At 38.4% G+C, this 144,179-nt stretch overlaps 1 protein-coding gene across 1 annotated transcript; it reads right to left on the bottom strand.

Annotated features, from left to right (window-relative positions):
- Window positions 1-27,434: 27,434 nt before the first annotated feature.
- On the bottom strand, window positions 27,435-143,135 carry MLLT3 (MLLT3 super elongation complex subunit). Its single transcript, XM_014870525.2, has 12 exons — window positions 143,035-143,135; window positions 142,363-142,543; window positions 87,161-87,243; window positions 82,267-82,410; window positions 70,889-71,008; window positions 62,602-63,210; window positions 46,801-46,879; window positions 43,054-43,186; window positions 41,429-41,528; window positions 38,525-38,596; window positions 36,662-36,733; window positions 27,435-31,018 (listed from the first exon to the last, which is right to left on the bottom strand). Exons 1-12 carry the CDS (start codon window positions 143,044-143,046, stop codon window positions 30,887-30,889), a joined length of 1,737 nt encoding a protein of 578 aa, XP_014726011.1. The 5' UTR covers window positions 143,047-143,135; the 3' UTR covers window positions 27,435-30,886.
- Window positions 143,136-144,179: the final 1,044 nt, after the last annotated feature.

The following is a 144,179-nucleotide window of genomic DNA, read 5'->3' as shown; positions in this document are numbered from 1 at the left end:
GGCGAACAGAAGAAAAGAAGACCGAACAAGTGAGAGTTTTGTTGATGGTAGTAGTTTAATGACTTCCCTTTTCAGTGCTCTTTGACTGCTTCCCAGCCGCTCCCCTTCTGGGCCCATTTCTGTGGCACACTGGGCTTGGCTGGGTGCCAGGGTGACAATCAATGTCTAAGCAGCCTCTTTGGCCAGAGATTATTCCTTGAGTCCCTTTGTTTTATTAGTGAGGAGGTAGGGGGCCACAGGGGTGATTTCTAAACTGAAACAGGATGTCCCGCTGGTGTCCCAGGCTGTGAAAGTCTCCATTTCACCGGCTGCACCGGTGATGCAAGATGGCTTAAGCTAATCCAGTGAGACTGGGCTGCAGATTTCTTCTTTAGCTTTTTTCCTTTAAGAGACAAAAACCTCAGAGGGATGCCGCCTTCACAGACAGCTCTAGGGAGGCTGCTCCTCAGGATAATAAGCCAACTAGAAACTGTCATGTTAAAACATGTATCTGAGTATGCCTATTATCCACAGACAGAGCTTTCCAAACTAACTGATTCAGTCTCCCAGACAATTATACAAAATGCTTCAAGGAAATAAGTGATTGTGCAGGTATGCAAAATCACACACAAACAGATATTAGTCAAAGAGTTCTCTAATTCAGGCTTTTAGTTTTCTAATGCCTTTGTAGCAAATGACAGGTCAGCAGTTTAAAAATCAGAAAATAGGAAATTATCAGATTTTAGCTTAGCAGCTATTTTTGAACAATAAAATCTCAAAAATTGTATGGTTGTTATGCATGAACAACACTCACTGAGTATATTTGTATTGTCCATGCTTTTTATTAAAGAAAATAAGAACAGGGCAGTGCGTTAGAAAATATCCAAAATACGTTGTTAAGCTCTTACACAGAAAGCCTTCTCTAAAAATTAAGTGAAGCTTTTTTCTGTATATCCAGCTGGTATACCAAAATCCGATTTACACTACAGCTATTTTTAGCTGGTTTGGGTAAAATATGGCATCTCTCCTTATTTTGAAAAGAGTTTCTTTACTGTTGTCATCAGGAATTATTTGTAAACCTGGTGTCATATTTTAAGGATCACTTCTGTTTTCTGAGCTACGTTATTATATGGGTACTAAAAGCTGAAAAAATTTGGAATATTCAGCCTTCATGGTTTCCCAGCCATTCCACAATCCCTCACCAGAAGACAGAGCACCACATCAGACAGAACATCAACCATTTGCACAAAATAAGTCTCACTGGGTCCATAGCAAAACTGGTGTTGAGCAACAGGCTTCCCCACACCTAAACCAGTAGCTGGTGCCTCACCCTGAGCTACTCTGGATATCTACCACGACAGTGATACTTGGTTTTCTGGTTGCAACAGGGAAAAGAAAAATGAATGAACGTGGATACGAAATGCAGTAGCATGGATGAATGCAGAATTACCAGAAGAAAAGAAAAAACAACAACAACAACAAAAAAGGCAAACAATCACCTCTCTACCCTTATAGCCTTAATAGCTTAAAAAGAAAAAATTAGAATGAAAGAGAAGGTTCATCTGCCCAGGTATGCTTAATGGGCGGACAAGCTTTGGCCAGTTCTGAAGTGTTGCAAAACACAGTATGCAGATCTTAATTTCTGGCTTGAAACCTCAGGTGCTGCTTTCAGTATAAGATTAGGTGTTTCCCCTGTTGGCACTTGGGGAACAGCTGTATTTCACAGCCACAGCTAGGTGCCTCGGCAGGAACAGAGAATTCACAGAAAAACAGGCTTTTATCAGTCATGAGCTTCTCCCATCCACACAACAGACTCGGTGCAGTTTGAAGACATTTGTCTGTCCTTGTGATACTAACTGTCCTGGATTTTCCTGCTTCAGTACTAACACGACTGGAAACTCTTTAATAGGAATAATGTTTTACCAAATATATAGCTACTGTAGTTGTTATGGAGATCTTGTAAAACTAGAATGGAGAGAGGAAAGTAGGATTAGCAGTACAAATGATGTGAGATGTGACCCAAGAGACAGCGCCTTTGTTCCGCATAAATTGCCCTTAGTCCAGTCACGCTGCTCTCTCTAGTCCAGGCTTAACATCATCACATGTTGTAATAAGTGCTTCACACTGAACGCCTTGGTGGAGAAGAGAAAAGCAAAACAGTCTCAACATGAACATCTACATTTTCAAATCACTCTGAGATTTCCTTATTGCTGAACAAGGAGAATCTGTACCTGCCAGGTAGATGCTTCAGGAACTACCTACAGTTGAATTTCAAACCAGGAGGAGCCCAGAATGAGGTAGCTTCCCTCTTTCTTCTAGTTTCTTTTCTGTCTTCTCTCCATACACCACCAGGTATGCTTTTCTGACCTTCATATTTGATTTTATTTTCAAAAGAGCACTAGAGCCATTAGATGCAATGGCTGTAGTCAAGTAAATAACTTGGAAACTTACATATATTACTTTTTCTGCTTGGGAAGTAATAAGGATTTAAGGCAGTACAGAAGACAGCCACTTTCATTTCACAGCTAGGGTGAAATATCATGTGTGGACATGTGTATGCTCACACTATGCTTGCTGAGGATAAAAACATTCCTGAAGAAGGAAGAATGAAAGACGTCAAAACTCCTTAAGAGACAGACACACAGCTGAATGTGTTACAAACATCTTTCACCTTCATTGCCATGACGCATATGTGCTACTTATTTCCAGAAATCGAGCAATATTAACAGATACACAGTTTTTGCTTTTATAACCATATAAAAATGGTGATAACCACCCCACTGAGCTGTGGCTACACTCAGAGCTGAAAAATAAACTTGTATGTGTCCATGGATCCCCATTCAGCATTGTTCCCTGTATCTCTCTGGGACTGCACCATTTCAACCACTGTTAGTCCTATCAGCATTGCAAAGGGTCATTACCATAACCATCCCTTCCCTTCTTTAGAGACTACTTTTTCAGTCCAAGAGTAACACATATGTTCATATGAGCACGCATGCTTATATGAGCATGAATTTTAATGGCTGTGTTAATTGACAATTCACACTGAATGAATGCAGCACAGATTATTCCTTATGATCAACTCTTTTAAAGTATTATTTCAATTCCTAGACCCCAACAGCTAACAACAGAGAACTCTACTGTGTAATGGAAATTCTTTTGCATAATTTTGTGTTTATACACACCAGAACAAATTGTGATGCACATAGGATTGTTCTGGCTATTTAAAATGGTGCAAAATTATTGTGCACTTTAACTTACTAAAGAAAATTTTGTGGGGCTAATTGGGCTCAAAAGCAGATGTCCTAGTTATGTGTTTTGGGTTTTTTATTTATAATATATTTTTATAAGTCAATGTGATTCTGACATGTCAGAATATTTTACCATAAATCGTATGTATATATTTGTGTATGCCTGAAGATAACTTTAAGTACATTTTTGCTGTCTAGGGCAAGATTCAGAGACCTACAGAGTAGAAGTTATTATTGACCTCTGATTTCATCTCTGGTGAAACCCAGCCATGCCAGCAAGTCATTTGTAAAGATCTATCCAACTCTCTGGACTATGCTCTCTCTCGAATTTGAGAAATCTTCTGGCAAGCTCCTTTTTCAGCTAGCCCATGCTTTTTTTTTTTTAAGCCCATGCTCCTGAGACAGCAGACTCAAACTGAGACAGTAGAACCAAACCACAGTAAGTGCTCAGAGCTCTGAGTTTAGTTTTAGAGTTATAGCTGATTCTGTAGATGATGCAGAACTTGTGTGCAGTGAAAGTACTGGAGATTGTTTCCACACCTGAGGTCCTGTTGCAGTGTCCTGGCCTGCAGGTCCCTGCCTCCACTCCTTTACAATGTCAGAAACTGCAGCAATAACACATTACAGCCAACACAGCCTGCATGCCCCTGCTAGTTTTTCACGGCTTTGTAGTAGCCTTTATAGGCAACACACTGTGTGTGCAATGAGAGGAAGGAAAAAAGTGAAAACAAAATGTGAAATGTTATCTTTTTTCTTTCAGGATGAGAAAGATCAGATAAGGCAACATTCAGCTTGCAAAGACATCGGTGCAGAGAGCTGTGTTTAAAAAAGTACTCTCACATCACAGAGTGGAAGGACTGCTGCTCAGTGTGGTTTTCCAAAGGTTGTAACAACCCTTTTAAATTCTAACTTACCTGTTCCCCCACCAGAGAGCAGGGAGTCCACAGCATCTGAACCAGCTATTCTTCCCCCAGGCTCCCTAGAATAAAAGGAAGGGAGCCTTTTATTCTTTATTATTAGAAGAAATCTAGCTGCAGACTGAAGGTGACAAGGCCTGGTCATGGGGAGTGGTTGTCATGTTGGCTTTCTTTTCCCTTTTTGATTCATACTGAGAGCTTCTAACATTTTCCATTGATGGAGCAGAACTCCTGGCTGCCTGTTGTGTAAGCAACCACAGCATGTCTTCCACCATGCAGTCACTGTGCTGTGCTATAAAGCAGTGTTAGAAACATAAATGCTGCTTTGAATATATAATATCACTGAAGAGCCAATGCAGAGTATTGGTCTCCTAAAGGTGTAGAGATGGCACAATCAATTATCTTTTATTGTCAATACAAAATGCAGTGAAAAATCTGCAGGCACTCAAATATTCAGCAGTTCACAGTAATTGTAAGAGCATCTTTCTTCTTCTAGAAACATTCTTTTCTATTGTCAATATTTCTGCTCCCTTTCTTAATCCATAAAATCATAAAACCACAGAATTTTAGTTCTCTGAGTTGGATGGGACTCATTAGTATAATCAAAGTCCAACTCCTGGTCCTTATCATGACCCAAGAATCACACCATGCACCTGAGAGCACTGCCCAAAGGCTTCTTGAGCTCTGTCAGGCTGATGCTGTGACTGCTTCCCTGGGGAGCTGTGCCAGTGCCGAAACACCCTCTGGGGAAAGAACTTTTGCTTGAGATCCAGCCAAATCCTCTCCTGATACAACTTCAGGCCATTCCCTCAGGTCCTGTCACTGGTAACCACAGAGCAGAGATCAGTGCCTGCCCCTCCTCTTCCCCTAGTGAGGAAGTTGCAGACTACAATGAGGTCTCCCCTCAGTCTCCTCCTCTCCAGGCTGAATAGACCAAGTGACCTCAGCCACTCCTCACACGGCTTCCCCTCACAGCTCTCTCCCATCCTCATGGCTGTCCTTTGGGCAATGTCTGATAGTTTACTTTTTTGATATTGCAGTGCCCAGACCATCCCCAGCACTGGAGGTGAGGCTGCCCCAGCTCAGAGCACAGCAGGACAATCCCCTCCCTTGCCTGGCTGTGATGCTGTGCCTGATGCCCCCCAGGACAGGGTTGGCCCTCCTGGCTCCAGGGCACTGCTGGCTCAGGTTCAACTTGCCATAGACCAGGAGCCCCAGGTGCCTTTCCCCAGGGCTGCTTTGCAATATCTTGTTCCCCAGTCTGTCTGTACGGCTGGGCTTGCCCCATTCCAGCTGGTAATATCCCAGTCATCTACAATTGAAATGTCGAGACTATAAATTTAGTTTCTGGTTTTTTGTTTTAGTAATTTTTTTTAGGGTTTTTTGTTTGGTTTGTTGGGGGTTTTTTGTTTATTTGTTTTATCTAAGACATGTCTCTGATTTCCCAGCAACATTATCTCAGACATGCTGTTTGAGAAATCTTAGAAACTGCCTTTTTAAAGCATTATTCCTGCATTCTTCACAATGTGTTCCCATTGTGTTTATTAATATACAGGTTATATTTATCTAATTCCACGTGTGTGTACTGTGTGCAGGACTGGTACAACTTCGGGGCTCTGCCTTTGCCACATGCTGCTGCAGCAAATCTACTGTGAGGTAGAGCACTAGTGGCTGCAGAGGAACAGAAAGGAACCCATATATTGTCAAAGGCTCAAAATCATAATCTTCCAAGCTTTCAGTGGCTGGGTACAAAATTGGTACTTCAGGACAATAGTTTGTGGTACATAAAAAGATGGAGACAGAGAAAAGGAATGTTTACCAGGGCAGTGAGGTAATTCTCATAATGACAATTCTCTGTTTGAGGCAATGAAAAAGAAGAGGGCAATAACAAGCCTCTGTAACTATTTTAAATGCAAAACATTTGAGTTCAGTGTTTCCAGGGTCGGTAGGTTTTGGACCTTGTTTTTGGTTTGGTTTTTTTCTTTTATATGGTGACTCTCCTTCATTTCTTTGGTTTTGGGAAATAGTAAAGATAGTACTGAAAAAGTCTTGGTCATGAAATCTGTATTCTGGATCCTTTCTGCCACTGGTCTTTCATATGACCTGAAGCAAGTAATTCTAATAATTCTGTTTTTTCTGCACTCTAGATAGCTGGTTGTCAGTCTACTTTCACAGATAATAACTAACTTTAGGGAGTTCTCTAAAGGTTTGAAGATGTTCCTTTGTAATGCAGTAAAGACCAGAATTATGAAGACAAAGTCACACTTAGCCTTCTATGAAGTGGCTGTGTAAGAAGTGAGTGCATGAGGGATATCGTACATCTTGTTTACTTTTGAGACAGTCTCTTGTAACTACTGAAGCTGGAGTCACAGAAAAGGACAGTGAGATATTATGAAAACTGGCCTAACTTCCAGGCTTAAAGAGTTGTGTTCAGCAGCATGAAGTCCAGCTGCAGGTCAGTCAGCAGCAATGAGCTCCACCAGTGGCTCACAGGGTCAGTACTCTTTCATTCTCCTATGAATGTCCAGAAGGATTAGACAGAGTTTACAGGTGACACAAAACTGGGAGGGGTGGTTGCTGGACCAGCTGGGTAGTTCAGCCATCCAGAGGCACCTGGACAAGTTGGAGAAATGGGCTGACTGTAATCTCATGAAGGCTGACAAAAGGAAATATCAAGCCCTGCATCTGGAGAGAGGTCAGCCCATGCACCAGCACATGCCTGCATGCTGATGGACTGGAAAGCAGCTTTTCAGAGGTAGTCCTGAAGAGTCCTTGTGGACAGCATCCGACTGTGACTCAGCAATGTACTCTTGCAGCAAAGGAGGCCAACAGCCTCCTGTGCTCCATTGGGAAAGTGCCAGGAGGTGCAGGGAGGTGATCCTTACCCTCTGCTCAGTGCTGCTGAGGCACATCTTTGTGCTGGACGAGTTCTGCTCTCCACACTGAAAGGGTTGTGTGGACATAATGGAGAAAGCACAGTAAAGGCCAAGAAAATGGTTAAGGAAACAGAGCATCTCTTACACAAGGAGAGGCTGAGAGACAGCTGTGGCTATAAAGTCTAGGGAAGAGCAAGGTGAGAGGCATGTGTGTAATTATCTGACAGAAATGTGTAAAGAAGACTGAGACAGACTTCCCAGTGATGCCCAGTTAAAGATCATCAGACAATGGACAAAAACTGAATTTTGGGAAATACTATCCAAACACCAGAAAATCCTTGTTTTGATGAGGTTGGTCATGCACTGGACTAGGATTCCCAGTGAGGTTGTGAAGTCTCCACCCTTGGAAATTCTACAGCCCTGACTGGACTATGACCCAAGCAATGTTCAAGCCTGCTCTGAGCAAGGTGTGATGGTCTAGATGATTTTCAGAGACCCCTTCCATCTTAAACTGTTCTGTATGTGTTGGATTAGCCTTGCAAGATAGCGGCAGAGATATCCTCTGGTGGTTACTTAGCAGAATTTTTTGCAAAATTTCTAACAGAAAACTTACAAAAGCAAAAATCTTTGTTGTTGTTTTTGTTGGAATAGCTATTCCGGTCTGTGGTTTGGTGGTTGGCATTTTTCCCAGGTGAATTAAAATGGACAAAAAAGCTTTTTCATCAACAATGAAACAAAAAGGAATTGCTAAACTTCAATGTAATTACATTTTTCTATCACAGATCTGCTCATCTCATGCCCAGGTCTCTTTGTTCACCAGTTGTTGCTTCCTGAGCCTGACTCATCTGCCTGACCACGGCCTTGCTGCCTTCAGCCTCCAAGGACATGGGATGATTCTGTCCCTTGGTCAGGAAAATGCCCATATGCTTTCTCTGGTACATAGATCCTGCATTGGTATAGCCCTGCATTTGAGACAATGAAAAAAGATTATACTGAAAGGATTGTTACTAAGGGTTCAGGCACACCAGCAACATTCAGATAGGTCTGTAATCTCCTCCAGTATATTTTGTAGCATGATTTCAAAATACAGTAGCTAGTTTAATAGCTCCTCAAGAGAAATCTCTTTCAGCATCCCCATTCCTGAAAGGATGTGGCTGAAATACCTCATATGGGTTACAAACAGTCATCTTCCTTTTCCAGTGAAGCAGAGAGATTTCCAGCTGCAGCTTACTTCTTAAACTACACTATCTCAATAGGATCTCATGGAAAAAATTAAAAATTGTCATGAGTTGAGATAATACGCTTTCTTTCTTTCTTTCTTTGTGTTCTATGGTTTAATCAGTCAAAATTTAGAGATAGCAATGCTGCATTGAACTATGGTCAAGGAAGGCCTTTCAATCATGCCTGTTAGAGAAGCTCTAAATTCACCCTGGGAGAGAAAATGGTACTCTGTTTCTACATGGATTTTTTTATTTATTGGTATTACGTACATGGTATTGTGTTTGGCTTAACTACAAAACGTAAAACTTTCCACGTTGCAATTGCCATATTTTCAAGGACCATATGTCTAATTTCCCCTGCTTTATGCAGTGAAGAAAAAGATAATATAATGCATTCTCTTTCATCTTCTCATAGAGCAGAAGCTTGGGCTATGACAACCAGTTTAGGCTTTCCAGCCCTGTTGTAATTGTAGCTCAGGGTAGCTCCATACAGAAACAAAAGGCAGTGATAAATTTCTTTTCTTGGCACTTTTGACAGTGATACAGGACAAGACTAATCTCTAACATGCAAAATTTAAGCATTTTAAACTGGTATCAGACTTTGATGGGCCCATTTTAAAAACAGGCAGAATAAATGTAATTTCATCTATGTAACATCCAAGCATACCCATCTGCTGCTGAGGTACACAGCTGTTTCTTTTTCTTAAGTAATGTTTCTTGTCAGTTATTTTGAAGAGAGGACTTAGAATATATTTTAAGCTTTGGTCTATTCTGATCATAGGAAAAGTTTAGCTCAAAAAGCACCTGAATTTTTACAGCAGTTTGCACATATTTGCATATGCTTCAACACTGTTCAGAGGAGAGAACAAACGAGAGCAACTTACTGTTCCCAAGAACAAAATAATACGTGGGTTCTCAAGGCTGTCATAACATTTTCTACTGAGATTTACCGTAGTTTTTCCATAGATTAAGGAGAGAGTGCATCAGAAAATGGTCAAGATATCTTCTCCCCACATGAGGAAGCTGGACAGCAAAAACACTGGCAACAAAGCAGAAGAAAATTCATCAGCTAAATTAACAGATGTGATGTATGAAATTCTTTACATTTATTAGCTTACGATGTGAAGACGAGCATGTTATCAGGATTCCTTTTTCAAAAGTGAAACTCTGCTGGTTAATAATATCAAGATGTTTAGTGTTTAAATAAGAAATCTGGGCATTTCGCTGTCTGCTCCACATGAATATTCTGCCATGAGAGCTGCAGTTGTTTCAGATTTCCTACTTACACCGAGTGGAATTGATGCCAGACAGCAGGTTTGCTTGTACAGCTGAGCTAAGTTTACAGCCCCTCTTACTTTTATGGACTCAGAGAGCTGACTGCTTTGCATGTTTCACCCACTTGAAATACAATCAGGGCACAGCGTGGAGAGGAAAACTGTTGCTGAAGTCAGAAATCACTAGATTTTCGTCAGTTTGTTTCCGTAAATCAAATAGTGTTTCCAGTGTCCCCTGCGTTTTCAACATCAGCTCTTCAAAACTTTCATTCAGTTCATCATGCTTATTATGCGTAAGGCATGAATGTTACTGATTGTTACCGAGAGCAACGTCTGTAGCAACATAGCTGAAATTAATGCAACGCCTTTAAAAAACTGCTGAATTTCTGCATCTCTTAGCACAGTAATTACAGGACGTAAATAATGGCAAAAAATGTTACCTTTAATCATATGCCTCCTTTTTAAGAAAGAGTTGTAGTATAGGAAAAAGCTGATCAAATGTAAACAAACTGTCAAGACCTTCAGCATGAGTACTGAGGAGTGTTTGAGATATCATGAGTTTAAGTCTGACCTCTTTAATTTTTCATCTTATTTTAAGAAGTAAACACCAATTGTCATCAACTTTTCTTGAAGTAGCAAAGTAAACAAAGGCCATACTGCTTTCTTTTTTCAATAAGAATAATATTGATATCTTTTAACCTGTTGTGTTCTTACTTTTAACAGACTACCCCTAGGCTGAAATTTTAATTGAAAAATACTGGCCTCTGAAAACAGCCATTATATCAAAAGCTATTGTAAAAAATATCCTACTATTAAATCCCAATTTGAACACAGTGGGCCAACATAGTTGTTCTGTAATGTAATATTTTCTTCTCTGAATTTCCACTGAAATCCCAGAAGTGGTCCTGTGGAAGCTGTAGGAAAATCCTAAGTGGCATATCCCGTATGAAAAGGAGATACCCCAAACCAGAACTCTGGTAGCTTACAGGCAGAGTGGTAGCAAGAAGTCTCACAAGGCTGGATGCAGCTCATGAGCAAGCTGTACTAATCCTACCCATGTTTTTCTCAGATGCATACTAACACCAGTTGTTAGGCAATTTAACCAGTCGTTTCTGCTAGTTTTAAAATGCCTTACCAATGTCTCCCCTTTCCCATGGCACAGGAGATATCTGAATAAATGCTAGTAAGAATTTCAATCTTTTGCCATTGTCTGGGTACCAGCCACATTAGTTTGCTCTGACTTTGAGGTCATTACATCCAGCATTCAAAAGTCACAAAGTCTGGGATACAGGATTTCAGCAGCTGAAGTGTGCATAGCTCCACAGAAAAGCATAGCATATAATTTCCCTTTAAAGTATGACAGGAAATTGTATAGGCAGAACACACATTATCTGAAGGTGGTGCCTGACAGAAAGATCCAAATGCAGCCTTCAGTTATGACAGATGTCCGTGACTGGAATTCGCTGCATATCTCAGTAATGGGGAAAATGTTTTTACACAGACTGCATACAATGAGAAACCAAGAAGTAAATAAAGTAGCACTTGATTTTGGTTTGTAGCTAAACTAAGATACTTGGTTCATTCTAAGGATTATTGCTGCATGATAATTATGCTTTCCAGATGCATGGGAGGATGTCCAATATACTGCTGAATTGTATTGTCAACGTATTAGAGGAAAAGTTTTTGATTTGGAGGATGCGTGAGGGCTAGGTGGACAGCAGAACACGACCAAGGGAAGACTTGCAGAAGCCCCTACCAGAAGAAATGCTATCCAGCATCAGTAAGGGTCAAAAATGCTGCAGAGTGGAGACAGTGCAAGCTGGACTTAAACACAGATATTTACAGAATGTCTAGAGATACATATTCTGAATTGCCATGTGGAAAAGCAGAGGTTTGCAGATGACCTTTGCAGGAAAATATGTGCAGAGATAACCAAAGGTCTGGTTTCTTATCTAGTCTGTCCATTTCCACATGTCGGTGGTTGGTATCTGACACCATGGCAGCAGCACCACGCACTACCAGCCCTATTAAAGGTGTCTGGATAGAAATTCACACAGTACAATGTATTTTTCAGATTACTGCAGTCTTGTAACTGTGCTAAAGGAAGTACTGTATGGACATTTAAGAAAATAACATGGAGTGCATTCATTTATACGTTAATATGCTTGTATATTTTAATCCAACAGAACCTGCACCTTAGCAGGACACAAATGACGTAAGTTCACAAGTTACTTTCAAAAGAGGCAAGATTTCAGGAAAAATCCTACAATAACTAAATTCTCAAGGATTTAGAGATAATCAAAGGCATTTTGGAAAATAATCAAGTTAACACTTGTATTTGTTTCATCAATAAGCTTGTGCTAGTGTTTAAAACAGGTTGTATTTATATAAACTAGGAAAGCATTCATAAAGTCATACCATTTCACTGTGCCATATCTGTATTTCGTAAAGCTCATTGCATACTACTGCTTCTTATTTTCATCTTCTAAAACAGATAACACAGAACAAGAAATAGAAAGATAGGTCAGTGCTTTGCCAGACAGACAAAGTTTTTGTTCTCTGTTACATTCAGTTGAGGATTAACTGGATAAATTTTTCATCTCCATTCACCAAGGGATCATATCTATGTTTCAATAGCTCCTCCTGGTTCTACAAAATGGTTGACCAGCCATTGAGCATTCAAGACCTCTGCTAAACATCGGGCACTAATTAAAATACAGACAGTCATTTCTAGATATACATGCTGTAGCCGTGTGGAAGAATAAGAGAACCACACAGAATCAATTAGGCTGGAAAAATCCTCTGAGATCATAGAGTCCAACCTGTGATTGAACATCTCCTTGTCAACCAGACCATGGCACTGAGTGTCACATTTAGTCTTTCCTTAAACACCTTCAGGGACAGTGACTGCACCACCTCCTTTGGGCAGCCCATTCCAATGCCCAGTCAAGCCTTCTGTGAAGCAATTCTTCCTAATGTCCAACCTACACCTCTCCTTACACAACAGCTTATGCCTGTTGTCTCTTGTCCTGAATAAATCTAAAATAAGAATTACTTTAAACCTGTGAAATTTGTCTATCTGTAGTATTAATAATAATTATTTAGAAAGCTTTATGCAAAGTAGTTTACTATATAGAGAACATAAAAGAATCAGAAATCTTTAACAATGACAAAAAGACTCAGTCCAAACACTTGTAATTCATATCCTCAAATAAAAGAAAATTATTTGTTAAAGAGGGCTTTAGATGATTTCAGGCCAAAGCATTACTACCATCTTTACATTACAGATCAAGAGTGAAAAAATGTGGTTTAAGATACCTTTCTTAAAGCAGAGTTTGGGTACAATGTCTGCAAGGTGCTTAGGATAACATCACAAAAGAAACAGTATTTATTTATATTTATTCCTCTAAAAAAGAAATGAAACTTTAAAGAATGGTTTTTATGATAGCAGGAAAAACAAAACAAAACAATAAGGCTGAAAGAATAGTTCTTCCCCATTCTAGTTTGATCTATATTTTGATTACTGATTGATTATAACATCTGCTGGGCCTGCTGAATCCTTACTTTAGGCTTACCACAGGGTAGCACCCCAGAGAAAAGGTAAACATTCTTTCAAGACTGTTTTTTAAGCATTTTCAATAACAGACTGATGACTTCTGATGCCTGTAAAGGCTCACCTGGAGCAGATTCTAGACAGAGCAAAAGGAATAGAATAGGTATTTATTGAAAGGATACACCTTGGGCAGTGCAAGAGCATCCAGGGCTACACCCAAGATGGTTCCCAGTCACAAGTTTCTACACTTTTATAAGTTTTTGTTCACCTACATATTGGGGTCAATTGTCCAACCACAGCTCCATGCTATGAAGTCTCAACCCCCTGGCTTGCCCCATTTCCCTCACTGTTGTTCATGCTTTTTGGGTAATGGGTGTCCTTGATTCTCTAGTTGGGGAGGGATTTTTTTGTCTACCTACCCTGTGAAGAGAACTTACTAACACCTAACATGAAGTTTCAGAGCTACATAGCAAGCAGCAGAGTCTGAAAAATATTAAAGCTAAAACCCAAGGCATCACTACTAACCTTGATTTACTGCATGCTATTTCCTAGAATGAAATTATAAACCATTCAAACTGTTCCAATATTTCAGTTAATATTTTTGGGTATTTTATTTGCAAATAGGAGAAATCTGTTAGGGAATGGATCTATCAGAAGGCAGCTAGCTCATCAGCCAAGTTTTGAAGGAAAAAATTCAGATGTGAAGCTAGATGATGAAGACAGCTAACAACCCAGTGCAGGTGCATCGAATGGGGAACACTGCCAAGAATTTCAGAACTCAGACGTTTGGTTTCACAGGAGTGAGGACCTAACCCATGCAAACTGATCATCATCATGATCCCTTCATCAGAGAGGAGGGGCCCACTCTCTCCCAGACATGACACTGGCCTGTGACAGACACTGCATTAGAATGTTTTGTATACTTCTTCTTCACAGAATATTTTCAGTAAAGAAAAGCAGAAAACCAGGAGATGAGAAGTTTTCCTTGTTGCTTTTATTCACTCCATCTTTTTCACGAAATAAAACAGAAAAATAAGTATGTTCACTTTGTCTTAATTTCCTCCTTTTAGTCTTATTCCTTATCCCTAAATTTGCCAACAAGATGTTCCTGTGTGTTGTTAGTAGTTGAGGAGAACAACCACCTTGTCTAAAGAAAACTGTGTCCTGAAGTCTGAGATTCATAAGACAACTGACTTTTAGGAAAAATTAGTTAATACTTGTTTGTCAGTTGTTCCCTTTACCTTCCTCTCAAGGATTTTCTGTGGCTCCTGTGAGAAACAAGGTCTTGGACTACAAACACCTCAGCCTGAGAAGGATTTTAGTATCATAAACATTAAAATGCATAGTAGTATAATAATTGTCTCTCTCCATGGTCTTACATATTATAACCTCCTAGTTCTCTCTAAGCAAGAAAAAGGAGACCCTTTAACCACCCTTTAACCTTACATTATTTTTAGGAGATTGCAGTGAAAATTAGTTACCAAGCAAAATAGAGTATATTCTTGAACACGTGTATATATATATATATATATTTATATGTCTACATATATGCACACACAAAAACCTGTGGTACTATCTTGCCTGTAATATTGTCAGGGAGGCAACATTCAAGTAGTTATTTTTCTTATTTTAGCTTTTGTACACCAGAGTGTATTCAGTGAAGGGCTGAATCTAATTAGCATAAATGCAGCTATGTGAAGATCAAAACCCATGAAGATGTTTTGAAGATTGAAAAGGCTGGAAAAAAAGGCTTAATTGAATACAACCACAATGTGCAGTTGATTTGAAGAGAAACATAAACAAATGGCAGGCTTCTAGGTATATAATTCCATTTTAGGAAACCCAAGATGGTGAACAGTCATTTTCTCTAAAGAGACTAGCATAAGGACATAAGACACTTGCTGGCATAGAATTACTCACATTATTCCAACTGCCTATAGGCAGATTACTGTATTTTGTGCCATTAACTTCAAATATGCTGATTCTCCATATCTAGCTTACAATATTAATACAATATTCATAAAAAGATTGCCCAGTAAAAGAAAACTAGAGTATAAAAATAAAAAATAAGTAATCAGCTGAGATAACGTCTTCTTCTGCTCTGCATATTTATGCATCATTTGCTTAAAATGAAATTTCACTCAACCAACCACCCACTTAGTTTTCTACTGAAATTATATTTTACTGCTCTTTGAAAGAGATGGGATTTAATTATCAGCCATTAGTAAATTTCTACATTCTCACCAAAGTTATTAGCGGAGTGGGAGAGACTTTTCTTCCACTGTGAAGTCGCTGCATCTCAAATAGATTAAAACCTGGTGTCTGTATCTTTTTTCATATTTTTACCCAGGCTTTAGTCTTGTTTAGATGTACGGGATGGCATGGAGAAAACACAGAGCCTGCAGGGAGGGAGGCTGGGAGAAGCATGGGAGCACTCCTCAGATTACAGTGTCAGGCACAGAAAAGCAAGCTCCTGGGTGTCTGGAGCTGCACACAGAGAGCACCAGGGCGTGGAACAGGAAGGTGACACTTGTTCTCCAAACAGCTCTTTGGAGGTCTGCTGCCAGGGGATGGTTATGGACAGCTGGGGGTTCTCTGGCACAGGCAAAAGGGCCTGGGCTCAGAGGAGAGAGCAAGCTGGAGGTCTCAGCTTTCAAGGACAGAGCCTTCAAAGTCTGAACAGACTTCAGCTCTGCACTTAATATTGAGCCCCTTAAGATATGAGCCCCTCAAGATGTGAGCCTAGCAAATAGGGGTTTGGGTACTGATTAATAGAAAATTATGTAAAGTTTGTAATCAATGAATGCTGATGCTTTTGTTTAATAAAATGTATAACTAGTGTAAAGTTCTGATGACGGGTGAGCCAGGCTTTTTATTGGTTACCATCTAGCTCCCTACTTTGTGCAAACTAGAATAAAAACTGAAACGCCTCGCCTCAGGGTGTTTTGGTGTTATGCACCAGGTAATGAGCCTCAGGACAACACAAATATGATTAGCAGTGTCTAGAGAGGGTGGTTGAGTTTGTTTCACAAAGCCTCACTCTCTAGGACACTGCAACGCAGAATTATCAGTTTCCTGTAGGCAAGAACTTTCCTTAAACAGTGATTTTAAAAAAACAGTATGTTGAAAATAAAAACCTTACAGTCGATTTTATGTCCACAGCACACTGTGAAAATGCCAAGCTGACCAAGAGAGCCACACATAATAGTAAAGACGAGAAACAAAGGAAAAAGGAAGAGAAAGGAATCAAAACTGGAAAACAAAGAATGCTAGAGAAAAGAACCATCTTTCTTAAAAAAACAGTGCATTATTAATGTGTCAAAGAAATTTTAGTGAAAGACAAAAATCTTGAAACTATTTAATGTTCCAAATCAGTTACAGACTCATATTTTCACATGTATCTATATAAACAGTATACACATTTACTCATGAGCTCTCACAAAGACATTTAAATACAGTTTAATTGTCCTTTTTTTCCTACTTTTTATTTCTTTTAACTACTGAAATAATCTTCTTTAATTGCATGCCAAAGTCTGAGAGTCTTTAGTGGCACTTGAAAACATTGACCAAATAAGCAAACCAATTAGATTAATTGGCACCAGAAGTACTGTGGGCTTTTGGATAATACACAGATGGAAAAAACCCTCAACATTTACTAGTTTAAAAACTCTGTTTTCAAAGCTTTGTTTGTTTTAAGGATTATGTCTATGTATCCTGCTACTATTGATTTTCACAGAAGAGGAATGGGATGTACACATCCTGTCACAATGTGAATCCACAAAGTATCTTCCAGACTGACATATAGACTCAAAATACAGACTCAAAAAATATTTATTACTTCCCATTTTCTTCACAAAACAATTCAGGAAACATACTGTGCATGCCTTGAGGAAGAGAGGGCAGAGGACAGAGTCGCAAAATAACTCTTCAAATAATTGGCAAATTATTTATGTTTCAGCAGTGCCACGAAGACATAAATGTTTAGACTTACACACAGGTTCGAACTTTTCTACTCTACTTTTGGAAAAGTTCTCTACTTTTTCAATCTTTCTTTTCTTTACTCTTCCCTTTTCCATACCATAGGCAGATCAATAGGATTTTTTTCTGTGGCTGGCATCATATAATCTTTAGTTACGCAACACTTTAAAGCACCATATGTCTTTTAAATTCCTCTATTGCTCGTTAGGAGTTCGGACTCTGCATATTATGCAACAGTCACAGTAGGTAGCTGCAAATTCTCTAAAGACTCGTGTGCTGCAGGAAGTCCCTGGGTGTCATGGCTTGAAACAGCTTGCCCAACAGCTATTGCAGAGTTGATGACATATTTGAGAAATTATACAGCTCTTTTGAGCACACCTAATACCTTTGAACTCTAACTGAGAAGCCATGAAAGAAAGAACCGAGTGACTGTAAATACTTTTTTTCTTATTTAAATGTATTAATAGTAAAAAAGGACTTCAGAAGTCCCCAGTAAGATAAACAAATATTCCTGTGTTACCATACTAAAACTAGAACTGAAAAACAAAGAGTCTGATGATAGTCAGAGGGGAAACTGCTTGTAGAAGCAGCATTAAGTCCCAACAGTCATTCCTACATAGTGCTGCTGTGCATAAATCTGTGTCTCCATCAAAACTTGTGGCGAGCTGGGAATATATTGTCAGCTCAGCAGAACTGGTAACTTGGTGCAAAGTAGTTAACAAGGATAGAGTAGTTGCAGTCCTAGGGTTTCAAAATCCTTAGAGAAATGTAACCTAAGCTGACTGCATAAATGATCCATGACTTCAGTTCCATATGGCACCATAAGGGACAGAGTCAAAAAATCTGCAAATCTTCCCACGACAGCTGCTTCTTGCTGTAGCACAGGCTTGAGCACCATGCTTGTAGTAACTGTAAAATGAGATCACTGAGCAGGGACCCTGCACACTTCAAAATCCAGTCAGATGTCTTACTTCAATGAGGACTCACTGTGAGGCATGAGAACAGTCATGGCCCATGTACAAAGAAAGTGAATTATTTTGATCACTTGTGAGATATTCCTTTCCAGATGGGTAACAAGAGAAGATGTCAGGAAAGATGAACTACTTTTCTCCATAAGATGGCTAACTATCCTCAACTTTCAATCTCAGACATGAAAACATTTACCTTGCAGACCTTTTTAATGAATGCACTTCAGCGTTCACACTCCTAGCCCAAGGTCTGTGATGGAATGGCACTGTCTGGAATCAGACCTGGGCTGTCTAGCCAATGAACAATGGGCTAATGGAGACTCTTTGAAAGAGTATTTGATTCTGTTTCATTCATTTGATCTATTTGTTTTCAAAAGCACAGCACACAGATTGAATAGGTTGGTGTGGCTAATTTTATCTCGTACAATAGTCCTTTTGAAATTGGTGCATTGCTTAAAACAAATGCAGTGCGATTGCTCCTGGACATCTCAATTTTTCTTATTTTGTTTTGGTTTTGTATATATATTGTGTTGTATATATATTGTATTGTTTAAACATCATTTAGATGGTGAATTTCTCCATGATGTTCAGACACCAGTGGAGTGCTATGCCTACTCACTGTGCTGTGTGAACAATAATTCAATCTCCAAAGTGTTGTAGAAGTGACTTATAATGAGTGACAATAAGCGATTTAATAACTGTTTCAGTTAAGGCTGTAGGGCATTTAGTAAACCTCTTGCCTGCAAAACCTGTTTCAGCTGCTGTGGCTCTCTGCAGATCAGTAAAAACTTGTGTGTTTAGCTACCTAAATTCAAGACAGTAAATTCACCTGAGAGTTTCAGCTGCTGTAGAAATCATGCTATTAACAATTAATTTAACCATTAATGCACATTGAATTTTTATTAAAATATTTGCTTATATGCAATCAACTTTTAATGCTGTCAGCAGTAATAAGAAAATAAAACCCCCATACTTCAAATGCTTACTAGCAAAGGATAGTGGTTGGGCTTTGTGTCGTAAGAAAATGTATTAAAAAGCCTAAGACTCCAAACCTTTAGGTAAAAACAACAGACAAAACACGAAATATTTTCAGGTGCATTACCTTTCAGACTAGTTCTGCGAATTTCAAATGCAAGCTGTACAGAAAGTGTAGCAAATTGAATGAGTTCTCTGTATACTCCCCCTGTGTTAAAGAAAGAATAAATTTTTACATACTCTGGTTGAATTCTTTACTCTTGATTTTAAAGGTTTATCAAATCTCTCTGGGGACTGTTGTGGAGTTATATCTAAAAAATATAGAGACCTACTGCTGTATCTTCATTTTTTGTGGTCAGAACTCATGATCCCACATTGTTACAGACGCAGGTAACTTAAACCCTATAGGAGGCACATGGGTGCTTTTCTATAGCCCCAATACTATGGTACAGGAGTTGGGCAATTGATATCCATGACAGTGACACATGAATAAAACACGCATGTGGAGAGCAAAACGGGGTAAAAGCTTCAGTGACTGGTGGACCCTTTTGAAGAGTAATGTTTATGTCACTTGTATACTGTGGGAATTTTTACTGTGTTGTTTTCGTAAAAATTTTCAAATGGTTGTCATTCCTGTTCACTCCTAGAAATGACAGAACTGTAAAGTATAAAATCGATAGTGCTTTCCTTTCATCTCAGAAAAGAGAGTGCAAGCTCTGACTCTTAAACGCTTTTGGTGCTTTTAAAGCCAATACCCAATACAGGGTATGTTAAACTGTTAAAAAGAAACTGCTTCTCTATCATGTTTCAGCATTTGGGCTTGAAATACAAGGCAGAACAGTCTGAGTGCTATTTTTTTTTTTTTGTTTCTGCTGCTTTGGTAAGGTAAAGACAAAAAGAAAAAGCCCTCAACTACCACAGATAAACTGGAGGATTACCAATAGACATTAAGTAGGACATAATGAATCATTAGCTCTGCTGAAAGTTTAACAAAGGTGCCATTGTTCTGCCATACAACGGGGGTGAAAGGTCAATCAGAGGCAAGAGCATACTAAAATTTGGGGACAGGAAGAGATATTAAACCTTCTGAAAAATATCAAAAGCTCGCTTTTGAACTTTTTCACCCTGCTTCTTTGGCATCTTCACGTCCTCTGGAACAAATCAAGATATCCTGATCCCATTAAATGACTGTTTAACTTACTTTTCTCAGAAATGTATTCCATACAGGCTTTATTCTCCAAGAGGAAAAAAATGTAATTTTTCTATATTGACTCAATTTCCTATGGTACAGGCTGCTCTTGTGTTTCAGCTTTTGAACATAAGAAAAAGTTTTGGTAGTTTCACATTTAGAGCCACTGCACTGTGATTTTAAAAGATTCCATAAAACTATGTCTGATATTCCTCCACTTAATAAATACTCTCTGAAGATTAACCCCACAAAACTTCACTATATTGGTTTGCATTGCTCTTTCTTATTCTCTCTAGTAAATTAACACACCTTCAGCCTTTGATTTTTTTTTTCTAAGTAAATTCTAACACTATTGTTAATGTCTTATGCTCTCTCACCTCAAGTTGCATATATGTCAACACCCTGCATTCCTACCTCTCTCTAGCCCAGTCTCCAACCTCTAATAATTTCTTATGGTATTCCCGTTGAAAGCAATTAGCTGCACCAAAGCTCATTCCCTCCTTCCTGTTACAGAACACAGTACCTTTCCTCTCGGCCTGTTTGCCTGCAGGCAGGACAGTTGGGGAGACAAGTGTTCTCTGTTCTTCTCACAGGTCCTTGGCAAGAGCACTCCATGTGCCTCCTTTCCCTCCAGGAGACAAAGCCAGTAAATTCAAGAGGGCATAATTAATCAACTTTCAGCTTCGGTGCTATAACTGTTCTTACCTTCAAAGAAAGAGTCATCCACCTCTTTTTCTTGTATATATGCTGTACACTGCACTAGCACTGCAAATGGGTACCTTGCCATTTATTCTATTCTCTCTGATCAGCCACATATTTGAACAGCTTGAGTTCAATGTTCCACCATTTCTTGCTCCCTTTTCTTGGCTTCTCCTTCCAATTCAGAGGAAATCAGACATTTATAATTCCTCGATTTAGAACGCATTTCACTTGAGTTTTCAGTCTCAAACAGTTCCTGGTCTGTTTTGAGATACAGTGGCAACTGCATGTTATATATATATGTTATATTTGTTCTGGCATCCACTGAAATTTAGAGGAAAAATTTGGGCAGATCTTTTCAGACATTCTGTGGTCCTTCTGGACCACACTGACCTTTTCCTTCTGAACACCATAGGATACATGGAAATAGACTTGAAGCAGCATCAGAGGAAGTCAGATTGAACAATAGGAAACAGTTCTTCACACAGAGGGTGGTTGGGCACTGGAAAACTGGCTCCCTGTGGAAGTGGTCACAGCACCAGCCTGACAGAGTTCAAGGAGCATCTGGACAACAAGTTAATCATATGGTTTAGTGTTAGGTGATCCTGCAAAGAGCAGGGAGTTGCACTTGGTGGTCCTTATGGGTCTCTTCCAAAGCAAAATATCCTGTGATTCCTGACAAAGTACTTTGGTGGGAGGAACAAATGTGACATTGGTAAAAAAAAATAGAAGAGAGAGCATATCCATCCTCTGTACTTTATGCATATGAATTATACAGAGAATACAGTTAAATTAGAAACTTAAGTTGCTGTTACAAGAAAAAGAAAACCATGCCCTGCAGGTACTGAAGGAAAAGTAGGGTATGCTTCAGTTTAGCATGAAAGAAACCAAGATTACATAGCTTAAATAGTGCAAACTGGACACTTAGAATGAAAAGAAGATCATTGATTTTAGGGACAGGGAACCAGGGACCATTTTCTGTCATGTAGCATTCTCAGATTAAAACCAAATGTCATTCAGACATGAGTTGTAGTTCAGGAACACAGAGCTGGGAGCAACCACAGAGGGAAATTCAGCATATGTTATGGAGCTAGTTAACATAAATGATAACTAATGACATGTTGGATATGAAAACTCATTCACCAGATCTCCTGGAGCCAAACAGATACTTCCATTGGATTTTATCAATCCTACTTATCGTATCATTCAGCCTGGATTTCTTCAAATCTTCCTATAGCTTGACTCCCATTTTACATTTCACCTTTTATGGTAAAAGAAGTCACTAAAGCAAAGGTTCTCTCTGTTGAGAGAACTTCGTAGCATAAAAAAGCATTGTCTGAACATTTTTATCTGCCATAAGTCTTTGACCTTTTGAGTAAAGTTCAAAGAAGGCCACAGTCCTTTTAACCCTTTATGTTACACAGAATTCATTGCTAAACAAACTTTACATTTGATTTATCAGTTTAAGTTTGTGTATCAACGTGTAACTTGGTGTTGTTTCATTTTAAAAAGGATATTCGTTGCCTGGTTTTCTGGCATCTGTCTTGAGAGAGAATGGGGAAAAAACCCCATTAAAACTCAATTAATTATTTCTCTGTTTATATACCCCCAGATAAATAATGCATCCCCAGCTCTCCTCCAGACCCTTTACCCTTTGTGCTGCTCCAACCTTAGGAAGAGAGGAAATTTTTGTAACTGGTTACCTGGCATCCCCATTTATGAGAAGAAATGCTCCATACTGGATGACAGATGGTTTTCATACTTAAACTGCTCAGTAGTCATGCGTCAGACTACATATGATTGAGCTTTATGGCCTGATAACTCATAATCAGACACCCATAATTATCCCGATTTTATTTAGTGGCAATGGATAAGGTGGTGGGAGGCTCTGTGTCTTTTTCACATTGGACTTCACTACCAAGCCTTCATGTCTAGGGACAGGGCTTGAGGAAGAAAGGAGGAACTGGGTGTCAATGAATGGTTCTAACATCTCTGGAGCAATCTGAAAGACCACATCAACAGTTGCTAAGTCAGCTGGCTGGCACCCTAGCACAGGCCACGACTACAGAAAGGCAAAAACTGAAAAGAATGGTGATCTGATGAACTACAAGCCAGTTATCATCTCAGTGTCTGGGAAATTCATGTAGTCACTGCTCTTGGAAATTTCTTCCAGGCATATGATGATGGGGGTTGTGGCAAGTAACATCATGCGTTTACCAAGGGTAAGAGTGAGAGCAGTGGATGTCATTTACCACAATCTTAGCAACCAACTGATTTTGCCATGCTATTTGGGTTCAGGCGCTGAGGTCTGGGTGGGGAGAGAGCTACATGAGTAAAAAAAGGTGTAAAGGCTGGTGACTAGTGCTTTGTGCTCAACCTGGAAACTGTTCAGGGGTGGCATTCCCAAGAGTATGTTGGGATCTGTCCTGTTTTACACCTTTATAAGTGTCTTGAGGGAGAAGATGTAGTGCACCTGCCCCAGCTTTGTATATAACACCAGGCTGGGGTGCCTGTAAGTCAAATAATTTATGGCAAGGCTGCATTACTTACACAGGTGGGAGGAAGGGGATGGTGGTGACCCTGTGAAATTTAACAAGGACAAATATTGAGGTTTGCTACAGAAGGCAGAGTGCTGCAGACTGGGTCTGGGGAGCAGCTCTGGAGGAACAGCCAGGGACCAGGCTGAACAGATGGCAGCTGTGTTGTATGTGAGAGCCATGGATCACCCCCTCTTCTCTCTGCTCAGAGCACATAAGAAATTACGCTTTACATTCAGGAAAAACATTGACAGACTGGTGAGAGTTGAGGTCCCCAGCACAGGACAGGTCCAAAGAGGGACATGAAAACGGTCAGATAACTGAAGCACCTCTCCTGTGAAGACAGTCTGAGAGAGTTGATGTTGTTCTGCCTGGAGAAGAGAAGGGGAGACCTCATTGTAACCTTCCCATATCTAAAGGGGGCTTATTTGAAAGACAAAGATATTCTACCAGATGCTACAGTGACAGGACAAGAAGTAATGGTTTTGAACTGAAAAAGGGTAGGATTAGATTTTAGGAAGAAATTCTTGAGTGTAAGGGTAGTGAGGCAGTGGGAGAGGTTCCTGGAGAATTTGTGGATGCCCCATTCCTGGAGATGTTCAAGGCCAAGTTGGATGGAGCTCTGAGCAAACTGGTCTATTGGAAGTGTCCCTGGCTATAGCAGGGAGTTTGGAACCAGGTAATTTCTAGCAGTCTCTTCCATCAGAAACCAATCTGTGATTCTATGATATAGTATGTGTGTTATTAAATATGTAAGAAGAAAAATTATTATTAGTGTAAAATCCAGAACCAACCAAGTACATTTGGACTGCAAGGCAGTATATCAAAATTGTTGAAAAGGCTCCTTTAAAATGAATCCCATTACCTATGAATAGAGGAGATCTGTACCAGCTTTGGTCCCTGGATTGAAATGACTTATCAAGGAAAAAGAAAAGCTTATTCTTAAAGGAACAGTGACATAAGGCTTGTAAGAGTGTGCCTGGATGCTCAAATCTACATTTAGTTTACTTGAACACTCAGTTCCTGGGAACGGGCCAACACAAAGAGCTTCCCAAAGAATCTGGCAAAAGCCCAATGGGACTTTCAAGGAGAAACCATGCAGATGGTCTCTCAAGGTCCCTTCTAACCTCAAAAATTTTGTGAAGCAGAGTCAATCTTACTTTCCTTGCTTTAAATCCTTTTGAAGAAGAAGCCATAAATCCAGCATTGATTTAGGCCACCAAAGGTTCTGCAGATGTTTAATGCATCCCATTCTCGTGGGAAGAGCTGGAGCCTTGATGTTTTATTGTTACAGTCACCATCTTTAGAACGTGAATCAGGAATGAATGAAGACATTTCATTGATGGAGAGAGAATAACTCCTCTCCCCGCTTCCTGCCCCACCTGTCCCCCTGCAAATATTTATCTGTAACCACAAAAGAATAAAAGATAAAGAAAATTCATCTGATCAACAAGCAGTATGGTTAATTGTGAACATAATTCAACTTAAACCAAGGCACTGGTCCATAGTTGCAAGACAGTGGCAAGTGCTTATTGCAGCAACCTATCCTCACAGCTATGACAATGCAAAGAGAAAGGGATGCTTAAAGAAAACTCCCAGCCAACACTCAATTAAGTTTTTACATAGGTTGTGAGCAGACGCCCAAGGGAGCTTAAGCAAGAGATAGTTGAAAACTAATTAAGCACTTTAATCACTACTTCCCTTTATACACAAGCTGAGACTCATGCATTCCTGCAATAACAATCAAAGCATTTCCAGGCTGCCCTGATTGCAGTGGTCCAAAAGACCACTTGATAAGGGTACATCTTGATCTTAGATATGTCTACTTTCGCAGAAACTTACTCCTAATTCATCCACTTACTATACACTGTGCTAACAAAACCTGACACTAATGAAAGCAGTATCAACTTTTTGAGAGTAAACATTTCAGAGACTTATACTTGTTGGACAGAAGTAGAAAAAGAAAATAATAGTAATAATAATAATGGAGTAACTACCAGGTTTTGCTTTTGTCTTATGACCTTCCCAAAGAAACAGCCACATCACAATAACTCCACCCCAAGCCTAACCTGGTGCCTAGCAAGAATGGAACTTACAGCTGGGGATTAACAGAGTTATAAAAAATGAATTAAAATATTTAGCTGCATAGGCAAAGTGAAAATGTAGCTGCTCATAAAAGTTGAAAGAAAACTGCTTCATCTTGGATAGCCTGGGTGGTACTGGCTGAGCATATCATGAATGTTTCCTCTGCACCACTCAAAAACTAAGCCCTCCCGAGGCACTTTGCACCATTTTCTAGACCACCCACTCAGATGAGGATACACAAACCACATGTGCTAGGAATGTCAGCCCTGCACTGAAAGCAGTATCAGCATTATGACCTTATTCCTTTCAGTGCCAGGATTTTAATACAAATTTGCTTGTATTTTCAATGCCTTTGATTCTTTAATGGTTTGCATGTAGTCACTGGCTATTAGATGCTTAACGATTTGAAAGAGGAATGTAATTGTAGGAAAATCCCAACATGATCAGAGTAGAAATATTAACGAAATATTTTCTGTCCTTTTCCTCCCCAAAATAGATAGGCTTTATTTCTAGGTCTTATTAAAAAGCTGTATTTGACACCTTCAACAAATCTACTCTTTCCTAAATAGGACTCAGACAGAGCATTCTGTGTCTCTGTGAGAAATGATAAAAGCTAATAATTTATTCCTTGCTGTGACGAGAAGGGTGAAGTTTACTAACAGAAATTGCAGCTTTATAGCATCAGTTCCCTAAAGGAACATACAAAAATGCGAAATCCATTTGATGGAAGATTCGGGAAATGGTTACTTCCAGTTAGAATTATACTGAATGATAATAAAAATGCATCTGCTACATTCACGAGCCTACATTTGACATTTCAAGACTAGAAAAATTAAAGCAAATGAAAAATGCAATCTTATCATTCTGCAGTGCAATCAGCCTGGCTGAGGTAAAACAGAATGTAAGTCAGATACTGAATCTGAATTGTTTCAGTCAATACTGAAACAAATGTGAAACATACATTCGAATCCCAAATAATAAAAAGCCTTCAATTTTTCATGTTGCTGCAATCTCTGTCTCTACTCGCCAACAACTGCAGCAGATTTTACAGCAGCAAACCAAGGCAGTTCTATTACTGCATCTCTTCTTTACACTTTTTTCTTCCTCCCCAGTCCACCCCACACCCCAGGGCTTTGTTCTCACTGTGGTAATACTTCTCTTTCCTGTCTAGTCACAGTAGCATTTCTTGCTGCTCAATCAAATGCGAGGCCCTTACAGTGAGCATGCTTTGATGTTAATTTATCTGTCCAGACACAGAGCCAGCCTTGTAAATGTCATTGGTTTAGCAGCGTTAATGCACTGATTAACTCCCAAGCATGCACAAAAACACTGCAGATATATGTGTTTTAGTCCCTGTCATCCTTAGTAAGGCTTTTATGCCCAGCAGTAAGGCTTCATACACTGTACAGAGTAGCTTCCTGGTGTACACTACATTCTACTGTACACTGCTTGACAACTAAGAAAACTATCAAGGCTCATAAAAACACATGCCTCACACTTGCTAAACTTTGGAACACCTCTTACTTCACCGCTTATTTTTGTAGTTCTTCCTAGCTCCTGCTGTGGCTGAAAACCTGACAAAATTTTCATCTTGAAACTTAATTTCTGCAAACCACAGACCAACAAGCAAACATAAAACAGACTCCGTATATTGAAATAAGAGTTTACTAGAAGATAGTTTGTCATTGAACTCCCAGTGTCAAAAGACGGGATATGGTGTATCCTACCATCAGAGCAGTGTCCGGAGTAAGGTAATGCATAGAAGAAAACCAAATGAATGAGTCAGTTTTCACTTCAGACAATTCTGCAGCTTCCCCATCAATTTTGCAAACTGACATGTCTTGAAATCAATGGGTGATTCAAGAGACCCCAAAACACTGGTATAGCTCCTAGAAAAGGAAGATTATATCAAGTAAGGACCAAGGACTCAAACTAGATTGTGAAAGTACTTTATTCCACTGTGAGAGTGGGAAAGAAGAACAATGGGTCAGGCAAAACCCAAGAACTTGCAATTTCCTTCCCAGAGACTAAAAGAAACTTTAATAGAAATATACAGGGCTCTCCAAATGCACTGTACTGGGTGCATTTTTTTTCTGAAATTCAAAGCATCGTCTTTTCCTAAAACCACCAAACCAATGAAGTGAGAGAGAAATGACCAACCATTTCTTACAGTCCAAAGCCTCAAGACTGAGCACGGATTTAGTTTTACCTTGGAAGACTCTCTTCACTTCAGTGTACAAGAGGAGGAAAGGAGGGCCTTCCTCCTTTCTAGCTCTTTTTCTTTAGCATGGACTAAAATGGCCTTCAAATTGAGATGATACCGAAAGTTTTGTAAAGCCTCTCAGATGATTAGAATTTGTAAAAAAAAAAAAGAGAGAGAAAAAATTAAGTTAAAAACTTTTTACAAAATTGTCTACCCAATTGGACATCCACTTTCTGAGGAGGAAAGTTACTAGTGAGAAAACTGTCTTTGCTACTTGATATGACTGCTCTAGTAACAATGACTCATGCTGAGAATTACTCTAGGTATTGGAATTCACTGCTAATCTCTGTCTGTCTGGTCCAAATTCTCACTCAAAACTGTTTTAAACAGCTTTCTGTTAAGTAAAACTTTAAAACATTTGTTGCCAAAACACTTTAATTCATCCCAAAAATCAATGCTTATAGACTTTAAAGACTTGGAAAGGTATCTTCTTGCTTTTCCTTTAAGAGAAATATGAATGTCTGAAATTAGGTGAACATAAGTTTTATTTTGTTTCCATATACAAAATTAGATGAAAATAGCTAACTTCAAAATTTAGATCAAAACTTAGTCCCTCTATTTCTATCAGTTTTGTGAAAAAGTCCACACACACATTGACACCAACAGTATATTTTCTCTCTCTCATTGAATTAGAAAATTTAAGAGTTTAAGGATCATCCACAGTTTGCATGAAATTCAGCACTGATTTGATACTGTAATTGATGTCATCTCCCTTTTATGCCTATCCACCTAGTTTCTCTTTTCCTCCACCCCTGTTCTCAGTGTACAATAAAGCTTATCTGTATTTTAAGGGTAAAATGATTCATTTCACCATTTCTAAAAAAGCAGTGCAATAGTCATACTAGAAGTATCCCCTTCTGAAACTCAATGAGTCTTTACCACAAGACTTAGTTAGAAAAGTCTAAATGGACAAATTTCCATATACATCTGGTATAACTAAAAGACAGGAAAGTTGAACACACATTTGTAGACCAAAGCTTTTTAAGGTTGCTTTTAGATTACCAAACATTTTTATATAAAACAATCAATAAAAATTGAAGTTTATCCCCTTTACATGCATCCCTTTTCCCTTCCCCATCGTCACCTGCCTTCTGTCAATAGTAAAGTTAACATTACACTCCCACTCCTCCATCCCCTCCCCAATTGCACATTAAGACATGGACTTAAAAGAACAACATAACGCTTCAAGTATGCTTCATGCCAATCATCAATAAGAGTCATAACATTACTGAAAAAGTACACTTATTCTTCAGAAGTCTAAGGAGGACTTCCTGCGGAGTATGATCAAACAACGTTTTAAATAAGAAAAAAGCCCCCCAACCCAATACGTATCGTGCCCTTTCAAAAAGAGTAAAGTGTAAAATTTTCTTTGGACTTAAAGAAACAGTATTAAGATTTACCATCTGAATAAGAAATAACCCCAATAGTTTTTCAGTGCTGCACAAACTGTGCACATGAAACAGTAAGTCATAAAGATACTACTGTTTAGCTCTACACATAGAGACTACATGTGGCATATAAGCATACACATGACATACTGGCCTGTCTAGCAACAAGATACATTTTTTAGTCTGGTAAACCTGAATAAACCTTTGCATCCAGAAGTATTTTTTAAATTATTATTTTTTATTTTCATTTAGAATTTGGATTTTTAATTTAAAGGTAATGATTTCATCAAGAAACCATCAGCAATATGAGAGCATGAAGCATTGATGTGAAATCAAGTACACATCCTCTCATTTGATCATGCATAAACAAGGATCCTGATTTTAAGAAATAATGGATGGTATGAAAGAATACTCATTTTTATAGACAAGAAATTCTTCTGGAAACACAATAAGGTTATTGAACAGATACCAAAGTCTTGAAAGTTTAAAAAGCATATGTGCATTTATGTGTGTGTATATATACATACACAGGTGTAGTATACGTGTATATATAAACACACACATACAGATGGTATCATATATGTATTTATTTTACTGTATAACAACAGTTTCTTTTCAAATAAAAGGATTTAATTTAGCAGTTGTAAAAAAAAAAACAACAAACTAAGTCAGAAAAAATCCCCAAAACAAACTAAGCAGATCATATACTATATGAACAAACAAAAATATTATGCAAAAAGTTTTATGGTAGAAGTGAGTCACATATTGGCAGCAGAAGAGTGCTGAAAATCCAAGTAATAAATAGCTCCAAATTAAGAATTTTCTACAACATTTTCTTTAAAGACAGGACCAGTATTTTTTCTTTTATCATGAGCTCCTGCAGAACACCTTCACTCTAATATATATTTAATTTTGCAACATTTAAATGGACACAAGAATGTAGACTGCAAGAGTTGCCAGATTCAGGACAGTATACATAACATTTTTTGTGAAAAGTCTTACTGGTTTATTCACTGAGGCTAGACAGCAAGTTGTATGAACCTATTGGGTGCACTTTTTAACCATGGTCATCAAGAACCATCAGTAAGTGGATAGAATCAAGGACCTGCAGTCCAACTTGCTGTGGTTGACAGGAAATGAAATACAGGACCACTGTTTGGTCACCAAGTTTGTATCTTGCTTCCTGGAACTGCAGAGTGGAATCAAGACCGTAGTGTTTTAATTGACTAAAGAAAGATAGCAAGAAGTGGCATTTTAATATGAATAAGGTTATTAGGATTGTGAAAGTACTGCATCAAAAGAGCACACAAGGGACCCCACTACTTGCAATATCTGGTAGTGTCACTCAGTGACTCACTGACTTTAGGATACATGTATGCAATAATAAATAGATCAGTTATGTAGTAAGGCAGTGTGTTGAACATGCATTCATCTTGTGGACTTGAACACCACAGAGACAGATACATGATATCATACACATTCATTAAGAACAAGTATTTTTGTTTTTTCTGTGTTTGTTTTTCAAGGCTATCCAGGCAAACTCTTCCAGAGCATTTTCTTCTTGAGAAGAGTGGTCCTCTGAGTCTGGTCACGTTTTCTCTCTTATCAAGAGACTGGCTTTAAGGAAAAATAAAAGCTGAAGAGGTTTTTGCTTTTTTCCCCCTCCATTTTGGTCACATCATTCTGTATACGTCATTTAAAGAGCAGTTTTTGATGCAGCCATGTGCTGAATCCTCAGGAGGTTCCAGATGTTTCCAGATAACTCTGTAGTTTACGGACTGTGGTTTTGTCCAGTGAACAAAGATCAAAGTCAAAGGTTGTGTTTGTGATATGAAAGTGTCCAGTTTCTTCTATAAGATTTACTATCTGAAAGAAAAGAAAAGATGCAGTTGGAAATTCCAGAAGTTTTACATGCCCACTGTAGGTATAAACACGTACCATATGAAAGGCCTAATATGAGTCAAATTGCCCCAATACTTGCTGGTTTAACCATTATCCTTATCATTAATGTCCTTCCTGACATGCATTATTGTCCAGATTACAATACTTTGGGGTTTTTTTTAGATCATCATCAATCATAATGTCAGCATATCCATCTGCTGTTCCAGCAAACATTAGCATTGACAATATATTTTTCAAACGTTCAAAGAAAATCTGCTTATTTTCTAATTCAGTTTAAAAATATGGGGGGGCAGGGGCAACATGATATCCTTAAGATCAAACAATTAATTTTAAAAATCCCAGGTAGATCTCTGGAATATTTATTATGTGCATAGCTGCTAAGCAGGTTACATTCAGAAATAAATGGTATAAGCCTTTCTGCAAGCGAGGAAAAGAAATAAATCTTTAGGGAGTCCAGTCCCTGTTAAGAGCTCTTACATGAACTGTTAGTTCCTACACTAGCAGTCACTTTTTGATTAACAGAGTTAAATCTATTTTTTTTCATCCAAATCAGCCATGGAAGGACTCCCAGCAATGTCATAACATGGGCTTCATCCTTGGAGATATTCCAAAGTCATGTGACATAATCCCAGGCAACTGGCTCCACATGTCCCTGTGGCCTTCAGAGATTCCTTCCAACCTGAACCATCCCAAAATTCTTTGAAATTGACAGTAGATACCTGACTTGTGCCTTTCTGCAATTGTGACATTTTCAGTCTCTAAACTGTAGCCTGTATTTTTGAAGAGGGGTCATACTCAACACAGAATTGCTGCAAAGAATAACTCCAGAAATGTTATGTTCCAGGATGCACACCTACCTTGACAAAAACATTTGAGCATCTTGAAAAGCCAAAGCATTATTTGTCAGAGAGGCCTAACACAGTGCCAACACACGGTTGCTGCAAATCTCAGAGGCTGTTTCATTCCAAGAGACAGACATGCCAAGAGCACAGAGAAAGGCACCCCACCCTGAAGCAGCCTCTCGGGGACTGACACAACAACACTGCTCTTCTCAGTCCTTCCAACCACCCCTCGTGCAGCATTCAGGCTACACTCCAAATCCTGTCTGCAACCTCCAATTTGAAACTCATTTAATTCTGGGGCTTCCACATACACCTCCACTGAAACACTACTGTGAGATATTCCTTGACTGTTTTGAGTTTTATTACTCTGACCGCAATTCCTTTTCCACAGCTGGAGAAGATAGGATGTATGCACACATGTCTAACCAACTTCACAAAGAACAATGAATTTCAACTAAATATTTTCTAGATTTCCAATGTTCATGTCATTATTTAAACAGGTGTTTTTTTCTTCTTAGACCACAGAAGCAAAGACTACTTTGATGATAAATGAAATGTGTATTGTCAGGCATTGAATGACAAAGCCCAGGACAGATTAAACAGAATGGATACAAGATAAAATAATAAAAGAGAAATGTCTGTTACAATAAAAATCTCCCTTTTCAATTCCCTTTATTTTCAAAGGTGGGAAAAAATAAAAATAAAATCTGTTTAATTTGGTTTGCAGGTGCCCAAAATTCTGAAAGTACCTGGAAAAAATCCTGCTTTTATTAACACATAACTTAAATCTGTACCTTTTGCTTTCAATTTTTTCCCATAAAGGAATTTTCAATCTAAAATCACTAACTTCATTTGTCCGCTTGTTGATTAGCAGGCTCTTTTGCATCTCCCACTGTTCTGCAATTGACATGAGAAAAAAACAATCCAGTGGGAAAAAAATGATTGATACCAGAAGCAAACTTTGATATGCATTATTATTGTCATTTTTGGCACTCTCTTGAGTGCCATCTCTCACCTAAGAGAGAAGCAAAGGTAAGTAGCCAATACAGCCTCCTTTTGTAAAGTTTGGAATCTAATCTTGGGCTTCCTATCTGAATATCCACTGTCAGACACATAAATGGCTGCACAAGAAGTTTACAGAAGCAGAGGCCAGCAAAATGCATTGAATAACTCTGTCTATACTTCCTTGCATTACTGTGGAAGAATACCACCCCTAGTCACCTACACTGCATTATATTTGATTTCAGAAACAAAGATTATGTGAAAGTGTTAACACATGTATTTTTAAACAGTGCTGCATATTTTAAGAAATGGCTAAGGACTTCTATTGATCAAGTTCTGCTTTGGGCTTTTAAGCTCTAGGTCAAGGGAAACATAAACATTTTAAATGTATCCCTCATCCAGCCCCCAAAAGATACAGTCACCATGTCTGGGCACCTGGCAAATGGCTGAAATGAACCCCAAAGGTTTTAATGGATGTACAAAAATGTATCAAGATAAACCCAGACAGCTCAATGAAAAACACCTGTCTGTGTGCCAGTGAATGAGGAATTCATGACTTACAGTACTGGCATATGCATCCTTGTGCTATTCAGAAATTCTTCAAAAAGAATAAAAGGTTGTGATTAGTTGCTAGGAAGTCTGACAGTTCTAACATTAAAAACACAGCATTAAAATATTTTATTCCGAGAGCTCAGGCTGCAAAGAACAAAAATATCCCATTTGTTCCTCCTGTATAAGCTTTGCTTTTCTGCTGTAAATTACGTCTCTGTTTACATAATGTCTCTCCAGCTCAGTTTCATCATTATCCATCATAGTATAACTATTTATCAGCCTTTAAACAAGCAAATGAGTGTGTTTGTATAAGGAAGCCAAAGTGCAACTAATGACAGTCATTTTTCAATTTATGGAGGGTTTTAGGCCATGTGATAGTTTCCAGACCTCCAAGCTGCCCCTGGCAGAAAATTCTAAGAAGATAGTTGCCATCTGAAGTTAAGCACCTTCAGAATATGAGCAATGTAATTTTCAGCCATGCTGCATACTCTCCATTTCTTCCTTATGCCTGTACTGCCAAATGCACTGCCTTTCAGACTTTTTACCAGCTGAAGATATGACTTCTGATGCCTCAAAATAAGATGCAAAGTCTTACCAGAAATGTTGCTGCCTTTCATGGGGGTCATGCTAACACATTCTGCACTGAAAATGTAGAGCTAGAAACACTGCCTTAGCCAGCCAAATTTGAATATATTGAAAATGCAGCATTAGCATCTGATTGTAAAAAAAAGCAAAAAAAAGTGCCTCATCATTGTAAATTCCAACCTCTTTCCTTACAGTGAAAGATGTGGTAGAGGAATTTGTTTGTAAATGTAATTTCAGAGCAATTTCTGTCTTGCCATCATCCAATATTCATATAAAAGGTGCTTACAGAACAAATTTCTTGGTGAAATGTTCTTCACATGTCTTCTCCCTCTCACACAACTCTTACATGTTTGCAAGTAACACCTAATATCAGAATTATTTCACTATGTATCTGGGCACTTGCAATATCACATCTCTCCTGTCTTCTCTTTTTTTCTGCTTCCTTTAGCAAAGTGTCTCAAAGAGAATGCCTCTCTTGGGAAAGAGCCACATTCACAGATACATTTTTCTCATTTCCAATTTGGCTGCATTCCTGTATGCTGTCATGACTTGGTAACAACTGAGATTGGAAAAAAAAAATTAAAAAGAAAATCCTTTTCATGTACCTCAGTTTAAGTTTAAAAAGCCTGTGCTTTTACACTATATCAATGCCTCCATTGTTCTTCTGCAAGTCCCTTCTCTGAAAATTCCCTCAAAGTCTCTGTGCAAGAGACTCACCTGCCCTAATAAACTAACAAGACAACAGCCGCCATTCAGGAGCACACGACTCCATCACCATTCCACTTCAACACCAGCACCTCTAAAACTTTGGCAGCTATCTACAATTTTCTGTTGCCTACTCTTGCATTTGATCCCTCTTCTCATGCAGCAACCACAATCCCGTTACACAGTTTGGCACCTTTGTACTTCCTACAATCTGTATGTATTTCTTAGCCTAGAAGTTTCACATGAATTTCTATGAACTTTCTCAGCACTGTATCTTTTTAATTTCTGTGCATACTGAAAGTATTTTACATTAAGTACATAGCTGCAAAGCAGTAAGGACACTTAAGATGGGATGGCAGATTATTTTTAATGTAGAGAAGCACTGATTCTCTGCAAGTTATCCATTCAGTATTGTGAAGATATTTCTGTAAATGGATAAAATCATATTCATTAATGTGTTGCAGAATACTAAGGGATTAAAGGTTTTAAAACTAAGCTGTGTTTTGTTTTACAGCAGCATAGACCACTCTCTAGCCAGCAGACGGGCTAACAGGTAAGTAACTTGGCTCTTTCACTGACTCCTGGAAGACCTCTGTAGCCAGTATTATGCTGTTCCCAGCAGAGCTGAACCACTGTCCCAGCCTGCATAGCCTGGCCATAAATCCAGCTTTCACTGGGGCTGCACCAACAGCCTGCAACTGCTCTGAAACACAGGAAACAATCTGCAAGAACAATTTCCCCCAGGAAGGCAACACCAGTTCCACATCAACCAAACTTTTAAAATGTAAATAATAATGTATAAGTAATCATGGATTACAGCATTAAAATGCCTCACTCCTAATGCAAGTTGTGAGCCAAAGTTCATGAATGAATGCTTTCTCTGGTTTGATAAATTGTCTCAAGAGAAAAAAAAAAAAGTCTAGTTTAAATTGCACAAGAATATACCAAGAATATACTACTCTTTTTCATCTACTCAGAATAGGATACTCTAAATTTCCAGCTTGGTTATGTTTCTTTTCACATGATTTTTCCTTGTATTAGTAACTTCTCACAAAGGTTACTATAACAGTACTCCAATATTAGAATGAACACAATTTAGCGGACAAACCCATTATTTTTCTAACAAAGACAAATATTTCTTCGTTACCAAATAAATGTTGCCTGTGAGAAAGAAGATGAGGGGTTCAACTTGAAGCACTTTACTTGATCTGAAAATATTTCTTGAGATGCTTACTGTTTAATCTTCACAATTTGCAATCCAATAGCTCCTGAGAATACCACCCTAAACCAAGAACACTTTCTTTGCTCTTACTATTGAATAACCTTTCAATAAATTTGGAGCCTTTTTGGTTTGGACACTTCCATATTCTACTCATTCTATGACTTCAGAAGATTCAACAAATGTATTATGTTTTTCTTCAAAGTGGGCTTTGCATTGAATTCTATGTTTCCTGCTTGCCATAGGAAAAAACCTTGTTTTTTTCAAGGTTTCTCAATTGTTTCTGAGACAGGGCTGGTCATTTTCAGGAAAGAAGCAACAAGATTTTTATCAAGTCACAATGCACAGATATATCCATTTTCCCATCCCGCTTTCATAATTATTGATATAGTATTTTAAGAAACACAACAACTGGTGAAAAATTTATCTCAGGCATTTTGGGCATTTAAAAAAAAAAAGTAATTTAGAGAGACAACACAATCGCACATTTTATTAAGTGCAAAAAATTCCCCAAGCTGCAGTGTAAGAGGCAATGGACTTCTGTGGACTATATAGGCTTGATGGCTATTGAAATTGATAGCAGTGTTTTTAACCAATAACTTATGACTGATTACAGAATTATAAATGAAAGCAAAAAAAAAGTAGATGTGACTTCAGAATTTCAATGACCACACTCTGACAGTGCATGAGAATGCTTCTTACCTGCTGCAGTACATGTCTCTCTCTCAATGTCATTAATCTTCTGTGGAGCTCTACTAGCTCATCAAGATATGCCTAGAAACAAATTTCCCCCATAAACAACTTGTTAATTAAGTCATAGCAATAATTAATAAACTTCATATAGCTTCAAAACCAATACAAATAGAAATCTTATTTTAAATCTTGGAATCATATAATATTCTGAGCTGGAAGAGACATAGAGGAATCACTGACTCCAATTCCTAGCTCTGCACAGGACAATACCAAGGGTCACAGCATATGCCTAAGAGTATTGTTCATTCTCTCAGCTTCTTGAGCTCTGTCAGACTGGTGCTGTGACCAGTTTGCTGGGATCCCATTCCAGGGCCTGGCCACCCTCTGGGTGAAGAACCTTTTCCTAACATCCAACCTCCCCTGACTCAGCTTCAGGCCATTCCCTCAGGTCCTGTTACTGTCACCACAGAGCAGAGATCAGTGCCTGCCCCTCCTATTCCTCTCAGGAGGTCTTCCCTCCATCAATGAGTTCACCCCCTTCAGCCTCTCTTCACCAGGCTGGACAGACCAAGTGACCTCAGCAGCTCCTTGTAAACCTTCCCCTCTAGGCCCTTCCCCATCTTTGCACCCCCCTTTGGATACTTCTCTAATAGTTTTAAATCCTTCTTAGAGTACAGCATTGAAAACTGCACACAGGACCTGAGGTCAAACCAAACTCTTCTTTGGGGTGCATTTTTTTATCAATAGTCTGGCATTCTCCAACTTAATACAACACAAATATAATTTTTTGTGTTTTTTTAAGATACTTCACACTGACAAAAATCTTAATAGGTAGTCATTTGCTGTAGAAGAAAATCTCTGTATCTCAACTGTGCCAAAAAGCATCAAAGGACTGGGGATGCCAAAAGAGCATCTTTAAAAAACATATCCCATCTTTCTGCGTAAGAACCACACCCAAATACTTAAAATCAAATCAATCTTTTTCTCTAGAGGTATCTAATTGTTCCTTCTGTGTAAACAGGGAGATATAAGAAAGACTAAGCAAGATTAAGTCACAGGTAAATTCCAGTGTTTCTTCCCTGGGATGTCAAACATGTCCCACCTCTCCACCTTATTATCAACCTCCTCCTTCAGCCTAAGCCATCAAAAACTTTTTTTGTTGTTGTTGTTAACAGAAAGGGATATGACACTCAACCTAAGCAGTCAAAACACAAACCAAAATATCAGAGCACTAAAAATACAGGTGCTGCAACTTCCATCTTTTGCCTCATGTTATCCCAAAACTGATACTAATACCAGCAAAATACAGGCTTTCAGAGAAACCTGTCTGTAGTGGGCAACTGTGCTATGTTCACTCATGGAAAGATTGAGAGTTCTTGCCCATAACCAGTAGACAGATTTTAAATCAAACTATCTCAGTGTTAAATTGCAACAGTTGCTTCATATCATTTTAGTCAACATGCTAAATCACACTGTCGCTTCCTAATGCACAGCCTTCAGAAAGGATTCTGGAAAATAGATGATTTTTTTATCCCCTAAGTGATTCATTTGCAGGCTAGGAACACATCTGTGAACCCTCTACATCTTATTTCTCTGCGAAGCACAATACAAACTCATGGTGGACAGTAGATAAATGGAAGACTCCCAATTGGTGAAATTTGCTAAATCACCTGATCGAAAAGAAGGGAAATAAAAATCAAAATATGAAAGAAGATAAAATAATTACTGAAAGAAAACAGAAAAAGATCTACACCTAAAGGAATCCAAAGCAAAGATGTACTAAGATTTTCATTCTGTAACAAAGGTTGGCATTTCGTAAGCACGGTAGTATCATATTCAAGAGTAGTTCATTGTTACCTCATTGTTATTTACCTTATCACAATCCCCATTCTTCATTTGTTTATCCGTTTTGTTTTGCTTTATTGGAGTTTTCACTTCTAAAATCTGGAAAAGAAAGAAAATACTGTGAAAATTAAATGCATCACTGGGTACAACTATATATGGAAAATTCTGCTGCTAATAACAAACTCAAAACTGAGCTCTTCATTCTTTAATCCATATAACTTACTCATATTTTTCAGAACAAAAAGTAACTTACAGCAGAAAATGCTGCGGTACTAGAATTAAGTGAGAGTGATTTTATTAAGCCTTAAAAGAAGGAATTTTATGTCATTTAAAGCCTTCTCAACACTTTTTTTCCCTATCTTTCACATGCTGGTAAAGTAAGAGGTGATTTGGCAGATACAAAATGATGCTGAGGGTCTCTCCAGAGCCTTTGAAATGTCACATTATGACTGTACTTTTTCTCTTTGTTTTTTTTCCTCTCAATACTATCTCCTTTCTTTGACAACAGAGGTTTTCAAACAGTATGACAGTATGAGTTATAACTGAAAAAGAAAGTGATTGACAGTAATTTCTTTTGCACTTATATGGTACCCTTCCTTTGATGCCACTCACACCCATTTATTAACACTGATACAAGTCAAGATTGCTTCATCTGATACTGAAATAGATCCAAGAAGAGTGCATCAACAAGTAGCAGTACATCATGCTTGATTTGAAACATTTAGGACTAAAGGCAGAAGTATTTGTGAAAAAGAACTGTTGATTGCTCTTTCAGTTTTTTCCACAGAGAAAACCTTTTTGAAGTTAAAAGAAAAATCACCATATCATATTCCTAGCCTAGAATTTAACCAGTTCTTCTGAAAAAAAAAAAAAAAATCAAAGAAAACTAAGTAATCACAGATAATGGGAGATTATGTTTCACATTTTATTGTGAGACTAACATCACTAGCATGATTAACTCCAAAACCATTTCCAACAGCCATAACACAGGATAAAACTTGGTAATTAAAACAAGGAAATAAAGCATGTAAGAACAAGTCTTCCAGAAGCCTACTGATATTTTCCCCTAAGTCCTCTCTCATTTCTCCTTCCCTTGGTATAAATTATTAACTTGCATATGTTCTCCCTAGGCTGACCAGCATCTTAAAAATACACCTGGCAGACAGGTGTTTCACTGTCTAGTGAGAGTGATGGCAGATCTGAGTTAACCTTACTTGATCTACTTAACCAAGAGTGATGCATGTGTAGAATCAAAACATACATTTTTGAAGAATAATTCTAGTAGTTCTGTTCAACACCCGCAAGGGTTGCTGCTGTGTTTGCCAGTAGCAGAAAAGTTTTGTCTTGAAAAAAAACCTTACCTAACCCTACAAAAAAACCCAGGCCTTTAATCATGGATTCAGTACCTTTTAGATGCATTAATTGTTTTCACAGGAAGAAAATTCTTGGTTTCAAACAGAACCTTGTCAAGAACACAGTATATTTAAAAAAGCAGCTTCCTTACAGTGCTCTTGATATCCAGTTAAAATTTAACATCTTAAGCACGCTATAGATGAGGTACAGCACTAACCACGTCTGAGAAAGCTCATACAAATACAAACTCTGTCTTAGCTCTTCAATTCTCTAAAGGAACTTGGCTAACACAAACCTGATTTCATCAGTAAAAGGTATCATCCTGGCAAGCAGCACTAAGTTACCAAGAAGAAATTTCAAATGTGACTGTAATCCACACAATTTGAATTCTCACAATGTCTCCTGAAATTTCCAATTTGCAGCTCGATTATAAAATCTAGCTCAATTAAGGAAATGGAAGAAGGTATGTAAAGGTATTTTAGCTGACACACAGCTATTGTTTGGAGTGTCTAAATGTGGGGGTAGACCTATTACATCACCAAAGGCAAAGGAACACAAAAGATGTGACTGAGTGGACTGCTGATATTGAGACTTACAATCACTTAACAATTGCATTGGCTCTTTAGAAACCAATCTTCATTAAACAACAAGCCATAGACAGATTTTTTATTTGCCTTGTGCTTATGTGGTCAGTAAATGCAATATTCTTCACCCCTTCTTCAGCTTTTTAACCTCAAGACTATCTCTTAAAAATTTATAACTTTTGTATAGACAACTTAGAAGAGCCTCCAGTGGTAGAAAATGAGAATATTTTCTGGACATGGAATTACAAAGTACTTCCTTGCTTGTGGGTTTTTTTTCCCACAGTGTATTTGAACTTAGCTAACATGAATAATAATACCTGGGGTTTGTACTATAGCTTGTATTGGAAATCTTAATAGAAAACCAAGGGCAAGTAAATAATACCCGCCAGATAATTGAAGCAATTACAGAGAAGAAATACAGAAAAGACCCACCCATGAAACTCAGCCTTTAAACCACGAACTTGTGTTAGTGCACATAGATGCGTTTTTAACTATATTGTAACTGTAAGTAGCCATTTATTGCCAGTATGTGTCCTAACAGCTGTGCTTATGATACAATTGACACTGGGGATTAAAATAACTTAAAATAGAACTTAAAATAACTAAAAATTTATGTATTTTATTTTGTAAAGAATTAAAATTTTTTACTTAATTTTATATTTAGAGAGTCTTAATTACAGAGGGTGAGGTAGTGCCCAAAAGCTAATTCTCATTTGTCCCTGGAGTATTTTTCAGCTCTGGGTAATTTACTTTCTTTTCTTTGAAAAACCACACTACCCTATGTTGCTGCCTCAGAAATAACAACCATGTGAGCTCTTATAAATCTGGAACAAGTACTCTGACGCAAAGTAAAAACTATTGCGTCTTCCACTGCAGTAAAAAAACCTGTATCTTTCTAGATAAACACTGGCAGGGGAAAGGAGAAGAGATGAATCAAACTCTTGAGTTTGAGAGTGTCTACTGCTAAAACAAAGCCAAACTGCACTTTTTTTACCTGGCTGTTGCTGGTTTTCAGTACGGGTGGTGCAGGATCATGACGCAGTGGTGAGGAAGCTGAGCTGCTGTCACTATCACTGCCATGACTCAGACTAACCCTGTGGAAAAAAAGAGCCACAGAATTACACCTGCAGACAAAAGGTTGTCAAATGGGGTGAGCCAGCCTTGCACTTTGAGGTAGGGCCTTACAATGACCAATCCTTTGCTAAGCCGGCTATTGTTCGTCAAGGTCACATGGAAGAGAGGCATCTGAGCAAGGCTGCACTCTGGGAAAAACTCTGCAGCACAAAGAAGGAGGCTGCCTGTCCGAAGTGTCCAGTTAACAGCAGCTAACATTACAGAAACGGTTAAACACCTACAAAATTGAACTGCTTCTCCCTATCTCAGTTCACAGCTATGCTAAAGAAGGAAAATAGTCTTTAGGGATATTTTTCTGCTCTTCTAAAAGCTTTTCAAACAGTGTACTTCCCACCTGAATATATGTTTTACTGAAAAGTTCCTTGTTTACTCTTAAAAGTAACACACTTTTTCCCAATTAAAATTTAAAAACTTAGCATCTCAGGAGAGGTCACATAAAAAAGGCCAGCTCCTAGTCAGTTTCACCCTTCATTTATGAACAACAGGGAGTATTTGTTTGTTAGGAAAAAACCCATTAGTTATTTGGGATAAAAAGAAGTAGAAAAACAATAGCCTTAAAGATCCATTAGAAAAACGAAACAAAATCTCCGCACTTGGAGACAAGCTGAGCTTGAAACAATCCTTTACACAATCACTGACACCAGCAAGTTCTCAAACAACAAGTCATCTTGGTCTTTTCCTCCTTGATTCCAGCTGCTAAAGTACACCAGGGAAGCAGCTGACATTCATTGAAGTTTTCCTATTATCTTCCCATTCAAGTGTCATGACACTGGCACTCAAGTGCTGTCTTCTAACAGGAAAATCCTCTGAATTACATAAAGAACCTAATATGAAGAGTGTTTGAGAGAGGCAGTTTCAGGTCTTCCATAACCTTGAACACCATTTGGATGCAGCTTCAAGCTGCATGAACACAGATGAATTTTGGAATGCCTTCTGAAGATTGTAGCAAGGATGTGGAAGCTTCTTATAAAAATAAAAAAAAATTAAAATTTCTGTGACAGATGCGTGCTTTACCTTCTGATGCACTTTTACACATTATCTACTGCATGCAGCACAGAATTTACTTGACATTCAAATTTCATTGATTTGGATTTAATTTAACAACTTAATAATCTAAAACCAGCAAGCAGAGGTCTTGTGACTATGTATAGAATAGCTTATTCAATAGCTGAAGGACAATTTTCTCTAATTTAGGCCAGGGAGTAATTGTAACTCCCCCTCTCCAGTCACAATGGCATGAAATCAAGCAAAGTCAAACAAATGAGTATCATCTTAACTGCATTGATTAGTACAGGAAGAGTTTGTATCAGGAATGGCTAGTTGTGTTAGTGTTTAAAAGGGGCTCTTTTATGTGCACATGTTTTAGAAAGAGTGAATTTTCTGCCCATTTGCTACTTAGCACTCTGAGAACACAGACCTCACCTTGTTACTAACAAGCAGTATGTGTCTTGGTCAGCAGGCCACTTGGAATCATGAGACACTCACCTGCGACTCCTGCTTCCTCCTCGTGTGTTTACAGGTTGTTCCAACTCAGAATCATTGTCCTTCTCATCTGCTTCATCAGACTCATCTTCATTATCATCTGAATGTAGATCTTTCATTATAGTCCTCAACGGACCTGAAACAACAGAGACAATAAAACACAATGAAGTTTACCTCCCAGTATTTGGGCAATTTATCCAGCTTTAAAAACTATCTTCCTCACACAGTCTTGATGTCTTGATAGAGGACAGCCTTAAAAATTAAATTAATGCACTGGGGGACTGCAAGGAGCTATCCACGTATTTGTGAATCTTTACTCACATGAGCAACTCAGTCAGCTTCAACAGACTTACTCATGACAATGAAGTGACTCACACACTCAAGTGTTAGAACAATTTGCACCCTGGACCATACCTGATGTAAGTAAAACACTGTCACAGGAGAAACTGACATGAAATACATGCTTGTTAAAAGCATGCTTCTTTTGTATTGCTGGGGTTTAGTATTTTTTGCTTTCTCATTATATGTGATTAAAGATCTACAGGGATATATTGATCAGTATTAGTACATTTGTTAGGATAATCCATGTATGAGAAGTTGGTTCCAACAAATCACTCTGACTAAATTGTCCTGTACAAGGCAGTCACTTTGTCTTCTTGGTTTTTATGTACTTTAACTTCAGCTGTTCCCATTATTTCAGGGTCAATTTCAAGTGGAGTAAGTACTTCACCCACGTTGGTAAGTACGAAGTGCATTACTACCACCCAACACCACGTTATCACTTTTCCTAAACTAACAAGAAGGTATGAAACTTGATTTGCTCACAAAACTGCATTAAATTCAGTTTGGGTTTTGATTTTCACTCTTTTTCCTCTAAGAGACAGTTACAGAAAGAGGAATATGTTTGATAGATCTGGGAAGTGTAACACTACAGCTACTTGAAATAAGAGTGGGCAACAGCAGATTAGAAGAGTGAAGAAAGTAAAATGCCCTGGTGACGCAGGACATTTAATTGTGAAGTATAGCCCATCTAAAATAGGAAACAGCAATTGAAAGCACCAGTGATGGCTGCAGGAACAGCAATTACTATTACGGCTGTGATTCCTTCAGCCCAAGAAACAAACACAGTACTAACAGGAACACAGTGAGCCTGTGAGATGAAGCTTTCAACTCTCTATTTGCTAATGGGGAAAATGAGTCAAGGAGTGTCCTCCCTGGTCAACGCCAGCAGAGAAGGCAGACATTTGTCAGTTAGTGCCATACTCGTAAGTGATGAGTATGACAGTGTTCCCTTCATGGGGGGAATAGTTTCATGGACTGTTCCAGAAACAGCAAAGTTCAGGCCACAGGCGTTTTGACTAGTTTTGTGCAAGTAACTTCAAAGCTATTGTTTGGAATGATTCATCACTAAGGCTGCCCTAGAACTTTTGTAAATTGACACAGTTTGGACAGGTTCAGAGAAATGACCCTTTTCTCTGTTTTCACACCCTATGAAAGAAAACCAGATGGTACTGACGGGCAAATTCCTGGTTGACCAGACATTTGTATAGATGACAGCATGGAAGTGCTTCTTGTCCATGCACCCACAGCTGATACGTAGAAGCAGCTGAGCAATGCTCCATTTTCTGTCCCTGTTTCATCTCAGACAGACAATGCTCAGTTGCAAATGACAACTTGTATTCTGACTGAGCAACTTACCATCTGACCCTTGAAGGGGGGAAAGGGCTTCTATAGGAGCAGTATTAAAAAGAAACTTGGACTCCTCAGATACACTCATCACTGACAGCCCCATAAGCATTGGTCAACCAGTCATTCAAACAAGTTCTCACTTAGCATGCCTGGGAGTCTGAAAAGCACATTGTTAGCTAACTTTTCAGCAGACTTTTCTACCAATCAGCAAAACATTAATTTTTAGGTATTTTTTTTTCTAGCATGGATAGAAATTTTCTGTTCCTTGGTAACACTTACTCTAAAATTCCATAACAACTCTTCAAGAAGTTTGACAAGTTGTTAGCTCCTGAGATATCAGAATAGTTAAAAAGAAACTGAAAATGAACTGCCCATGAACAAGTTTCTTGGTAAGAAAACAGATAAATATTAAAGTAAGCCTCAAGAACAGATGAGCTTGAGGAACCTCAGGTTAGCCTGCTGCTTATGCAAAAAGAGGTGAAAAAAGTTCATGCTGGGTTTTTTTGACATCTGAGTGAGCACTGGAGTCTAAATGCAACCGAAAAAGAGCAACAGTCCTGGCGGGTAAATTCCAGTTAAGGGAAAAAGCATGGCTTCTGACCAGAGCACATCATACAGTGTGAACATGCCATGGTATGTCTGGTGCTCCATACCTTTGATATACAAATTCATGGCCTGGGCAATGAACACGCTTAGTTAATTGAAGTTTCTGGAGCTCTCAGAAAGAAGCAGGAACCATTATTTACTGTGGCAAAAAAGAGAAGATGTATATACCATTTGCACTTCAGAGCTGTTCACATTGGAGGACAAATCTCCTATCTATTCTAGAGAACGTATAAAGAACTAAAAGACAATCTCATGTGATCCAGAAAAGATGGATGGGACCTGTCTGCTCAGAAGAAACTACTAAGTCAACAACTTTTTTCCCAGCAAGATGCAGACATGGGTATCCAAGTCTTTTGGCTTGTAATGGACAGTTTATACCACAAAGGTTTTTGTGAGAACAAAAATGGTGGTTCAGCAGGAAGTGTATCTGTTTATTCTTAGGTAAATATCAACTGCCTGAAGCCAGCCATTACTATAGTTCACTTCAGCCCTTGCCTTCTTTCACATGGAGTAACACCGCCAGAAAACATCAGAAAACCAGTACCAGTCACCTACAGAAAGGCAGTAGGACAGACATGCATCATGTGACAATCTATTTAAAATCAATGCCTGAGGCACTAATGTACTGTCATAACCTTAAATCAAGTCTACCACTGAGCAATATAAACAGCTAAAACAAACAATTTTGTTTAGTCAAAGGCTGATTTTTTAATGCTCCTTATCCAAAGAATAAAACAAAACCTCATTAAGAATGTATCAGTCATACAATCTTGTAAACCAGGGAAAGAAGCCAACCAGGAACTATGTAGTTTAATAGATCATGGAGAATGAATATCAGCTTATTTACAGAAAACATGCCTTGGCAAAGCCTCCAGGAAGAAAAATGCCTTCTTTATTGAGTTTCAAGTAAACTGAAATTATTAGCGAGAAAACCAAAATGCAAACTTTAAAAGTCTAACCATCATCCTTCCTTGCCATGTAATTAAAGTAAAAACTGTGTGCACTTAAAACTTCCCAGTCGTACAGGATGGTCACAGCCTTTGAAAGGGTCTGCCTAAACACATCTGGGTTCTGCTGGCTACCCATGGGAAACCACACTCTTCCAGAGCTTCAGATGGAGCCAGGTGCCATGCTACCTAACCCTGCAGAAGAACCACTCAGAAACACAAGCTCTTTTGGGTTTAGCCTCTGTTAAGTGACTGGCATGCATTTAGTCCTTCAAAACTACCAATATACTGACACCCTTTTCTCAGATTCACAGTTTCTTTCTCTCCTTTTATTTTGCCCTTACAGCCACATTTGAAAACAAGCTGCAGAAAAATCTCTCTAAATCAAAACTGTGGTCAGTTCAGGCAGTGAAACAGAAGAAAAGAGGTAATGAGATGCCATGAGTTCTGTTTTTATTGGCCCCTTCATTTCACACATTCCTTTCAATTTCTTTTCCTTTACTGGTACCTTGTTGTCTGTTGTTTTGAGATGGTGTGAAACTGGAACTGGAACTGGAGCTGGAACTGGCAGGACTGGGCTGTTCAGACTTAAAAGAAGAAAAAAGAAAATAAATAACATTTTAAGAGACATTTTTTTTGCCTAGAAAAACTCTTACAGTTAGTTACTGCCTAAAGCATTCTGTCAAGAAAAAAAAACAAACTGTGGGGCCAAATAATACTCAAATACCTTAATTTCAGGTGTCAGTGAGGCAAACATTGTGGAAATAACTATTGCACTCACCATACATACAGACTACTACATCATGTCTAGTTCTTTGCTAAAGCCTAACAAGAAGTTTCCAACGGCTTGTTTGAAAGATTATACATGAGAGCCTAAATGAGTTTATAATGGACCTAAGGCATCTCTGTCATTGTCATACTGGAGATGCAATGTTTTTCAAATTAGCAATTTGGAATTGAAATTAGCATTGTGGAATCGAAAAACAAAAGACCTGAGCAGACCACACTAAATGCCAGAAAACCTCAGACAGTTTTCTTTCATCTCCCTTAGAAAATAAGTCTTAATATAGAGATTCAAATTAAACTTCTATGCTGGTACTGAAATTCTGCTAATCCTAACGTTTTCCATATGTACCAAAACTCTGCACATTGTAAATGTGATTGAACCAGAAGGTATACTTGGTTATAAAGAGAAATTATCTAGATTTCACCAATTACAAAAGAGAACTGAAGTTTTAAAACAGAGTTTTAAAATCAGTGTACATTATTTAACAAACAGCTCTACAGATTTTTTTCCTACGTTGTTCAAAATGTGTGAATTTCCCTTTGAATGAAGAAGTCCTATTGCATTAACAAAAAGTTCTGTATATTTTGCTCTGTACTATTTTGCTCTTCAGTACTGAAGAGTCTTGCTTCCTGCTGCCAGGTTGCATGACTCTGTATACTTTTTGGCTGATTCCTAGTGGTACATCCTTGCACACTCATCCGTGTACATAAGACAAAGTATGAATCTGATATGTGGGCAGATGGGATGCTAACGGGGAACACAAAACAAGAAGTGACCATACAGAAGGAAGAGCGAAAATCAGATTAGGAAATAATGGTCTACTATTGAAAAGAAAACTTGCTTACACTTGACACAGTTGTATAAAATTTAATCATTATGTGTTATCCAGGCTAACAAACATTTTCTAACTCTCCTTGTCTCATAATTAAGACAGAACTAAATTGTTCTCAAAAATGACGGCAGAAATATCTGGTCTGTAAAACAGTTTTCACGCACACAGGCTACCTAAGCCTAACAATTTCTTTTTCTCCATAAATCAATCTATTGTTGCTTTTCATAATAGAGCAGGCAGATTTACTGCCTTTTGTTGCCTTTTCTCACGATGAGAGATGCCTATTTGGGCAATAGAATGCTCGAGAAAAACACCATTAACATCTGCTCTCCTTAAATCAACACCAGCTCCAGTTCTCAGAGACACACAGTCAAAATACAAACTCTGTACCTGATTGTGTGGGTGTATGCCACTTATGTACAACTGAATCGATCCTGCACAACATAGCCCAACCCAACCAACACAACCCACTTCAGAGCACCAAGAGAGATTCTTACATGGTCCACAGCATCAGACCTTTTTGAAACACACTGCAGCATCACTTGACACTGCTCCAAAAATCAAGCATTTTGAAAAAGAATTTTTTTTTCCTTCCTGAGTTTCTGTAAAACCTTACAAGATTTTTAGCTGTAAAATAATCATGATAATATGAAACAGACTGCAGTGATGAAGAACAAGTGTCCATGCAAACTTTAAAGACATCAGCAAACTAAGTTCAGTTGTCTAGCTGCAGGCTACTTTTAAACATCCGTCAATTTATCCACCAATTTATGCTTCTTGCAGCAAAATTACTAGCTGACAACTGGTTTCTGCAGATTTCCATTAACTGGTTTTTTCCGTTATTAATTTCAACATGAACTTTAAGTCCATTCCCTCAAAAATAACACTAAGACAGTCTTATTTGGCTTTCAAGTCTAAAAGTCTAAAAAGAAAAAAAAAAAAATCACAATAGACACAGGGACTATTTCACTACTAAAAGTTTACTACTTTATTTTTAAAAATTCTTGCTTGAAATGAAAGGGGGAAAAATGTAGTCGTATTCTCTTTATAAGGCATGAAAATACTATTGAAATTGCTCCATGTAAAAATTTCCTCCCCGCATTAACTAACTGGGTCTATATCACAGGAACAAATGAATATAAATATATACAAAATTATATCTTTTCCTGGTAAAAATTCTGCTCTACTTCAGCAAGATCGTTTTGAGAACTCAAACCACAGAAAGTCTTTATGAAACACAAATGATTATCCACACATACATAAAAAGGGTTCCTAATAACTTCTGAAACTATTTACATTACTTCCTTAAACAGCTCTATCGGAAGATTTATTCCAAGAAATACAGATTAGCATAAATATTAAAACTGTAAGTATTGGAAATGAAACCTTCATTTTTTGCCTGAGAAATCTGGGTGAGAGTGCACCCAGAGGAAACATTTGCTTTTAACCTAGGAATTAATGTTATTAACAGAAAAGATTTGCCTTTTCAGAAGGAACGAAAAATATGCCTTCCATATATGAATATGGATTAGTGCAAATAGCACCCACGCTTCTAGTTAACAGAGAGTGTCTTTAGTCACTTAAGCAATGGTTTTTGACACTTTTACAGGTTCTTACCCCAAGGACTTAGGTATTTATGGCTTTATGCACTTGCGTTTTCTGCTCTTCTACACTGGTTCTTAATCACAAAATATTTATTTTATTTGGTCTGAAATTAGCTAAAGCATATCTTTCAACAATAAAAGTTTAAGAAAGTATCAGTGAAGAGCTTCTCCCATATGGCCTTTTCCTGTTTTACCAGTTTTCTCTTCCTACAGACAAAGCTAATGAGAGTTTGGGCCTGAACTGTTCATTAGTGCAATGACCCCATATGATTTACTGCATTCTTAGACAGTCTGCTTCGTTTTAGTGCTCTCATGGTGATGCACAGGAGACAGTGACTTCTTTATTAGACCTGATTGAGGGATTCTGTGCTTTGAAACAGCAAAAAAAAGGCCATTTTCTTTAGCTGCAGTTTTCCATTTAAAGGTACCTTTTTTACCAGTAATTTTTCTAAATCACCTGGCTTCTGCCATTTCCAAATTCTTGTCTGTTTTTACAAGTAGTTCACTCTTGAGCTGCAAACAACTTTCATGCAAACCCACCTGTTTATGACAAAGGATATAACAGAGCTGTTTCTGTAATATTTCATGGTTGTCCCAGTTTGTACAACTTCTTGGGGCTGTCTGATCCAGGGTCAGGAGCTGGACTTAGATGATTCTTGTGGGTCCCTTCCAACTTGGGATATTATATGATTCTGTGACTCTAAAAATAACCCCCATCATTTCAAGCTCTTTATTAATTCTTATATTAAGAAATAGATATCTGTATGTGGGGGACAATGGTTTTTCTTGCCTTTCCCTGAACCATTCTTCAAGGAAGCTCACAAATTCTTTCTTGAAGTAAGCATTAAGTGGTGTAGCAGTATCTCATTTCATATCGGTCAGTCTACATATTTCTTATTTTTTATGCATATTAGTCTAGAGACATGCTTCCCAGTACTATACATATTGAGAAGTCTATACACTTGAAACTATTTATATAACAGCTGAGTATTGCTTCCACTTCGTGCAAATTTAGAATTTCAGGAAAGCGCTTTTGCAGGAGCTTTTTCTCTAACAGGACTCCTGTACTTACAACTTCTACTGTCATTTAAGTGCCCTGTCAGTGACCTCAGCTTTTAGTAGAATAATTCAACCTCTCTGTAGCTCACACAAGAGGTTCCCACTGAACATTAGCAAAGAGCTTTTCACTGCAAGGGTAACCAATCATGGGCACAGGCTGCCCAGGGTGATTTTGGCATCTCCCTCCCCAGCTGACATTGATAAAACCGTCTAGACAGGGTCCTGGCCACCCAGCTCAAAGTGGCCCTGGTTGAACAGGGCAGGTAGCTCCAACGACAGTCAGAGGTACCCTCCAATCTTAAGTCTCTGATTCTTTGAATTTGAGAGGCAGACTTCACTTAAAAGTAGCACCAAGAAAAGACCTTAATCCAATCTTTGCAACTGTTTCATCTGAACAACTGCACTGGATCAAGTGGGACTTGCATTTCCTTAGAGACTGTCTTACTGAAACACGTCATCTAATTTTGAAAAAAATCCTTCTCATTCTGTATTTATGAATTTATTTTATTTTACCTTTAGAAATCAAAAGTAAATTTGAGACAATGCTAACATAAAAACTCACAAATAGTCGAGATTTAGAGAAGATTCATTAACAGGAGACTGAGCAAAAAATGTAGATAAAAATTATTTTGCAGAATATTGTACAATAAAACTGAAAGATGAAGCACTAGTGAAGATTGTTCCGTAGGCTATTTTTTGCCGAATATACGTAACTGGAAAAAGCACCAGACACATAGTAAAGCAAGCAAAAAAGGACAGGAGGGAAGATCAAGATTTGCCTTGTAGAGCAGCTGAATGGATTTCAGGACTACAAGATAAAGAGTAAACTAGGGACAAAATAAACTAAAAACGTCTATGGTCACATGAGTATGAACAGGGTCCTTAAACACAAGAGGCAAACTGATGGAAGTTCTTGTCAGACAAACCTTACCAAGAAGGATAGACTGTCCTGAATACATAGGTAATGCTGGCAAAGACAGGGTTATACAAAAGCTTTTCAAGACTGGCACTAAACACTGTGTTATTTAGACCACTTCTCCACAAAAATGCGTGAAAAGACATCAATATTTGTGAAGAATTGATCACGTATGAGCAGAGCAATAAGGGGAATTTAATAGGTCTGTATTCCACAGGCAGTCTGAACTATATGGGGGAAAAAAATGAGGCCAAATATAAGATATATTTGTTTGGAGAATATTGCTCATTGAATAAGCCCAGTGGCATGAAAGCACTGTGATGAGAGGACAGCAACAGTCCCTCTGCACTCCTTTAACTGTGGAAGGCCAAATGAAGCTGACAAGCAATACTCAGATACCAATTTTCTGAGTGTTTGACTTAACACTTTAAACTTTCCTTTTGAGAATTTCCACATATTCTATACACAGAGCTGTCTTACATCAACAAAGGAAATGTGTTTTGGAAAGAAAGAAACTTCAATTCTAGTAGTAAATACAAACCAGAAAATTCTGTCTAGGGATTAAAGCCAAGGTGAGAGCTTCATTCAACTATTCTACATCTTCTGCTCTAGTGGGATTAATAAGGATAGAAGATAAGAGGTAATTGTTCTGGCCAGCTCCTTCAGGTGCTGTGTTGGAAGCTAAGACTTCCCAACTCCCTTCTCTTGCTCTATTTTATCTACAGTGCCCTATGTTATGTGTCATCATTGAGAAGGACAGACATCTATGCATTCAAAGTCCACTGTTTGGGAAATCGAACAGTTTGCTGCCACTTTGGGGGCAGCAGGAAGGTGTTTCACCTAAATTCTCCCAGATGAGGTTCTAATGTTAGGAGTTCACACACTCCTAATAACAAAAGAAGCACCTGGAGAACCATCTACATGTAAAACTGCTTTTATGGGTATAATTATGTACTACGGTACATTTCTTCACATTAGAAGTTTGGTCTTCTCAGCAGGTACTCAGAGACTGCAAATTCACCACAGTTCCCCTCTATTCTTATGTAGCTCAAACTGTAGAACACTCCCAGCATGACTCCACACTAAAACTTTACTATGTGGAAAGCTTGTCAAGGTCATACAAATCAAGTAAATACAGATCTAAATAGATGAAAATCAACAGCGCTTTTTTTTCTGAAGTCCTGCTGCACAGACTCTTGAACTCATGCCCCAGAAAACGAAATTGTTCAAGATTTAACTGTAAACTACAGAGAGATCAAGTGCAGATCTCCGTTGGCCCTGTCAGTTTTACAGCAAGCCCCATTGTATTTACTCTTCCCTCAAACTTAACTTCTGGGATTTAAAATTATCTGAAAGCCTTAGCTTTCATTTATTGTACATTCCAGTTTCAGTGAAAAACTGTAGAGAGAAAAATAAAGAAACACATGCTGTATCCTAAAAAATTCTTGAGTCCTAAAACAAAACTCCTCAAACTATTTTTCAAAATGTCTAATTTTTAGCTAGTCTTGTGATACTGTAAACATAACTGATTTTTAGATCTCATGTTTGGCAACAATATGCTCTATACACATTTTTCTCTATAGATCTGAAACATCTGATAGATGGCTCCTAAGAACTTGCTCTATGGTAATATTATGTGTTTGTCTAGTAGTTTTCACAAAATACCATCCATATCATATACACACAGACCACACAACTCTGATTTTCTAAGAAAAAAAACACAGAGTAGATTTCTATTGTCTTATTGATTCTTTACCATTTACAGCTCACACATCTGCCTACACAAGTACTTTTATGAGAAGCATATTACAAAAAGTTATCCTTATTTGAAGCTCCTTATCTCTGCTTCTTTGATTTAAAATAAGTTTTTGATAGTGTGATCTGAGTTTTACACTAACAGAGTTTTGCTTCTGTTACATAAGACTATAACACACAACAATCTCTTACAAAAATAAGAAAATGTGATACTTGCTTATATTTAAACTTAATTTCACTCAAATTGTTATAATGTAGTGTAACCTATAGTTATCTGAATAGGTACCTTAACTACTGAATGAAGTGATTAAAAATACTGGGCGATAATTACATTATTGAAATACTGGCTAAATTAAGATCTCATGTATTACAACCCAGACCAACCTTGAGTTTTACAGTGTTCAAAGGATCAATACGGCACAAACAAATCAAGTCAAAACATCTCACCTACAAACCGTTTTCTTTAGCTAAAACTGCAACATTTAACATGCAAAATTTTATTTACCCTTACTAGTCCCTTCCCAAAGCAAATTTAGGCCACCAAGAGCACCAAGAATGGCCTCCTCCTTTGACCTCATCCTGCCCTGAACCCAAGTAACTTTGCAACTGAATTGCTGTTGTCCAAAATACTAAGATCATTCTACTTTACTTGATGATATTTCACTCTTCTTGTGGAAGACACAACGCAATAAGCACTATCTCGAAACGACATTTTTTTCATCTACAGAATACAGATGCATTGTAATAAATAAAATCCACTAAAGCAGCATGGGCAATGAAAAAATATCATCTCTACACTGAAAGATACTAAAATTGTCACAGCCTGTATCTACTTCTTTTCTTGCCATGGTTTAGACTGCAATAATTTTGCAGTTGATAATTCGAATTATGAAACACAGGTTACTGTATGTAACCTCCTCCCACTATTTAGGTAATACCTAAAATGACCTCATACAGAGCAGCAAAATCACTTGATTTACTTCTGTTCTAATCAAGACTGTTCACGAAGTAGGGTATTAAACACCATAAGTTTTGCAATGGTTTTCTGAGTGGGGTAATCAATGTTGAGGCGCTGGCCCCAGTTGTGCTTATCCCCTGATGTGTGAGTCATATTTCCTCGGGGAGCTCAGGCACAGGTGGAGCTGCCTGTTAACCTCAGCAACAAAATACAGCTCTGCTGCTGCTGTGGTAATTATTAGTCGCCTCTAAAGTCTCCTTTCATGTTGTTCTGCGATAATGATACTAGTTCCACAGACGCGTAAACAGATTCAGTGAAGTGCAAATACCTCCATTTACCCTTATCTTCTAACTCTCCCGTAAGAAACATTAATTCCTACGACACATGGCATCATTTCCTCACCTTTGCCAGACAGCTTGCAGCACCCTAAGTACACAGTAAGAAATTCTTTCATGTTTAGATATCCACAGCAAGAACAGGTAACATGTCTCAAGAAGTCTCAAAAAGTCCTGCATACTCGTTCTGAACTCAGGCAACCCCATCTTACTGTGGTACACGTGTACAAAGACTGTCATTTTCATTAGGGCAAAGACAGCATTAATGACCAAATTTCGTTGTCCCTCCACAGCAGCACAATGTTAAAACAAATCTGACATGCATCTACTAGTTTTCAGCCTCAATGGGAATGAGATATTGCTTTTAAGAGAGGGGCACCAGAAATTTGACTAACATATCCAATGCCAGATGAAGCACACAGTACACATTTCTGTGGGGCAGATGAAGATTTCTGTTCTCAAGGGAAGATGAAAGCCTGAAAGCTCAGATGCCTTCAACAGAAAATGTTAGGTTTTAGTACCAATAGAGCTGGATGTTTTACTCAAAGTTTCCTGGGGTTTTATGGGCTTTGCGTCACCTTTTTCTAACAAAAATGTAAACTGTAGTGAGGTATTGACTAAGCCAAAAGAGTACTACCGAGTAATGACTCAGAGTTAACACAAATTCACACCAACATTCTTAAGCTATGTAGCAGTTTTTCTGTTCTCAATGTGGTGATGTTGAACCACCTTCAATGAACATTCATAATATTATTAAAATGGGTTTTGAGTACACTGCCTTTAAACAGCAATGGTCGCCTGGCAGAGGAGGAGTGAATAATGTTGTCAAGAGGGAAAGGAAGCTGACATACAGAGGGCATGAAAGAAAACTGCTTGATTCCATCTGGTTTTATTTATTTCCTGTACCAGGCTCACATGCACACTTCTGGGAGAACGGACACACAGGCACCATCATCCTGTGTCTGGGGCAGGCAAATGATGTCCATCAGGAGCATCCCTTGCTCATTCCAAGAGGGCCCCCCAGCACTTCTCTGCAGTGCCAAACACACAGCACAACTAAAGGGCTCCACAGCCCAGGGAGGTGAACAGCAGTTGCTCCCTCATCAGCAGGCAATGCACAGTGATTCTTTCTGCACAGGCATGAGAGGGCACACACTCACTGAAACACTGAGCTCAAGCAGTCTTTATCCTGTGTTTATAAATTTAAACTTCAGGGGATTATTGAATCTTTTAAATACAAAAAATTAAATTGTGTATTTACGGTGTGTCCTGGAGAGTTCATGTCTGTCACCATCAGAGTAGAAGCCTCTGAATGGGAAGTATTATCAACATTATCTAATGAAGTTCACGGGGAGTTTGGGCAGCAAACTTTCAAAAATACATGACTAAACCATGACATTTTTGCCTCCCCTAAAAGAAATGTAAACATACTAGTTCCACATAAAAAAATTAAAGGGCATAAAAGCCTTGAATAGATCTAACTATTGTAGATAAAATGCCAGCTGAAAACTGTCTGTCAGCTGTTGGATTTTATTTTAAATATGTGCAGCCATTCTTCTGGATCACAACATAATATAGATAAAGTGGATAGATAAAGCAACTTCAAAGCAATGAAATTCTTATCAAGAAGATCTCACTTCATTATGATTAAAATAAAATATCCCGTCTTTATTATTTTATTATTTTGCCTGCAATCTACCTTGGCCTCTCAAAATTGTCATGACTTTACAGGACATGAGACGAAGTCTTTTTATGCCACAAACTCCCCTACCAAACAATTACAGTACTTGCACTGCACATACCCAGTTAAAACCTTTACTTTCTGCAGGATAGCAGGTGAACAGGGCTTCCAGTGCTGAAATATAGAAAATATGACCCAAATTCTAACGTGCATTTATGCAAATGTTTGAGTTAATTCACATAAGTAGTCACAAGGAAGCAGATGTAGCCAGCACTTGCAAATGAAATAAAATACTGCAGCCTGTATCCATAGCTTAATAATGATTAATGTTAATTCTGTGGTCAAAAATGTGACATTGCCTAAAACTAAAAAAAAGCCAAACAGACTTTGCCTCAAGAATACAAAATTTCATGGCTCTCACAAGATTATTTTTGCAACCTGAACATTTAATCATATCTACACAGTTTGTCTCCACTGCTTTATTTCTAATTTCTTCACATTTCTGTAAGCCAGTGACTTCCAAACACACACTGATAACAAAACTGTCTCACTTTAACATTTGAGCTTGCTGCCCAAAGGACCTCTACTTGTCTGTCATGCTGTTTTCTCATCAGCAATAGTAATTTCACCATACAGAGAACAGCCTAACATGCACCTAAACTTTTGTGAGTGAAGACAAAGCATTTTTTGCTTCACAGTAACACCTAGCTAAAATAGGCAAAGAATAGCAGCTGAATGGTGCCATGCTACAATAGGTGCTGATGGCCACAGAACATACTTGTGGCTACTGCCACTTCTCTGAAGAGGTCTGCTTATCTTTGGCCACTATTTCTCTCTGAGCATGTATCTGGAAGGAAACACCTCCGACTGTCCTATATTTACCTGTTTGTGACTACTGAATTACCTCCTCGACACAGGAGTACTAAGTCCAACAATACCATGAGTGGCTCGTATGGTTTTAGACACAGTGTTATTTCTAGGACTAGAAGCAGAAAAACTTCATTTAATTACCACACAAAAAGTAAAGAATGTAATAATATGACAGTTGCAAACCCACAGGGCCCCGTCTGCAGTGAAGCACATGATCAGTATAACCCTGTTCTGCACCATTATTTATCTTGAGAGTCACAGTTTCACAAATAAAATAAAACCAATCTTTTCTATTTTTTTGACCTTTGGTAACTACATGAAAACAGCACATGGAGCTCTATCTCACTACTGTTCCTTCTGACTTCAAGTATTACCTGAAAAAGCTCTGACTTCAGCTCCAAGCCCCGGCATTGGAGAAAGCAGGTTTTTAGAAAGTAGTATTTTTCAGGTAACAAGGGCCTGGAGGTTTTACAAGACCATGGGGGTTTTCAAAATGTTCTTCCACTTTCACAATCGTCAAATTACTAGATCATGTGCCAGACTGAAAGTGGCATTTTATGGATTTCTTTAAAAAGGTACTCATACTCTAACTTTAAGACTGCTTTAGGACATACAAGCAGTTAATTAAGTATAAAGGCACAGTCTGTGTGATCTCTGCTGCATTTTCCTTGTTCCATAAAGGCCTTCCTGAGAAGCGGGATTTTTTTCCTAGAGGCAAAAGACCCACTAATGTACTCTGCTCTTAATAGCAGAAACTCCTTACTCCTGAGCTGTCGCCTTTTGCTAGTGCACATTTCTGCTCAGATTGTATTTCCATAGGTTTTGATATGCCAAAAGGCTGCTACCACTACTAATGCAGTGACATATACAGGCAGGAAGAGAAAAAAAAGCCAAAAAAACCAAACCACAAACAAAATAATCACACGAGAAGAATGTAATTCATCAGAGACACATGGACTCCCTAAAAAAATCCACCAAACCACTGTCATGCATAGCAGACTTAGAGCTGTTATTCAGTTCTCTACAACTGGAGATACACAGAGAATTTTTAATACCTGAATAGGTATATATCATCTGCCTTATCTCCTTTGTGACAGTTGCAGCAGCAACTTCACCAAGAGCCATATAACACTTTTCCTTCCTACCCAGTCAAGCAAAACTAGCAGTAATCAAACAAGAAGTATCTGAGCATCCCTTCTGAAATGGCTCCACAGCTCAAAAGGGGCAGCTCCAGTCATGGAAAATGCCTCACTCAGATCCCAAATTCTGAATTTCTCCATCTCATGCAACAGCTGGCAGCTCACACAAATATTACAAGAATATCACCATATATTTCAGCCCGGCAGCAAAATCAAGGTCAAGTCCTTTTTTTATCATGTTGCTGCACTGTCCCACACAGGAAGCAAACAGGTGGAGTTTTTGTTAACTAAAGCACCCTGTAATTGGATTGAAAAGCAAAATCTTTCGAATTTTGAAGTAGACTGTGCTAACATGCCTATGCTTCAATAAAACCATAAATCTGCATGCTTTCACTCTATAGTTTACTTTGCTTGTTTCATACCAAAGCTGGTAAAATAATTTTTCAGCCTTTATGTGTGATTTCCAAATGAACTTAAAAAAGACCCCATACTCTTTTGAACACCTAGCTGATCACTAACACTGAAGTCCAACACACTTTAATTCACAGATGTATTTGAAAAGTGATACTTAAAGCAATGTGAAGAGAAACACAGACACTAGTTTCAGTTGCTCACAGCTCAAAGTCAACAGAAAAACAGAATTAAAATAAATACTGCATTACACCACACTAGAGTGTATGCCAAACAGATCACAGAAAAATGACCATACATGATCTTGGTCTAAGTCACAGACAGAAGGACTATTATACAAGGGCAGAGAGTTTATCACCACGCACGGTTGTGATTCCCTGTATTTCCCACTGAATTTTACAGAGACATTTGAAGCCCAAAAGAGAGACTGACTACAAGACACCAAAGGACAGCATCCAGCTTTCTGAAATACACCCAAGACAACAGGATACTAATTTGTCTGGATTCTGAAAGGTGAATTTCAAGAGACAGCTCCCAGGGAAGATCAACCACTGGCAGACACATTTAACGACCTGACAAAGAATGCACCTGTCTCAGGAGGTGCTGTAACTGTATGTCCTCCACTTCATGAAGGCAAAGGCCATGTTTCAAGTCTGAATGCCAATAACTAGGTAGAGTATGATGGCTGTACCATGAAGGGTTGAGCATACTACTCTTTTGTCTGAAATTCAAGCCCATTGATTGATATAATACATTCCACCCCAATTGACTGCACTTGGGCTGCATCCAAAGAAACCAGGGGAGCAGCAGCACTGACATCCTGCAGCACCTTCCCAGTGAAACAACACCTCTGTTTAATCATGCTTGTAAGATTCCATTACAAAAGGGACTTTTCAGAATGTCATCTTTATTTTAAAAATCCCAAACACAGACTTGACAATTGAGAACTGATACTGGACTGTATCTAATTCTGGGAACCATCCTGTGTGTGATGAGCAACCGTAAGAAACTTATTTTTGCAATAAATTTCACATTCTGCATTGCACCTTTTATTACAAATTTATCATGTTTTATATGTGAAGTTATGCACATGAGTATATGCATATGCAATACTACTAAAGAGAACAGCGACCATTTTGGAATATGTGTGTTTAAGAATGAGACTATCTCTTATTCGCTACAGTGAAGAAACTTCAAAATTCTTAGCAAAGTTGTTAATAATTTCATTATATACAATGTAGGAACATTACATTCATCTGGTACTATTATGTTTGTACAAATGTCATAAATAAAACCTGAACTAGAAAAAGTTCACCTGACTCAACGTTAGTATTTTTGCAGTATTCTAACAATTTTCTTTTAGGTACTGATTTGTAATGTGTTATACCTAGCCTAACTTTGCTGATTTGGGTATAGTGGTTTTGCTTTCTTGAAGACACCTAGGAATAAATTTGGATACTACCAAATAATGATACATGTTTTGTTCATCAGGGCTATGATACCCACCACTTCAACTGTATGAGAATAAGAAATAATAATTGAATTAATTTTACAGCATATTACTGTGCCAGGATCTGACACTAAAACAATATCTTCCCAGATTCAGGTAACTATGTTTGTTAGTATCACAAAGCCTTGACAGATCTGAAATGACTGTCATTATAAAGAAAAAGCATTGTCATATTTTTACTTCTATTACTCTCTTTGTAACATTGCAACTTCTCACTTTTTTCTTTTCCTTAATATTATTATGTTTATAGGATATATCCTTTATGGATCTAGCTGTGAAAACCTCCTGAAACACTTAGAAACTTACTAATGCATACAAAAAAGTCCAAACTATTTTTTCCAACATACAGCATTACCTTTATTACACTGCTTGGTCATCTTTCATTAGGTTCCCTGGTTAAAAGTGGTAAAATGCAGAAGGAAATTCGGAAAACTGTGAAATTCTACACACATTCACTAACCAGGCTGCTGAGCTCTTTCTCCCACAGCACCTGCCAATTGTGTGACTCACGTACCCTAGGGGGTTATTCTGCATTTCATCGGTAGCTTTTCTTTAGGTAAGTATATTACTGACTTGAGCCATACTCAGCCTGATTTATTAAGAACCACAGCCCAAAAGGGGCAGGCAACCTTTTCATCCATTCAGATGGGAACCACACTGCCCCTCCCCCAGGGAAAGACCTGTGTGCTCCACGATCCAATATGTCAATGTTAAAATACACAGGACCCCAAACCAGCAGGATTTACTTCTCTTGGAGTGGACTTCAGCAGTTTGCCCTTTCAGTAACAGTGGCTTACAGACTTAGAAAACTCTGAATCTGCGTTTTAGCTTTAGTACGGAATTAAGGAAGTCCTTAAGACCTACAGGTCAACTGCAGGTGGATGACGGACTTGTGGAAGTGGACCTGTGTCAGCCTATTAAAAATACAGAGGTTTTCCCATTATACCATTGGTAGTGGGCAAGAGATTGCAAGACAACAAAGAGGGAAATACCTACCAGAAACTAAAAAGGATTGGTTTTAACTACCATCCATGTGTCTTTCACATATCAGTTATTTTGAAGTTGCTACACAGCACACACCTCTGCAGAACCATTTGTAAAATTCCAGTTATATTGGATTTGCTTGTCTCCATTTTCGGTCTTTGAAAATAAAGAGAACTGCTGCAGCCAGTAAAAGTGCATGTGCTCCTACATGGCATCCAAAAATCTATTTCAACTAGCCTGCTCTACTAAGGATAGATAGCATGCCTTAAGGCTAGTGACAAATTAAAACAGAACATTCAGCTTTTTGAAAACACAAAAAATTCACACCAAGAGTGATAAGTATGTACATTTTCAGGTTTGAAGACAAATTTAACTAACTTGCCATAATGAGAATGCCACTCCAACCACAGAGTATCCCCTGTGTCATGCTGTAAAGCAGGGCCTGTCCTATTGTATACCTTCTAAATTTTACAGCCTTTGCATGCCCTAAGGGACCAGTCATTAAAAGGTCACTTCAGAAGTAAATTACCTTCTCCCTCGTGGGAAGTTTCTACAAAGTAAAAACCTAATGCTGACACCTCCCCACAGCAGGGCATTTATTGTCTGTTCAAGAGAGGGCAAGCAGGGTTATGAATCTGATGGCAATAACAGAGACACAAATCAGAAAACAAAAAAACGAGAGAATTGAACAGGAAAGACTGGGAAGCATTCCTCTCTACCATGCACACTGCACCTCTAGCCATAAGCACAAATAATGGAACAAGGTTTCTCCTACCATGCCTTTCCTTTTCTAAAAGTCTCTATGAAAGATGCTTCTGAAAACCGAAGTTTGCTAGGAGAATGATTAAAATCCTAATTTTAATCATAAAATTAAAGAGCAAATCATACTTTAAACAGATGAGAAGGCACAGTAAACAAGTATTTTCAGGAGAGCAAATTTCCATTAAAATACATTTCTTCATGGCAATAGATTATTCCCATCAGAGTGAGATTCTAGGAACTCCTCCTCCTCCACAAAATTGGCATCATTGACAGAACTGCCTCTTTTAGCAAAAAATAACTCTCTGATATAACTGCAATCCTTTCCTGGATTTTCTGAACTCTCTAATACAGGAAAACAAAGATTTAGAGTGTGAAATACAAGCATTTAACTAAATTTCGTTTTCTCTCAAAAGAAACATGAACTTCTAAAGAACATCAAAGGAGCGGTATTGTTTATCGGTATCTCCCATACACTCACTGTCATAATGCTGACAGTTAGTAATTGACCAGACTTGAATAGGCAATACAATTCAACTAGAACACACATATGTTTGAACAAGGCCATCAACATCCTTCAGTTTGGACAATCTGCCGATAAACAGGAAAAAAGAAGGGGAGAACACAACTCTGGTGCACAGTCCCACAGACTAGGAATACTCAATACAGCACTGAGCAACGTATTAAGCAAAACCAAACAACCACTTACGTCAGATTTGGAGGACACATTTTCCTCCACATCAGAATCACTGGGATCTAGAATATCATCAAATGGTGGCAGAGTAGGCGTCTTCCTTTCCAGTGCATCATTTTCAATTTTGACTCTCCCAACCTTGAGCTGAGATTTATCTTTTGTCTGTTTTTTGTCAGCTGAGCAAGTAAGAATCAATGGTGGGGCACTAGGAAAACTTTTAAATAATGAATCCGAGCTGGGTTTTTTTCTTTTTCTTGCAGAAGATTCATCAGTATCCAGTATAGAGGGCCTTTTCGTGAGAGTCTTCTTTTCTTGCTGTTGCCCACATGTTATGGTAAAGATAGGGGTGTTTTCAGATTTTGGTTCCTTGGACATGGGTTTGGGTTCCTTGAAGGCCATCTTAGGAACCATTTTCTCATCTTTTAGTAGTGGTTTGTTTTCTTTGGGTTTCTTAGAGGATTCTTTGGAAGATTTGTTAGGTTCCCTGGAAGGTTCTTTGAAGGCACTTTTATGTTCTTTTGAGTCTTTACAAATTTTTTCTTTGTGCTCCTTTGTTAACTTCTGTGTCTTTGAAAAACTGTTACTACTGCTGCTGCTATTTATGTTCAGAATCCTAGCTGGGTCCTGCAAAGAGGAGATGAAACATTTTACTTGAATAAAAAAACCAAACCTTTATATCCTGAAAAGGCACACACAATATTGACATAGGATTCATATAAAAAACTTGGAACTGCAGGCAAATAACCAGCAATAAAAATAACCATATAAGAACAAATAGAAAGCCCAATATTTGGTCAAAACATCCGTTACAAACCGGTGGAATATTAACAGCTATCACTGCTTGTCAAAATGTTATAACAAAAGCTGTTTTTTACGCTAGGCATTATACCTGTCTTTTTAAAAAACACTGTGAGGTTACCATAAAGGATATCATCATCACCATTACCTAGGAGAAAATAAAAATAGCAAAGAAAAATGAAGATATAAACCATACGATGTCAACAGAATTACTACAGGATCAGAGGAACACATGACAACATTTCAGGCAAAGTTTTCTCTGCTGTGATCTTCCAGCTTTTGCCAGATCTTTTTCTTCACAAACTATAACAAACTTGGGTCCAGCCTTCCAGCCTGGCTACAGAAGAATCAGAATTATCTGATTGGACAGACAATAGTCCCTGCCTTTTTATGGAAAAGCTCCTAAAGCTGAAAGCTTCCTACTTTGAATATATTGGAGTCTTTGCTGAGTCTTTAATTATTTTTTGTTGTTGCTTTAATTGAACTCCTTTAAGTGAGAAGTGTTTCCCAGAAGGTAGTGACTCAGGCAAAGCCAGAAACAGCAGAGCAGCATCATTCCTCACTCATTTGAATCTGAAAAGTTGAAGTGGCAAGGCAAGAGATCATCTGCAGCTAGAACTGGCAATAAAGGAACCATCCAGAATGAGTCATCATGCAGGATCCTTTCTTCTGAGAATTAACACCTAGGAATATTTACAAGACAAGAACAGTTCTAGCACTGCCCGATGTCACGGAAACTGCCAGCAGTGGGGTCTCAGTATCTCAAAAACACCCGGTAGACTAATTGCATTGTTTTAAACACTAAAAACATGTCATAAAAATACAGGACAAGGTCACATTTTATACTACTTCAAATCTGCAAAGTGACATTCGAATTTACAGGAACCCATGGCCAAGAAGTTTACACTGCTTGCTTTGTTCCAGGCTGATTGTAAGCATTTTTATCTGTATGTTGCCCAGGAAGCGAGAAACTTTTAGAAAGAAACACTTTAATGTGTATTGCATATACCCATTGATTGCCTTTACCTAGAAGAGATGTATATGTAAATATGGTGTATCTGGCTGTCTAAAACTGCCACATATTTACAGAGCTGTAGAGAGGATAACATATTTAGCTTATCTTCCACTTTAACTTAACCACCCTTGTACCCACAACATAGAGAACTGCAGAAGTATGGTAGAAAGTAAAGGACCAAAGCAGGACATAGCCATCCTCATCCCTCGCAGAGACTGACTAATTTTAAGAAATGCACACAGTACAACTGCTCTGAAAAAAGAACTATCCAAGAAAACAAAGCAGAATTTACATGTTAATGTAAGTCACGTCAATTAGAGGAGAAAGGGAAACAGACTACATCCACTGACATGCTTCCTGTTCATAGATAAGTACTTAGAACTTGTCCAATTCGCATGTGTTAAGTCAGTGTTTAATGCTCTAGGACCTGAAAGGTCTACACAAAACGTGCAGAAACTGCAGAATCTTCCTTCTCCTCTGTAACAACAGGTAGAAACAATTAACTAAAAATAATTACTTAGAAATGTTTTTCCCTTCTCATTACCTTATTTAGTGAAACACTGAGTCACAGTGCTCCATAAATTATTCAATTGCATGTTTTTATAAGATGCTTCTTGTATCTGTACTGCAAATGTATTTTTGTGTCAGACTTGGTAAACTAACTATATATTTATATAACATATATCAACATTAATATTAGCTAGAATCACCAACAATGAACAATACTATAATGACATCTGAATGTCTAAACGTAAGATGCTTCCTCAATTCCCAGGCCAACAATAAAAAAAAATAAAAAAAAGCACTTAGCACTCCTTGACATGTTTTACTTGAATCATAAAGAAGAACGCCAGGAAAAGACTTATGATTAAAAAAAAAAAGCTTACTATTTCCTTTGATGCAAAACTAGTACCAAAAGTTGACTTATGAACTAATTATTAATGCTTCTACTGTCACACCATGTTCTATCATGCTAGAAAGGTGTTGCCCTGGGGAGGAATAAAATACACATCATCACTAAACTAGATAGAGAAATTATCTGTCTTACTGGCCTCCTTATAGCATGTATATTTTGCATGTCAGAAGGAGAGTCTAATTTCAGAGGTTTTCCAACAGATGAGATCTGTGAGAATGGTTCTGGGGCTCAGTAGTATGAAAACCAAAAGAAACTTGAGATCTGTCTTTTCAATTTTTAAAACAGACTTTTTTCATCTTCCTACAACATGGAAGCTGATATTTTCATAGAAATCATAGTACAAATATGTGACATACTTATGAGACTTATTTATACCCCCCTCTCACATGCCCTCTTAGAATTACCCTTTCTTAAAGGGAACCTAGCCATTGCTTTTATATCTGCATTCATTTTCTAAGTAAAAAGAGTATCTTTTCTATCTCCTTACTTTCTGCAAAGACCCAGAAAGAAACCAACAATGACAAAGAGGGGACAGCAATAGGAACATAAAATCTGTAAGACAGAAAAAAGTCAAATTATATCCACCAGTAAATTATATCAAACCTAATGATAAACATGGGATGTTGGTGCGGATGAAAAGCTACTGAATATCCATATCATGTCAGCATAGATCTTAATAAAAATCCAAATGTACTTTCAAACCATTTTCTTATTTATCAGAATCCGTGTTTAAATGTTTTTTTCCACCTTAATAAGCACTTAATCAGCAAGAAATAAGTAAATTAAGTAGAATAAAATACTCTTTTCTTAAGTTCATGTGAAAAATTGGGATCTGAGGTTTTGACAGGTAACATATTTGCACCGTAGCTTACATTTGTGTCTTCATCAAATATGCAAGTGACTCAAGTCAATGTAAGCCTTTGATATGTTGCATACAAACAGTATGCTAAAAAGTAATACAGGCACATAGGCATGTCAAAATACCTGCAGATGCCATCTTAAGACAAGTAACACCATATACATACAGTACCTCAAAATATATAGTACTGCTCTATGAAAGGGGCTAATGTATCTTTCAAAATATATATTTTAGAAAGCATAATAAAATCTAAACTTTTATCAGCAAATAAAACCTGTGTTACTGTGACTGTTGTACTCAATTCCTGCTCATATTTTGGCCAACACCCCTTAGCTCCTGCTAAGGCCTGAGATGCATTCTGGGAGCACACAGCATACTGTAGGCAGGACAGGTGACCAGAAAAGCTAAAGGGCCATTATGCTGCCATGATCACCTGGAAATTGCCTGCAGCCATTATCTTTGGCAGTTTCCTCACCATCCTCTAATTTAGCGGAATTACATGAACCATGCCTCCAGTCTGGAAGGCATAAAACATCAGCTTATCAAAAAAAGCACCACTTTTGAAGTTGATTCCCTACCAGCTGACTGCTTAGGCTTCTACACTTCCCACTGTGAAACAGGGTATGCCCACATTGTGACAAAGGAGGAAGAATAAGCACCCTCACGCTCAGCTAAGTTAACTTTATTTTTTTATGGATCCCAAGTGCATAGATTAAGAGTTACAGGTTATAAACTAAGAAACTTTGTGATTTGAGAGGTGAAGTCACTTTATAGACCAATCTGGGCAATGGAAACCAATCATTTGTTGTGTTTTTCTATTTCTTAACAAGCTCATGAAATTAAGTTTAAATCACAGAGTACATTGTCCTGTAAATTTGAGAGACACAAATGGACTGCAATAGCTGTTCAACAGGTAACACATTCACAGATTAAAACACTTCTGTAACTACAGGGCAAAAATTATCCTGAACTGTACATGTTCAGAGCTGGGTTCTGACTTTACACAAAAAAATGTAGTGCCCAATCTCTTTTAATGTGACATTGAATATACAGTAACTTCTAGAAACCATTGTCCACCTTAACTGCTGACAGACATTAGCAACCTAACTAAGAAATTGAACACTTGGGAGGGGTGGGGGAAGCAGAAGGCAGGGGCAATTCATTATATTTTATGAAGTAATTAAATTGAACACATTGGCATGGCCTTGTCAGCGTACTATACTCTGAGTTTATACTACAAATTTAGTACTGGTGCATAAAATGTGCATTATTTTAATTTCTAAATAAAAAATGATATGTCTATTGAAATAATGTGTCCATATTAAGCCAATGGACTAGAATTAGTCTCAAATATGCCTCTTGCTCTCAAGACGAAAAGAGGAGAAAGATATCTGAAAGTAATTCCTGCATCAAGCAAATTCAGATTTCTGTTGAATACAAATTTGTTTATTATTGAATAAAAATAATTCTAGCTGATTTGAGGGGAAAAAAAACAAGAAAGAAAAACACAACATTTTGAGAGCCTCCAAAAATACTCTGAAGCAGGAGATTAACTTACCTGCTTCCCACAAAAATCTGAAAAACTTTCCACACCTCAATTTTGCCCACCAAACTGTTATGATCAATGACATCAGAAGAATCAGAAGCAGATGGAGAATTACAAAGCTCATTGGTTTAACAGTGAAGGCTAACTGGGGGAACATAAAACAATTTATGTTTTTTCTGGTCACAAACAGGAATAGAAGTTTTTGTTTTTTCTTTGCTTATAAAATAAATCTCATTTCTCTACAGCTGATATTACAGTTCATTGCAAAAGGCATAATAATTCCCCTGCAAAACCTAACCAAGCTGCTTCTCTATTCTGTGCATATAATATTCATATAATACAAACAGGCATAGCCATAGCACTGATTTAAATCAACACAAGTATCTGTAGCCAGCCTGCAGCTATTCTTACATTCTGAAAAAATGCATAAAGTTCATACATTTCTGCCTGACATATGTACTTCCAAGATTAAAGCTTTGTTTTGGAATCAAAATACTGGGGCTCACTAATTCCATTCCCATTAAATTAAATGAAAAAAAATTACTTTTCAGAAACACAAACATCTCTATTTAATACATATTTTAGAAGAGAATGTGCCAGAAAGCCAACTGTCAGTTATCTCTTTCTTCATACTGTATTGTATTTTTCGTAAGTGAATGCTAAACCAAGAAAAACATTTTGTTGCACTGGTTTCATTGTTGTTACTTAAATTCTTATCTAACCATAAAGCTTATGTGATACTTTGCAGTGGCAAACAGATAAGCATAATGTTCCGTTTTTTCCACACTCAAAGTTTAAAACTGACCTCAAAGTTAACTGTGGTATTCACAGACAAAACAAACCAAAACTAGGCCAAGCACATCAAAGGCCTATTGCTGAAAAATAGCAGAAAAATCCCAAAGTCACCCAGTACAGACATCTGGAGAACACTTTTGGGACAAGCAACTTATGCCCAAGAACTATCAAGACTTTCCTGCAACTCTTATTCTAGAGGCATATTTAAATGAATTCTGGACACTGAAGTAGTTCCATCACTGGGGTCACTCCAAATGACAAAACTAAAAATCCATTTGTACATTGGCTGGAACTTTCCTCCATTCCAACCAGAACAAAAACACTAAAGACCAAAATTCAAGGCTTTTCAGCTCCAAGAACTTGTAACAAAACCTCCAAACTTTGCTGTTACACTAAACCCAAGCTTATCTTGTGTTTCCATTTCTCAAGAATAGCTTGTGATTCTCAGCAATGCAGATATTTACAAGTCTTTTTTCATGAGATAAAACTGCTCATAAGTGGCATTCCAAGTTGGACAGGGTGAAGTAATGACTGCTGAGGGGAGAGAAAAAAATCAAATATCCACATGGACTGACAAAACCAGTGTATTGACAAAACATCTCTCCCCACTATTAAAAATTCTTGGGATGGAATCCTGAGACATGATGCGTGTCTGACCTCCTCAGGTTAGACTCACACAGCTGCACTATATGGGCCAAACTTCCTGAAGATGTTTGAGTTGCTTCAGCAAAAACTGAAAGATTTCAAGCACCAGTTTATATGGATGAGTGCAGCAAATACATGTTTCATCCTGCTTCACTCCACCATACTCCACCCTTGCCGATTGTCCACATCAGATAGAAGTTCACTGTCTAAATACAGTTTGGAAAATGACTTCCCGGATTTACACTTGCCTACAAAAAAACAAGATTCAAGATTTACCATGGTGTATGGTTGCCAGGCAGAGAATTAGTACAGGACTCAGTAACATGTCAGTACCTCCTTGAAGTCCTAGAGGTGTTTAGGTTGTTTACTAACCAAAGCCTCAGCACACCTGCTTTGGCATGCAAAGCAAGGCATAGGTGAATCAACATCACGGCCAACTCTTTAGAAGTGATTGGAAAATGAACTCTACAGAGCTATCTACCAACAAAGAACTCCTATTAGAGATGGTCAAGTGTCAGAGTAACTCATGTTTGGTATCCAATCAGATGGAGATACAGCCTAATCTACCCAGCAGCACCTTGCTTCAGCACATGGTGTAGCCAGCTGCTTTCCTCTGAGGCATTAACCACTCATTTTAGCATGCCAAAGTAAGCACCTTTAGTTTAATCCTTAGATTATACCTCAGCTTCTCATTAGGAAAATAACCACACTTCCATATGTTCTTGAAATACTGCAAGACCACCTGCATTAGCAATTGTGAGGCACTGATTTTCAATGCACACCAGGCAGAGACATGTCAAAGAAAATTTTCTGCCTCTCCTTGCTGATTATGTATCCCTACTATCTTTTCTTAAAGGCATACCTTTAATTCACTACCTGACAATTCTTGCAAGATACGAGGTTTGGCACAGATTGTGAACACAAAAGTCATTAATAAAAATAGGTATTGCCCCCTGAAGTATATGCACTGCAAAATTAAGTAACATACTTGAAACCTACAGGATACTACAAAAGAAAATGAAAAGCCAAACAATTTAACAGAATGGAGAAAAGGCTTGCATTGCATTTTTTATGTGAATAAACAATAACATGGTCCTTATTTTCCCATACCATTAGTTCATTTTGTCAAGAAATTATCTGCTATTTCAGAAAGGTCCATCTCTATTACTAAAGAGGTTCCTTGGACTATACTTTTTTACTTTTAAGTTGGGCATTCAGAATTTGATGTCCTAGAGACCAATGACACATTGCTTCCTTTGAAACATCTAGGAAAGAATTAACCTCTCAAATTTAAACAAAACTAAAAATCCTAAAGAATACTGTTTCAAGTTTCACTCTACACAGTCACCCTTAAAAATTCTTAATAAATGAAATTATTATTAGTAATAGTATTATTGTATTCTCATATTCTTTCCATAGACCACACTTCCATCACTGTAATCCTCTAATACTACAATATACTATTACAATTCCTTCTGGAATAGCAGGGAAAAAACTGTACAAGTACAAAAACCAGAGAAGCTTCATTGGTACCTGGTCTCACAGCCATCCCTGTACTGCAGTATTTCACATGGCAAACAGTAAGTACAGAGCAAAGAAATGTAAAGACCTGCTATCATTAGCCTATCAATTAAAACATTGCAAAAAATACATAGAATTTTTAAAATTAATTTAATTACCAGGAAAAGCACTTCTGGCTCAACTACCTTCTAATAAAATAAGTCTCACCTTTGGCCCATGAGATGATTTCTTCTTCACTTCAGAAAAAGACAGAGAGTTACTGGGAAGGCTGGGGAGATGAAGGCTCTGCCCTGAAGAAAATGATGTGCCATCTGACATTACCATCATCTGTTGTAAGAGGGAAAGCATGTCAGTAAAACATTACCAACAAGAGCAGAGTCTCACCTGCCTAGCAAATCACACTGGTAGGAGAATAAAAGTCCAATAAACAATATCCATGTTTTTTCTCAAGAAGGGACAATTTAATGAAATCACACAGACAATCAGTTAATTTTCCCCAAGATGATTCTGTTTTTCCCATGATATTAAGAGGTAAGCAATTTCTCTGCCTATATCCTGACCCATGAGCTTTCCCACCCATCCTTTCTCCTTTCCCTGAGAGGCAAAGTCAGCGACCAAGCATCTTAGCCAAGGTTAACCCACCACAAAGATACATTGTAAAAACCGACTGAGGTTTTAAAGTAAAAGCACTCTCTCCTTAATTTCAGCTTCTAACTTCAGGCTTCTGTCTTTTATCTAGAGTACAGTAAACTGGGTGGTGGCTGCTAAGCAAGCGGCCAGTTTGCTATTAAGAGAGTCTAGCTCCCTTTCTTGACTTTAAAGACTTAAGTACAAACAGATCATTTCCAGAAAGCACATATAAATCAGCTATTACTGAGCAGTTACCTGACGTGTAAAGATTATTCCTTCCATCTGTGGGAAACCCAGCTAGGATCTTATCTTCTGTTCCAGTGCTGCTGGATTTCATGATTCCTACCACAGCCATTCATTCATCTATTGTTTCAAAGCTCCAAATGCCAGGACAGCTTACCTGTCTGACAAGCCCTGCAAAGCTGGAAAGAGGATGCAGAGCTCTGCATCTGCAAGGAAACATGTCTTCCCACAGGTTCCCATGCACAAAGCAACAGTGGTTTTGTGGACATGCTATGTGGATATCCCCGCCTCTTTAGATGGCCAGAACATCCTCTGACTCAGGGGACAGGAATAAGCTGACCCATCATGTGCCTCATACACATCACATTAAAAATATAGGGGAATCAAGGATGTAGATAGGTATATTCCAGTGTTACCTCTCCAAGTCAGGATGATATTTTATTGCGTACAGATTCCTGAAGACAGGTTTTCAATTTTTAAAAATGTAAAAAATTGTTTAAACACCACTCTAAATGAATCTTGTTGCAGACCACTTTGCTCAAAAGATACATGGTAGCTAGGGGAACATTAAGAGACATGTCTAGGTAATAAAAATTATTTTTATCAGCCTGTTTTCAACACTGTAGCTAGATGCCAAAGGCAGAAGAAGAAGGCAATTAAGCTGCTCTAACCCAGAGCCTGCCAAAAGCCAAAACTCTCAAAAAAATCATCTGTCCAAAAGCAATTACATTCTTCTTGCAATCATGGCACTGTTGATTGTAATTAGCTATTGTGAATCACAGTAAGTGATGCTTTAGCAGGAGAAATACTTTTTTAGTCTCAATTTGCAAAGGCCTTTCGTTGCATTAAACTCAGCTGAATACAAGAGAAGGCACAAGCTAACAAAGAACAATCAGCCAGAAAGAAAATCTACAGCCACATATGCATACCGTTTATAAACCTGGGTGACAGATAGAGAAATGCATGTATTTAGCATTTTTTTCTCTCACAGAGCATGTCAAATGAATGTTAAATAATATTGTTCTTTAAGTCAAACTCTGCAGTATTTTTTAAAGGCATAAATTTAATAGAACATATCGTTTGCATAAAATCAACGTCTACCAGAAAAAGCAAAGTTACCCATTAAATGCAGATATTTAAGCAGATATTTTATTGCCCAAAGTAGTTTCATTCATACATTCATATGACAAAAAGATGCATATCCATGTGGAAGAATATTTTAGTCAGGAGCATCAGGCTTTGCCCTACTCTGAAATTAAAACTAAAGAAATAAACACTCTGCCAAAAATGCTTTCTCCTAGCTGCCATTTTCTCCCTGAAGCATAGAAGTTTGGTTCACTGAAATAAACTCACTGAAGTTTAACCACTGCATAAATTTTCTTCTTAAAATTCATAAACACTTCAGTTTAGAAATATTCATATATTCATGACTGCACACAGCTTTCTTAGAAAGCTGACATTTTTTAGAAAGTATAAGGACTTCTAAGAGATCTCAGTTTCTGGCAAGTATTTGGACCATTAACAGTCCCTATATCACAGACTGTTTCAAAACAGGATGACAATCTACAGAAAGATTTATAGGGATGGGATGAACAGCATTAATACCATATGAAGTCTGATTTGGCAAATCTAGTTACAATAGGAGAAAATAAATCCTGCAGTGGCTTTAGAAAACAAGATCTGGACATACCAAATCATGAACCCTAAAATTTTCAGCATATTGAATCCTGCAGCCTGTTATTTCATCATAAATCCTATTAAAAAAATGGCAACTGTAAATTCAAAATTTTAATGTGATTAGCAATGCATGCAGTTAAGACAGACTACAGAATCTTTAAAGCTGACAAGAACATGACAAGAGACCAAAAAGTCTCACATAAAATTACCTCTTTTGCACCTATGATAAAAAATACATATTTCTCTTCCAAACAGATCTCTGACGGAAGTATATGCTCCTCATTTAAGTCTGTTATGTGACCAAAAAAAAAAAAAAAAAGGAAAAAAATTACCTTGACCTCTCAAAGAAAGAAGTTGATATCAGCACTAAGTAACATCCAATATGTTTGTTTTCTTTGCCAAGATCACCTACGTAGAAAGCCCCTATATTACCAACATGTTTTTATATTAATATGCATTTCCATTTTGGCTAAATTTAGGACAGTGACAACTATACATCCAGTTTAAGTTTACCAGTTGGAAGACCTCAGCTGACACAATTAGAGCAATTTCTGCAGTGGGTAGCTGCCCTTTGTCCCCGCATTAGTCAAACACAGAATCACAGGGTGGCAGATGTACTTCCACCAGCTTTCAGAGTAAGTCCCTATTTTCTCATTGCTTCTACCACACTGGCAACACACACTGCTTGACTGTGGGCACGTCTACGCCTCTATTAAACCAAGCTCTAACAAAGATGGAAAAGGTGCGAACGAGCATAATGACAGCAAGACAACACTACTGCAGCAAGAATGCAAGCTCACTGATAGCACAAAATAACTTTCCAGCATAGCCTATATGCACTCTTTTTTACATTTTTCCTCCTTCCTGCATTGCACATTTCCTGCTGTCTTACAGCTGCCTGGAGACACAGCTCAAGAGAGAGGGGATGTGGCTGCAGCCCGTGCTTGAGCCTGGCAGTTGAGGACACCTGCAGCTGGTACTCATCTGCACCTACAATGAATAACTTCAGTGACAAAATCCAGGAACATGACCAACTCTTCTTCTCAGTGTCTTTTAAAGCCTACACCTAAGTGGGATCAGCCAGACTGGTGTCAATGAAGCAAGGTGAGACAACAGCAGTCTTTAAACAAGTCAGTTTAAAAAGCCATATAACCACACTCTGAATTCACCAACACACAAAAATGAAGTTCTAGTTACAGTTCTGCTGTCCCCTCAAAGACTTTTCTTGACTATATTTAGCACAGTAGAGATCTAGCTAATCTCAAAGCTTGTCTTTTGTGGAGCAAATGGTGACAGCAATACAATGCGTAAAAGCAGGGTATTAGTTGGGCTTGTTCACAAATATTTTAAGTGTTTTTAAAAAGCGTGCATTAGGATACGTGGTATTGAATAAGCATTAGAAAGATGGCCACGGGACAACAGTCAGTTTCACAGTTTAATACCAGGGTAGAAATAATACAGGAACACCAGGCTATATAGAGAAATATGCCAAGGAAGATGATTGTCCCACTCTACTCTGCACTGGTGTAGCCTCAGCTTGAGTCCTGTGTGCAGCTGTGGCACCTCAGCACAAGGAGGACATCAGACTACTGGAGAGTGTACAGAGGAGGGCAATCAGAGGGGTGAAAGGCAGCTGACATCACTTGACTTAGAGAACATGAGCTCAGAGAACAGAAGGGATGACTCCACTGCAGCCCACAACTGCCCTCGAGGGGGAGCTGCTCATCCCTCTCACATAATCTAACAGCCCTGCTGGTACCGATAGCTTGCCTCTAGTTCCCCAAAAACTCACTTCACTAGCCCTCAGCTGTTAAACTCATATTTAAAACCTTCGTCTACCAGTTGCTTTAAATGAAAGTCAACTTTGCAAGGGCAAAGGAAAACCTACTTTCTTCCCCAAAAATAGTGCATAGAGGAAATCCGCTGATACTCGCATTTTTGGGTAGGAATAACCAACCTGAACTGACCAGGCTTCATAATACCTGAGCTGCTAGAATCTTAGAACCATAGAATGGTTTGGGTTGGAAGGGACATTACAGATCATCTTGTTCCAATTCCCCTGCTGTGGGCAAGGATACATTTCACTACATTAGGTTGCTCAAATTGCCATCCAAACTCCAAGGAATGGGGCATCCACAGCTTCTCTGGAAACTTGTTCCAGTGCCTCCCCACCCCCACAGTAAATAATTTCTTTCTTACATTTAAACTTACTCTCTTTCAGTTTGAAGCCATTCTTCCTTATCCTAACAATACCTGCCCTTTTACAACGTTTCTCTCAGGGTATTTCTAAGGACATTCCAATCTGCTACTCAAGACAACTGAATGCTATGGAAAGAAAAACTGTCATGCATTTAATTTAAGCAGTTCCATGCACTTCTGAAAAAAAAGAATGGATCAAGGAACAACTGTGCACTACCAATTACCATAATACAATGAGGAACCCTCCTCCACTATTCCTCTTCCAGCAATTTGGGGAAAATTATGAAACTGCAATACCTTGTGAATTACAATAGCTTGTATTAACCTACTAACAATTGCTTCTGAAGTCTCCTTACAAAAAAGAAAAAAATCCTGACATTTTGAAGACAAGATTTATCTAACAATACACGCTTGAAAACTTGGAGTACCTGGGTACCCAACAAGAACAACTCACTTTCAAAAAAATAACCCTTGCTTTTCATGTCCCTGTAAGATGAGGAATGTGGAACAATCTTAAAATGTTCCATGAAAAGCTGGTCTTCTTTTATTGCCCATTTCTACAAATGCACAGGACTGCAAGGTGCTGCATCTGGGCCAGGGTAACCTCTAGTACTAACCTAGGCTGTGGGAGGAACAGATGGAGAGCAGCCATAGGGAGAAGGACTTGAGGGTGCTGGTGGATGAAAGGATATGTCCCAGCAATGAGCACTCCCAGCCCAGAAAGCCAAACTTGACCCAGGCTGCATCCAAAGCAGCGTGGACAGCAGGGGAGGGAGGGAGGGAATTCTGCCCCTCTGCTCTGTGAGGCCCCACCTGGAATGCTGCATCCAGCTCTGGGGAGGACATGGAACTGATGGGGCAAGTCCAGAGGAGGGACGCCAACATGGTTAGAGGAATGGAGTACCCTTCCTAAGATGACAGGCTGAAAGAGTTGGGGCTGTTCAGCCTGGAGAAGAGAAACTCTGGGGAGAGATTATAGCAGCCTTTCAGTACCTAAAGGAAGGCTACATGAGAACTGGAGGACGACTTTTTAGCAGGGTCTGTAGCAACAGTACAAAGGATGCTAGTTTGAAACTTGAACAGGCTAAATTTAGACAAGCTATAACAATGAAATTTTTACGATGAGGGTGGTGAATCACTGGAACACACTGAACTGAGAGGTGGTGGACACCCCATCCCTAGGACCACTGAAAATCAGGTGGATGGGGCTCTGTGCAGCATTATCTAGTTGGAGATGTCCCTGCCCACTAGATAAAGTGTAAAGGTTCCTTTCAACCCAAACTATTTTTTGATCTTGCCAACCCCGATGCATAGGAGTCACAGATCTAGCACCCCACATATATAATTACAGAGTCAAGAACTGCGTTAGCTGCCACAGGTCCAGACCAACACATTTTCCTTATTAATCCACACTAGAGCTCCTTCAGGTGAATGAGCCACTGTCTCCTAGTTTATTGTTTTCCTGAATGAAAGGAGGCCATCAATAAAGCCGCAAGATCTGCAGATCTACACCAAGCTACCTGTTGCAGTTTCATTTACTGAGCTGCTCAAAGAACACCCTTGTACAGCATATTCAGAACAGGCAGTGGGCTTTACCACAGTGTGTTGCAGAAAAATTCCAACAGCACTTTCAGTAAAGCTATAAGATACCTATTAGAATTCTGGGAAAAATGAACCATTACTACAACATTTCAGCAGCAGTTATAATAAATTACACTCATCATGCATCAGCAGCAGACAACTGGAACTCTTTGTGTGGTTCTGGGCTGCCACACCCTGTGTCATTTTACAATGACAAACAGGTTGCTACACATCACTTCTTTCAACATTAAAGAGTACATCTCAAATATTGGGGAAAAGTAGTAATGATTTTAAATGACCACAGCAACAGCTAAAGTCATTAGGATGAAAAATCAGTATGGACCCCAGTAAGAGATACTGAACGGACCTATATTTCGAAATTCCAGAGGATAACACATTGCTAAGAAAAACCTAGCAGTAATACAAGTCCCATTAAGGCTGAAGTTCCAAAATATAAATCATTACCTAGAAAATACAGTCATCCTGAACAACTATTATTTATATTTAAACCAATATAAAAAAATGTAAGTTATTTGCTTGAATGTAAAGTAATATGTAGTTCAAGAAAATTCAATTACTTAAATATGAAAAGCAAAAGATTAAAGATAATCCCTTCCCTAGAGCAGCATTTTACATAAGGTTAGTTCTGGGTAGAAGCCAACTATTCCAACTGACACAGAGGAATTTGCCAGGAAATAGGGAGGATGGAGAAAAAGAGGGAAATCCCCACAATTTTGTATACATTACATGGATTAGGAACATAGGTTTTAAAACTGGCACTATGCAGACGTCTCAACTGACTGAAAGGACATTTCTCAACTGTTAAGCAATAAACCACAAAGATATGAAAAAACTCTCAAACAACAGAATGCAGTGGATTTTGGCAAAACCTACATTTTTACCTTGATAATTTTCTCTAAAATAGTTGCATCCCTCTCAGGATAATTCTTTGTCTCTCTGACTCATTAACAGATTAACTGTATTTAAGAAAAGAGCTGTCTTGTTACAGAAGCAGTGCTCTTGTATTCCCTAACGAATTTTACAAAAAGCAATAACAAAGGACTCATCTGTTGCTAAATAGAATCATTACTACTCTAAAAGTGACCTATTTTTTGTATCCTCTAAACATGAAACCTCAAACCATTAACAGCCCTTTGCATTTGCAATAAAGCAGTAAATTCTACTACTTTTGCCCACAGTGTTAACTGCTCTCTAAGGGGCAGAGAAAAGGGTTTTAAATTTTGTCTATATACTCCTGGATTAAACTACTAATTTTGAGTCTCCTGCCGAAAAGGCGGAAATGTTTAACTTCCAATTAAGCTTCCAAAACAACACAAACATTTTTCTTTATGTATTTGCAGCTATGAGAGAGAGGGCAGTATCAAACTGTTATCTTAATCTAGACTGAAAGTGTTTTCACTACTTTTTCCTGCAAGAATTGAAATTAAGTTATTTATAATATCATATTCAAACAAGTGAATGCCTGAGCAAATCTTTTCTTTAGTGGCAAAATTTAATTCTAAAATGTTAGGCAGCTGTCATTCATCATCTTCAAAATCAATTTATTTTTACTAGCTCATTAAACATACTAGGTGTAATTTAAAACTTTTTCTTGCAATTAATAAACAAGCAAGCTGAAAAAGCAATAGAACCAGTGCTACTGACAATATAAAACGTGTAAATGGAATCAGATTCTTTTCGTATTTTCCGTGGGATTCGACATTCAAATTACTTCAAATTTGAAGGTTTTTCTTAATCATTATAATTTCCCAGTGTCAGTTTTCTTCTGAAATCCATATTCAGCAATCACAGTACCACCTCTTTTTCCTCAGGGTGTCTCATATTTAAGGCTGAAACTGATCACAAAGGTAACTGAAAAATCTAGAAAGGAATGACCACATTAAGGTCAATACTTACTGATGTTTACATGACCAAAATTTCAATCCTACTGCACCTACTCAAGCATAATTTCATGCTGTGCCTAGAGGATGAGCTATGTAGGAGACTGCAGGTATGCAGTTCTTTCACTTCCAGTAGCTTGATGACTTGCTTGGTAAGATCAACTAAAAGTCATCACCTGTATCCAGGGTATCCTTGGGGATTTCAAGAAACAGGTTGCTAATTCACATGGGTATACATGTATACCTGGTAGCTACAAATGACGAGGTAATAGACCGAGTAAATGGTACAGAAAATTCTCAGTGGCATCATTTCCACACCAAACCTTTGTAAAAGAAATACCATTCAGAAAAAGAAATGCTGTTCAGAACATATGTATATATACACACATAAAAAAGGTATAGAACATAAATGTATGGTTTGGTTGAAGAACAGTGGATGTAGCAAATAGCCTTGACTAGTTCACGTTTGGGAGGCCACAGGATATATTTGTGACAGAAAGGGTTTAGGAGCATTCAAGAGATAATTCAAGGAATCTGCAGCAAAAGACAAACACAGAAGCAAGACTATACTGAATATGGCAGCATGCAGCTACCAGGTGAGCCTACACTTCTCCCTCCAGAAGGACATACTATTGGCAATATGCATACGTTTATGCAAATGAGAAATAATCACGTTTTGTAGCTCACATCAGTCAGCCCATGTAAAAATGGAGGAAAATTAATCAGATCTGAGTTTCAAGGTACATAGAAATCAAGCAATTTAAACCATTATTTAAAAGCATATAAGCAAAAGCCCACCATGTTAAAGGACTTTACTCAATGTTACCACTCAGTGTTTTACATTAATATGGTATCTCATTCATTTTGAAGGACATGAGCTTTATTTTGCCAGACTCCTCGCCTAACAAAATTCAGCAACCTGTTACCGTTATTTTTTCTTTAATATAGCCACAAGCTAGAAGTATTAATTCTTTTGATTTATTTGTAAGTGCAAAACCCATCTCATACTTTATTATCCTGTTAGTGCTTTTCTCAGCCTATAGCATGAAAGTTATAAATTAGTTAATGCTCTGTCTGAACAGAAAGCAGATTGCATTCACACACTTGAAAGGGAAGGTCAGCTTTTCAGGCCTTCTACATATTCAAAACAAGTCTGTTTGGGCTTTTCAACACCAAGAGATGTAAGCCTTTCAGAGAAACTTTTAGGGACAAGACAGATATACATTATTTCTGCCAAGCTGATCAGATAAACTCCCAGGTCAGAAAGTCCACAGAGGCATGTAGAAAACTGCATGAGAAAGTATTCATTTCTTGGCTGGAAACTGGTGAGTTGGAGAAAAAGAAAAAAAATCATGCAGTCTGAAACATCCAGAAGACAAAAGGCAATGAAGCAATGTATTTTAGGAACGACTATATCCTATATTCAGGGAAAGAATTTGATCAAAACATGCCACATTTTGTTGTTCACACTTAGGCAACATTATTGTTTTGTTAACTCAAGAAACCCAAAATTAAAAGGCACAGAAAACTAGCAATAAAGAGGAAGCTTCCTATTTTAACCTTTTTCATCATTATTCCTCAACTCCAAATTCTCTGGTGGCATCACTTAAATTTATTACACCTTGTGGCTAAAACTTACCTATCCTATCCACTTTGTTGTTAACAAACATTAAAGCAATGGCTCACGAAGTTTTTCAGAATACAATCTCAATGTTTTATTTGCAAACACACTAAAAAGCCTCTTGCACTTTGTAAATGCAAATACAAAACGCTGCTTAATGCTTCTATTTCAATATAACTATAGTTGTAAGAGTTCTCTTCTTCAGAGGGCAACGGAGTCTACACATGCTACTTAATTTTGCTTTGTTTTCAAAGATTCTCTTCAGCAGACTGAAGATTCTCACACTAGCTCTCTCTCATCTCCAACACAGAACCTATTATTATCTAAAGGTACCAAAAAAAGGTTACCCACTTTTGTTATGGCTGTTTCAAAATAAAGATAGGCACTGTCATTAACACTAAAAATTTCACAGCATGAAGGCTTTCTTAACATCTCTATCGGTGACTTGGTAAAGGGGGCAAAATATACTCATGCAGTCTGCAAAAACAGTCAACTGGAAAGTGAAGCATCTGACACTTCAGAGCAAGCAGGGCTTGCAGGAGGGATGCAGGCAGTCTGGAAGAATGGGTTAACAGCAGTCTCATGAAGTAAAATGAGGGCAAATGCCAAACACCAAGAACTGCCCCAGCAAGGCAGGGCCCTGCAGCCAAGGGGCCAGGGCTGTAAAACAGCTCCAGAGCATGGCAGGGCATGGAGGGTGCAAGCTGAGCCAGGGCCCAGGCAGCAACTACGGCTATCAGTGTCCCAATTCTTGTCAGGTGGTCTCTGCCCTGGGAGCCAGGGGACGTCAGAACTATATCCTCTGCTTGGTTTTTGTCAGACCCTGTCTACATACTGCCTACAGTTTGGATCTCTAACACAAACGCCACTAACAAAGTGATGGGAGGTGAGAGGAGGTAACTGAGACAGTGAGAAGCAGCTACAGACCTAGGGCTGGCTCGGGACGAAGGAGGGATGGCTTCAGGAGCATCCAACAACTCCTCCATCCCCTCCCATCAGCCGGGAGACAGGCTCTTCACAGAGGTGTGTGGAAGGAGGCAAGAGGCAGCAGCCCAGCCATGAGACACATGTGAGGCTCAGGCCATGAAGATGGCCCCGCAGTGGAGCTGAGCCCAGGGAGAGTTTCACACCCCAGCAAGGAGGGGTCAAGTCCTGAGCAGACCTCACGGCTGAGCCTCTGATAGTCCCTGACAGAATGAATTATGCTGTCATTTTGTGAAACACTGCAGAACAGTTTCCACTAACAGACAAAGTATAAACCTAAAGGTTTGGCCTTTTGGACCCTCTCATCTCTCCAAATGCACATTTTTGAGAACTTTTGACTTTTTCACATAACTTAATTCTGGCAACACATAAAGAAGTCAGTACATTTTTCTGATTCAGACTGTGCAACATATTACATACATTTAAGTAGGTTTGTTTATAGACAGAGTTTTGACTTGTTCGACTGCTGAATTTATTCTGCTTAACATAGGACCATTTCTCTTTCAATGAAAGACATTTTATTTTCTTATTACTTCCATCACAGTATCATGTATTTAAGGAATGCACATGCTCATTTGTTCACCCATTCCACTTAAAGATGGATACTGAGCTCCTGCATGAAGTTTATCACAAGAACACAACCCTTAGTTTCACTGTTAGGTCAATCTTTCTCATTATACTAATCATGCACCAGCAACAAGCAGCAATATCTTTATTGTGATGGCTTTTGACACGGGTGCAGGACTCACCCCTCCTGCCTTTAGCAGCTTTCTTCTGAATTCCTCTGTCGGGTTGTTGAATGTGAGCTTTTCACAGCGGAGGTGATTTACAGGTGGGTGGCCTTCAAGGTGCAGGAATAAGTCATAGTCAAATCGAACTTTCTTAGGTTCTTCCTGAGGGTTGAAAATAACCAGATAGAAACATCTAGCACCAAAACTAACTAAGTTGAAAACAAAGGCTACATAAAGACTGTCAATTAAAATTACATAATTTTAAACCATCCTTTGTGTTCTCAGACACACATGGAATTTACCAAGTGTCAGCTGAGCTACAGTAAATCAGAGAATCAGAGAAGCTCCTACCAGCCCATGATAACACAAGGTAAAATGCATAAATTTCATGAAATCCTAACAATGCCTACTTGACACGGTAAAGTCATGTTTGGCCCATAGGAAAGTATCATGATTCAGCTGACACAAGGTAACTCAGTCAAAAACACAATCAATTTTTGAGCCCTAGAGAGAACCGAACACAGTGTAGTAAGTTTTGAACACAAATTTCTCCACTGTAGCCAAACAATTGATTTCTTCACAAGTTATAGAAATGGAGAAGTATGAAACTGCTGCAGCCAACTATATGTGATCTCCTACTTAAGAGGTCTGCTCATTTCTTAAAGAAACTTTATTGCCTTGAACAAGTGTGGTCAGATAGATTTCAGGTGTTTCACCAGAACTTTCAAGCAATTAAAATTCTCTGCCACAATAGTGAAAAAATGAAATTGAATGTTCCCTGTACCAATACGGAAAGAGAAATAACAGAAAAGGCAAATTTATCTTGGGAGAAATGACCAGTGTCACAGCGCTCTGAGAAAGCCTCAGCTGAAAAGAGACACTGGTTGCATCACACAGACTTCAGTATCTCCTATCTGGTATTACAAACTAAGTCCATTTTGTGTTACACATTTACACAGTCCCTTCTTGAAGCTGTATGTGCATTAGGTGCTTTTTTAAGATACTATTAAGTATCCTTTCCTCCAAAGGTCCTGATGTGCATGAAAGTCACCAAATTAAGCCTTCGGAAAGAACAAAAATAAAAACTCAACTTGGAAAAAAATTTCAGTAAAAAGGGAACCATGAGGGAAGAGAAGGAAGAGATACAGCAAAACCTTAGCACATATCCCACACTGCATGAAATCAAAATACATGTTCTGTTCAGTGACAGATGCTTTAGAAATTCACATTAACCATGATGAATTTTGAATCAGGATTCCAAGAATGGGAAAAACAGAAAGCATGGAAATCTCAGTTACTCTAAAAGTTAAATCAGAGGTTCAAAAAACACAGCCAAGGGACATCCTAAACTAGAGTCCCATCTCTAGACTTGGAACAGAAACAAAGGAGACCTAAAGTTGTCTGTTTCTGAAGACTAAAGAAAGCAGTTCCCCTAGATGAACTATTTTAACAGTTCTGTCATAGTTCACGGAAATAAATTAGAGAATTTTCAAAAGCAAACATGGATGATATTTCTTGTTGTTAGAAATATTGACATGTATATTTCCATACAGAAAAAAATGGAAGCAATTTATTCCCTGATCTGCTTAGAAAATTGCCATGTTGCTATAGGCAGCACACTGGTACCAGCAGCTTTGCCATAAAAGCCAAGTTGTAATAACTCATAAATGGTAGTCTTCAAACAATTTTGTGGAATATCAGATGAATGTAATCAGTGATTAAAAAGCAGAGTTACTACACAAAAGATCATCAGTACCACTGTACTGCCATGATTTCACAACAGGAGAGACAGAATGTGCTGCTGTTTATGAGACTTATCCTACACAAACTGCATTTTCCAGAGTAGAAGTCTTAGATCTAAAAGCATTTTTAAGGACTTGGTCTCAATGACTAACAGCCGTAACCTGCTCTTGCTGAATTTGGGAGCAGAGGTTGGTTGTAATTTCTGTAACTCTTTAAAGCTGTGAGTATTTTTAAATAGAAACACCCTTTATATTTTCCACCAATTTCTGTTTAGTCCTAGGAACAGGAACCCTTTAATCCTCTGTGGTCCAGGTGGTTTTCTGTTGCCCTCCTTTCTCTATCAATGAGAGTATTTTCTGAATCAGAAATTTAACAGCTGAACCAGAAATTCAACCTTTAATAAATGATGATGGTGTGTCTCCTCTTCCTCCTTCTCTCTATCTCCTCTTTTTCTGTATTGGAATGCCTGTGAACTGTGTTAGGGGGGGAAGAGCAGCTGATCCAGGAGAAAGTAGTAATTTGCCAGCTCAATTTTTGTGGCACTCTTCCTTTGTATTGCATCCACCCCAGGAGAAGTGCATGCTCCTGCAGCTGTGTGACGGACTAGCTGACTCACAGTCCAACTGCTGCTTGGTGTATTACATGACACCAAAAAGGGGTGAGGGATGTTTGCAAACTTCCTAATTCCACACATTGCTTGAGGGTAAGGCAAGCTGTAATCACTGCTGCCCTCCTGATCTCAGTCTAAGCCACAGTTTCTGCTGGGGAACACCAGAGACTTGCAGTCTCCACAGTCAGAAAAAGCAGCCACAATTCTGAGTGGAAAACAAAAAAAGAAATGTTGGGCAGGAAGCTTTCTGTAGAGGTGCTCAGTGATTGACTCACTGTCTTCCACTTTGTCTGTGCGATGAGCATTTAATAGATGAGTGAAGAGACTGGGCTGTTTTTCATTAAATTTCCAAAAAAGAATCAAAACAGCTTCCCTAATAGAAACAGGGCTAAAAAGTATACCAAAAAGTCCGATCAACTCACTGACACAGTTCTGTTTCATTTCCAACACCAAATAGGATAAATCAAGACCTGCTCTTCACAGATTGATACAGGGAACATGTCAGAATTACCTACTCAAAACCCACAACTTCCAAAGTGTCTGAACTTTTATACTTTAATTAGGGCTTTCTGTGAAAGATAAAAGAATACTGAATACATACTTGAAGGCACACATAAGTAACTCCAAAAGAAATTTTAAGCAACCAGGGTTCCAGAAATAGGTCTTTCACAATGCATTTCTATCTTCTTTGTTTTAGTCTTTTACCAAGCATTCAACACATTAAAGATATAATATTAACTTGATTAATATAATAATTTCAAACTACAGCTTGATAATATAAAATAAACACACAGGTATCCTTGAATTGCATTAAGTACCATAACAGCCTCACCAAGGCACATGACATATAAAGGGAATCTGAATAACTTTGGATATTAAGGTAGTGTACATTAAACTTTGCAATTAAATTTAATTTGCATTAAATTTTGCTCTTTAATTTCAAACAAATTCAGTTCTTTTTATCTGAAACAGTTATTAGTAATGCAGACCCCATTATGTACAATTAAAGAACACCTCTGTATTTGCTATTTGAGATACAATAAGTGCAGCAATTACTTAGATTTTGAGGTATCACAATAACATAAGTTTTGTAGAATGGCACTGGATTTGGTTTGAGCCTGGTAATGTTGAAGATAACGAGTACTCACATACAGTCTAAAAGAATGTTTAACAACCAAAGATGTAAGTTTGAAAAAAGACTGTTTTGAAAGATCAAAACCTGAGCTAATTATAAAGATTTGTAATACTAAAATAGAAAAATGAGTTCTAATTGTGTAATCAACAAACATAATCAAGACTGGTATCCATTTCTCAAGTTTAAGTGGGTCTTTAAGCATTAGTTAAAGTCTGTCCACTTTTTAGCAGGGCTAGTAACTTTTTGGAGTAATGACATGACACTTCTCTTTTTCAATAAGGCAATTTTAATTTCACAGAGTTAACTGTCCACCAAGAGTCAATATTGGGTGCAATATTTTGTAACTTCTCCATCAATGACGTGGATGAAGGGGCAGGTGCCTCCTCAGGCCGTTCATGGCTGACACAGAGCTGGGAGCAGTGGCCATAGCCCAGAGGGCCGGGCAGCCCTTCAGAAGGGCCTGGGCAGGTGGGGAGATGGGCAGAGAGGAACTGGCTGAAATTCAACAAGGGCAAATGCAGGGTCCTGCACTGGGGAGGAACAACCCCAGGTACCAGCACAGGCTGGGGCTGACCTGCTGGGAAACAGCTCTGAGGAGAAGGGCCTGGGGTTCCTGGGGGACAGCAAGGTGTCCATGAGCCAGCAGTGTGTCCTGGTGGCCAAGAGGGCCAAGGGTGTCCTGGGGTGCACTGGGAAGAGCATTGCCAGCAGGTCACAGGAGATGATCCTGCCCCTCTGCTCCACCCTGGTGAGGCACCTCTGGAGTGCTGTGTCCAGGTCTGGGCTCCTCAGGACAAGAGAGACACAGAGCTGCTGGAGCTGGTCCAGCAGAGGGTGACAAAGATGATGAGGGAATCTCTTTTAGGAGGAAAGGATGAGAGAATTGGGCCTGTTCAGCCTTGAGAAGAGACGACTTTGAGGGACCTTCGTGTTAACAAGTATCTGAAGGGAGGGTATCAGATGATGGATCTAGGCTCTGTTTGGCCGTGCCAAGCAATAGGACAAGAGTCAATGAGCACAATGATGCACAGGAAGTTCCACCTGAACATGAGGAAGAGATTCTTTAGCATGCAGTGATCAAGCATTGGAACAGATTGCCCAGAGAGGCTGTGGAGGCTTTAGGGATACTCAAGAACTGTCTGGACACAATCTTGTGCCATGTTCTCTGGCAATACCCTGCTTAAGCAGGGATGTTGAACCAGATGACCCCCTGTGGCCCCTTCCAAACCGACCCATTCTGTGATTATGTGAAATAAAATTACACATTTCTACATGCTACATTAATACTGGGTTGAGGAACAGCATTGATAAAGATAGCTTTAAATGTAATTCTTAACCAAGTTTACAAACTAAACTTCAAAACTTAAAAAATCTCACTTCCACATGATTTTTTATTTTCTTATGAAAATCATGAGATTCCATACCTTGTTTTTGAAGTAAACCTCAATGGGTAAAATGAAACCAGCATATCCAGATTCTTCAACTTTGTAGGGTGGATCCTTGCACACTGAAACAGATAAAAAACAGTATTAACAAAAAACAAACAAACAAAAACCAACAAAAACAAAAACAAACAAACAAACAAAAAAAACCAACAAAAAAACACCCAAACCACAACCTAAAATTCATAAGCAAGCCACATGAGTAAATCTGAGACAATTGTTGTATGTGGCACCATTAAACCACACACACACAGCAGGATGTATTTGTGCATAACCCAACCTGAATTTTGCAGGCAAATATTTCCTACCTGCATAAAACCTCCACTTTATGGATAGGAAATCTTTATCTCAAATTTGAAAACTTAATTATCAGGGAAGGAGGAACACAACACAGCACTCCATCATACAGTGAAGAACATGAGGAAGGTTAACTATGATATTATGTTTAAATAATATCCAGGTTCTCCTTACAGGATTCAGACTTCTGTAACAATACAGTGCATATTATTAGCCATAATACCATCTTTTTCTTCAAGTTCTCAGTTTAATGCAAGGGCTTTTAGCTACTTTGAGTCCCCACAGTACTGAATAGCAGATCTCTGAAGAAAGTGGCACTAGCTGTCAACTCCGGACAGTGACAAAAAGCAGGTTGTTACAGAACTTGGAACAGAAGCCATCTCTGCCTTCTCCTGTTTGATTACATGGCAATCTCATTACAGAATTCAAGTCCCTGTAACACATCAGCAAAAGGGGAGGCTAAGCTTGAGAAACCATGCATCTAACTGCAGCATCAACTCAGATGTTTCCAAATGCTGCATTGCTATGTATGACAAATCATATCTATGGCACTACCATCTCAGTGAAGGTTTCTCTACTGTAGATTGGTAGAACGATGCAATTAATAACACAAAAGGTTATCTCCCCAGAAACATTTCCTCTAGCTCTGTCAACCTAGCTGACTGGATAAAAAAAACCAAACTATCAGATGAATCACTATTTACTCAGACATATACTCCTTTCAGAATTGCCTGGTAGTTTGCAAAAAGAATGTATTGCAATTAACTGTACAGGGCCTGATTACCAAAATTATTCTTTTTAGCAAAGCACCGCAGATGGGCGCTTAAAATCCTTTTTGCCTCCTGGCAGAAAAAAACAGAGGAGCTATATTTTGTCGAGTGGGATTTGAAAGGTTTTGAAAAAAAGCATTACAAAGATTGGTCAAATCTCAGAGAAAGTTTCAGACTAAGGTCTTCAGTTGGAAACGAAACTGGATGAATTTCCCAGAAGTAGTATTTCACCTTATATTGGCATATCTTCTCCTAAGAAGACTTGCCAGCATTTGAAAAATGTAAATATAATAGCCCTAGTTAAGCACTGAGGTTACAGTAATATGTATTGGCAATTTTTCAGTCAGCGATTCCAGCTCCTCCTCTGCCTGCAGTAGACAACTTGAGGAGAAAGCCTTCACAATACTTTTTGGTCACACAGAAGATTACACAAAAATGGGAAAAGATTAGACAGCAGATACTTAATCAGACAAATGCACAGGTTTAAAAATGGTGATTTCAGGCTGCATATTTGTGACATTGCAAATATCATATTAATTCTTCCAGAGCCCTTAACTGGTGCAGAAAACCTCATTAGCATAAATATTTTTCATTGCCTCCCTCATTAAGCTCTTCTTGCAGATTTACACAGCTGTTTACCATGCTCAATAATATCTCATCAAAGTCTCACGGCTCTTCAAAGAATCTTTAACAGCTCCCAGTTTTGATAAAGCCTGGATAATGGGATGCAGAACAATCACTAGAAAACTAATTTGTGCGTCTTCCCAAACTGAAAGATGGGCTTTTAGCACAAGGAAAATTCTAGTCTTGTGAATGAAACCTTCTTGAAGAGAAACAGAAGTGATTGAGCAAAGCTCAGTGCTATTGTGTATGTGTAGATTGCAGCTATTACATTCTTCTCACATTTTCTGTGGAAGTCGCCACTGACAGAGCATACTGACAGAAAAAGCATTTCTGTGCACTCTAAAACAGCACTCCCTGGAATAAGTTTTGTTTTATTCGACTGTCATAAGGAGTAATCAGGGCTTCTGTGACATGTGGTTTAGCCAAGCCAACAGGAAATCATCCCAGCAAGGTATGTTGAGCAGAAAAAAGAGAAGTGGCAAGAGTTAAGTAAGACACAGAAAAGGAAGTAAAAAAAATGAAAACAAAATAAAAAAACCCCAAAACTGAACAGGAGAGAAGAGGGGGGGAAAAAGTCCCAAATCTGTAGTGTAGAAGCTAAAGAGAAACAAAAGCAACTTGTAAATATAGACGAACAGAACTCAATCAACAAAATAAACTAGGAAGGAGTGATTTTGAAAAAGAAAGCATCTGGAGTCCCTAACAGATTTCCCAAAGCTTGCTAGGAAAAAAGTGGCTATGGCAGACTAGGTACATAAGCAGAAAACGCTTCCTTGTTACAAACAATTTCCTCCTGATCCACAGGGACAGAGGCATTTCACATCTGACTGCTCCTTTCCTTTAAAGTGGCACCTAAAAATGCATTTCAAGTGCAAGACCAAGTGTCTTGAATACCATTTACCACTAAGTTGATTATTATGGTCGGTTTCTTTCTCCTAAGGAAAACGTTTGTACGAACACAATTTTCTCCCTCTCTGTTGTATCTTTTGACTAGGTGGTCCAAATTCAAGGCAGTCTCTACAACTATTAAGGCCCTGAAGGTTCCTACAGACCCAGTTAAAGACTGGCATCTGATAAGGCAGTTCCAGGGAACATCTTCACTGAGATGCAGGAAGAAACATGCAACAACATACAGAATAACAAACCAATTATAACAGTGCTGCCTGTCACAAGAGTTGTAGATCCAGGAGAAGTAAAAAAACATAAGCGAAATTATACATATTTCTTTACACGCACTGGCCACAGAATAAAATGTGAGGGTTTTGTCGCCTGTGCAAGGCAAATCAAGGAGTTTAACTCAGTTGATCAGAGCACGGTGGGAATAATACCAACATTATGCATTCAATCCTTGTACGGGCCACTTAAATTTAGGACTCTATCATCCTTGTGGGTCTCTTCCAAGTTAGAATATTTTGTGAGCTCATGGTACTGACCTGTTACTGTATGTTCATCAGAATAATCATTTTTCTTCTCCCATAAATGAAAATTTTAGTCTTAATGTATCTGCAAATACATTTGCTAAATAGATAGAGCAACTAAAACAATTTTAGGTGCAACTTTGAAATAAAGATAGGAGCTCATGCAATGCAATCATACTGCTGAAGTCTGTCCCTTATGTTCATCATGTTTCATTGTACTGTTGGATCAATATTACTGTAACAAGCAGTAACACTTGGTATGTTTAAGGCCACAGAATGGAAATTAGATCAAACAGGTCTCTAATTATAGCTAAAGCTCTTTTCTAATAATGCATAGGAGCTTGAGCAGAGATGAAACCAAATGACAACCAAAAGTTGTAAAAAGATAGACGGAATAAGGGAAGGGGTAAAAGCAAGAGCAAGAAGGCTCAGGTGCTAGGACAAGAAGAAGGTGCAATGATGGTTTCCCTTAATGGTGAAGAACCACACACATGTGCATACGGGTATGACTGCACAGGTGATCAGTTCTAGTACTGGGCACACTTCAGGTGCTCACCTACAGTACTACTGTCACATAACCTCCTGTGACAGACCACTGTTCAGCCACTCAGCTGCAATGCTAGCTGTATTACAAACAATTAACAGGAATAGTCAAAAACATCCTGGTTATGCTGATCCATTAATTTTGAGCTGCCTTCCTATACAAACAGGTTCCAGTAATCAATAGATGAGAATTAATAGATGAGAAGCTCCTCAAACAAAACCTGCCTTCCAGCAAGCAACTGCAAGGTATTAATGGGCATCAGTAACAACAATATTATCACTACTACTACATGATTAATACGGATTTCTTCTTAATAATGATTCAATATCTGTTTAGGTTACATTGCCTAATCATACTACCAAGAGGCCCTGAAGAGAGATCTTGACAAATCAGAGGGCTGGGCAATCACCAAACTGTATGAAGTTTAACAAAGACAAGTGCCAAATTCTGCACCTGGAATGGGGCAACCCTGGATATGCAGAGAGACTGGGAGATTAGACACTGGAGAGGACTGCTGCAGAAAGGGACCCTCCCAAATCAGGATATTCCATGAATCTGTGACACTCATTCTACATGTAAGAAAGAAATGAGAGTGCTCAGTTCTCATCTAGTGCATTCTACAACTGAATTATTTTCATAATGCCTGCAGAATGAGTCAGCCATGATCACAGAAAGTCAGAACAAGCATTGATGATTACCTGCCTCCTTTCTATCACGAGAATACACCTTCTCTACAGCTCATATAAATTCCTTAAATCACTTATCTCAAATGTTTTATTTCGTTATTCCACAAGTGAAGCACTATTTTCTCTTTCACAAATGCATTCCCATGAGTTGCATCAGACATTAACTGACACTTAAGGCACAGATGCAATCAAGCCACAATGCCACATTTCACTGACAGTGACTACACTGAAGCATTTGGGCATAAAAATAACAACAAAATTCTAGTTAAAACTATCATTCTTAAAAGCTTTAACATGAGATTTGTTTGCCATTTTAGCGCTCTATAACACTTCGTTATGGATAGTTTTTTCTTTATTAAAAATACAGTCCGAATGAACAAATAAAGGCAGAAGCTCCCTTTAAGCAGATTTCAACACAGTATCAGGATGATGCAGAATAATGTCTGCAAGAATTCACACATATTTTATATATCCTGCAGGATACACAAGGTGGGTAACTGTAAGAAGTGATGCCTTCTTAAAGAGAACTGGTTTAGCCATAAGGTTTTTTGTACTAGTATTTATAGATACTTGCCCATTATTTGCTCACACTTGTCACGCTCTGACCAACTTTTCCATCTATTCAATACCACGTTCCTTAAAAGAAATCTCGAAATGAAGGGGTGGCATTCATTTTCAGAGGCAGGCAGATTGTGGTACCAAATCCCTTCTACAGCAATAACTCAGCTTTAAATATTCAGCTCTGATTTTTTAAAAGCTCTTTGACTCTGCTATTCTGCAGCTCACCTTGCCAGCTGGAAAGGTCTAATACTTGGATTCTTTGAAAAAAAAAATACAAAAACAGCCTGGAAGAGAATGGCTCTGTTATTTTCTAACTTCAGGCACACGTTAATATATAGAAAAAAAAAATCTAGGCAGGTTCAAACAAACTAGTAAAAATCACTAAAATGGGCAGGATTTAAGTGGTATGTCCTAGACTAGGAATAAGGAGTGTCTATTTGCTTTATGCTGACACATACTTCATGAGAAACATAAAACCCCAAGAGAAAGCACAGAAGGCATTAAAAGTTCTAAGACTGGGCTCTCAGCACTGCATTTACAGACATATTACAATGTCTCCCTCACATACAGAGTGATCAGATCCCACCACTTCTACCAACTGGATAGGATAGCAAGATACAGCTTAAAACCCTTTAAAGTGAACCCTAACTAAATTTTGGAGTGACATTTTCTGTACACACTGCCTACTCTCCAACCATTAAATTGCTTCGTCATCAACTGAGAACAATCTAATACACAAGATAGGAGGGCAGGGAAGTCTCCAAGTCTGTGGCTGAGTTTGGACTCAATCACACTTGGGCTCCATCAGGAATTTAGAAAGCAACATGGTCATCTCTGAACCTTGTGACTCAGAGGGAGGGTCTCACCATTTTACATGCTTATTCTTTTCCATCTCTGGTCTGTGTGAATCATTCTAAGTTGATTCTAATCCGATTTTGCTTTGTGTATTTCATCTACACAATATGTGATAGAGTGAAACTTGTCATTGAACTTTGTTAGTCAAAAATTTATATTAAACCTGCTTTTGCTACTATCTTTGACAGTATTTTAAGCAACCTAAACCACTCATTTGCAAGTCACTGTTACGTGTGATGGAACTCTGCTTTTCTGAGGATGGCTGAACTTTTGCCTACCCATGAAGGAAGTAGTGAATAAATTCCTTGTTTTGCTCTGCTTGCATGCAAAGCTTTTGCTTTTCCTATTCAACTGTCTTAATCGCAACCCACAAGTTCCCCACTTTTATCCTTCCAATTGTCTCCCTCCTCCCACTGCAGGGAAATTAATAGGCTGTTGGGTGGTGCATAGATGCCAGCTGGGGATAAACCACAATATTACCCCTCCAGGACTTCCAGCAGAAGGACCATTTTCCAGATATAGAAAAATCCTCAGGCAGCTGCAAAATTTTCAAAGTCCAGTACACATCACAGATGGTGCAGAAGCCCCTCCTCTTGACTAAAGGACAGAGAAATTTGTCACCTGTATTCTGCACTTCACACACAAGCAAAAGTCCCTACTTACACATTCAGAAGTTACTGGAAATGTGTAGGATCATGCATAGTTTATGCCTGCCATCCCTTGTCTGCTCCCTCCCATTTCCTCTGAACAAAACAGGAATTCAAACAAAAAAGAAAAAGACATGAAAAAAATATGAAAAAACTAAATAAGAAAAAGAATAAAAACGAGTACTTTTAAACTGAAGTCATTCCTACATTTCCTGCTTTATGTCTTGAAAAAAAAAAATCTAGAAAATCGTATTTTTTCAATACAGTTTCTACAATTTCTCAAAAATTACTGTTAAAAAATATACTTATGTCTCAGGTATCAATGGAGTACAGCACTTCCAGAAACACCTGGTCTAGAAGTCTCTTAGACAAGCATGACAATAAAGCAAAAGAAAAGCTCTTTAACAACTGAACTGCATCTAAAGCTGCCTGGATAATAACATAATAAACAAAAAAAATTCTCTTTGATGCAAAACCCATTAGGTATAACACTAAAAACTCAGACAACAAATGTCAATTTGCCCTGTAGATACCATTAGTATTTAAGAGTAATGAAATTTTCCAGTAATTGTGCACTAATACGTTCTCATATTTGTATAGAGGGTACAGCCCTTGGGATTTTCTTCTTTACTTAGAAAAACAGGTCCCACATTTGCAGACTTGAAGTAATTTCTTTCTTCGTTATTAATGGGAAGAAGAGGTATATCATTAAAGACTTTGCATAGAGAATATTTTTTCTTAACCTGCGGACAGATACTTCACACAATAACTCTTACTCTCTATTTTAACTGCATTATGTTACGTAAGGATCAAACTGGGAATAAGCATTTCAGAACCAAAGTCCATCTGTATACCAGTGATGCCATAACTGTGTCAAAATTTTGGGGTTAAAGAAATTTTACAAGCAAGTTAAGACTAATTTTTTTTTCCTCACATCCTTCATGGTTATTTTACTTGATTCACTGCAGAATGAGTAAGGCTGCAAGGGACCACAAATGGAGCATCTGGTCCAACCTTCCTGCTCAAGCAGGGACATCCTAGAACATGGCACAGGTTTGTGTCCAGACAGTTCTTGGGTATCTCCAGTGAGGAAGACTCCACAGCCTCTCTGGACCCTCTCCAACAGCTCCTTGTCTCTCTAGTCCTGTGGAGCCCTGAACTGGACACAGCACTCCAGGTGTGCCTCACCAGGGCTGAGTACTGACCAAGCTGTCCAATAGATCATAGCTTTCTTAGGCAAAAGTGTAGCTAAGTTTTTTCTTATGCATAAAAGCCATTCATCATACAGTTCATCTGGATTAAATTGCATTTGCAAATTGGTCTTTTTTTTCTTTTAAAAAATACCACAAAACTATTTGGAAAGCTATTAATGGAAACATTACCAAAATTTTACTCATTTATATGCTATAGAATAAACAATTTCCTCTGTAATCCCTAGCTGTATTTGTTTCTGAGAGAAGCTACATAGCATTGTTTCCAATTTTCCAGTCAGCAACATCTTTCCAATTTCACTGTTGAGTTGCAAGCATTCAGTAAAAAGGAAATAGTTTTGATTATAATTCTTGAAAGAACAATTTTGGGGATTGTAACTTAGTTACACAGATCTTGGGGAAAAAAAAGTGCAGTGCTTCGTAGTAACATTTACATAGGCAAACTGCTAACACTAGTTTTTTTAATCAAATATACCAATCTTTGTTCAGACACCATTATCACACCAACAATTCTTCTAAAAATCACTGGAAAAGCTACGTTTTGGGTTTGTGACGAATATCTAAATGGAAACACTAAACATGTTGCTCTTTGCAATGTATTTATCCTGCCTTGGTATTCCTCTGGCACATATTTTCTCCATGTATTGTATTGATTAAATAGCAGCTTGAAAAGCAGAGAGTAGAAATAATCCCGTGTCAACATCTTGAACAAAAATTAGAGTGCATACCACCAGCTAGACATATAAGAAACAAGTAATCTTAAACCACTCTAGTTTCATTAGTTATCAAGACTTTAAAAAAGACTGCAGAGGAACAAAAATTTAACACTTTTCTTCAGTTTTGATAAGGGGAACGTAATGATTCACCTTGGGTGAAGAAAGGCAATTCAAACTTGCAAGGTGACTTATGTGCAACAATTTCAATCTAAAACACATCCTCCATTTAATATTCATTTATAATTCTCTCAGGTATTACAGTAGATATTGTCTAGAGGACATTACATTACTCAAAATGAAAATCATCACTTTATGCTAGTACATCATATGCTTTCAAAGGAGTCATACTCTCAGAGCAATTTTTTTTTATATAAAGGCAGATTTTTTTTTTTTTTTTTTGCTTGGAGACAATTTATCCAAACCATTATTTCCCATAGTAGATTGACTGATTGGCAATAGTTAATTGCACAGGAAGGGTTTTTAAAATCTGGCATATTTAATTCTAGAGATTCCTTACCTTTCTTATTTTTCACTTGATAGTTTCTTCTGATTTTTTTGTTTGTTTGGGTATTTGTTTTTGTTATTAGTTTTACCCCCAACAAACTGGGGATATACTACTTCACTACCTAAAGCTGTAATTGGAGGATTAACCCTGATATGTAAATGGACCAAACTTATAACTGTATGAAAAACTTGTGACCATCATCTATCTTGAGTGTAACCCCTCTCAGAGGCTTCTGACTGCTCAAATGAAGGCCTTTAATAAATACCTGCTTTCATGCACTTCATCTTAACTAGCTTCTGTTTTAGGTACCATTCCAAGGCATCAGCTGTACTAGCTTGAACGCAAACCAGTGAGAGATTCCATATCAGAAGCACAATTTAAGAGGAAAAAATTAAATAAATGCCAGAAACACTGGCTTAACCTGACAGAGTCAGGATACAACCTGACACCCTGTCAGTCACAGTGGTGGTAGCAGTCTGATTAAATGGTGGCTGCAATTCTGTTGAAGTGGTAGGTGTGGTCCTGTTGAAGCAGTGATCCTGTAGAAGGGTCTTCTCTGAAGGTCCAATGGTGGTTATGGAGCTCCTGTCCTCTGGGAATCCAGTAGGTAGGGCAGTGCGTGGTGTTCCAAACCTCAGATTTTATGCAGATAGGAATGCTTGTTTCCTCCCCTGGGGTGGAGCATCTCACAGTGGGATGATGTAATTTTTGAGTCATGCAGTGAGGCTTGACGGCCCATTAACAGAAGATATCTCCCACCAGAGGGAATTACCAGGGATGAGCCATGGAAGAGACAGCACTGTTCCACCAGGTCTTAACAGCTTATGGAAATGGAGATAGAACATACACTTTTGCTTACATCTTACATTGTAACCTAAGACGGCGGTTCTCTGGGTTTTTTCAATAGCAATTGCCCTAGGAAATTGTATGAATACACACATCTTAGATTTTGTTCTCAGTCTGATCTTCACAGATTTGAGAAAACTCCAAAGCACCATGTGTATGCAGTTTGTTGTTCAGTTAAGAAACTAAAAGAAAGGCTATGTGTCTGTGTTTCCCTAATCAGAGCAAAACTCTTAAGCAGGCATCCCCATTAATTTTTCTGTACATTTTCAAAAGATTAAATCCTTCCACCAGCCAAGTGTTTTAAAAGTAACATGATATATCAAAGACAGTGTTAGTTTTTAAATTGATGATGTTCCTAGTAATTTAATTTCAAAAAGGTAAGCACAAAACTCAACAAGACATCAGCCCCCAGTTTGACTGCCACACTTTTGGAGCATCTGTGTCTTTGCCTTTCTTTAAAATTGCTTTTCAAACTAGAACTCCAAACCTAGACAACATAACAGAAAAATTGCCTCCAAAAACACCATCCTTCCCCTTTTTTTTTCTCTTGTGACATGATATTCTGCTGCCATTTACCATGGTTTCCCCTGCAGGAGCCTTTGGACACTTTTGGAGATTTCAAAGGGATGGCAGACAGAAAGCACCTAAACAGCAAAGAAAGTAGAACTTGTGGCTAAAAAGCACATGTCCTTATTCAAAGCAAGTGGAAGGGGAAGATTCAGTAGACAGTAGCAGAAAAGTCTCACTTGGTACAGAAGCTAGACAAGTAGCATCTCAAGCTGTAAGCTCTGGATTTGGGTGTGCAGGCACTGGAAAGGGTTCCTCTGCAGGTGCTGCTCTCCCCCCGCCACCCATTCATTTAAGGGAGCACTCAGTAGCTTCTATAAGCCCACATATACCCTAACACTTGTCCTCTAAAGCAGGCCTCATAGGAAGTGAGGCTGAACCTGTGCCATCACACATTTCCCCTGCAGCAGCAGCAATCAGCAGCCCCTAGTCAGCATGAACCCAACACTCAGGATCACCTCCTTGCTCCACACCACCTACATATACTTGTGTTCCCCATTTGCTTCTCTGCCACCAGTCATAGTAAGGGCTAGTTCTGAATGGTCTGTTATCTGAGAAACTGAACACAAACAAAAAACCCTTTGCCTAAAGTAAGATCACAGTGTCAGAAAAACGCCATCCACAGCCTCATGCTGAGTGACCACTGAAGAACCTTCCACAAGCAAAATGCAACATACTACAAAGAAAACAATAATAAAATTGAGGCTGAAGACTCTCTAGTGCACTTCAGTACAAAAACCCAAAGCAAAGCTAATAACATGCCAGTAGGAGCCCCACATTTGAAAGGTGGGGAGAACCTTGAGGTGGAATAGAACGAGAGGGCTTTTGTTCTAGCAGACAACTCCCACATATATCTTCAAGAACTGACTGCTGTCAGCAGCAGAACTTCAGCCACGTGCTTCAGAAACTAAGAACACTTCCATGGCTGTTTGCCATGCCATTTTAGACAGACTGCAATTACAGGAAATACTGAAGGAGATGGAATAAATCAGTCACACAGTTGTCACCTGTAGAAATTCCCAAACAGGCTTTCTGCAGGTTTTGAGATGGGACACATTTAGATCTCTTCTATTTAATAATTATTTACTTTTCAGAGTCCTCTAAGACAAGCCTTGCTAACATAAGTAGGACTAAGCTAAGAGAAGCAATCAAAGGACAGGAATTGAAAACATACATAGCAAATTAATTATTTTTAGAATATTTCACCATTATCTTCCAAAATGTCCCAAAGTTGCTTTATGAAGAATATTTACTTATGTGCACAAAAGACAGTATGACAAAAAACAGTTAAGCTGTATAATGGTCCACATAGTAGTAGCAACGGAACATTCTTCATTTTCCTCAACTTTACATGCCTCTGAGGACAGTACAAAGGACCAAACCACTTGAGAGTAGATTTTGGGGAAAGGACAAATCAACAGCATCTCTCCCTTGCACTTTGCTTTACTTAAGAGCAAAAGACAGACTGACTGAAATTCATGTTGAGCCATTCTGAATTTTTCTTTCACAAGCAATCACAAACAGACTTTAAGCTTTCCCACAGACAGAGCAAGCTGAAGCATTTAAGACACCCAAGACAAAAGCAAGCAATAGTAGGGATGGCCACTTTACAAGTAGTGGTACACAACAGGAGAGAACTTCCCAGTAATAAAAAACCCACAGCAAAGTCAGTCTTAAAACAAGGCTAACAGTTGAATGCAGGGTCAAGAAAAGTATAACCAGCTCCTACTTGAAGACTTCAGAACCATTAAAAATATCAGGGTGTACTGGAAAAGTAGCATATAGACATAATGTACTGCAGAAAAAAAAACCTGTGTGAAACAGAACAAATACAGAACACTCACACTAACAATCTTAATTTTATTTATTGAACAGGGAGACTGTTTTGACTTTCATCATTCTTAATGAGGCATTTTTCAGTATGAGTGCTATTTACAACATTTATTAATGACTGAATATAAGACAAGTACCCTAGTGAGAAAAAAATCCTTGATGAAAGAGAATTACGTTATGTTCCAGCTGAGCATAATGAAGATAATCAGCTGATTTAATGTAACTTCCTACATTTAACAAGACAATAACAAATGGTAATCAACGTAGAGAAAAACAGATAATGAGAATTTTAAAAGACCTGCATGTAAACTATGATTCAGTTTTAAGTAACAGTCACTTAACACTTAGTCTTCTTTACATTCATAAGTAGGTTACCTCAGTAAACTGGATGACTGGCTATTTCAGTTACATATGTATCTGCTCTTGTGCAGTCTAACTTAACTACTCTGGGTAACAGAATTGCTGTAATACTCATGAGACATTGACTTACCCTCATCTTTTAAAAGATTAGATCATAAAATCAGGAAAAACTGAGAAACCTGAAAGGAAGTATTAAAAAGCATAAATTGCAACACCGCTGAGAAGAACAAAACTAAATCTGTGACACACTTTATTCAAGTAACATAAATAGGGTGCACAGTCACATGCCTACAAAAGCCACTGATACTACCTCAACATACACGCAAAAACTAACTATTTAAGACAGCTAAAGCAGCCCCAGACATGCATGCCCTTTCACAAACAGATGAGAATCATTTACCTCAATTTTTAGTCTGAAGTCTCATCAAAAGATTCTCACAACACTTCCCAATAATACGGACAAATTACTGTGACTTTGGAAGACATTAGTTACCTAAAGAGGATGCTTAATATGTGCTGGTAAATATTCCCTTGGAACTGCCCATCCTTTTTAACACCTAATCCACTTCATCTCTACTTGCTGTCATATCTGTACATGAACACACAGCACCTGAGTGTTTCAAACCTGCAGTTACTTTAAGAGACACAGTAAAGCTCATACAAATACAGTAGCTATAGGAAATACAGCAAAGTGCAACAATATGGCAAAGAAAATGCCAGTGGAATTACGTCACTTTCTGAAAGTGTCATGTTGCCAGCTTCAGCATCTAATTTCAGTCCCATCTTAAAAAAAAGATGCTCCACAGCAGCAGTCCCGCAAAAGTAGTGGTCTGTGGCACTAAACACACTGCAGTTCAGACTTAGGACACCTCAGAATGGACTCACAGATTTGAACATATAGAGCGGTAACCAAGTGCTCTCCTTCACAGGATAACTTAAAGCCTCTAGGCAAGAGGTGTACAGCATTTCAGTGCTGGTTCTGGCTCGGACAGAATTATATTTTTTCAGTGTCTTAAATGGGGCTACCATAAGCAGATTCTTGTTACCTAGCCTCAGTTATCAAGCTGGAAGCCAACACACCAAATTTCCTGTGAACCTACAAGCTACAGCTTGTGAAAATGCTTAAGCTCAAGTCTGTGTATTTTCTACAAGCAACATGTTTGCTAAGTTAAAGTGATCAATCTCAATTGTTATTTTATTATCAATATTTTAACTATTGAACTATGTAATTTTCACCTTCGTACCTTTACTGACTGTTTTTACAGTAAAGAATTTGCCAGGAAACCCCCAAGGTTCATCTGCCAGTGACCTAAGCATTTGGCAGCAACTTGGAGTATGGCTTCAACTCCATTAATTAAATGAGTAAGTCCCATGGAACTAAAACCAAAATAAACCCTGGTGTTACATGAGTATATAGACTTGCACTGAGCACTTTCTTTGGTTTATTTCTGTTCTTCTCTTTTGTCATCCCCCAGCCAAGAGTCCTCTCAGATAAGTAGGCAGAAGAATCCATATACCTGCCACTGCTGTTTCCTGCATGAAAAACGCAAAAAAAATACAGCTATGACTGTCCTAGGTCATAGTTAATAATTCTACACCTAACATTTGGCAGCTGCCCATATATTTTAGCCTTTGAAAGCATACATAATTGTGTAGGCAATGTGATGCCTGGACTACAAGTCAATCCATCCAACTCCTCCAAGGAGACTGAAACAGCGTGAAGATCCTCAATTGGAGATCAAAAAAACACCTTTCAATTTGTCTCTTGTATCTTCTTCCAGAGTTACCCCAAAATGCCTGAAGTAATTGTCTTATAAATACATATTGTCTTCAACACTTTTGGTCCCTCAGCTTATGTTTAAGGGGCATGGAATAACTTCATGCTGATTGTTCTGTCCCAGAACAAAGGTAGTGACTAAAAACAGCTTTCTTAGAGCAGTGCTTCTAAGAACAAGGTTCTTAGGGAGCATAGTGTAAAAGCTTGTCTGATATCCCACTTCCTCACCTGGAAACAATTTCTTTTTGCAAGTAAAGGAGACAGGAGTTGTTTAATACATATTTCTAAACGTTTTGGATTTTTTTACTTTAATGCTCTGAACTAGGACAGCTCATTTATCTCCTGTTGTCTGCTTCCAGCAGGCACAAAGAAGGATCTTTTTCACACACTTTTAAATGAGAACATGATTTTTTTTAAATGGTGCAGCTGGTTATTGTTTGACACCCATCAAACAATTGAGAAAATCATTCAGATTAAGGGTTATGACTAGGACTCAGTTACCAAATTAACGTTGAATACAATACTTCTCATTAGTTATTCGCTTGGAAGAAACATGTGGACACAGAGTTACTAGCAATTCTTTCTACCTCCCAACTCTCATTCTCTTTGACTGTGACCATTATTATCTTTTGAAGTTCTTGCTTTGTTCACTTCCCTCTAAATGTTAATATTGACATATTTTGAACACGCAGTGTGTTCAAGCTGACATTCTCTACAAAGAGCATTTATCCTCCCGCTCCTAGGAAACATTACCAGGCTTCATCAGAAAGTAAAGGCAGATGGACAAACTGTGCGTGCGCTTTTGTTTCCCACTCCCGAGAGCAGAAATTCAGAAGAATGAGATTCAACATCTACTTTTCTGCCTCAGAAGAGGTCATGAAAATGACTAGAGGGAAAGCAATCTGTTCATCTGTCCCTAGATCTGCTAGGGCCCATGCTGAGAAATATAACATTTGAAGAAAGCAGCATGATTTTCCAGAAGTTACAGAAAAATGTAAAAGCTATAGTCTTAGTCTTGAAAGTTTCACACAAGGTAATAGACCTATAATACTGTTTCCTTCATGACCTTGTCTGATGGTGGCTACAAAATGGGGACCACAGAAAGAAAAAAGAACGCATTCTATTGAAGCTTAAATGCCTCACAAGAAGATAAAAGGTTTGACTAAGACAGAAAAGCAGTTCTCAGAACAGCCCTTACTTCAGATTTTGTATGAAGTGTGGCCTGTGTGCCTTGGGCATCTTCACCCACTCCCAAGGCTTCTATCCAGGGTATTTTTTAGTTTCTGGGGGAAGGATAAACCTCCCACATTTCTGAGGACTTCACAAGTGTTGATGTGTATCTAGGCTGATGGGTCAGGAAGAGGGACAGTGGAAAAGGCCCATATCAACCTCAGTGTTTGTTGCCTGTCCTACACTGGTGGCAGTAATTTGGGTCTGTACTCCTTGCCACAAGTTAGTAATTTTCATAAGATACAGAAAAAGTTAATATCTTCAACTCTCGTTGCTTTCTGAGGGATATGTAAAAGTGAGAAAAAAGCTTTGGTTCCTTAAGGAAAGCAGTATAGCTTACACATTTCTTATTGCTAGCCATGCTGCTTAAGATGCACTTATGCATCGTTTATAGTATAAACTCAGCTTTAGTTTTTCTGTTCTCACTGAATTTGATTGCCTGCCTGTCTGCTCTTTGCTTACAGTAAAAATTCCTTCAACAAAGCATTTGTATTCTGATCATCTTGTGAATTACACTGTTTTTTCCCCTCATGTTCTATAAAATACAGTTTTCCCACAAGAGCCTCTAATATGTACCATCTGTACCAGGATGAAATTCCCAGAGGCTAGTAGCTTATTCGACTTGTGTCTCCTTGGCACCTAAACATTTTTCCATGGTTAAGTCAGCTGTTGGTGCTTAAATTAAGTATTAAGAATACATTTAACCCCCTGGAACTTGAGCTCAGGCCACAGCAATTACTAGTACCTCTGATTTTTTAGGAAGTTTATTCATTCAGTTTTGTCATCAGTAACATGACTAACATTCCAAGTCAAGCTAATAGAAGCTTGAAATCCAAAGTTAATACTCAAAAGAAATTAAGAAACTTCTTTAGGGAAATTCCATGGAACTACTCTCTCCCCGGTGAAAATATGCTGCTTTACTGAATCTTTTCATATTTTCAGTGTATTTTATGTTCTTTAACACAATATCTTAAGTCTACAGTACTGTAGCTACAAGAATTTTCAACCACTGCAAGACAAATAGAGTAGTAACTTAGTTCACATACAAGTGTTTGACCAAGGAAACTAGTATTATTGGCACCAACTTTTGGAGGATTCGGGTGGGGGCAAGGAGATGGGAAACACTTTGTTTTATATCTTCGGTAAAATCAGTGGCAGAATCATGAAGAGACAGACACTAGGGCACTAGGGGCTGCTGACTAACAAGATACGGCTTTACCCATAAAATCTTCCATTTTGCTACACTTGACAAAGTTGAACCTGAACCTGTTCTTATATTCAATATTCACAAAAGGCACAAAATAAATCAACAGAACCAAGCAGATCTTTCACACACATCTGCCCCTAAGCTGGTCTGAAAATAGCATGCCCTCTAGGCAGCAATTACCCGACATGTTCTACCACTCCTTTCAAAGCGAGTTTAAAATTCTGAGCTAACACTTGGGGATATATCACACAACTGCATGCACAATTTCTGTCAGTCTTAGTACTGTTAAGCACCAGTGATAAAGCATAATAATTTTGGACTATCTATGAGAATTTAATCAACTAAAAGACAACAAAATTTTCCTCCCTCTAACATTAGTGCTGATTTAAAAAAAAACAAAACAAACAAAACAACAAAAGAAAAATATCTAAGGGGAGCCCTTTAAAAATAATAACAAAATATTTAGAATACTGGTTCTTGGAACAGCAACAACTTACCTTGCTTCTAAAACAAATGAAAGACAATGAAGCACTGACTTCAAAAGGTGGACCATTGCAAATACAACATATGCCTGAATTGCAACTCAAGACTTGCAGGAACCACCAGACAATTAGCATCAACAAAATGAGGTAATCCTCAAAAGAGAGCCAGGTATGTTTATACACACTGGTATGTTTATTACACAGGTTATTGGAAGGGACCACTTCTCTTTCTCCAAAGTGTGACAACTACTAATAGATTTCTTGGTTCATTTGAACAATGTATCAACTAGAGACATTTTCATGTCTACATAAGATTTCTTTACAAGTCTTACACTAATACACTGTTCTTCTAAAAAACTTTTTGCTCAAATATTCTTATGTGGTTAAGTATGTTTTTCTAAAAGTAAAGAAACTTTCCACTTCTTGATAAAACTCTTGAAGGGGAAACCGGAATCCTAAGCAATGGTGACATTTCAGTTAGATCCTTTCCTATGAAACCCTCCATTTAAAAAAATTGAATTCAGCTCACTACAGAAGCAAAAGGTTACTACAATTGTTTCAGCTTCACTAAAAGCAAAGAACCTGCAGTACTTCTTGGCTTCCATTAATGGGAAATCAAGATTTTCAAGGGAGAAATGGATTTTTCATAATTTTTGCTGGGGTAAATTGTATTTGCACAGGATAAAGTCACACTGACTCCACTTTACATTGGTTCTTACTAACAGGTGGTAAAGACATCAGTGAGAAAACATATTGGGAAGCAGACTTTAATCAGGATGTACAAGAAGAAAACTAATACGACTAAATGAAAGCTGAAGTAGCAGCTAACAGTTTTCTGTTAGTTTCTTTATTTTATGAATTCACATTCAAGAAGCCCTTTTTCTTCAAAGTAGTTATTCAGTTGAAGTAGTATTTTCAGTGTTTTATACTTTAAGGAGGTTCGTGCATATGAGCAAGAGAATGATGCTCCACAAGGGCAGATCAGACTAGGGAGAAGTTTTACATTACATCAATATCCATGTCTTGTGGCCAACATAAATGACAGTAAGTGGGTCAGGATAACTGCTTGTAATAGCCCGTATTACAAAGTGCTTAAAATAGGACTACCGAGCTGTAATACTACAACCAAAAGCAGTAACAAACTGAAAACCATCTCCTTTGGGAAAGGACCAGTCCTTACCTTATCAGCTAGGATTACTGCAGCATTCTTCATTTAGGTAATTATAACATGCTTTAAGAAATTATCTGGCTTTCAACGAAGACATCAGCATTGCTAGAGGGATCACACAAATGACAGTACAAGACAGAAAGGCCTATGTCCCCTCAGCTCCAGCCTGCAGCAAAGTTTGGTGAAAGAAGGAAGCAGTTTTCTCCTTACTTTCTAGCTACAGATGCACTTACATAATCACAGTTCTTTAGTTTTACTGTCTTCATGTGCCATGAATATCATTGCTGTGAATTCACTGCTGGCTCACTTGTGAAAACATGATCCTGTTAAAGTATTCCTGATTCTTCTTTTCCTCATTTACTTTCATAAATACTTCAAACTTTCACTACCTCATTGCAAGCCTCAATATAAAATCGATGTACAAATGTTGTTTTCAATGCCATCTCATTTTCTGCAGTCATACCTGCATGTGCTAGTGTCTGCACAGAGAAGGAAGGTGTCTGCATCCTCATGACTGTGGAAGTGTAAGTCCTCTCTGCCATAAAGGCCAGGAATAGCATACTGCTGGAGTGGTAAGCCGACACAGAGTTTGATATTGTTTCATGTGGGAGACAATAAATCCTGCTCACTCCAGCCAACAGAAAACACGCTGGGAAAAGTTGAGCTAACAGCCAGGCAAAAGGCAGGTCCTGTAACCACAGAACAGGTTGTATGGCTGGGGTGTGCTTGCCTGGTGTGTGAGGCAGAGATTGTTTGGGGAGACACATGGACCCCACATGGGCAGAGAGCTGACGGGGAAAAGGGACCAGGAGCAGTGACAGGCAGACAATGCCTGGTGTTTGTTTGGGTTTAGTTTAGAACATAACTTCAGAACACATTGGAAGAAAAAAATTCACTGACTTGGTTTTGCCCACCCAAAAGCACTGAGCCACAGGTTCCAAATTTTTCTTCCACCTTTAAAAGGCATGCTTACCATGCAATGTAGCCCTTGCCTCTTTCACAAAGGTGCTAATAACAACCATATTTACACGTATCCAAAGAAAAACATTTTCCTTTTCTAGGGAAGACTGCAGAACACAGGTCCTAGGGCCATCACTTGCACCTTGCACATCCTCTCACAGGTTGTTTAACAAAAAATGCCAAATGTTACTCAGTTGTATTCCCCACTTGATGACTAATGCTGATGGAGAACATTCCTTTTTCTCACCTCTCTACCTCACCACCTATCGATCTTGCCCCTATGAATATATTAAAACCACAGCTGGTATTCTCTGGGTGCATATGTGGGAGATGCTCACTCATTATCATCAGCTAAAAATTTTAACCGTTTTTCCCTAATATCATCAGCTGAATCTGTGAAGCTTTACCCACAAATTTTGACATTGGACACTGTAAAATAGCTTTGAAATAAATGCTTTCCAATACAGAACAGTGCCACCAAAACAGTAAGAAACCACCAGCTACTCACTGATATTGATGATAATCAGCTACTGAATTGAAGGTCACTCTGGAGAAGACACACTTATGTTAAGAAGTTGGGTCAGATTGATATCAACTTGTTATTTATGCAGTGACAGCCTGTGGAAGCCCCATAATGCCTCCGTGAAGTACAAGGCACTCTATAAAAACACAGGAAGGTATGGGTTCCAATACAATGAGCTTATGTAAAAAAACCCATGAAATTTTGACATTTAGTTTCTGGTGACATGAAGTCCAAGCTAATTTAGCTATGATTTTACTTCAAGTCATCTTCTAACTAACTAGAACTATCCAAACCAGAAACTGGTGGAAAAGTTTAAAAAAAAAAAATCACTTATCACATAGCCTTCATAAGCCCAGAAATTTTTTTGCTCCTTCACCTTCATGCATTCTGTAGATTACATCTTACCTTTCTACAAAACAATGGTAGTCAATTTAAGCACCTGTGTTTAGTCAAAAGCAACTTGTCTATCCACAAAGTCTGTAAATAAAGAAGAGAATCTCATCTTCCAGTGATGCAAGAGAAACACATTAAAAAAAAAAAAACAACACAGGAAATTATCCCCTGCAAGCTCTACAACCAGCTCAGTTCAAACAAGTTTGTTTCTCTAATACAACACAAAAAAGATCAGAAACAGAAATATCTATGATAATGGCACTTGGACTTGCTCATGTATACAAATGACAGTGCACAAGTGGGAGGAAGAGACATTAACCTGCCAGTCTTGTATCTGTGCAACATTTTCTATTTCTCTTCTAGTTAGTATTTTACCATCTGTTGTATAAACTACTTTATGTCAAAAAAAAAAAAAAGATGCAAATGGCTGACTTAATGCTTCTTTGGGCTCATTTACAATCAATCCCAAGAAGCTGCTAAATGCAATTGTGCAGTCTTAGCATTAGTAATTTCTCACAGTTACTGTAGAACAGGATTAAATAATGGCACTACAAGAGTTTAACACAGTCTGCTGGTGGTTGTTTACACTATGGACAAGACAGCACATGCACACACTCCATTCCTCCCACCCCTTCCACCCCCTGCAATCAGCGGGGCAATTGGTAGGAGAACTACACACCCCCAAGGGTAAGGCCAGATACCTAGCAGGCAGTCACAGCAAAAAACTGCACTACTGTACACACTCAGAGTATCACAGTAATTGCTGACGATGATTAAACTGGTCTCCCCTATACTTTTTCAACTTGAATTCATTTAAAGCTCTACTTTTTTCTACAACTCTCTGGCATGATGCTTTATTCCCAAATTCACCTCATTGACAAGATTTTTGAAGTGACTTCACAATACACTGTAGTTCACATCATCCTGAGACATATTCTACATAAATTCACTGAGCAGAAATCAGAAATTAACTAAGGAATAAGGTAAAACTCATCTATTTTGGAACTGACTTATTTTTACCTGCTGTTACAATTGTAAGTACTTAGCTGTCACAATAGTAAACAAAATATTCTAAGGACATAGGTTTTCTGGCACAATGTAACACCTCTCAGTTCAAGACAAAAGGGTAAACCAGGAACACTGTGCCTTCTATAGTCCACTTTAGTCTTGAATATAAAATAAATAGAAACTGTTTTCATATCTTAATGCAAACATGGCTTTATCTATAGCATTTAGCAAAAGGTGATTATACACTTCCATATGATTCTCAGTTCTTACTAAAAGGCAAATTTCAATGGTTGCCTCCAAATCACCAATGTGATTATGTCAAAAGACTATGTCAAACTTGAATTCAGAAACACAAGAGACAGTTTACCCTACTGAGCAGAGGTTTAATAGCATCCTGTCAGAGATTTAATGTTTCATCTTAACTAGGCTGTTTCTTCTCTCCTCACTTTCCATACCAGAACACAGATCCTCCTCACTCCTTTAAGGTATCTTCTACTGATGATCCATGGCCAGCTGCTTCTAGCAACAAGGAACATGAGCTACCAACAGTTCTTGGAATGGTAAAGAAGCAGAGTCCCTCAGCATCTTGAAACATCAGCTCTCTTCTGCTGAGAAGTTGTGAGACCTTACCCAAGCCTTCAAACACCAGTGAACTGAAATAAATAAGAGATTTACAACCAAGACTGAGACCTCTGTCTGAAGAAAAGCTCAATTCTCAGTGATGACCATTCAAAACTCCAAATGGAAAAGTAGGAAAAACTGGAAGGGGAGGGTTTTGTCTGTTATCACCTTTCCTAATACTACATCACAGAACATGAGATATGCATATATAGAAGGCAGAAAGAACACAAAAACAAAGCAAAATTCAGAGTGATGTAGTAAATAGGGAACAGGTATGAAACCTGAAGAACCTTATTCCTTGTTTAGTTTAGCATGTATATTCCACACTGGATGCCAAAACACTTGTGCTTCCACAATGTCGGTTTCTCTCAGGTATTAAAAGCTGACAGAAAAAAAAAATCATCATAAACTGGTAAATAAATTGAATAAAAAAATACCCCTCCTTACTACATACACACTCTTGACCTCTCTTATTTATGGGGTATACAGCTTATTATGAAAAGCTTACTAATATAATGTAAAATGTTTCAGCTTAAAACAAACTAACAGAAAAGAAAAACCTCTGTAAGGACACCAAAGGAGAGTTAGCGCATGATATATATATCCTGCTGCTCTCTGATTTCAATAGATATTTTCAGATGCGTAAAAGCACATTTGTCAATGAACAAATTTAGCAAACAAATTACAATCACAAATTCTGTAGTAAAAAAAGTACAGAGAACCTTAAAATAAGTTTTGTTTTTCATTGCAGACAAAGTGTAACTGTATACTTACTACACATGCTCTTTATTTCTCTGATCTGCAAACCATTTTGGTCAAATCTTCAAAGCAGGTATTCAGACACAAGGTCACTACAAACATAATTCGCTGTCAGTAAATCAGTTTTGGTACATTTGTGGAGGATTTTCAGTTTTCTTAAAGCCACAATAAGGCTTTTCACCATGTCAAATTGTTATTTCAAATCTCTTACTGGCCTTTATTCCAGCCTTGTATTCCAGCCTTGTAGGCCTTTGTTATTGCAGTCTAACTGCTATCTTCCAAAAAGACTACTTGAAAAAGCTTATTCACAGCCACTTAGAAAAACTAAGCAGGAAAAAGTGCTAGCATTGTGTTTTGAATGGCACAAAGCATGAGAACATGCCTCTAACCAGAATCTGCTAGATATGGGCAGCTAATTATGCTCTGACAACTCTGATGCGACCTCTGACTCACAGGAAAAAAAACAAAGCATACAGACAAATCACTGCAGAAATCTATGTCCTCACTCCCCCTTTCCCATGCACCAGATTTCACATAACAAGCCATTTGGCCTTTGATTTAGCTGCTTACAAGTCCCTTGCGCCATCTCTCCTTCTAATCCAAAAATCAGCCTTGTCAGGATGCTTTACAGGGGTAGTAGCTCCTTTCTTTGATTTCATATTACCTCTATTTCTCAATGAATCTTGTATCTACTCCTGTTTTTATTACTTTCCTCTACTATTTAATAAAGGCTTTACTCTCTCATAATTCAAGGTGCTTGCCCAGGTTTTTTTTCTATAGCACTTTCATGGTACCTGTCACAAAACACATGTTGCCCACACAAAGAGAAAGAAAACAAAAGCTACGGTTAATGTGTGAATTAAAAAAAATTACAAGAAATACCTTTGGCAAGGAGAAAAACCCTCTATTCTGTTGCTGTTAAAATCAGTTAGTAAACAGACTACTTATATAAACACATAGAAAAGAAAAGCTGCGGGAATATCTATCTGCTGTGTGAAGTCACTTACCTCCAAGTGAAATAGTGAATTCTTTTTATCAATAGTGCTATTGAATTTTCAACTCGTATACTCTCAGCTCTTATTTGCTTTCCTGGAATGATCTAACAAAGAAATGCTTGGATTTATTTCTCCTAAGAATCTGTTCTCTCTGGAATTCACCTTGCTTTCTAAGGATTTTAATTTAATTTACTTTATTGGGGTTTAACCAATTTGACTTATATACTTCTTATCCATTTTTCTGTTTCAGGGAGATAAATATTTATCACTCATAGCATTTTTTAATCAATAGAGAGACCTCTAAAGCTCATAAAGCTCAGCAGTTTAGATACAAAACCCACCTTCTTATAAACAGACTCCAAAATGAAAATCAATTTCTTTAAGAGTTAAAAAGCCTGAGGAAGAGATGTTTCTACCACTTCATTCCTCTTCTCGTTAGCTGTCAAGCCCACATGTGATCTCCTTTTCCACCCCTACAGCTGGGCACAGCAGACTGGTGTGGGAATGGAAACAGGTCCTGCCCGGCAGTGGTGAGACACCATATTCCTTCCCAAGCACTGCTGCTGGAAGGGAACCCGGGTTTGTTTGACACTAAAGACTGCTCCTTAAACACAGCACACACTTCACCAAATACTAAATTCCACCCTCTTTACCAAGAGTGGGGGCAATAGAAAAAAAAAAAATCAACTAAGCTAATTGAGAGAGCAGTACTTCATGACTCTGTTGACAGCACTTCTGCCTAGTAACGCCACTGCCTGCACTACTCCTATTACATTCCAGCATGAGAAAGCCCCACACTATTAGCAGAATATCATTCAGAAACGTGAACTAGGTAAAAAAATGGCTAAGCTTTTGTTCAGAATGTTAACAGGTCTTACTTGCATGCTATTATTTTAAGTCCAAATCAAAAGAAAGGAGTTTAACTAGGAATTTTAATTGGTTTGTAAACAGTTTAAGGGGTCACATGAGGATTACTTCAAGTTGTCTTTATTAATCTAACAATTTAATGCTTACAGAGATTTGTTTTGAATACTAAATATCATAATGATTTAAAATGTTGATTTCAAAAACTTAGGGATGAGTACTATTGAGAGGGAGTGAAAAAAAAAATCAGTACTATTTGCTTTCTGAAATTACAGTGCTTGAATTATGTCCACTAGAAAAATTTTGTTTTCACTATCACAGTGATTTAACAACCACTAGACTCTGTGGACACACGAGTAAGTACTAAGGGAAATATAGCAAAACAAAGAAATTCAGACACACGCCCCTGCAATCTGAAATCTGGTATGTATGACAGTTCTTATTTTGATTTCTCATTTTGGAATTAAACAAAGACACTGTTAATACATTACAGAAGGAAATACTTACTAATTCCAAAGCAACAGCAAACAAGGGTACAGTAATTCCAGGTGACAGTAAAACTGAGTTGCCAGACAATTATCTGGCCCAACAACATCTATCACTAGAACTCAGTTCCCCAGTCAAGTTATTTAATAAACACTAGATTCTCCAGGTTTGTATTAAAGGTCAGTTTATTCAACTCATTTACACCATGGAGCACTTCAGCCACTCCACACACTTTGACATGATACGATTAATTGCTGCCTCCTAAGTAAAGTCCTGTCCTCTCTGCTTAAGCCCAACTACTAGCTGCTTGAAACATCATTCACATTATTTAACTGGCACCACACCAGGGTGTCACAACTGCCGAGCTACATTACTTACATCCTCTCATTATAGGGGCATTCGGAACAGCAGTCAGCAGCTTCCCTGCTCAGTTTCCTGTACAGTACAGTTTCCAGCTTGCCTCAGAAAGCCTCTGCTCCCTGTGACAACAGAGGCCTTCTCATGGCTGGTGCACAGCCAGCCTGCCAGCTCTGACACTCACCATCTCCCTCAAGATCCTTGCTGAAACAGAGCAGCAGAAATGTTCAAGTCAGTTGTGTTTGTTCAACTTTGCATTGATCATCCCAGCAGTGAACTAAGAACTTTGTAGGGAAACACAAAAGCAATTAAAATTAAAGTATCTCAAACAAAATCCCTAGTTTGGAAAGCCTGCCATCAATACACTGAAAACCAAAACATAATAGAAAAATCCTGTTGGTTCTGACCAACTAAAATTCTGCCAGAGTTGGAACACAGGAAAAACAACTAAACTGTAAACTTCAAATATACAGATGCATAACCTACAGAAAACACTAATTTTTGGCACTACTCAAGAACAAGATAGACGATCCTAGCATAAGTGTCACATACAAAAGGAAATAAGTGAGAGAATCAAAGTTTTTCAACTTCAGTGTATTAACTGAAAGATATTCTACTTTTAATCTTCCTTGATATTTAGCTCTATTCCAGTGTCTATCTTCAGAAGATGCCACAGCTCCCAGAAATATATTAGCTACAATTATTTAAGGTAAAATATTATTTCAATGAACAAAGGACAAGGTGTGAGAATGAATGTTACTCGGTGCAATTAGGTTGCATTTGGTTTTCTGAGTGGCCCTGTGACTTCTTGAGCCTGACTGCAGAATTCCTACAACAGGCACCTTTTTAGTGATATAGATTGCTTGAGTAAAGCTCCCACTCTTCCCTACTGTAAGGAAAGCTTCCTATCACTGACTTCACTTTTGTGATGCTGTACATCACAGCTGACAAAATGTCATGGATTGGGCAGCCAGTGAGCAGCTGACAACCTGTACACTAAAAGGGTTTATCTCGTCTTAATTTCTTTCAATTAGTCTAAGATTGCCACAAAGATAGTGTGCCTAATTCCTCTTCATAGGACTCAAGAGAGTCTCCCAAAAAGCACTAGCTGCAAATTCTGCCTCCATTCCATAGTATGCAAGGCTTGTTAACTAATACTGACTAAGGCTGTTTCTCCACTTCAGTCACAAGTTGTAGCAGGATGATAAAGCCATTGGTTATTCTTTTAAATTTTTCAAGGGGAGGTCTCAAACTGTGTATAACCGCTGAAATGGCAAAGACTATTCACCATATAGAGAAGTGTCTCTTCTCAGGACTAGCAACACCGTGCAGGCTTCTAATGAGGGTTTAGGAAATGAATAGACAATGGGAAGAATGTATCTTTAGAACTTGCATTTCGGTGGTTCTAAAATACAAATGGAATTGTCTCATAAGCAACTATTACTTAAGTCTGACAGTTTTAATGCACTCTTAGTACCTACTGAAATCAAGAGATTACTTTGATTGAAAGTCTAGTATGAACTCCTAAACATTTAGTAGTCACATCACAAGTACCTTCTGCATAGTTATTATAGGAGAGCTTTAGTCAGCTTCTCAGTTATTAGCAAGCTGCTATACTTCCATAAAAACAAGAAAGAAATAAATGTTAGAGGAGTAACTTCCTGCAGCAGTCAAGAATTAAAAGACCAGTGCTAAGGAAAGCTAAGGAAAGATCTGGTGTGGTGAAGGTTGGTAAGCAGTCACTGCTCACAGAACAAGTAAGAGCACTTGAAAAATCTCCCTGCCAACTTCTCCTTGTTCTGTGTGAAAAGTGATCCAAACAAGTCACACCAGGTGATCAGTGATCATCACCAAGGTCATCAGAAAATGTAGCCAGTCCCTATTGCTCTTTGCAGAGTTGACTGCATGTAGAAAGCAGACTATCAGCATACCTTTACTAACCTCGGATCACTAAGTGACCTCAGTACCTCCTGTCTCTTTGGGTCTGAAAAAACGTGCTGTAGATCAAGCAGAGATTGCACTACATGTAAATTCTCATGACAGTCAGCCAGTAGAAGAGGCTTTTATGGAACTGGTAGCTCAAAGGAAAATATTGCAGTTACTGAAACTGACCTATAGCGAGACATTGTAATCTTCAATGTCCTGAGACAGCAGTGTAAATTTTGCTGTGGTCCAATTGTGATGAGCACTGTTGGAAGTGAAAGAACAAAAAAGAAGAGGAACGAATGTCACCTGAGGGACGAGAAACATGACTGGGCTATCACATAAATCAGCTAAGGCCCAAATAAGGACTGTGTGCATGCTTTTAAGCTTTGGTATGTGAGGCAGAACATGCCAGTTTCACTGCACAAGCACACCACATGCTGACCTCAGCTAACAAAGCAGTCCACTCAGCCTGCTGGTGTTCCAAGAGAAATATGTTTTACTTTAAATGTCTGCTGGGCTGCTGAAAAGATAAATTCAATAATTTTCTATTGAAAGAAGAGGAATCAAAACACAGAGAGGAGACAACAACAGGGGGAGGAAAATTTCTGAGAGGAGATAATGGGAGAAAAATTGCTCACATGCCAGTTCCATATTCCCTCTTTCATTTGGGTGTGCAAACACACATACAAGCACACTTAAGTAGAAGAAAACCCTACCAGTGCTTAGGAGAACTGGGGGTACACAGAAGGTAGGGCTTTTTCAAATATAAGTCATCAATTGTGCAAAGGGGCCAAGCTGAAAAGTACAGAAAAGGAATCTAAGGGATTACTCATGGACAGTCCATGAAGTCCATGTCTTGGCTTAGTTCCATGCATAAAGGGAGCAATTCTCTCCAGGAAACAGGTAAGATTTGCAACTCTTGCAGTTAAAAATTCTTGTGTTTGGTCTTTAGCCCTTTTCCTTGAACAATTTCAAAGTATAATCACATACTTTTGCTGGAGTATTACTCTCTAGGGAATGAGTTAGAGACCTTATATCCAGTCTTGTCTCATGGTGGGAACTCTGGACTGAGCGCCCAGCAGAGTTGGACTCCCTTCCTGGTTCTGCCACCAGCCCTTCAGGACAATTTAGCATCTCTCCCTATCTGTAAAGGGAGATATGTGTCTCTCTTCTGTGAAATACTTTGACTTGCATATTTAAAATGAGCCAAATACTATCATGGCTGAACCACACAAAACTTTGGCTGAAAGCTGAAATAGCTGTCAATGCTTTCACCCCATACTGTGCTCAGATAAAAAATGAGCCAGAAAAATCGACCTTGTTTCCTAAAACTTACAATCAAACTTCACTGAGACCTTGTCTCCAGAACACAGCAATCAGAAACATTCATAATTATGAAGATGAGGAATGATAAAGGAAAGGCATATGTTGAAGCCCCACTACTCGTCCCCTTCCTTCTTTCCTCCCAAGGGTCAGCAAAAGCCAGTAGTTATCATCTGCCAGCAGAGGAACCGGATTCCCCATGCTAAGCATACTGAATACAAAAGGCTAGATGAGAGTTGCCTGGTAAAGCTTTAAGTGTGCCAGAAGAGCCCTCCTTGTTTTGGTTTAGAAAAGAGCTGCACAAGCACTGCCACATAAATCTGGGGAGCACCATTCTGGTGTTTGGTTAACCACACAGCACCAGCACATGGGCCCTCCCTTCTATGAGTGAGAGGTTGTGAAGACAGAGTAAACTTGAACCCATAGCAGCCCAGGGGAAACTGACTCCAGACACCTGACTGGAGAAAGGGAACACAACAAACAGAAATAGAGACTGCTTTGTTTCTTACTCAAAAGCAGTTGACATTTAAATAGTCTTGTGAATGATTTCATGGACATGGACACCTTTCTGAAATCAACATATTTGTCTGACAAGCTAACAAACTTCCATATTTATAAAGGACATACAATGGTAATGCTTGGCAGAGCTTACTTAGATTTAGTGCTACTGCCTATGGATTCCTGCATGTGTGCATTCATGGACAGGTCAGATCTAAACAAATTTAAAGTACGACAACATGTGACTATTACATGACAAGCAAAGCTGTTGGACGAAATCAGTCAGGAAATTCTGGTCATTGATTTGTAATCTGTATGATTAGCTGTACAGCCCACACAGAAAATGTTAGAGAAAATAAATTCAAAACTGAAAGTGATAATTCCTCTCTAGTGTTGGAAAGCAACGTGTCAATAGATACAACTGTTCTGAGACACAAGAAAAAACTGGCACTCACAGTGTAAGAAGAAAGACCATACCTGTATTTAAAACAGTAAGAAGGATCCAGTTAAGCTTTCATTTCCACCTCTCCCTCTAGGCTGTTGCTGGTTCGGGGGGTACACTTCTAGTGGCTTTTCCTTGGTGGGATGGGGGGCAGAGGGGAGAGAGCCTTCTTTATACCCCCTGCCTATACTGAGACCAGTAACTTACTGCCAAAAACAACATGAAAGGCACTTGAAGGTATCACTTTTAAATTTACCTATGTAAAGGTTATTTGTAACAGTGGTGGTTACTGACTTTCACATTCAACCTAGAGAGAATATAAACTCTCTTCTTTTATCCTCTAAGATTATTCAACACCTATTTTTCATCCAAAACTTGAAATGAAGTGTTTCAGACAACCAAAAAAAAAAAATGTTAGAAACCAAAGTTTTTAGATAGACAGAAAGATCATAGACTAGTTTAGGCAGAAAGAGATCTATAAAAGGTCAGCTAGTTAAATGCCCTGCAATGAGCAGGGACATATTCAACTAGGGCAAGTTGCTCAGAGCTCTGTCCAATCTCATCTTGAATTTTCCCAGGGATGGGGAATCTACCAGCTCGCTGAGCAACCAGTTTGGCCACTCTCTTTACAAAAAAGTCCTCATACCTAATCTAAATCTACCCTCTTAAAGCTTAAAACCATTACCCCTTGTCCTACCACAGCAGGTGCTGTTAAAAAGTTTATCCTCATCTTTCCTACAACTCTTTGTTTCAGAAAATTCCATACTGTTTTGCTATTGCGTTAATGCAGTCTAAGAAAGCAATATTAAAATAAGCCTACTACATTTTCAACTCTTCTCAAAGCTCAAAGAAAGATCTGTACAGACCACAAAGCATGCTTGCACGCAGCAGTTCTGTCATCATCTGTACTCAGGTTTCCTTTGGATTGATTCCTTAAGCCCGTATTTCCCCGTCTTGAACACTTCCTGCTGTCTCCAAGCTTCTGCCAGGGCAAAAAGCCTGCTGGTGGTTTTACCTCCCCTCCATACAGGGTCTTGTTTACACCTATAGTCTGCAGAGGTAAAGAATTGCTACCAGCCAGAATCACAGATTTTTTTCGTTTGTATTTACCCCTCATTACATACTGAAGATGGCATCTGTAACATCAGTACATGCTCTTCCCAGAAGATACCCCATTGTAGACAATCTGTCCCCAGCTTCTGATAGTTTACTCTTCTAGCCTTCCAGACAAAACTTTCTGCATTCCAAATTCCTCCCATTTGGCTTAACCTCAGCAATAGTATCCAAAAGTTAACACAAAAATCTGGTATTCACAAACCCTATAATTTCTCTAAATGCCTTAAATATATTGTCTCTATCAAAAGTGAAGAGACTAGGTTTGTTTTACAATTAAATAAATTCCAGGATATAAACCAGATCAGAAAAGGGAAGATCATGAGAACTATTTCAACTCTTGAGCTATGTCTGTGCTAGTAAATGTACTACTTATCACTAAGAACAAAATGGACTACTGCTTTTTTTTTCTTTACACCTATAATGTGCTAAAGTGTGTCTGTGTGTGTACAAGTATCCTGAACATTAAGACAATTCTGAAAAAAACTAGTCACACTACTATACATACGGCAGCAGACCTGAGCCTACCTCTGTAGAGCACAAAACCAGTCAAAAAGAGAGAAAACAACTCTGCTTGGCAGGATCCCCACATATCTCCTGTCTACATGCAAATTTTACTTGCTCTTTTCACCTCAAATACCAAATCCAGACACAACTCTGAGACCAAGGGTGCCCACACTTTCTTCCATTTGTCAGTCCTAGCCAACAGCATTGCCTGAAGACAAGCCATATCCAGAACAGCTTCCTGACTATCAGGAAAGGTTTCAACATTTTTCCTAACACATAGGCTAAAGTTGGAATACAGAGATTGGAAAGAACCACTGCTTTTTTTGATTAAGAAGTTTGAACACACCAATGTATACACTGTACATAGTCCCACTTTTTCTGTGGCAATTTCCAAAGTTGTGGATGGTTACAACTGGGAAAATTGGACATCTTTAAGTTGCTATAAATACTTATATACATATGCTATCAATTCACTGCATGTTTTTAGAAAGGCCACCTTCATACCTTCTCAAACTAGCTCTACCACAATACATTTAGGTGAGAGAAAGACAGTCTTTTCGCACATTCTCTTACTCTTGTGTTAACTTAAAGTTAAAATATCCTGCAGTAATATTAACATGGGAAGACAAGGAACATCTTGTATTTCAGAAGCAGCTAGAAAGAATATCCAGCAAAAATACCAGCCCCTTAATAAGTATGCCTGCCTGAAACAAAGCCAAGTTTCAACACATGCCTATATGTTTTAAGCACGTGTATTGACTAGACTTTTCTTTTTTTATATTATACAGACAGTTGTGAATCAGAGTCACATCAAAAGGAAGAAAGGAGACTTAATAAACACTGAAGATAATCAGGCTAATTGTCAATTAACTGATAAAAAGAACTTATGAATTTCTAAATCTTTCACAAAAAGACAAGTTTAAACAATCTAACACCAAACCTAAAAATCCTATCTGTCTGAAAGATGCCAACGTCAGCACTGTGCTTCACTGTACACCATTACCATTAAAAACCACCTGGAAGACCAAAACTGCTGTAGCTCCCAACTGTCTAGGAAAAAAAAAAAAACATGATCCAATACAGCTGAAGATCTTTCAGAATATACTCCTCTACAGAGGTTGCCACGCGTGATTTTACTGACAAACTCTGCGAATAAATGCTCCATTTCTTCTGAACATAAAACCATTCAACAATTTTTGCCTCATGCATCAAAATATATGTTCCAGTGCTATACTCACCCAAATTTTACACCATTTGTTTTGAATTTATGCAGGACAAGCTAAGAAAAACAATCTCATTCCCAAAAGATATATATAGAAAAAAAATATTTTTCCCTTTCTCCCAGCAAGAGGCTATGGCAAGATTTAGCCTTCTAACAATTTAAATACCTATTTAAATTTCCTATATTTACATTTATATTTATTTATATTATATTTACATTACATTTTTATATTTACATTTATATTTACATTGAAGCACTCCTTTAAAATTTACTTGCTGTCGTCTCCTCCTTTTCCTCCCCAAATTCAGCCGAAAGCTCATTTTAACAATAAACTGAGCCAGCTGAGCATCAGTGAGACACAAAAGGCTCTCAAACATACAACTCTCAACTTAGTGCAGGTATTCTGGTGTTACCTAACACAGAAAAACAAAATCAAAAACTGGTGGGAGATTTATCTTCACTCCCAATATAAGAAACTGTGTCTTACAGTTGTAATCCCATACAACACTATGTTTTTCCTTCCAATCCTTAGATCTTTCTTTAATGTAAAGGGACTGAAAATCATTTGCCTTTTTCAAGGATCAATCTTTCAACTCTCTGCAAATCTCAAGGGTAGCTTCTCATACACAGTTAATCACTTAAACATGACAGGCAGGAAGAAAACAACATGAACTAGAATTACTAATAAAAAAAAAAGAGGATGAGAAGGGTTTGGATTTGTAATATTTGGAAAACTCCTTTTCAGACAGGAAATACTTTCATTCCTTAGAAAGTAAATTTCAGCATGAAGTACAGCAAAGAAACAATCCAGGGATTAATTCAACTGACTTATAAGGAAGGATAAAGAGGAAGAGAGAAAAATAGAAATTTGTCTCAAGTATCATTAAGATGCTGTCACATTTGACTCTACTTCCCAAGCATTTCCTGAGACAGCAGAGCCTCTTAACTCATCTTAGATATGTGAAATCTCAGGTACTTAAAGTTCGTCCATATCTGTATTTAAATTTTCTTACCATTTTCTTTGAAAAACCTTCCAAAAATCCTTTAGTTCTCTAGCAACAGATTTATCTTCTGTTCCTCTTGCAGACTCCCAAATTTTCCTACGCAAAGCAGAGGAGTCTCTTTTGTTAATTGTAGCAGGAAATGCCGGCACTTAAGATTCAGAGCCATAAGCATTCTAAGTCAAAGCATTCCAAGCAAATTTTCAAAATCACAAAGGACTAAAAATCACATTTCTCTAATGCTCTCTGTTCATGCAATGGAACATGCCATACAAAATTCCAAAAGCTGATGAAACCAAATGGCCTCTGGGCTCATTACTTCTTCTTCGACCATAGCCAAAAATGGATGTCAAGAGAAAACAATAATAACAAGGAAGAATACAGTCAGGCTTCAAACACACATTTTCTCTATTTGAAATCATGCATCAATGAAAATCACAAACAAATTTAAACACAAAAATGTGAGCATTCGCCCAAAGTTGTGGATGCCCCATCCTTGGCAGTATTTCAAGACCAGGCTGGATGGGACTTTGAGCAATCTGGTCAGTGGAAGGTGCTCCTGCCCATGGCAGGGGGTTTGAAACTACATGATTTTTAAGGTCCCTCCCAGCCCAAACCATTCTGTGATAAGCAGTAACTGCTATATTCTAACTCCTTGGTCACCTTTCCTAGTATAAACTTCTCGCATCACTTTCTGAAAATCAGCAAGCTTGTGACATCCACAGCATACTGCACCTGTCAGTTTCACAGTACAGTATCTGACAGAGTACAAATCAGGAAGACAGTTTTGGGGTGCATGCATAACATCTCTGCTAATATCAGGCCTCTAGCTACATCTTTTGCTACATCAGAGAGCAGCTGAGGTTGGAAGACACCATGAAATTCCCTTTTATGTCCTGAATTCCAGTCAGCTTCAGTGTCCCTTCCTCTCATCATTTCCAAACAGAAAAAGTTTCTCAAGGACCTTCTGCACAGTTTTGAAAGGAAAAAAGAACCCATTCAGATGGAACTTCCTATATTTCAATGTGTGCCCATTGCCTCTTGTCCCATCAGTGGATATTCCTGAAAAAAAACCTGGTTTCCTCTTCCTCACATCTGCTTGTTACATAACTCAGCGCTGAACTTAACCACCAAAATAAGAAATTATTCCTAAGCATTTCTATGTTAGCCATGCATAGCATTCTCTCAGCTTCTTTACTTTTTCTACAGTTGCATTTAAAATGCATTTAGTGCTGGATGTAAAGTTACAATACAGACATTGGTATGCCAACTACTATGTTTAAGGACAATCTAATTCAAACACCTTCCAACATCAAGAGCCAACATCATGAACTAAAGTTTAACAGACACCTATCTCAGCTTTCCAGACAGAGTAACCTCATAAGAAGCCATTTATTTTTTAAGGTCTATAAAAACGTACCATAACATAATACGCCAGGATATTTCTCTATTATAGTACTATAATGGCAAAGCTAAAATTAATATCATAAGTATTTGATAGCAAGTACCTGGTCAGCTGTTTTGAGGAAAGCCTTCTGGAATAAATTAATCATACCATGAACTAAATCAACAACATAAACTCTAAATATTTCACCAATAAAAATTTTATTTACATCACAGTCATCCCCAAACAACTTCCAGGAAGTCAGGAAATCTAAACTTGCCTGTTAAGTACAAAACAAGTCACCTCTTAAATACAATTTCTCTCAACGAAATGTTAGCAATAAACTATTACTTTTCCTCCTACTAACACTAGAGTATTGGCAGAGGAGCAAAGGGAAGAAAAAGAACTACTCCCGAAAGGAAGGTTTTTTGGGTACTGGAAAGGGGCTCCAAAAAAACCTAAACCATTCTAAGTATGACATTAAGAACAAACTGCTTCAAATTACAGTTATCAGCACAATTCTACATATTTCACAGAAACCAAACAGCATAGTCAGTTCCCATATAATGTATTGTAAGAAAAAAAGTGCCATAATTGGTAGAATCTTTTTTTCCAAGGCAATGGGAAAAGAGAATGACAGAAACTTAAAAAAAAGCACCAAACCAAAAACAAAGGCTTTAGGCCTGCAAACACTTAGGCAAGTATGCAGCTTCATGCACGTGCCTCAGAGTGTTTTACCACTGTGTTCAAGAATTTGTGTTTTCAGGCCTGAGGTGTTGGAATTTTTGATGTTTTTAAAAAGAAACCTCATGTTTCAAACCAAAGTATGTCAATAAGCACACAAAAGGTTGCATTAAGCTAATAATCTTTTTTTAAAAAAAGAACTTTGACAAATTTGTCAAAATACATAAAAAATACAAGCCCATGCATGTGTTTGACTTTTAAGATATCTGAGGGTGCCAGTGGGGAGGAGGGGCCTGCTACTTGTTCAAAACAACATCCAGGTGTTAAAGTGAAGTTTGCACTGAACTCAAACTGCTGTCCACAACTGCTCATAACTGCAGTAAGGCAATTCAGATCCCCCTTTTATAAAAACTTAAGTATCGGAAGGCAGGATTAGTTACACACACAGCATGAACAACTTGCTTGCCAATTTCACCCAAGATACAGTGTTGTCACTGATATCATACAGAGATGTTGACTGTTTTGACCTTTTCTAAAGCAGATAAAACCCCCCAAAATAGCATAATAATCACAAAGCTTTTCAGGGTGAAGAAAAAAAAGGAAAAAAGACACCCAAAACCCCCCAAAGAATAAAAAACTGAAATTACAACACCTATCTAGAGCAAAGCAAGTGAAGGAAAAAACTGCTTGAACTACAATGTACTAAATGACTAACAAAATCTTTTTCAGATTTTTTTTGCAGGAGGATTTCCTCATGATACTTATCTCAGACCTGATTAAGAAGACTGAACTTGTACCTTCTAATTTTTTTGTGGAATATTTTTCTCCCCTTGGTCCTAGGAGCAACTTATGTCATTGTTACATGAGGTATTTAACAGTCGGTAAAATTATGGGGTAACAACCTGTTGAATCTAACCAAAGAGATCTCCACTCTAGTTTTTTCATTCATTGTCCTTCACAATCTCATACTCTTTGGGGTTTCCCATTTCTAACAATGTGCAGGAATTTCCCTCTCTCCACCAAGCTGTAATTCTACAAGAGAACCAAGTTCACCAACGTTTGTCAACAGCCATGGTAGCTTCTGTGTCTAACAAGAATGTTAATACAGATCTGAATCTGCAGTCATGTCAGTCAGAGGATACTCAATTAGTGGTTTAATGTCTTGTGGGTAAGACTGTTTTGCTTAACCCTGAACTAGGAAAAATACTCCAAAGCTCTTGGTGAGTCTGTGCTCACCACTTGTCCCACACAGTTCCCCTGAAATTTGATTCTTGACAAAGGTCCATGGTACATCTTCCCTCCACAGAATGAAGAAGATAGAGAAAGCCCAAGCCCATCCTCTCATAAGAATCACCCAGCACTTCTCTCACCTTAACCAAGGCAATTCTACAAGCCAGGAAATGCCTGCAAAAAGCATTGAAAATTTGAAAAGTGGAAGACAAACTTGAGCTAACCACTGTGGACTACCCATGTTTTGGATGAACAAGACCCTCCTTACCTTTTTTTTTTTGTTTGCACTCTCACTGATTTCCGGCCATGCCTTCTCACGTAAACCCATTCAAAAGCTTAGTAAGGGTGTTCAGTCACACCAACACTCCATGTATTTAACTTCTGAAAAATCCAAGCCATTTGTTTCCAACTACATGCTACGCCGAAAAGGAGTAATTACAATTCCATTAGAGAGGGTGAGAAATAGTTTTAAGATTTATAACAAAATGCCTTATGAACAGGTAGATTTTAAGGGCTTGTATGTCAGAAGTTGGAAACTTCAAATTACTTTGCTGCAACCTGAGAGGCATAGTGTGCAGCTAACACCATTCATGTCAATTAGTCCCTTAATAAAACCACTTGATATAGGCCTTATGAAAAACTTGTCAGAAAATTTTTGCATCTGGCCCCATTCACATGATTATACATGCAAGTTAAACAAATTGACCGTTATGACAGGCAAATTTTTGCACATGTGATTTAAAAGCTTCTTCCCTTGCCTTGCTTAAATGAAACATTTATTAACCCTATCTTTATGACATCAGAAATCTCCATTGCTAAAATCTGTCCTGATATCACAGCCACTCTTTTGAAAACTGCTGACCTGGGAGCAAGCAAAATGAGAAGGCAGCAGACTATTCTACCTTTCCAGATATTCAGCGAAGATAAGAGTTGTCCTTATTGGACAGAAAACAGTCCTGGTACTTGTGCCTACTCTCAGCAACACAAGTCGAGGATTTTCTTTTGTTGCTAGTGAGGCAACATAATCTGTAATCTAAAAGATCACAACTAACGAAGGCCTCAACTTGTTGGCGTTTTTTTAAATTATTATTTTACATGAGCATAAAATCATGCATGCAGAAGCCAGCAAAAACATGGGCAAGAACTCTAGATAGATGCACTAACCAGTTGCTGCTCTACAATTTGGCAAGCGTATTTCATTTTTGCCAAACAATTGGCACAAGTCTTCAGGCTTTCATTAAGAAACAGTGTTTGGAGTACTCTAGTCCAACCATGTCCTGCCATTGTCAGAAATGCAAAAAGCACTCCATGATCAACAATACTGTTCCTTGGCGAGATGCTGTGGAATAGTGCTTTAGAAATCTGACATGGTGTACCAAGTGCCAGAAGTACCACTGGAAGTGCCGTACCTTTAAACACTGCCCATTCAGAATCAAAAATTTATTTTCTTTCCTTGCATTGGGAAGATACTCTTCTGCTATAGAAGAAAGACTCCACAAAGAACCTCTCAACTTCAAATTTCTACCAAATTGAGGCTGATAGCATGAATTGGGAAATGATGAGTTATAAATAAAAATACTCATTATGAAAAATAAAAGTTTGCACTGCTTTTACGAAGACAGGACTATTGCCAAATTACAAACTTCTTTGGGAAAATGAACAGGTGATTCAGTTCCACTATGCATCAGCTCCTCTGGAGAGTGTTAAAGTCGTGGTTTTGGCATACAACTGTCAAAACCATAAGGAGTAGCCTGAGTCAGTGCCGACCTCTTTTGTTTACCCTTAGAGAAATGTAACACTTGGCATCCAGTTAAATCTATCACACACATACCAAATCAATAATGCTGTCACATTTTAGTTACATGTCCACCTTCAACCATAATGCTATAATAGCCTACTAAGTTATGAACCTGTAGCAGAGAGAATTCTGCTGGACAGGCAGAGCTCAACTCCCACATTACTGACACACTGCAGCTTTGTCTCCATCACTAGTATGCCATTCAGCTGATAAATACTGCTATCAACTGTGCCAGTGTGCCAAGTGGAAGCCCTTAAAAGAGCACATTGAACTAAGAGGCCTATCTTTAAGTGTCACTGCAATAACCTTCATCTCTGGCATCAGATCTGGAGACAAAAGAAAAACATGCTTGCTCATTTTGGTCAAATATTGTAGAACAGATGTTATGAGGTCATTTACCTTTTCCCCTGCAAATATCAAACCCAAGAAGTAGTCTGATTAATTTTTTGGGGGATTTAAGATTACCAGTTGAGAAACCAATTAGACAGTTTAAATGCTCTCACACAACAACAAACCAACATAAACAAGAGTAAAAAATTCAAGGATGTGCATAGAACATAAAAAGCATAAACAGTTGCATGGATACCACAGATTCCTGAAGGTGTAACCCCAGCTTTGGCATGACCACACTAGAAGTTTTTAAACTCCTTGCTTAGTTGGGCAGTGAAGTTTCCAGAATACCACATGACTTTCATAATGGTAACCTTGCAGGCATTCAAGTGAAGAGGGAATTCTTGCTCTTTAGAAATGTACCAACTCTAAAAATACTAAGACAGCACCCTTTTCTGGCCTTCCTTATCCACTGAGTAAACAGAGTATCACAGGCCACTTCAAGAAAAACAGAATGCATTACTGGAAAAACTGAAGAAAAAAGCTTTTTTAAATATTACATTATTTTATTTTTAAATGAAAAGAAAAGCTTTCTATTACTCTTCTCTTATTACAGATCTGAATGGTTTCTAGTTGGCAGATAACCATTTGTCAGCTAGAGTGGAAACTTTTGCCTAAGTTTTGCAATTTCCTCTGGATCTTAAAAATTAATACTGCAGACGCCTGTAACTCCCATACATGATGCAAAATCTGCAGGTCTTAGAAGTAAGCAAAATTCACTAAAACTAGAGTTCTACAGTAAGTTAAAGCTTCTTGTACAGAAACGTCAGAGCCAAGACCACAATATATCAGCCACAACATCAAAGCAATACATATGCATTCAAGGAATTGAAGAATGTCTTTTGTTTAAACACAGCATATAGTCTTATGTGACAAGCTTCCACTGAACAAGATGAGCCATCAATTTTGACAGCAGGCTGCACCCACACCTATTAAGTCACACATGCAGTCTACTAAATTGTTTGCTGTACACATGAATCCAATTGTACTGACAAGAGCTCTGAGAATAAAATCAGTTATCTAAAAACCAGGACAGCAATCCTTGAGAAAGAGGAAGATGAGAACAAAGTATTTAAGTCGCATGTTAAGCAACTCCAGAACAGCTTATTTTCATCCTTAACGAAGGCACAGTAAGGTTAGTCATAATGCACTTCAGCTTGGTAGATGAGCTAACAAGCTGCAAATCACTTTCTGCAGATAGAGATCTTATTTTATAGATGTTTAAAAGGGACCATATTCAGGGTTTTTTTAGCTATAAACTTTACACAGGAAAGAACGACACAGCAGTAGCAAGTACAAAGAAGTGGTATAAACAAGATCTCTTGTAAGAACCCATTACCTTTTAAAGTCTCTCAGGCACTCTTAGTGTTCACAGAAAGAATGGATGCACTTCAGATTCCTACCCAAGAACTACAATGCATGCACAAGTGCATGATACACATATCAGAAAATGGAAAATAAACTCCTCAGGGTGCCTCAACTAGTGCACAGAGACCAAGATAATCAGAAACTCCACATGATTGTTAGTTTAGAAGCTGAGAATGGGGACAGTATGGAATGAAAAACTTACAAAGGCACTTCGCCTACCACAGACTGTGTATAGTTCCTTTGCACAAAGATAATCAAGGGGAAAACTGCAACCAATTGAGACCACACAAGTGCATAAAGTAGAACATGCACAGCAGATGCACCTCCTCTTCTCCTGTGGACTAGCTCACAGGTCAGAGATGCCCACAAATCACAACAAACTACACTAACTTTTAATTTAATTCTATTTCCCAACAACACAAGTTAGATCTCAAACTTATTTAATACTAGGAACCTGTTGAAAGTAAAATCATTACAGCCATGGTGTTACAGAAGATGGCTGGAGAGTCCCCCTTCACATGCCAGTTGAGCTAAGTGTACCACAAGCGTGAAAGCTTCTTGAGATACATCTGAAAACTTCACCCTGTTACTACTCCACAACTGAATGACTTTCTAACAACTTAGAGTGTAAATTACATGAGAAACAATTTAAGCTACACAACGTTTAAACTATCAACTGCACTGTCAAGTTGCACCCAAGTTACCTGAAGTGATAAATCCTCTAATGACATAGTTTGAATGGCAATTCAATTCCGGCTAAATATTAAGTTGCTCAATTTCTCACACCTCATTGCATAGAGGTATTTGCATCCGATATTTGTAGTCCTTGGATCAACTGTATCGTTTCCATTTCTGGCAAAGCTTTTCAAAAAAGCAAATGCAATACATATTCAAGGCAATACAAAACTCACAGAAGCCAAATCCTCACCAGCTACTTTCAAACAGTCCCATTCCAGGAAGGGCATTGTTACCTCACTGAGAAGCCCAAGAATCGAACCTTAAGCACTGCTTTATAAGAGGGGCAATACTTGTCAGGCCAAATTACTAGCGAGACAACTCAAATCAGGAGACAACATTCAAATACCATAAACTAAGGAACAGCTCCGGCTTAAAAGCAAGATTCAGTTACTGAAAAAGACCTACAGTCTACTCAACAAGCACACCTACAAATCTTGAAGTGTTCCTTCCATCTTTAACAGACAAACATCAAAGCTGGAAACCAACTAAGGGTATAACTCAAGAGGCTAAAAGCCGTTCAGAATAAATAGCTTTAAGCCGAGAGATCTAGAAGGAGCAAATTTAAGGCAAATCCCTCAGCTTATTAAAATGTCCTGTCACCTCCACATACCACAAAACAAAGGCAAAATAAAGAAATCAAGTATTTTTAAGTGGCAGGAGTGCCACTGATAGCATGATGAATGGCAGTAATTCTTGAGATAACAATCTCTTTTAAATATTTTTAGAGTAAGAGCTAACAGGAATACTGAGATTTGATAGGGCAGGTCCGTACTACAAGTGCCAAACCTTGCTCATGCAGAAAGTCCAATAGCAAACAGAAGTTTCATTGCTTCTTGAACAATATTAATGTTCCAGAAGAAATCAGCAGCTTTCTAGAATCAAAAGGAGATCAGAGACAAAGAAATCAGGTGTGCCTAATCTATTAAAAGCAGCTTGGATATCTGCAGGCCTACACAGACCAGCAAAACAATGAGTACTGGTACAGAATTGTTAGCCTCTGCTATGCTCAGCCTGCTGTACTGGGTTATGGATTTTCCTGGTCTCAAATTTTCATTTTTAAGTTGGATAACCTTTTCCTTTCATGGTCTGCTGCATTTACAGAGTATAGACTATTGCCAACTGAACACTCAACAGTGCTTGCAATACTTGCAACCTTGATGCCCCCATAATTGTTAAATACTGGAATTTTCGTCTGCTACCAACTGGTTTTGTTACTCTACCAAGTGACCTGCAGTTCCACATCTCTTCAGGCATGCACAGAGACACAGCAACAGGTCTCCAAATCATAGCCATTAGGTTCTCTTAATGCCAAGTCACATCTCTTTAAATGTTACATTTTTCTAAAAAATTATCTTACAGCACTTGCTTTTACCACAAGCCACTAAATGGTAACCCAGAGAACAGTTCTTCCTTACATCACTCCCCTACACTGGGCTGTGGAATAACCTTACATATATATTTGCATGTTTACTATACCCAAGTGGGATATATTCAGTGCTTCCTAACCCCTGGTTTCCAAGTAAGAGTACTAACACTTCCAAAAGGACTTCCCCAGACAACCAAGAACATATCAAACTACCGTTTCTGGTTGGCACACTTAACTTTTCAGTCACAAATGGAAAGTAATCTGGAGCAAGACTTCAAGAAAACAGCAAGGGCATCAAGCTTACACTCACAAAAGAAAAGTAACTAAGCCCAGTTCTCCAGAAGTGAGGTCACTTGGACTACTTACTCATACTGCTGCATAAGTTTGCATGAATTCTCCTTCTGACTTACTTAGTAATTAAGTTCATATTAGTATGCACATTTTAGATGGCATGATCTAAATGTACTAAGTGAAAATAAAAAAGTGCAATTTCACACTACAAGTACAGTATTAAATATCCTCAAAGTAGACAAGGTCCTTTTAAACTTTTCTTCAATAGAAGGCTTTCTAAGCCCCGTTTCCTTTTTGTTCCTTTGAGAAAATGGAGAAGCAATTTGCATTTACAGCTTAGTTCCTGCTTCCAGAACGCCCCTTTAACTTTTTTTATTATTTTTATGGTGGATATAAATGGCACCAAATTGTCAAATCACAGCTATTTTCTATGCTACCTATACAAATAGGGCTGATTTCTGGCAAGCCATAAAACAATTATGGCTGAATTCCTGTAGCCCTTTGATATTCCAGCTTGCCTGTAGGGCTTCAAAGCCATCTTAGGGCAGCGCTAAAAATCTAATTTCCAGAAGGCACAGAAGGAAAATAAGGCATATCAATTCCCACATTCTCAAACATGAACACACCAAAATCTTTGCACTGGGATGATTATGTTTGAAAGTGACTTAGAACAAACACAGATTAGATACAGCAACAGTTTAAATGAACACTGCTTCACAGAAAGCAAAGATACAGACACCTTGAGAAAAAGCAGGCATAAGGCACACTACACCTGATTCGCTTTCTGCAAGTTGGGAAGCACATTTTCCTGCTTGAGCATTCAACTCTCACCCCTTGTTGTGTGGAAGCAAAGAACGGGGTGACAAATAATCAAAATGTGTAAAGCGACATGCAGAAACTGCCTAAGTCTGCAGAGGAAGCAAAGATATAGTCCTTCCCTTTAAGATACTGATATTGCTGGTAACAATTTACATACACATAAAGATGCAATAATAACATGAACTTGAGAATTTATCTAAGTGTATTTTACATTATTATTACTATTACAGAAGTGTCTCCCCCTCATTTAAGCTAGAGAAGCTGTACCAATGTGATTTCTAATAACCATGAAAAATAGAGATTTTTCATGAAAGAAACTAGGGGACAACACCATAAGCCCTTTAAATAAATTAGCAACATTTTTGCCTCTTAACATGGAATTTCAAACAGATTCAACTGAACAAACTGAAGACGGATCACTATATTTCTTAACATAAGAGAAACTTTCATGAAGAAAATACTATTTGAGTAATATAATTCACATTGGTGTAGACACAAAAAAATGGAAAACATCTTTAAACTCCCTGTTATTTAAGTGTTTGCTGTTTTTTGGTTGAATGCTAAAAAATTTTTAGCAGTTGGAATTTTTGCCAGTAATTCCTGCACATTCTTGTGCACAGGCACACAATATGAATGTAAATAGATAGAATCAATAGTAAACCAGATTTATGAACTCTCAATTCTAAAGCTGTATAGATGAGTACATGCATAATTTGTATAAATGAGGCACATGCACCTATGTCACATTTTTTCTCCTCACAGAATGACTTCACATGTTCTAGAAAATTAAAAACATCCAAAACCATCAAACCACAAAAAACCCCAAACAAACAAAACCAAAAACACAGACAATGACAATTTCATTCTAAATCCATCCTCTTAAGAGTAAGTACTAACCTGGTGATCTCTAACAAATGGTTTGGTCAATAAAGTGAATACCATAAAAGGGAGAGTAACCTTTAATATTTGGTCTTTCCTGATTGGTGCCCAGCTCCCAATATTTTGTGGCACTTTTGAAAACACATGCTTCGCATGATCATTTAGCATTTCCCCTAATTTTTACGAAGTCCACTCTTCTTAACTTTGGGAACAAAAAATCGCAAAAAACCTTTCAATCCCATACCTGGCCATTGCTGGAGGCATTTTGCACTTCATGTATCCCTAATCTGCAGTTAAATCATTGGGCCCCCACATTGGTTTTGTGAAAACTATTATAGCAATGGTTTAGATATCAGCTATGCAATATTGATGTACAGTACAACAGGCTGCATAAAAATGAATGAAAGAAAATTTTCTCTTGAGAGCTGGAAGAAGGCACTGAAGATAAGGTGGCTTATCTTGCATGCCAGTCTTAATCACCATTAATTTCCTTCGGTGCTTTTCATGCAAAGATACAAATGCCAGTTTTCTTTATTTTGGAATAAAGCTAAAAAAGAAAAGGAATAGTAGATGGATATTCCAGAAATTTTCTGAGTTTCGATTATGTGATTGAAATTTCAAGGCAAGCAAACTGATTTAATCACTGTATTAGGTTCCAAAATCACTTATTGGTAAAGTTAAAACACAGTCTATAAAATTATAATATATGTAAACAAATTTACAGATTGTGTGCAGCTCTATATCTTATTTTAAGACATACATATCAAATACTGATTAAACCGATTTTAAAAACCAGAGGTTAATTCAGATTTTTATCAAGAAAATATTGTTATCTAGATCTAAGGACAGACAACAAAGGAAGGAACTTAAATCAAAATGTTAAATTTTTCATTGTCTAGAATACACATATTGACAACTTCCTACATCTAAACTACTCCTAAACAAAATTTGGAGAGAAAAAAAAGACCAAAAAAAAAGAAACAAGCCACAATTTAAATATTCCATATTGAAACACAATTGACATGTCAAGCATACAGTCAAAAGTGGCCTATCTTCAAGTAGTTTATTAGTATTTCAACTAACATAAATTTCAGCTCAGGAATTAAGACAAAAATGCAAGGAAATATCCTTGCAGTGCAAGACCAGTAATCTAATACAACTAAACTTTTGTTTCAACACCTGTGAGGTCTGCCAGGATTGTTTAACTTTGCTTCTATTGTATCAAAAATTCAAGGAAGTAACCTAATGTAGATCTGCTTCATAGAAACGAATTTGTTTCTATTTAGCTTCCAGGCAATACACACTAGAAGGGCAGTGCAAGAATGGGACAGCAATACCTGCAGAAGTGAACAAGTATTTTATTGATGCTGGCTGCCTTATTTGATTTAGGGTCAAGGGCTGGTCGCAGTGCATTTGCACACAACTGCCAAAGGTACTTAAAGAGCTTGGATGGACTTGCTTCCTTAGGTACACTATTTTTAAGTCACCTGTAATATCTTTTATTAAAAGAATTACCTAGGGAAGAATTATACAGAGAATAATAAAAGCCAATATTCTTACAAGAGAGGATACTAAGTAATTATAGAGACTAGAGGGTTATTACCTCCCCCTACTTACACAGATTTACACAGAGTTTAAGAGCACAAGACAGGGAATATGCTTATGTGTTCTGGTTGCCTTTTTCTTAAGCAAAAGAGTCTTACATTCAGACCAATAAAAAAAAAAATTACAGCCTGAGAAGTCTTCCTGAAATATCTGTATTCTTCAAATAGTAAAGATAATGCAACAGCATTGCTATATTGACACTTCTATTAACCTAGAACTGCAATGAATAATGAGTAGACTATAGGCAAAATACTTTTTGCTGAAAGGACATCACACTGCAGAATTTGGCACAACTGAAAGTGGCCCAAAAAAGCCTTACAAAATTTAAGTTGGGACCTTTTGTTTTAGAATATTTACCAGGTACAAATGGAATCATTTACAATACTCACAGAAGCCACACACTTAAAAACACTTCAGACACATCACTGACAGCCAGGCAAGGAAAAAACTTGAGTACCAAAAAGATTTAGTCTTAACAGTGCAAGAATTTTATCACAGACAGGAGAAGACCTTTGCAACTGTAAGAGACAATCTTACTAGTAGCAACAACAAAATAGATTAGGAACCCTCATATATTATTTTTCAAGAACATTATCTTCTGGTTTTTGTACAGCAAACAAAGATTTCTTTGTCAACCTCAAAAGGAAAGACTAAACAAAGCAACACATTTACAAAACACACCTTTTGGGGGTTTTTTGACTCTCAAAAAACATATATGCTTTCTAAGCATGTTCCTTATCATTATCTCTTTATTACTTGCTATTCCTCATGCTAATGCCAGCTCATTATATTTTAGATATCTGAAATTTACCTGTTGAGATCTTCTTTTATAGTTAACTGATCTTACCCAAAACTGGTTCAACTGCACTTCCATCCTCTTGTCAGCTACTAAATTTAGGGAACAATCTACATAAATACTTTCCACATTCAGTCTTCAAACACAATACCATTCCACAGCCTTCCTCCCCATTCTGTAAAAATTCCAGAGCAGATCCTCTGCAGAGTTATCCACTGGCAGCAGATACCCAGCTCTGTCTCCTTGCCACCCTGTCCATTGGGTCACTCCCTCGTGTGCTGCCTGTGCTACACAGGAGCCAGGCTCTGGAATGCAGTGCCTGTTGGGCCAGCGCTCCGCAAAACAAAAGCCCCGAGCCCTGCGAGGCACAGATAGGGCGAGCAAGCACACTGTGCACAGGACACAGACTCTCTGCAGCACCTCCACTTCATAAGCATTCCTCTAGTGAAAGGCGGCAGCTGGATATTGGGTGCAAAGGGCTTGGCATTGGATCTGGCTAAAAAGAACTGATCTTACTATTCTGCTTATTAATGTCCATTTCTTTCCCATAGCAAAAGCTTACGCCACAGTGGCAAAACACAACAACATCTCAAAAAATATTGCAAGAGTGCATAACTCTTAAATGTGAAAGCTTTTCAGCCTTTTATGTTTAGTGGTATTTAAAGAAACACTTTGTCAGAACTATTTCAAAGCAATGTTCACTAAGACCTTTTCACAAAAGCAGGTTGGAGACTGTACAATTTCAATATACTTTACTCTTTCACATACTTTTCCTTTTCCTTGTAGCCACATTAAGTTATTTGAAGACACCAAGAGTATCCAGAACTACAGTGCACTGAAAAAAGGCTGGGCAAGAAGAAGAAAACTAACAAACCAAAACAAAAGAAAAAATATATAACAGTTAAAAAAAAAAAAAAAAAAAAAAAGGCATTATCCTAGCTAAAAATACCTGCCCTGGAATATTATGCCAGATCTGTGCATCTCCATCCTCTGAGAGCACACAAGACTTCAAGTTTAATCCACCCTCTCCTCTTTCTCAGTAGAACATGGTGACAGTGCTGCAATGACACACTCCCATTGTGTAAATTATTTTTACCAAGTTCTTCAATAAAATAATCACTTGGTATTTACATTATGCAAAATGAAATGTGCATATTTTTTGTTATTACAGAGCCTGGTGAAGGACAATAAGAGGAATTAAAACTCTCCTTATCCATTTAATAACAATCAATCAAAATTCCTCAGGAAAAATTCATTACAAGAAAGGCTGCTTCAAGTAACAGCAAACATTTTTGAACCTGCCATTTTTCCATACAGATGATGGAAAACAACGTGATTGCTGGTCTCTAGCCCACAGGGTCAAGTAGTTCTGTTTCCACTGAATCTCCACATTTTTCCTTCCTGGATAACTTGCCCTTTAAAGTTTGCACACAAAAGGTAAAATACTGTCTGCCTCTAAGTAGACGTAGTCCTTGATTTCCCCTACAAGCCTACACCTTGTCTGTAAATCCTTATTTCAAGATGTATGTTATGTTCACATTACTTCTATCTAGAAAGAGCAGAACAATTAGTGTCCCACTGAATTAGGTGGAATTCTTATGTACAAGCTTTAGAACAGCAGCTGCAAATAGAAAATTTAGACTTATCACAAACCACAATATATCATAGGAATCATCAGCAAAAATCAATCCACCTCAAACTGCTAATTCAGTTCTGCTCTTGTTTTGCTTTGTTATGTGTAATAATTCACTTCATCATCATAACCATTTGAAAATAAAAACAGCTATGCCAGTATCTACCTTTATGACCAAGATGCCCTATGAAAATACATACATCCTACCGTGTATAGTCATTTTTTTTACATAGAATTATGGACCAGTAACTACAGTCATACAATTGCAATTTGTATGCATCAGCTGCTCAGAATACATCTGAATTGCATTTAAAAGAAATTACATTTTATCTATCTTTTAGATGATGTTATAGCTGTCAAGACATCGGTTACCATAGCATACACAAATTTTAAAATCAAACTCATAGAAACCCACTGGGCACATCCAGGCAGCTCAAAGAAACAAACCTGTACTCCTCTAAAAGCCAGAGACAGTGCAGGAGTTTGGCACAGGATTAACAGTGCCAAATACATAAAGCACATACCTGGCAAGCAAAGGAGAGAATTAAAATACTAATAAGACCTCTGATGACATAGATAAATAGATATAATTTTAAAATCAATTTCCATATAGATATTTAAGTAAGCATACAAATACTTTATGCAGTAGCCTTTTCTTCCAGCCCTTTATATACTAAAAGACACATCAAAAAGACAAAAAAAAAAAAATACAAAAAGCAAACAACATCTTGAATTACAAGCTAAGTGTTTTATGACAAGATGAGAAATCAATTTTCATGCTAATATATACAAGTGTTAGAATTTGACTGTTCCTTTGTCTTCATATATGTCTATCAACCATTGCCAGGAAGGGAAGAAAGAGGATGGTCACCTATGAACTAAATTCTGCTGGTTTAAAATTGCAGGTATTTGTCACAAGAATCTCACAAAAATTCATGTAGTCAAACTTCAGCAGCCTAGAGACTTAATTCTGGATTAAATATTTATAAATTAACTGTGTTTTCCCCAGCTATTGCAAGCATCATCAGCAAGCTTTACATTCAGGTTGCCACTTGAATGTATCAAATTGTCTTTTTTATAGATTCTACCAGAATAAAGGACAGATTAATCCTCTTCAACATTTCTCCCCAAAACCTGAATGAAAAACTATAAAAAGCCCCAAATCAATACCCAACACACAAAAAACCAATCCTAACCATACTGCACATCGTTACATGAACAGCCTTCATATTTAAACGGTACCACAAAAAATAGTAACAGATCTATGTCCAACATTTTACAACCTACTAAATCTTAACAGACTTATGCCATATGAACTTATGCCTGCAGTTCATATTGCCTAACCTGTAGTTGCAAATAATACATGGTTTAAACATTTGACACTATTTATTTTTCTAAGGATAAAAACTGTACAGATGTAAATAGAGTCACAACAATAATTACTGAACAACACAGTTCTTATTTTCTTAAGTAAATTTAACTAATTCCAGTTTTAACACTGAGGTATCTTCTCCCACATCTTACTTTAAAAAAAATGATAGATTTGATCTTAGACAGTGTAAACTCTTTTTTTCTCTAGTTCAAGCAAGTATTATTCTACAGCTATTAAAAAACCTTTTTGAAAGCCCTGAAACTACACTTTGTGCCATCTAAAATCTGTAAGAGATTCTACAATCAGCAAATATTAACATTGCAGCTTCAGTAAGAAGTAACTAGAGTTTCTTAAAACGAAAAGAACTGTTTCAGCAACTAAAGGTTATACAAATTTTCACATTTACAAATAATGTGAAACAACCGAGGTTCATCTTTCACGACTTGAGAGAGTCAATTGATTGGCAGTTTCTGACAGAAAGCAGCATTTGGCCTTGCAGAAACATGCTAACAGGGAGAAAAAATGAAGGTAGAAGTAGCATCTCTCCCATGCAGGAAAATTAAAATAAGCACACACTGAACACAAATCACACAATTAAACCACATAAAAAACTGGGCAAATAGACTAGAAAAGTTTTAGACACTGGAGGATGCAGCCCCTATTTCCCCAGTTTTTTCACACTGTTTACTTCAAAATAAAGCCTAAACACTGGCTATGAATGTAATTATTTTCTTGAGTCATATCAACGAGGGGAAATTTATTAGAAAACAGGTTTCCTGCACATATAGTACCTTAAAATCAAGGCCACCAATTATTTACTGATGTCACTCATGTAAATATAAAATGTGATAGTTTCCCTACATTGAAACTCTTTACACTTTCTTTTAAGTCTGTGAAATGATTTACATCCAGCTGAATGAGAAAGTGCACCCAAAACCACATGTGTACTCTCAAAGTCATTCACCTTCATATTCAGTAGTAGTAAATAAAAGTCTCAAGAGTTTCCTGCTAAACAAATGTTTTTCACTAGGTAGCAGTCATTTCATGTGACTATTTTGCAACTAAGAGCAATAACTGCCCTAAAAGATGTAGTATCAAATCTGTACCTGTTAGATTAATGAAAAAGAAATTCATCAATGTGCCTATCACACTTAGATGGTTAGGCTCAGGCAAATTTAAGAGGGAAAAAAGCAAAGAAAATATACCTAAAACTGATCTAAGTTCTTAAATGTGTAGCTAAATATTCTAATAAAATATACAGCATAAAACTGTTTGCCTGTTTAGTGATCTTGATGGTCTGCCCACACTAGCTAGTCTGAAAGGAAAACTTCAATCATCTAGGAAGAATCTTCTTATAGGTCCCTATACTCGCACCACTCAGTTCACTAAAATTATTGGAGTTAAGATTCTCATTAGCTTTAAATAGAGGACAAAAAGGTTTTTTTACAGTTAAAAATCATTAAAAGGAAAAATAATTAAACAAGAATAGCAAAAGGCATCTCTTACAGTAACTAAATGTATTTCAAACTGTTCTGATTAATTATAATCTCATTCTGCACTAACAGACAGTCTTAATGAAAACAACCAATGCTAGAAATGTGAACTTTCTAGGAGACAACTGCAGTTGGCCCTTCCTGTACTAGAATACCGAGAAGCTTTATTTCCACCACTTTGCCTATCATAGTAAAATTTACTGAGCTAAGAGATGCACTAAGCAGCATTGCTCTCAGCTCCACAGAGAAAGAAACATCTCCCACTTTTATAGTTACAACATTCCAGTGATCAAACCAACATCTTCACATTGACTAAGCTATTAGCACAGAAATATTGCCCACCGTTTTTTTAATAGGAAAAATTTAATTTGTCAAAATGTACCACTGATCAACAGAAATTTAACCACTTAGACACATTAGTTCCAATGCCATTTCTGAGGTGTGCTTATTAGTAATCAAAACACAAAAGATACAGTATTTCAGTTTGATAAAGAAATGTAAGAGAAAGTCAGGCAACTGTTGAAGAGCATCAGCATTTGTTGGGCAAGAAGAAAATATTTCTACATTGTCTAGCATCCACACAATTAACGAGACATTATGATGCAACAACAGCAGCTCCTCTTTTCGAGGCAGTATAGCAGTGGATCAAAACTAACCACAATCTGGTGACACCTTTTTTCACAGACATGCTTTAAAACATTTCTACATACAGGAGTATTTTCTTCACATGAATGATGAAAGGTAAGTAGCACATGCTTTGAAATAAAGGTAGAATCTTTTAAATTCTCCGCATTTTCTCTCAACCAATTTATATCAGCAGACAAGATTTGCAAACAGCAGGATTTGTGATTGCATGATGATCCTAACGAGCTTTTGTCTTCTAAATACTACTCAAAATTGAATCTGGGCATGACTCTACTCTCTCTAATATGATTAGCAGTCCTGTTGCCACCCTCCCATGAAACTACTCATGGAAATCAGACAGCAGGAGCAGGCCATTGAATGGGATGAAGTAAAAAAGACAAATCACTGCACACTTCTGTGTGCTCCACCATGCAAGGATAAACTTAGGCACTCAGTCATCATAAGGCAAACAGAAAGCAATAAAATCACTGCCAAGCTCAGGATTTTAAGGTGAGACAGGCTGAAAGATGAAGAATACTATTTTATTAGGTCACTCAAGCTTATCTACACTTTGTCCCCTGTTAGTCACCATCCTCTATCCATCATGCCAAAACACACACATCAACCTGCTCTGCACTCCAGTGACTGAATACCACTCGGTAATGCTGCCACCTTAAAAGTAATGCAACTTTGGGATACAGGACCCTGCTTGCTCTGCAGCAACTATTAGCAGAACAAACACTTGGACACACCTTTGCAAACTCACTGCCAACATCTAGTATTTCCAAAAATTTCTAGCATAAACAGATAAGCAAAGCCATAGTTGTAGCTGGCAAACTGACAGTTTATCCAGCTATTCTCATAAATTTGCAAAGCAAATGACCTGGCAATAATTTATCTCCCTTGCCTCTCCAGTAGCTGGAATTACTGAGTCCCTAATAAAAAGTGATCTAGCAACAGAAGTACTTTATGAGTTAATAACACCTATCTCAGCTTGTTGATTTATTATTTTCAAATTGATCCATAAGCTTTACACACAGACCTAATGAACTAATATTTTTACTAACAGGCACACATCGTGGAGCAGCCACTCTTAACATGAATGCAGAGATAAAAAGAACACTTATCAGTCAACTAGGTGTTATTATGGCTAGCTGGTATACTAGTACTTGTTTTTGATTAATATTACACAGCTAATTTCAGCACACTAAACTCATGGCTCAGGAAAAATTTGTGAAATTACCAGGTATCTCCAACTGGTAAGTTCTCCTATGCTAAAATAATAAAGTATATAACTCCAGATAAAGTGATGGAAAACAAATAGTTTGATTAACACTTCAAACATGCATATCATTCCTATTAAATATGCAACACTTGAGGTATCAAACCAAACTAGTAGAACTGATTTACAGAGACCAAAAAAACACCTTAGAATACTTCTGCCAAAAATTTTCACAGTACTTCTAAATTAGAAAGACAAACTGCTCCCATTTACAAGGCACACATTCCCACCACCCTTTAAAACACTTCACAACAGCAGAAAACATTCTAGGTAACTCATACATGGATCATTCCCTCAATGTGATTTCAAGCACCTGAAATTTCTTCAGCATCAGTAGTTTCAGGAGGCTAAGCAAAGCCCAGAAGTGAATGGAGTGCCTGCCATCCAAGTTATAATCTGCTGATAATCTGAGAGTGGCTGCAGAGCTCTCCTACGATCCAAGGCAGGTACAAGAACTGTACAAGTCCTCTCCCTCACAGGCTATATAAGGAGGCATCTTCCCAGCAGTTGTCACAACATGAAAATTATGCATACAAACAAAACCCCAAAATTAAACCCTTGAAAACAATGACTTAAACTGCTGTATAACTGAATTCAGTAGCTATAGAAACCAAGCAAGTGGCAAATGATGTATCCTTCACTTGCAAAACTCATGAACTATATTCTTATTAGCAAGCTCCACATCACACCTAGCAACCAAATTTGGGCAGCAGACTCATGATCCCAGAGGCCAGACAATAAGTAAATAAATATAGCAGAGATAATAAAAGCAGAGAAGACCACCAACAACCCTATGCAGACCGGGCTTCAAGTATTAAGCACATTTTCTACCACTCACTTCATACAATACATCATCTAATTCACTGAATATGAATCATATCATCTCAGCTATTTAGGCGACTTAGACCTTCTCAGGAGATTTTCTGCCAAACTATCTAGATTGACTTAGAATAAAGCAAGAGAAAGCCTCACTAGAATAAGCTGGGCAATTTAATTCAACAGTAATTCTGCAGTATTTCATACAATTCACTGAAAATCGTTTGTGTAGTACTGCACAGATTTGAACAGATCCAAAAAAATATATTGATGGTATGAAAATAAAAGGGAATTAATGCCTGTACTTCAGAGGATAAACTCTGTAGCTGAAAAACTGTAATTATTACACTCTGATGTTTAAGGGAAGGAAAGCATCCTAGAGAAAACAGTCGTTGACACAAAAAAGTTACAACCTGGTATTTTCCAACTGAGAAACATAAAATCAAGCTGTGTTTTTTACCCTATCACAAAGCAAAGCCTTTTTATCTCAACACTCAAAATTTTTGCTCCATGAACATTCAATTCATCACCCCCCCAGCTCCAAGCAGACAGGATTTATGATTATGTTGTTCTAAGGAACTGGAGAAGTACTAGATGCCAATAAAGATTACAGATTAAATGAAAGATAACTCCTAAGCATTGTGTCTGTATAGATAAATAAACCTGCCCACTTCTTTTATTTTTTGTACTGTTACTTCAGCCAATCCCACTACAATAACCAAGACAAGGAAAGGCTCTGGAAATAGATCTGGAAACAAAAGGCTTCCTACATGTCTCCCAACCAAACTTGTATGTGTACAAATGCACCACACATTCACACCTTTTGAGACTACTTTATCTACTCACGAAGAGATGAACAGGCAGGGTGTTGAAGGAATCCAAACACAAATACCAAAATAGGAACAGCAACACATATACAGGCATCCCTACTCCAGTCATACAGGATATCGGGAGAAAACAACACCAGCCAGAGGAAAGTAACACGTGGGCAAAAATCGCCAGTGAGGACCTACGCTGGGACAGAAGCTAATCCGTGCCACCCACCACGGAGAGACCAGAAGGAGCCCGGACCCAGACCCACGGCCGGACCAAGCTCTGCGACCAGCGATGGCATCGCCGCGGCAGCAAGGCGCGGAAGGGCAGAGAGGAGCTCCCCCCGACCCCGGGCAGCCCTCCGAGCGGCGGGAGAGAGCCCCGGCAGCCCACCACCGCACTGCCGGCCGCTTTTGTTCTCCACCGAGACGGGCACAGACCCGCCGCCTGCGCCCGCTCCGGGCCGCCTCCAAGGGCTCATCCCAGGGGAGACCCCACTACCTCTTTTCGGCCTGGGGAAGCTCTCGTGCAGGTGAAAGATGACTTTCTCCACAAAGTGCTGAATGTTGCTATGCTCAGGCCCTCTGACAAACACCATCCAGTCGTGGGTGAAGCCCTCCACGGTGGGTTTCTTCCTGACCTGGGCTCGGTGTCCCAGCTCCAGCTTCACCTGGACGGCACACTGCAGAGGAAGAGGCGGGGAGAAGCCGGTAAGCGCCCCAACAAACAGAGATAGGGCTAGCGGCCGAGGGGAGCCGGACCCAACGCGGGCAGTACGGGGACACACGGACACAGCTGTACCATAAACACGGCAGAAAGGATTTGGTGGGGGGTGGGTTGGCAAAACCAGCAAGGCAACAACCAAAACCGCTGCAACAACCAAAACACGGCCCCACGGGGGAGGGCGTAGGACAGCTCTCGGTGTCACCAGGAGAGCGCAGGGAGGCGACCCGGGGCCCGCTGTCAGGGACGCTCCGTCCTGCCCTCGGCGCCTCCGCGCTCGCTGCCCGCGCTGCGGCGGCAGGACCACGGCTCCCTCCAAGTGCGTGCGCGCGCCGCGCCGCCGCCGGGAGCAGCGGGAGGCAAGGAAAGCCGCATGCGAAGAGAAATTCCCGGTCACGCCAGCCCCTTCCCAGCGGCGCCGGCCGGAGGAGACCCGCGCTACTCACTCACCGAGCCGGCCATGCCTGGAGCGCCGGTACCGCCGGGGCGCTCGCTGCCGTCCCCCACCCCCACCGCGCAGCCCTAATTCATGAGGACGTGGAGGAGATGGCGGGCGCGCAGAGAAGCGGTGAGCGGTCGGCAGGCATCCTCTATTTTTCTGCTCCGGCCGGCTGCGGCGGCGGCTGCCTGCTCCGGCTCGTTGCTGCGGCTGTGGCTCCGGCTCCCCGCGCTCCCGCTCCCCGCCCGCGGCAGCCCCGGCGCTCGCCCCAACGCCGCCGGCCAGCGCAGCGCCCGCCGCGCATGCGCACCGTGCGCCTGGCTGACACCGAGCGAGGGACACAGTAGTAAGGGCCGGGGGCGGCCCCGGCCCCGCGCGACAGCCAATGGCGAGCAAGCTCTTCCTCGCGGCCCCGCCCCCGCCCCGCCCGCCCTTAAAGTAACAGGTTGCGGCCGGGCCGGCGCCCGCGGCCGCGCCACGGGCCAGGCCCGCTGCTGGCCGTGGCTCGCGGGGCCGGGCCCCGGCGACAGCTCTGCCACAGCCATCGCCCGCACCCCGCGCCCACAAACGTCTCCGGACAGCCCCCGATGAACCCCCCTGCAAAAACAAAGAGAGGAGCACAGCAAGGGAATGCCCGACTTGCATAGGGATGGCAGGTGATGATGGGCACACAGCAGGCAGGAAGTAACGGACGCGATTCTTCAACACGTCTGTAGTGCCAGCTGCTATTTCTACCTGTAACAGGCTGAGAGTCTCCTAAAACACGGTTACTGCCTCAAACACTTCCGTATGTCTTCCGTACTGTGGGAGATAACGTGGGGGTTCCTGCCACGGGAATATGCCACTGAGGAGATGAAGTGATTAACAGTCAATGTCTAAATCACGGCGCTGACGTTCGTAAGATTACTATTTTCCAACAGCCATAAAATTGTCAAAAATGGCCGGTAGTAACTTTTGGCAGGTTGAAAACTCCTTTAGTCCGTTCGATAACTATATTTTTGACAATCTTTGCAATGGCAGTGATAACCCAGTGACTGGACACGGCACAGCAGCCCTTCCCGAGAGCAGCATTCCGCACGCAGATGGAAAACCCTTCCTGGGCCTTCCAGGCGCCACCAAGAGATGGCGCGCCGAGCCCTCCAGCGAATGTCCTCAT

Source organism: Sturnus vulgaris, chromosome Z (assembly GCF_052056855.1).
Source record: "Sturnus vulgaris isolate bStuVul1 chromosome Z, bStuVul1.hap1, whole genome shotgun sequence".
NCBI lineage: Eukaryota > Metazoa > Chordata > Aves > Passeriformes > Sturnidae > Sturnus > Sturnus vulgaris.
Note: the sequence above shows the minus strand (reverse complement) of the source record. Positions and strands in the feature narration are given on the sequence as shown.

Coding starts and splice junctions, on each gene's coding strand:
- MLLT3 (XM_014870525.2), bottom strand. Junction 43,187..46,800: donor TCAAAACAACAGACAACAAG/GTACCAGTAAAG, acceptor CTGTTGTTTCAG/GTCCGTTGAGGACTATAATG. Junction 36,734..38,524: donor AGAATGGGGATTGTGATAAG/GTAAATAACAAT, acceptor ATTTGTTTCTAG/GCATATCTTGATGAGCTAGT.